General features: G+C 37.6%; 1 protein-coding gene across 1 annotated transcript; it reads right to left on the bottom strand.

The window, feature by feature from the left end:
• Positions 1–39,231: 39,231 nt before the first annotated feature.
• Positions 39,232–133,672, bottom strand: MTX2 (metaxin 2). Its single transcript, XM_036745117.1, has 10 exons — positions 133,388–133,672; positions 96,103–96,150; positions 95,069–95,115; positions 58,643–58,715; positions 54,893–54,969; positions 53,709–53,801; positions 52,477–52,515; positions 51,934–52,059; positions 50,584–50,660; positions 39,232–42,834 (listed from the first exon to the last, which is right to left on the bottom strand). The coding sequence occupies exons 1-10, from the start codon at positions 133,425–133,427 to the stop codon at positions 42,651–42,653; spliced, it is 804 nt and encodes a 267-aa protein (XP_036601012.1). The 5' UTR covers positions 133,428–133,672; the 3' UTR covers positions 39,232–42,650.
• Between the last annotated feature and the right edge of the window lie 10,507 nt (positions 133,673–144,179).

Below are 144,179 nucleotides of genomic sequence, written 5' to 3'. Positions count from 1 at the left end.
CACTGCTTTGCACATGGTAAGCAAGAGTCAATAAATATTTATTAAGCACCCACCACGTGCCAGGCAGGAGGCAGCTAGGTGGCTCAGTGGATAAAGTGTTGTGCCCGGAAGTTCAAACCTGGCTTCAGGTAACTTACTAGCTGTGACTCTGGGCAAGTCACTTAACCCTGTTTGCCTTAATCGACTGGAGAAGGAAATGGCAAGTTACTCCAGTATCTTTGCCAAGAAAGAAGAGTTGGACACAACTGAATAACAATGTACCAGGCAGTAGGCTAAGCCTGGGAATGGAAAAAGAAGCCAAAGACAGTCCCTGCCCTCAAGGAGATCACAATCTAATCAAAGAGTTCACAATCTAATCTTTGGTTCAGTCGTTACATCATCTGACTCTTCTCTGCATGACCCTATTTGGGGGTTTCTTGGCAAAGATACTGAAGTGGTTTGCCATTTCCTTCTCCACCTCATTTTACACATGAAGAAGCTGAAGCAAATAGAATTGAGTGACTTGCCGGGCTGGGAAGTGTCTGAGGCTGGATTTGAACTCAGGTCTTCCTGATTCTTGACCTGGTACTCTATTCCCTGTGCCACCTTGCTGTCCCAAATCTAATCTAATATAATTTAATATAATATAATATAATCTCACTAAGTAAATGCTCCCTTCATTCATTCCTTGGTGGATAGGTAGTTTTTTCTCTAGGTGTTTCCCACACTGGTGAATTCAGATTCAGAAAAAAAAATCCTAACTCATAAATTTAGGTTGTAATACCTCTTTTAAGAAAATGAGCTGCAATACAATATATATCCTCAGACAAAACAGTTGTGAAACCTGAATCCACAGCATCTTAAATTTTACATTTCTTCTTTGATTCAGAGTAACATTGATCTCAGTACTAGAATAATTGAGTGATTCTTTCAATTCAGCTTAAAGGAAACAGCTAAAAAGACAGAATGATTCGTTTGCTAGAATGGCACCATGAGAAAACAGTTGGTGGCTATGAATGGTGCCCACTGGGCATGGGTACAAGGGGGAGATTCCTTAAAACAAATTTCAAACTGAGTCCTTTTTTTTGGATTGAAATGTCATGAATCAGTCATTATGATCCAATAAAAGGAGATGTTACGAACAAAAATCAATAGTAGTTTGTTTTTTTTTAAACAAAAGCCCAAGACTAACTTCTCTGGAGGAAAAAGACCTCCTTGTCTCTCATGGGCTGACCAAGGTGAACAGAGCAATATGTTGCCCATTGATCAAGGATAAGAAAGATCACCTTACATTCAAATATTAAGAATAAACATCGAACAACTCCTACACTGAGTGATGCAGGATATTCAAAATTTAGAATGTATGACCCCTGCCCGCACTTTGAGACCTCCCAAAGGAACGCCTACCACTTTTATGTAGCTCTTGTTGTGAGGAAGTTTTTAGACTAAATCAAAATTTGTTTCTTGAGAATATTTTCCACTCATTTCCCCTCGTTCTGGCCTGTAGGGATCAGGGGGAAAAAAGTACAATTCTCTATTCTATGTGATGACTTTTCATATACTTGAAAATGGCTGTCACATCCTTGCTAAATCTTCTGTTCCTCAGGCCAAGCAACATCATCTTTTTCAACGGATCTGCCTATGATGTGCATTTAAGTCCTCTCACCATGCTGATCACCCTACCCTGGATTGTCCTTGTGTGCTAGCATCCTTTCTAAAACATTTCACCCAAAGCCAAACACACTGCTTGCTGAAGATGTGGTCTGATTACGGCAGGGTGCAGTAGGACTGGAACAGCTAGGTGGCGCAGTGGATACAGTGCACAGCCTGGAGCCCTAACAACTTGAGTTCAAATGTGGCTTCAGACACTTACTAGCTGTGTGACCCTGGGCAAATCACTTAAACCCTCAGTTTCCACATCTGTAAAATGAGATGGAGAAGGAAATGGCTAAACTACTCCAGGATCTTTGCCAAGAACACCCCAAATGGGGTTATGGAACAACAACAATAGGGCTGTCATCTCACCTGGTTTGGACAGGCTGCTTCCATTAATGTGGCCTAAGATCCACATTAACCTTTCTGACCCGTTGATTCATATTAAATTTGCAGTCCACTACAAACTCCAGAGTATTTTCCATATGAATTATTTCCTCACTATACTTTCCCCAACCCTCTATTTATGTAATTATTGGGGTTTCTTCAAACCCAAATGTAGGAATTTACATTTATTCTTATTGTATTTCATCTAATTAGATTGGCACACCACTCTTCCAGCACACTAAGATTTTTGGGTCCCGTCTGTCATGTGACATTTTAGCTTTCTCCCAGCTTCATTTCACCTGCAAAAGTTATTTGGTTCCTCTGACTAATATTGTCTGAAAACAACATCGTTAATACATTCTAAATAAGTCCCATCATAAAGTTTTTAGGTCAGCTAAGTGGCACAGTAGATAGAGCACTGGGCTTGGAATCAGGAAGATCTGAGCTCAAATCCAGCCTCAGATACTTACTAGCTGTGTGACCCTGGGAAAGTCACTTAACCCTCTTTACTTCAGTTTCCTCATCTTTAAAATGAGCTGGAGAAGGAAATGGCAAACCACTCCAGTATCTTAGCCAAGAAAACCCCAAATGGGGTCATGGAGAGTCAGACATGACTCAAAAATGACTGAACAAAGTTTTACAATTTTATTTGTACCATACTTTGGGTGATTGCCCATTTATAAGATGATTACTGTGATATTAGCTATTCCTTCCCCCTTCCTTTACCCCTAGCATTGTTACACTTCAACAACAACAACAACAACAAAAAAAAAACCCAACCAATTAGCAACATTAGATCCCTGGAAAGAATTCACAAATTGATTACCAGTCAAAAGCAAAATAAAATGTTTAGTCTTTAGAAGTCATGCTGAAATTTTGCTATTTCAAGAAGCCTCCCTTTTTGCAGAATACCACACAATCTGCCTCAAGAAAAAGGAATCTAGAGGCTGTGAGGATGTGGTTACTCTGGTCTGAAGAATGTTGCATGACCATATATACTCTGTCTGGGTCAGATGTGACCCATGGACTGAAGCCAATATACTGAATACGTGCTGAATATACTGAGCCAAAACCATCCTAGCATACAAACAAGGACCTTGGTTTGGTCCACACGCAATACAGAATGTAGTAGGTACTAAAACAGTATGATAGATATTGTTTCAAGGTTTTGCCCCTCTGAGTTAATAACATGGTCCAGAATCACGATCATTGTGTTAGCATCACTTGTAAAACAGGCAGGATTTTGTGGCTATAGCAGTTAACTGTGTATTACTAACAAGACAACAACTAGCAGGGTTTAACCACAGACCTCAGTGATATTTATTACAGGGAAGTGAAGAAATCGTCAATACTGCCCTCATGGATAGGGTTGAGTTTTCTTTTGGCGGGTTGTGTTTTATTTTTTTAAACAACATAGACTAGATCTTGGAAAGGTACCAAAAGTTTCACTACTCTGAACAAATTACTTTTTTCCTGCTTCTGCCATGAGAGCAAAATAAATAAAACTGAAAAATCTTCCCAGGAAATCCACTTCTCTTCATATAGATGTGTACCAGTAGAGACCACTTCTTCATTCTCACTAAAGAAGCAGGCCCTAAGTTAGGCAATGCAATTAAGGAATTCCTTTAGGGGAAGACCCAGGCAGAAGTCCATCACACATATATAGTCTCAGAAGTATGGTATGCTTTTTAGATCAAAGGAATCATTCCTCCCTCGGTTCAAAGGCTATTATTCTAGGGTATTCTTACCAACGTACCTTGGTAGAATCTGAGTTATTTTACAAATCCCATTAGAAGATCAGAATGGTGAATAAGGCCAAGATTACAAATCACATTAAAGCAGGGTTGGAATAATACAACTGTCTATTAATCTTGGGTCCAGGAGATTTAAGACAAAACTAAATCCTCTAAGAATAGCAAGGTGTGGGTTAGATGCTAGCTCTCTCTGTTGCTCTAAGATCTTTCTCCAAAAGGATCCTCTTGTTTTCCTCCTGAGTTCTAGTCTTGAATCACCATCTGCCCATTTGACATTTCATACTTGTGTCATGAGCAACATGTCCAAAAAAGAACTTACTGTCTTTTCCCCCAAACTCAACATGTCCAAGAAAGAATTTATTGTCTTTCCCCCCAAAACCCACCTGTCTTCTGAACTTCCAGGTCATCAAGCTTGAAACCTTAGGATTAATCCTAGAAACCTCACTTTCCCTTGCCCCACATATCCAATCAGCCGTGAAGTCTTTTCAATTTGCCCTTGCCATCTCTCCCATCCATCCCCATCTCTCCACTCACAGTGACTTTCCCAGTTTAGATGCTCATCTCCTCTCACCTGGACCATTGCAACAGCTCCTAATTGGTCTCCCTGCTTCAAGCCTCTCTGCCCTCTAATCCATCTTGGACACAGGATGACAATGTGATATCACTAAAGCAGAGGCCTGACTGTATCACTGCCCTGCTGAAAAAGCTCCAGTAGTTTTTCTCTTGCCTCTAGCATCAAATCCAAGCTAATCTGTTTGGCATTTCAATCCCTTCATATAGTGGTTACAATATACTTATTCCAGCTCTATGATATATTCCTCCCACCCTCCTGCCTTTCATACATTCTACAAACCAGCCACACTGGACTCCTTGCTGTCCCTCATACATCTCTCCCATCCACACCATGGTGTACTGGTAAATGTTTAACAACCAGCTCTCCAGGGGGAAAAAATGTAAGCAGGATACACTTTTAAATTCAATATGCATTATTAACATTCTCTCCATCACTTTCTTAAGTCTAGACAATGTTGATTTCTGAGGTGTAAATGCTCACACTGAAAATTTAACAATAGCTCTTAGGAGACCCTGTCTCCATGCCTTCCCTTCCTCCTCTTTCCTTAGGCTATTTCTCTCCTCTCCCTCTGCCCCTTCATACCTGGAACATACTCTTTCCTCACCTCTGCCTCTGACAATCCCTACTTTTGTTCTACTTCTCTTACTTGATTTTCAAAATCTTTTTTGAGCTCTTTCATGGCCTAAGACCAATTCATACTTTTCTTGGAGGCTTTGGATGTAGGAGCTTTGACTTTGTTGTCTTCTTCTGGTTGTATGTTTTGATCTTCCTTGTCACCAAAGTAAGATTCTATAGTCCGATTTTTTTTCCTGCTGTTTGCTTGTTTTCCCAGCCAATTACTTGACTTCTTAGCTCTTTGTTAAGGTAGGGCTCTGCTTCCAGTGTGAAAGGTGTATTGTCCCAAGCTTCAGGGGTTTTGTGCAGCTGTTTTCAGAGATATTTCTAGGGACCTGTAAATTTCTTCCAAAGTGGTATGACCAAAGGAGAGGTGTTTACTCCTCTCCTGGTCTGTGTTCTGGTCTGTGAGTGACCTCAAGCACTTTTTTCTGCCTTGGAACTGTGAGGAGGATTCCCTCTCCACCTCTGCCACAAGCTCTGCCACGCCAGCGCTCCTTCTCACCCCAAGACCACTACCCAGGACTGCAACCCAGATCCAAGCACAGGCAAAGCAAGAGAATCCTGCCTCAATGCCAGCAAAGAGATCCCTGCAATCCCCCTGTGATCAGCCACTTGATCCCCCCTTGTCTGTGGGCCTAGAGCTTGGGAAGCAGCTACAGCAGTGCCAGACTACGTTCCTCTCTCACCCAGGTCCCACAGACCTTTCCTACTGATCTTCTAAGTTGTCTTTGGCATTTGTGGGTTGAAAAGTCTGGAAACTACCACAGCTGCCAGTGACTCAGTCCCCTGAGCCCTGCTCCAGGTTTGCCGGGGCCCAGCCTGTGCTGTTGTGGCCCACGCTGGACTGCTCTTCTCTCAGACTGGTGCAACAGACCTTTCCTGTCGACCTTCCAGGTCTTTTTGGGCTGGAAAGATGTTTCACTCTGCCATTTTGTGACTTCTGCTGCTCTAGAATTTGTTTAGGGATCTTTTACAGGCTTTTGGAGGGATTTGGGGGAGAGCTCAAGCAAGTCCCTGCTTTCACTCCACCATCTTGGCTCCACCCCTCCAATCTGTACTTTTGCTCAAATACATCAGACACCACTTCCCATATAAGGCTTTTCCTGATTCCCCCAGGCTGCTAGTACCTTCCTTGTCCCACTAAAAAAGAAAAAATTGCCTTATAGTTTGCATACTTTTATGTACACATGCTCCCTTCTCCTATAGAATGTAAGCTTTTTGAGGGTGGGGACTGTTTCATTTGTCTTTATATTCTCAGCACCCAGCAAAGATGAGGCTCTTTAAAAATGTTTTCTGATTAATTGACAACAGCAACTGATTTGCAGGGCCCTAAGTAGTTGTGTATGTGTGTGTGAAGACTGTTTTCTCCCATTCAAAATGAAAGGAAGTTCTTCTTCTGTTCTCTTAAACAGGTGGACTCTTTTTTTTCTATGACAATCTCAATCCTAACAAATATAACAAATAGGGACAGCTAGGTGGTGCAGTGAGTAGAGCACCAGCCCTGGAGTCAGGAGGACCTGAGTTCAAATCCAGCCTCAGACACTTGACACACTTACTAGCTGTGTGACCTTGGGTAAGTCACTTAACCCCAATTGCCCTGCCTTCCCCCCTCAAAAAAAAAAGAAAGAAAAAAGAAAGACAAATAGAACAAATAGAAATTAAACTGATAATACAGGGTTGTCCCAAAAGTCTTAGTACACTTTTGAGCTTTAATAGCAGCTTGAATGTTTCAACAAGCTTAAAACTGCACTAAGAATTTTAGGACAACCCTATATATCCAGTTATAACAAGACTAAGATACACAGACTGAATCTCTGCATATGTCAATTGAGTTTGCATGGAGAAAAACTCTGTTCCATGATAACAAACTGTAAATTTAATCCCACCTAATTTAACACATGCTATTGTTCACAAGAGGATCCAGACAAAAGGACATATGTGGCCCACAGCAAAACTCCTATCTATCATTACTGGGAAAATTACTCATAGCACATGACCTTTTCTAGGGCAATCAGTTGTATTATGTTTATATAGGAAAAAAACCAACAAACAAACCAGACACACCTCCTTTGATTTCTCTTGTGAGAAAACATCATGAAGTCTAAGTGAGTCTTATTAGGAAAAGGAGAAGGTAGGAAGGCAAAACCAGGGATGGCGGTGTACAAAGTCATTCTGGTTTTCATGATGTGTTGCATGTAGTTCCTTCTCTCATTATTTTGTCTCAGTTTCTTTTCTCCTAGCTTTCTTATTAATTCATTAATATATCCATAGAGGCGTTAGATAACATCCTACTTTATCTAATGAATCTTATTTGGAACCTGGGGCCAGGAAGACTGGAATTTGAATCTTTGCCTCAAATTAAGTGTGCACTCGATGTGCAACCCTGGGCAAGTCATTTAAACTGTCTGCCTCAGCTTCCTTGTCTGTAAAATAAGGATAATAATAGCACCTACCTCCCAGGGTTGTTGTGAGGAAATAATATTTGTAAAGTGCTTTGTAAACCTTAAAGTGCTATATAATTGTTAGAGACAAACCTTAAAGTGGTATATAGTTATTAAACATTATTTATTATTATTATTATTTATTTGCAGTGATATTCTTGCACGTAATATCTATTTCAAATCAACATCTTCAGTGTCCCTGCAATATCACCTCCCTCACAAACCCTCGAAACCAAAATGATAATTGCCCTGTACTGACCCATCATTAACCCCATCAAAACCAAATTCACGTATTATAGACCCTGGAACCTCATCCCACTGTAACTGAGCAGGATTTAATAGAGTTCAGTATGTTTGTGTGTCTGGGTCAGGGAGTGGGAGTGGGGAGGCGGAAGAGCAAAAAAAGCAGTAGATCTGGAATCAGCAAAGACGCAAGTTTGAAACTTGCCTCTGACACTTACTATGTCTCTAAGCAAGTAAATTACTTAATTTCTCTGAACATCAGTTTCCTCATCTGTAAAATGGGGATAATCATACCTGGTGTACCTACTTTATAGGGACCCTGAGACAATCAAAGGGCTATAGAGAGTCCTGAAAGTCTTAGTGCTGTTTTAAACTAATAAAGCTTAAAGTAGCTTATTTTGTTAGCTTATTTTATTTGTTGGGATTAAGGGTAAAGCTACTTACTTAGTTTCTTATATTTGCTAGGATTTAGGATAATGCTTAAAGTGGTTTAATTAAGCTTTAGTAGCTTAAAACTGCACTGAAACTTTTGGGACACCTTATATACCCAACAGCTATGATTATTCCTCTGTTTATCTAACTGTATGTTTTTTTCTTCTCCAGACTGTGAAGCCCTATAGCAAACAATATGGAACCATGAAGTCAGGAAGACCCAAGTCTAAATTCAGCCTTGGACACTTACTAACTGTGTGACCCCGGGCAAGTCACTTAACCTTGTTTGCCTCAGTTTCCTCATTTGTAAAATGAGCTGGAGAAGGAAATGGCAAACCATTCCAATGTCTTTGCCAAGAAAACCCCAAATGGGGTCATGAAGAGCTTGACATGCCTGAAACCACTGAACAACAAAGGCATGGAACCATGTACCCAGGAAGTATCCACTGAATATTTAGCATTGGTATTAGAGAGAGCACCTAGCACAGTGTCATAAATAATGAGGGGATTTAATAAATAGTTTGATAACAATAAAAGATGGGTAGAGAATGAGGCAGAAAGAGAAGGGAAAAGAAAGTATGAAGACCAGCTATGAAGCAAGAGCTCAAATTAGAGAAAAGGCAGAAAAAAGGAATCTAAATCTATAGGGGGCAGTTAAGCAAAGAGCACCCAGGATAAATGGAGGTAGAGAATTTGAATATTTATAGAAGCCCATTAATTTATAATATATTCCTCACAACACTCAGCTGAGATTCAGAACATTGGCAATGCTGTTTGTAGACATTAACCATTCTAAAGAAGATCACCAGTAGCCTCTAGCACCATGTCAAGTTTTGGGCATTATGAATAGGGATTTCTCAAAGAAGCTAAATACATTAAAATACAATTATTTGTGGAAAAGGTTTAGATGAGCTATGATAGCTTGAAGAGAATAGAAAAGCTATTTGAACTGTTTTGATGCTCTGCCACATAAATACATTACTTGGCTTTCTTAGCCAGTCATTTTTCACTTTTTTCAGACTTTCACTGAAACCACTAAAGAATGGTGACTTGGGTCCCATTTACATACAAAGGCAAAGACTTTGGGGAATCTTCTTAACCTGACATCAAATTCCCTGTTGCACTATATGAATAGAAGGCAGATTAAAGCAAGTTATTTGTAAATGCTTCCCTTCACTACACTTATCAGGATAGATATAAAATAGCTTGGTGATAATGGCTGCCTTCAAAGAAAAAAAAATATGTTATTTCAAGGATGTAAATGCAATAAATCTTTCTGGTTTAAGGGCTCTGTAAAGATAGAAAGGGAAGATTCAGTTCTGCTGATATAACTCAATGGAACTAACTTTTCCAAAGGAAAACAAATCATGCTGCTCCATACAAATTTCTTCATACTCAATTTTAGAATGTCCTATTGGGGAATTTATAGTTCTCTTGGAAACTCCAGAAAATTGAGGCAATGTCATTGAAACACATTTATCAGGTGGCTTAAATGCATGCAATGCCACAATGATTCAGAACCATTTAAAACACTTGCTCTGTATGGTTAAACTGTAAAACACAAATTTTCAACATCAATTGGCATCAGGGCCCAACAATGAAAACATGCCATATGGCATTTAGTTTACACAGTAAAAACAAGAGTAACACTGTCTGATATTTAATCACCATTTACAGGAATTTTCTTGTGCTGATATAAAGAAATCAAATGGTACCAGCTAAATATAAAACTAACATATATATATATATATATATATATATATATATATATAGGTGTGTGTGTGTGCGCACGCACACACACACACACACACACACAAAACTAAATATGCAGCTACCATTTCTAAAAGGACACTTTCCCAAGAGATTCATGTTCCTATATTTGTACATATATATTTTAAAATCTTACAAGAAATGTTTACAGCACATCAGATTAATTTGTTGCAAGCTCGATTTTCCTGTAGAGTAAGTAACAAAAGCCCAACGGTCTTGCAAATAACCGTGCTGACTTGAAAAATGAACAAGAAAAGTTGAGTAATGGTGTAGACGGAACTCTTGCTATTCAACGACCAGATCACCATGATATCAAATGGTAGACTGCTTCACAATTCCAGTGGCTTACAGTGCTGTTTTACCTTTTTTATCTAAGCAATGTGCATGATACAGTACATGACTAAACATAATCCGATTTGATTTGTGTTGCAGTGGTTTGCCAAAGAACAAATCTGTAAAATTACAGCATGTGAAAGCTTAACCCAGTGATATAAAATGGCCGTGGCATGGTTCATATCTTAAACTGACAGACTGATGGTGATTATTGCAAGGACAATGCCCTGCATATGTCAAACGAATTGCAAATAATTTATGTCACCTTATCCTCCATTATTGTTTTTGCAGAGGACATAAACTGTGTCACCAATATTAAACTGTCGGCAAAAAAGAGCCGAGCTCAGCGTTCTCCTCAACGAGAGCGCAGGGCCATCTGCACCCAGACAAACATGCATATGGCCGTCATTTGTCCAACGTCTTACACAATGTGAAGGTTTTTTACTTGGAATGCCAACCGATGTGGCAGATGATGTATGTGTTTCTTCAGTCCTGTGATTACCAGCACAGAAGCTGCTTGCGGTGCTCTTCACCTCATCAGTTCCACAAGCTGCACTCCAAGGTGTGTGAAGCATTTGCAGCGAGATGGCTTCTGACACACCGCAAGGTAAAAGCGTTCTGGTGTGAATATTTGACTCCAGATTTTGTTCCAACCAGGGTCAGATTCTGACCTCTAGAAATTAGTGTGGGTAGAGATTTAGCACTCCAAAACAGCAATTTGAAAATGAGAATGAATATATTTTGAGGACAGAGAAAGCAAAGGGCATCGTAGCTATCTCTTGGTTGACTATACCAGAAGCCTTAGATGAGACTGGCTTTGTTGTTGTTCTTTGGGAAGGTGATGGAGACCTATACCTACTGTTATCCCTCATCCTAAGCATGAGTTCTGACATCCGCGACCAAGCAGGGTGCTTTTGCTACTATTTCTTCCTGTGGGAAGTTCCATCCAAGATAGAGGTTTTTTGTGTTTTTGTTGTTGGTTTTTTAAATCCTCAGCTTAGCATTTAAAGCCCCTCACAATCTGGTTCTCATCAACCATTTTATTACTACCCTTCATGCACTCTCCATTCCACTCAAATGTGTCTGATATTGGCTCCCTGTATACGGCATTCCATTTCCTGCCTGCGTACCTATTTGTGCAAGTGTTCTCCCTTTTCTGGAATGCACTCGATCCTAATCCTTGTCCTGAAGAATTCCCTAGCTTCCTTCAAAGCACAGCTCAGGTTCTAGTTCCTTTGTGAAGCCCTTCCTAATGCCTGATAAGTAATGAGGGGTCTCATCCTCTTGAAATAATTTGATACATATCTATATTTATATATAAACATATATACTCTAGTGCTTTTATATTATATTAATATATAATATAGTAAATGTATTTTGTAATTATATACGTATTCTCTGTAATATATTTTATATGTGTGTGTTGTATATGACACAATATGTAATATCTGTTGTATAATTAGTTCTATAGTTACATACTAGTACATAGTTATATATAAACCAAATTATAAAGTAGAGCATCTAGGTGGCACAGCAGATAGAACTCTGCAGTCAGGAAGACCTGAGTTCAAATCTGGCCTCAGACACCTCCTAGCTGTGTGACACTGGGCAAGTCATTTAATCCTGTTTGCCTCAGTTTCGTCATCTGTAAAATGATCTGGAAAAAGAAATGGCAAAACACTCCAGTGTCTTTGTCAAGAAAGAGTCACACACAACTCGACATCAACAATTACAAGTGTGTATAAATCTATACTTTATAATTAAAAGCATACACACATTGTAATTAGTTATCCATATACATGTTGTATCCTTATCAACTAGAAAATAACCTCAAGGGGAAGGACTATCATTTTTTGGAATATTTTTATCTTTAGTATCTAGATGCAATATTAGGTGTTTATGGCTTGTTAAATTGAATTAAGGAGGGTAACTCCACACTTTCTCCTGCTCCTTCTCCCAAAAGCCAAACAACAATAACATTCAAAGGTTCTTTGTCCTTAGAGCTTTATGAAGTTTAAGACATATTGATTCTAATAAGGTATCCTGTAAAATGAGAGAAAACCATGGCTTTAGAATATATAAGTTTGACCAAATTACTGGAAGAACATTTTTTCACTCAATAATATTTTCACTCCAGGTCAGATTTAAAGAAAACTCCAGCATTTTTCTCTTTTACTTCTATTTCTGTCAAAATATTATTCTCTTTTTATGAATATTAGGCGAGTCAGAGAAGGGTGAATGAAAAAACCTTCTAGATAGTCTCAAGAGGGTGTATTGGGACATCAAATAGCTCTTAGAAAACCACATTTTGATGAGTTAAGCATAAACAAATCAGAAACATATGAATTTATTGTCCCATAAAATACACATGGTCTTATATAGCTCTCCCCACCCCCACTTCTCTTTTAATGACAAGAGCAGGGGAAACAAAAGAGGAGTTTATTTTGTTCTTATCCTCTACCATTAGCCATCTTTGGTCACTTGTGAAATATTTTACAAAGAAAGACATAGAAAATTCAACTTACGGCATGCAATTTTAAAAGGAAGCAAATGCCATTTATAAAGCAAAGACCTGTATACAGACCAACCTGAAGAAATTTCCTACTTGCGTTTAAACTTAAGCTGACTTATAGTTTTGCATAAGGGAATAACAAACCTAAGCCAACAAAAAAGTATAGTGGTGGCCCAATATAATTTACTTTCTAAAACTGAAGGGCCCTCCAATGCCTGAGAGTAGCTGATAATTAAAGGAACTGCATCTTTATTTGCCACTTCTGATTACCTGTGTGTCCTTCAATTAACAGTAGGATGGTAAGAAAGATGAAAATGGGAGCATACATATGTTAATAATTATACAATTATAGAAAGCAAGTATCATGGCATTTGTGAGTTTTTATTTGGGGGTTTTTGAGACGTGGCAACCAGACACATGGGGGCTTTTCCTGCCAATTTGAATTTGCTTGTTTAAAATGGATGATGTCAAGATTGGTGGAGCTGAACTGAACACAAGCTCCTGCCCTTTTTTTGTTGGTCATGTAAACCTAAAAATATTGAGGATGTGGATATTCAAGGAAGCACCATATGTCATGTCAAAGAAATAAAGAGAGTGTTACGAATTGGTATCATGGGAATAAAGTCTGTTTTCCAACTATCTTGGAGACATTTCTAGGTGGCCACCCCAACATCACCTCAAGATCAATATTTTTAAAATCAAAACTAAAATCAAACCCTCCCAATAGTTCCCTCTCATTACTTTTCTATTTCCGTCATCAAGGATCAAAACTTCAGAATCATCTTTACCCAGAATCAACTTACCCATCTTCCTCAAGCTCATATGCTTGTAATTTCTTTACCACCTTGGTCCCAACTCTCATCTGTTCTTGTACATTCTCCCTAACGCTAGTCTAAATCCTCTGCAATCTTTCCAAGCACCAATGGCACATTAATCTTCCTAATATACCACTCACCTCATTTCCCTCCCCTACTCAAAAACCTTCAATGACTCCCCATTACCTGCAAAATAAATTACAAACATCATGCCTTTGTTTTCACTTATCTAAATTCTATCCATATTTTCAGGCCCATTGTATATCCCAGCTCCTCCAGAAAGCTTTCCCTATTGTTCCTGAGCACTACCATGATTGTGTTCTTACTCGTCTGTGAGATTTATTTAGTGCCTCTTAACTATAAAGACTTTCTGTGTTGTCCTTATATTTCTGTATTTGTTCTTTATGTTTATCGGGTTCAAAATATCAACTGCACAAGTGCAACAGGTGGGAAACATAACTAGACAACAGGTCTTGAAGAAAAAAGATCTTTATGCTCAATACAAAGTATTGAGGCTAAGCTGGCCCTGCACTCTACCACCCCCACCCCCAAAAAGTCCTAATACAATCTTGGGCCACATTAATAGAGGTCCAATATCCAGAATGAGGGAAGCCAGAGCCCTACCACACAGTGTCAGACCACACAGGGTACACTTTGTGAAAGCTTTTAAGGGCCATTGACAAAGGATGTCTAGGGGAAGGTGAGCTGGATGGCGATGGGACTCTGCACTATGCCGTATGAGGATCAGGAAAATGAACTGGAAAGATTTCACAAAGAAAAGAGAAAACTAAGGGGAAACATGATATATCTTCAAATATTTGAAGTTATTATATAGAAGAAGAATTAGATTTGTTTTGCTCAGCCCCAGAGGCAGAACTGGGAACAAAAAGTTGCAGAGAGGCAGCTTTAGCTGCCATCGGAAGTAGTGGGTTCTTTCTTACAAAGGTTCTTCAAGATGAGGTCATTTGTAGAGATTTCCATTTAGGTATGAGTCGGTCTTGAAAAATGACATGGGAGGTCCCTTCTACTCTAAAATTCTGTGATAATTGAAGGCAGAGTGTGTCTTATATTGGCACTATAGATAGAAGACTGGTCTTGAAATCAGGAAGACTCATCTTCCTGAGTTCAAATATGGCTTCAGACACTAATTAGCTGTGTGACTCTGAGCATGTCACTTAAGCCTGTCTACCTCAGTTTCCTTATCTGTAAAATGAACTGGAGAAGGAAATGGCAAACTACTCCAGTGTCTTTGCCAAGAAAACCCCAAATGGGGTCACAAAGAGTTGGACACAACTGAAACAACTGAACAACAGCAACAACAATCCCTATAGAACTTGCACAGGATGAGGAATCAAAAAAAAATATTTGTTGAGTGAGGGACTTTGATAATTCAGGTCTTTACATTTAGAAACAATTTTTAGTTTTTCATTATAACGCCAAATTTAGAAGCCCAAATGAGGTATCTAGATGCTTTTGTTAAATTTTAATGTCATTGAAACTATTCTTTATTCTCCTTTTTATAATTATATGTTTGCTTTTTGTTTTGGCTTCTATTCTCTGTGGCCATTTAGGTTTCTAACTTTATGTATGGAAGTCTAACTGACAAAGGAGCTAAATGCTTCAGGACTTATGAATTTAACCACTGAAGTTAAATTGAGCCTTCCTTGGATTGCCATCTTATAAACCAAGTTTTGACTCAACAGCATTTTATTCCTTGGCCAGCTGAGTTAATTTGGGTAAAGAGTGGACAGTGATAGTTTGGTATGGTAGAAAAAGTGATTGACTTGTGAGTCAAAAGTCCTTCAGTGGAGTCCTGGCCATCTCTGTTGCCTGGTTAGCCAAGGGTAGGTCATTTTACTTCTCAACCTTAGTAGTAAAACAGGAATAATGATCTTTACATTGTCTGAGAAAGGAGTTCTTAGTAGACTTCACCAATATTATTTAAATGGATGCTATTATCTACCCACAATTAAAATATAATATCATCAATTATTTAACTGTTAGGACATTAAGTAATGGGAAAATAGTTATGGAAATGGTCCTGAAATCTTTTATTCCTATAGTACATAATCACTGTTTCTTTAAATTTTTTTCTTAAAAAGCCTTCTTTAGAAGAATGCTTGGATGAATAAGCATAAGTAAAGCTAACTTTTGCTTTGTCACTGAGTAGTTTTTATCCCCTATTCTTCAAAAAATAAATACAAAATAAACAAACTAACCCGTCTGTATTCATCACTGACTTGCATCTTTTGGAGAATAAAAACAGTTCTCTGTGTGTGTGCGTGCACGTGTGTCTGTCTGTCTGTCTGTCCCTCTGTCTCTGTCTTTCTCAAATCTAGATAGTCCTTGGCAGAGAGCATGGTACCATGGACAGAGCACTAGACATTCCAATCCCAACACAGAAGCGGGCTAGCTGTGTGACCTTGGGTGAGTCACTTCACTCACTGTGCCTTAGTTTTCTCATCTATGAAATTAAGGGGATTGGACTAGATGGCCTTTGAAGGTCCTTTCCAGCTCTAAATCTATGATGTTGTGATGCAAACCCTTAACATCATTTGTGTACTTAGAACAATGTCCATTCAAAAGAGAAGTTAAAAAAAATAGCTTCAGATCATAAAATCACAGTATCAGCAAAATAATTCCTAAGATATCTCACCTCCCTTATCTGAAAGGGGAATTTACTCTTTTTCAAATGAGAGCTCCCACCATGGTAGTGATTCTGAAGTTGGTCACTGGTGTTGAACTACACATTCATGTGTTAATTATACCTTAGATATCTACTTGGAAACTTTAATTCAATATCTTCAGGGTAATTTTAGGGCTTTTTAGGGAGGTGTCCAGACCTGCAATTTAATCAGTGTAGTGATCTCTTGGGGTGGAATCCCTCCACTAAGTTGCACATGGGCAACTTGTCAAATTAACAAGTATTTATTAAGTGCCTACTATGTGCCAGATGCTATGCTAAGAGCTGGAGGTACAAAGAAAAGCGAAAGACAGTTCCTTCTCTCAGGAATTCAAAATTAAATGGGGAGGATAACATACAAACAACTAGGTACAAATAAGATATAGACCAGAAATATTAGAGATAATCTCAGAGGGAAAGCCCTAGCATTGAGGAGCATCAGGAAAGGCTTCTTACCTTTGTAATTTGTAGTCTTGGACTGGGGAAGTGAGAGGTTAAGTGACTTTTCCAGGGTCATTTAGGTTCTACAAGTCAGAGGACAAACCCAGATCTCTCTGACGTTAAGGCTTGCCCTCCAACCACTACTTTAAGTAAAAGAACTAAAAACTAAAAAAGTAAAACAACTGGAGTTGTTTTTATTTTGGGGGCTTTTTTTACACAAAATCTTTTAATGGGACACAAGTACCTTTGGCAAAGCCAGACATTTTATCTAACACAGCTTCAAAGTGCAGGAAACTTTTCCATTCCTGTCCTTCAGCACTGGAATTAAAAAGACAATGGATAGTCGGAGTGACATTGTATCCCTTCAGAGATGGAGAAAGAATAAAGAATGAAGAAAAGAATGATATGCATAGAAATATTGGACAGAGAAAGCTGGTACTCTTTTCTTACAATACAAGTCCCTCTTTGTATTGGTAGGACCAGATAATGAGTAGCACTTTTTCTTTGTAACAATTCATTAATCAGAGAAATGATCCTTGCTAGTGTTTAGATGTTTTACTTAATTTGGTACCTCTGGCCTGCTGCCCCACTAGTGCCAAAATTATTATTTCTCACCCAGCAGGTGATAAATAACAACTTCAGTCATGATTAATACCATGAATCCGTCAACCTGACTAATGCAAAAAAAAAAAAAAGAAAAAGAAAAAGAAAAAACTTGAATCCTCCAGAACAAGTGGGTGATAATTGTTATGGGAGCCTTTGGAGCTCTGCTCAGCTTATAAGGGAAGGAATCCACAGGAAATGAAGCGTTCTCTAGCAGTCCAGCTGATCCTAGGAGGCTTCATTAAACCCATCTCAGCAACATTTTCCATTGGTACCCCAGTGTTAGGCTTGCTCCCTCCCAACATTGAGTTTTAAGTATCTTCAAAAAGAGTCAACTACCAGCTTATTTTTTTGTCCATAATAACAAAACACAGAATAAAGAAACATTAGCCAAGCAACAGCAATACCATATATACTTTAAAGTTTTCAAATATATTAACTCACTTAACTTCTTGAGGGTGGGGACCAGTTCATTTTCATCTTTGTGCCCCCTTTGTGTGGAGCCCTGCACATGGCAAGCACTTAATAAATGCTTATTGAACTGAACTGAACCCAGTGAGGCAGCCAAGGCAGGATTTATTAACCCATTTTAAAGAAGAAGAAACTGGGGTACAGACAAATAAAACTAAGAAGTGACAAGGCTAAGACAGAAACCCTATCTTCTTATTCCTAGTTCAGGACTTTTCCCCACTATATCACATCATTTAATTCTATTCAATACAACAAACATCACTACATATAGAAGCACTGTAATGCTGGTAACCTGATACACATAGGGAAAAGTGCCATCTTCTACATTAAGGAAAAGATCATTTCCTCGATAATGTATACAGAATGGAGTTGTCCTGAAGCCCACAGCAAAATTACCCCCTCTCTGTGAACATAGAGAAAATGAGTATGTTAACAGTGGCTAGCAAGTAAGCCATATGGTGCCATCAACTCAATTATTATCATTTAGCATAGAGCCCAATGCTGTGCAAATTGCTCTATAAAACAGAATTAAACTACTGCCCAGTGGACTGAGGGTCTAGACTGACAAGCCATGGGCATAACTAATAGGTAAAAATACACCTGAGATTAGGATGAAACCCAGCACTGATCTCATGGCAGTAGGAATCCAGAGGTTGTCAAAGTAGCAGCTTCATGAAATAACCAGTCTTTAAAAGAAGTCTTAAAAGGAGTCTGAATCTGTACCTAAAAGTGGAGAAAGAACCATGATAAGGGAAGAATCCTTTTCCCCTTCACCCCTCCTAATAGTGCAGCTATCTTCACTACCCATCCCCCTTCATCTGTAAAATGAGGAAGCTGGACTAGAACAGGGGTTTGCAATGTGTGTGTGTGTGTGTGTGTGTGTGTGTGTGTGTGTGTGTGTGTGTAAGGGGGCCTTTTAGCAATCTGGTGAAGTCTAGGGATCCCTTCTCAGAGTTTTTTTTAAGTGCATAAAACAAAATATATAGGACTGCCTATGGAGGAAACCAATTATATTGAAATAGTTATCAAAATATCAAGTTCATGGATCCCAGGTCAAGAACTCCTAGATTGAATGATTTCTAAGGTTCCTTTAAGTTATAAATCCTGAGATCTCTGATCTCTGTACTGACAATAAACGCTACAATTCTCCCATGTTAATATGGTGGTAGAAAAAGAAAAGAAAGAGAAACAGGAAAAGAGAATTATATCCTGGGATATTTGAGCATTAAAAAGTGACAGGAGGGATTCAGGTCTTCAAAATATAAGACAAAATATAACAGCCTCTATACTAAACTTCTATCCCAAATAATGGCCTTCAAGGTTTTAGGGATTTAGAGGTCAGAGTAAAGTAGAACTGGGTTTATTCTATCTATACTGAGGAGGTACATATCCAAGCAGATGAAAAAGACTGGAGCAATAAAGGTGAAGGAAGAAATGAGAAAGGAGGAATAGCTCTTACATATTATCTGAATGGTAATAGGCTGTATAGATCATCAAACTTAAGTTTAGTGAGTTTGGGGTACTGTAGGAATTCAAATTTCATTTACGTAGACTGTTAAGCTCTTAAGTATTAGTGCTAGGCAATCAGCCTCTCAAAACATTTCTTGTTTAAAAGTCCCAGGTACCCAACTATTTAAAAAAAACTTTAACTGAAGTTTGAAATTGAACTTTGGCTTAAATGACCAATGGAGTCACTAAAAAAAAAAAAGAATAACCACCGTACTTCTTACTCTCTTACTAATGTTCTTTTCCTAGGAAACATTTACTTCTCTCAATATTTCTCGTTTACTATTTATACTTTTTACAAATTTACAACTTCTTTGTTGTATTAAATAGCCATTGTTAATTGTTTACTAAATAGCTATTGTTAATACATTAGATAGAAAAATGAGTGATAAATAAAACATGGGTGTTTGGTTTGGTCTCTGCTATTTGTTTGCTTCAAAAAATCTAGAGGCTGTATTTCCATTAAATCCCAATTATAGTGAATGAAAATATGGATGGATAAACAATGGAATGAAATGCATTTATTAAGTGCTTACTATGTGCCCAGCATTGTTAAGTACCAGGGATACAAAGGAAAAGACAGTTTGTGCTCTCAAGGAGCTCACCATTTAATTGGAGAATACAAAATGTATAGGAGAATTCAACTACAGGTCAGATGGAAAGGTCCAGAGGCTAAGTGTGCAGCTAAAAGGCTGAAGTCCTTAGGCTACATCAAGGTATATGTCCCACAGAAGCAGCCCACCACCATTGGGAACGGGGTAGTAGATCTCAGGGTCAAAATGAAGAGGGGATTCTTGGGACACATGGCAGTATTTCATTCAAACACTCGAAGTTCAAGGGACCCAAATAACTATTACCTTCATTAAGTGGCTGTGACCTCATGCTTAGACTACTGTGACATTGCTCTAATTGGTCTCTTTGCCAGAGGACATTTTGAGGGAGAGACTGATTATAGCTTGAAAAAAAACGCCAACTAAATGCTAGGATATTATTTCTCTCAGTTTCTTCATCTATAAAATGGGACGATGGTAACAATTGTAATATTTACCTCACAGGGCTATTCTCAGGCTCAAATGAGAAAACTTTAAAATTCTATGGAGTTGTTGGTTGTCATTACTGATAAGGATATTGGAAGTAAGACAAAACATTGTGAGCCTGCATCCAGAATATTCTGTGAGCCTCAAGATGGGTGTAACCAAAGCTAGAGAAAGTGCACTAACATGACCAAGTTAAAATGGAGCCTTCTGGATGTGAAGATAACCTAAAAAGAAAATGACCATTCACTCTGGAAAGGTAATGGATGAGAGGAGATAAATATTTTTTTATCACAAAGCTTATTGATAGGACAATCCAATCAACCAATCGATAGGTATTTATTTAGTGCCTACTATGTGCCAGGCATGTGTCTAGGTGCTAGGTATACAATAAAAAGATGGACTAGTTCCTGCACTCAGAAAGGTTATCTGAGATCTCTAACAGGGGAAACAACATGTGTGCATATAAGGGGAATAAGCATTTATTAAGCACCTACTATATGCTAGGCATTATGCTAAGTGCTTTATAAATACCATCTTATTTGAGCCTCACAACAACCCTGTGAAGTAGATGTTATTATTATCTCCATCTTACGGACAGGGAAACCGAGGGAGACAAAGGTTAAGTAACTTGCCCAGGGTCACACAACTAGTAAGTGTCTGAGGTCAAATTTGAACTCAGCTCATCTTGATTCCGGGTCTAATGCTCTATTTACTGCACAACCTAGATGAAATACAAAGTAAATACAAGGCAGTTTTGGGGAAGGAGAGGGGCATGAGTAGCTTGAGGGGAATCAGGAACGACCTTATGTAGGAAGCAGCATTTAAGCTGAAATTTTATGAAACTAGAGATTCTAAAGGCAAAAGTGTAGGAGTGCCCTCCAAGGAAAGCAGAAAGACATCCTGTATGAAGACCATTTTATGTGAGAAACCTCAAGAAGCCAGTCTGGCTACACTGAAGAATGAGTGAAGGATGGAAAAGGTTAGAGTAGGTTGGAGCCAGGCTGTAAAGAGCTTTCAATGCCAAACAGAAAAGTTTGCATTTTATACTAGAAGCAAGAGGGAACTTCCAGAAATTTCTGAGGAGTGGAAGATGCCTTAAGGCAGAAGACCAATTAGGAAGCCATTGTAATAGTTCAGGTGATAGGCAATGATGGCCAAATGGTGATGTAAATGGAGAGAAGGGAATGGCGCAAAAAATATTTATGGAGGTTGAGTCAATACTTGGCAAGTGAACACATGAGATGGGGGAGAATGGAGTTTTTCAAAAAGAACTGCCACCAGGGATTATCCATTCCAGTTCTCTTCTGTTTGTAGCTAATAGAGAGTGGCCATTTTGCACATAGGAGTCCAATGTTTTATCCACAACTTTTGTGAAATAAAGAGGTTAGACAGCCGTTCTTCAAGTTCTCCACCAACTCAAACATTAAGAACCTGTTTGAAGAAGATGCTACTGATGACCTGGCTGCACACTGTCTAGGAACATGGCTAAAAACAGCAGCGTTCATCCCAATGCAAACAAGAGGGGCCAGTCTTCAGGTCTGAGGCTGGAATGGCTAGTGACGTTGTTCAATCCCCAGAGATGTTTAGTCTCACCTGGGCTACCACATAGTGCTCTAACGCCTTTTCTCACAAGTACCCAAGGCTGGGACTTTGTGTCCCCTGTCACAAGCCTTTCTTCCTTCTGCCTTGGTTCTCTAAGACAGCCTTAGATTTACCCTGATAGAAAGGAGTAATAAACAAATGCCGACTATGCACCTGCTATGTGATCCTATGGTTGTGGTAAGACTCGAATGAGACAGTGTATATAAAATGATAAGTAAATGTGAACTATTATAGAAAAATCAATTTCATCATTTTTCAATGGAATTCAGGGAGAAACAACCCAGGACAAATCACTATCTGATTATTCTTTTATTTTTAATGTTCTTTGGACTGTTGTATAGGTGGCTAAAAATAATTCCTTTCAGTACTGGTGGGAATTACTAGAGGTAAGTAGTTACTAGAGGGAACCTTGCTTCAACTCCAGCAGCAGAGAGGATGATGAGGATAATGTCTACACCTCATCCTGTCCTTATGATTTTTATTTCTTCTCTTATGTCTCTAGATTTTGAAAGCTTCTCATTCTATGAAGCTTGGAGTCTTGAGCACTTTTTATGGTGGCATCAATCTAATGTCCAGGAAATTATAGGCAATAGCTTGTTCTGTGATAACGCTCCAATTTCAGTACTATTTATTGGTTGAGTTCTCAAGGGATATTTTGAGATTTGTAGTATTGATATTTGTTCTCTTGTCAATCCATGGAAGATAATGTGTCTCACATGTAGAATGCATTGAGTTATATCTTGTACAGATACTAAACCTTCACAGCTTTCATTGATGTACTGCCTAGTTTCTACCTTTCCTCCACATAATCTGCATTGACCCCTATATTCAGGCTCCTTAATAAGAACTCTTCTGTAATTCTAGTGGTCATGACCCCCAGTCCTAAACTGTCATTATTATTTTTTTTTAATTTAAATTTATTTATTTAACATATTTGGTTTTCAGCATTGATTTTCACAACAGTTTGAATTACAAATTTTCTCCCCATTTCTACCCTCCCCCCCACTCCAAGATGGCTTATATTCTGGTTGCCCTGTTCCCCAGTCAGCCCTCCCCTCTATCACCCCCCTCCCCTCTCATCCCCTTTTCCCTTCCTTTCTTGTAGGGCAAGATAAATTTCTACGCCCCATTGCCTGTGTATCTTATTTTTTAGTTGCATGCAAAAACTTTTTTTGTTTTTGAACATCTGATTTTAAAACTTTGAGTTCCAAATTCTCTCCCCTCTTCCCTTCCCACCCACCCTCCCTAAGAAGTCGAGCAATTCAACCTAGGCCACACATGTATCATTATGTATAACCCTTCCACAATACTCATGTTGTGAAAGGCTAACTACATTTTGCTCCTTCCCAATTCATCCCGCTTTATTGAATTTTCTCCCTTGACCCTATCTCCTTTCCAAAGTGTTTGTTTTGATTACCTCCACCCCCATCTGCCCTCCCCTCCATCATCCCCCCCCTTTTATTTTTTTTATCTTCCTCCCTCTTCTTTCCTGTGGGGTAAGATGCCCAACTGAGTATGTATGGTATTCCCCCTCAGGCCAAATCTGATGAGAGCAAGGTTCACTCATTCCCCCCTCACCTGCCCTTTCCCCTCCTCCCACAGAACTGCTTCGTCTTGCCACCTTTATGTGAGATAATCCACCCCATTCTATCTCTCCCTATCTCCCTCTCTCAGTATGTTGCTCTCTCATCCCTTAATTTCATTTTATTTCTTTTAGATATCTTCCCTTCATCTTCAACTCACCCTGTGTCTGCTCTCTCTCTTTTACATATATATATATATATATATATATATATATATATATATATGTATATAAAAACACACACATATATATATACACATACATACACATACATACATATACACATAGATATATACATACATTCACATTCACTTATATATATATATGTACATAAACATATATATATATAATATATATATATGCATATTCCCTTCAACTACCCTAATACTGAGGTCTCATGAATCAAACACATCATCTTTCCATGTAGGAATGTAAACAAAACAGTTCAACTTTAGTAAGTCCCTTGCAATTTCCGTTTCTTGATTACCTTTTCATGCTTCTCTTGATTCTTGTGTTTGAAAGTCAAATTTTCTATTCAGTTCTGGTCTTTTCACTGAGAAAGCTTGAAAGTCCTCTATTTTATTGAAAATCCATATTTTGCCTTGGAACATGATACTCAGTTTTGCTGGGTAGGAGATTCTAGGTTTTAATCCTAGCTCCATTGACCTCCGGAATATCGCATTCCAAGCCCTTCGATCTCTTAATGTAGAAGCTGCCAGATCTTGGATTATTCTGATTGGGTTTCCACAATACTCAAATTGTTTCTTTCTGGCTGCTTGCAGTATTTTCTCCTTGATCTGGGAGCTCTGGAATTTGGCGACAATATTCCTAGGAGATTTCTTTTTGGGATCTATTTGAGGAGGCGATCGATGGATTCTTTCAATTTCTAGTTTGCCCTGTGGCTCTAGAATATCAGGGCAGTTCTCCTTGATAATTTCTTGAAAGATGGTATCTAGGCTCTTTTTTTGATCATGGCTTTCAGGTAGTCCAATAATTTTTAAATTATCTCTTCTGGATCTATTTTCCAGGTCAGTGGTTTTTCCAAGGAGATATTTCACATTGTCTTCCATTTTTTCATTCCTTTGGTTCTGTTTTATAATATCCTGATTTCTCATAAAGTCACTAGCTTCCACTTGCTCCAACCTAATTTTTAAAGTAGTATTTTCTTCAGTGGTCTTTTGGACCTCCTTTTCCATTTGGCTAATTCTGCCTTTCAAGGCATTCTTCTCCTCATTGGCTTTTTGGAGCTCTTTTGCCATTTGAGTTAGTCTGTTTTTTAAGATGTTGTTTTCTTCAGCGTATTTTTCAGTATTTTTTTGGGTCTCCTTTAGCAAGTCATTGACTTGTTTTTCATGGTTTTCTCGCATCCTTCTCATTTCTCTTCCCAATTTTTCCTCTACTTCTCTAACTTGCTTTTCCAAATCCTTTTTGAGTTCTTCTATGGCCTGGGGCCAGTTCATGTTTTTCTTGGAGGCTTTTGTTGTAGGCTCTATGACTTTGTTGTCTTCTTTAGGCTGTATGTTTTGGTCTTCTTTGTCACCAAGGAAAGAATCCAAAGTCTGAGACTGAATCTGGGCGCGTTTTCGCTGCCTGGCCATATTCCCAACCAACTAACTTGACCCTTGAGTTTTTCAGTGGGGTATGACTGCTTGTAGACTAACGAGTATATGTTCCACGTTTGGGGGGGAGGTGCCAGCTCTGTCAGACCCGCACTACTCCTTCCCCAAGAACCCCCAGTCCAGACTGGGCTTAGATCTTCAGCAGGCTGTTGCACTCCTGCTCTGATCCGCCACTTAATTCCTCCCACCAGGTGGGCCTGGAGCCAGAAGTAACAACAGCTGTAGCTGCCCCACCTCCACTGCCCCCGGGGCTGGAAGCCAAACCGTGAACTCCTTCCACTCCTGCAGCTTTTCCCACTAACCTTCTCCGCAGTCTTTGGTGTTTGTGGGTCGAGGGGTCTGGTAACTGCCGCAGCTCACATATTTAGGGCGCTAGGGCCCCCTCCGCCTGGCTTCTGGTCTGGATGGTCCACGCTGCTCAGGCTGGGCTCTGCTCCACTCCGTTCCCAGCTCCCAGCTCCCAGCTCCGTGTGGAGTAGACCTCACCCAGAGACCATCCAGGCTGTCCTGGGCTGGAGCCCTGCTTCCCTCTGCTGTTCTGTGAGTTCTGCCGTTCTAGAATTGGTTCAGAGCCATTTTTTATAGGTTTTTGGAGGGACTCGGGTACGGAGCTCACTCTAGTCCCTGCTTACCAGCTGCCATCTTGGCTCCGCCCCCCAACTATCATTATTATTAAAGTAGAATGAAGAATCTCTAGTTCTAATGGTTTTTTTTTTTCCTTTTCATCCTCCCTCTTCTCTCAGACTTTGGAAAACCAAGAGAATGACCAAAAACTACAGTGTCAGATTATCAGCTCGTACAGAGGACTCACTTTGTTCATTTACAATCACTTCAATTTAATTCAATAAACATTTATTAAGTGTAAGTTTAACTGAAAGAAACTCATGCTAGGCATCATAATCTCAGAGTCCAGTCCATTCTATACAGAAAAGACAGCCTTAGATAATTTCCTCATCAGGGAATCGCAGGGAGAGGGAACAGCCCCAAAAGCATGGAGGCAGGAATGAAAGGTATGCTGCACACACAGTGATAATGCATATAAAAGAGTAGTGGAAAATAAGGCAGGAAAGATATGATGGGGGAGGGTATATTGCAGAAGGCATTGAATGCCAAAATGACTTAATCAACAGAGCTGATTACATGTTTCTAAGAGAATTTATACAGTACAACTCGGTTAAACCACTTATACTTCATTCAAAGAACACATAATTCTGAGAAAATTATTATTTCCCCCAACAACTAAATGCCTCATTGTGCTTTAATAAAAATAGACCTGCTTAATTCAAAGTCTATTTTTTCCAATCCTTTGTGTTTGAAATTATTGAGATAATATAACTTAATATAAATAAAGCTACATATATTGGAATAAGAATTTATATCTAAAAAACATTAATTCTACTTTTAAGTAATCAACTAACCAATAAATTAATCATTTATTATCATTTCTCATACCAAATGTAAAATAGCAATTGTGAAATCTTAATATGTGTTAAAGCTATAGTGAGAATTTACCTATTAAGAAAGGGCAAGAACTCAAGCCTATATGCAACATTTCTAAAAGAGCTGAGTTCTACTTCATGAATAACTATGTCAAAAGCTTACATACTCGTGGGCTCCCAAGTATATATTTACATGAAAGACCAGTTACAGTCTGTCAAATCAATGATCCACCAGCTAAATGGTCCCGAAGTACACAGCAATTATGGCATTGCTTCCACTTTCATAGCCTCCAAGGAGGAAGCTTCTTTGCATCTTAGTATGGCAGAGGGATTCAAAACCACTTTTGTGTAAAATAAGCAAATTAGAGTGAGTTGATAATGGTGTTGGCCAGTACTTTAAATGTTTCTATGTTAAGGATATCAGACCTCTCCCTTTAGAAAGAAGGTGAACATTTTGGAGTAACAACATTTGGAGTCAGAAAGAATACAATGGAATGATATTATCAAAATAAAAAACAAGTGACAAAATATGAAAGATTGTTCCAAATCATTAAGAATAAGAGAAATATAAACCAAAACAATGTGGAGATTTCAACTCATACCACTATCCTGGCAAGATGATGAAAGATGAAAAAAGTCAATGTTGGAGAGATTGTGGAAGGACAGGCACACTAAAAATGCATTGCTGGTGGAGCTGTGAATTATGTAAAGAAATGAAGAATTATGCAAAGAAAGTGACTAAAATGTCCATCATTCAACCGAAAGGTTCTACCATGAGACATATGCCCCAAAAAGGTCAATGACAAAAAAAAGAAAGGTCACACACATACACACACACACAGTAGCAATGTTTTGTTTTGTTTTGTGGGAACAAGGAATTGTAAACAAATAGATGCCCACTGATTAGGGAATGGCTAAAAAAATGGTGGTACCCAGATGTAATGGAATCTTTCTCTGCTGTAAAAAAGTAATGAACATGATAAATACAGAGAGGCATGCAAAAACATCATGATACGATGCAAAGTGAAGTAAAAAATAGTAAAGTAATGTCTGTAATGACTACAACAATGTAATCTGAAATAATATAAACAGAATATGATTTGGGGATTAAGAGAGTAGCTTCAGTTGAAACTTCAGGTTATAAAACAAATAGCAGAAGGTTTAGAAGAGAAAGAGAAGTGGAGACACTGACTAGAGATAGAAGGGGAGGACAGCGATAAGGTAAGAGTAAATAAATGTTAGGATCTAGTGATTTTTTGTTTGTTTGTTTTTTAACAACAGCAACTTAGGAATGTTTGCAGACAGCAGGGAAAGGACTAGCAGACAGGAAGAGACTGAAAATTAAAAAGAGAGGGAGGGGGCATAAGAAACAAATTAACCAACCAACAAGAATTTATTAAGGTACTATTTGTTAAATGACTATTTTATATTTATTATTATTTTATATAATTATTATTTATTATATTTACATATAATATATAATAATATATTATTATATGATAATATGATTATTATTATATTATTTATTAAACAACTATCTGCGAAAGGCACTGAGGATACAAGTATAATGAATGAAATAATCTCTAATCACAAGGAGTATACATGCTAATGTGGGAAACAAGTACCCATAAAATACACAGTAGTTAAACACAAGGTAGTTTGGGAGGTAGGGTAGAACAGAGAAGGCTTCATGCAAAAGATGGTACTTCAGCTGTATCTTATTTAAAGGAAAGAAAGAACTCTGTGAGTCAGCAAGAGTCAAGGAGAGAGTGCATTCCAGGCATGCAGGTAGGGCAGCAACAGGCACTGGGATGGGAGATGGGGTGTGGGTTGAGGAAGAAAGAAATGGACAGTTTGGTTGTATCATAGGTACAGAAGGAGGAATAATGTCCAAATGGGCCTGGAAAGGTGTTGGGCCAGATTGTGAAGAACTTAAGCTAAAGAGAAGAGTTCCTTTTTATCCTGGAGGCCATAGGAAACCATTGGAGGTAACTGACTAGGGGAGGTTAAATGATCAGACCTGCACTTTAGGAAAAGCAGTTTGACAGCAATATGGGGTGGCCTTGAGGTAGAGAGACACCTGAAGGAAGGAGACCACTTAAGAAGGTATTAAAATAATCTAGGTAAGAGGTCAGGAGGGCCTGAACTAAAAAGGTGACAGACAATGAAGGGGTCAAGTGGGAGAGATGCTTTGAAGGTAGAAACAGCAAGATTTGGCAACTGATTGGCTATGTGGGGTGAAGAAGCTGAGAGGTCAAAGGAAATGCCAAGACTGAACCTGGGAGACTGGAAGGCCAGTGATACCTTCAGCAGAAATAGGAAAATTTGGAATATGGAACAGCTTAGCGAGAAACAGAGTTCAGTTTTGGACATGTTGAGTTTGAGATATATTCAGACAATGATTCATGACGATTCCAAATGACTCATAATGAAAAATGTTAGACACCTCTGGAGGGAGAACTGATGAACTCAGTGTAGATTAAAGCATATTTTTTTCAAATTTTAATTTTTTCCTGATTTTTTTGCAACATGGCTAACATGGAGAAATGTTTTGCATGACTTCACATGTATAATAGATATCCTATTGCTTACCTTCTCAATGAGTGGCAGAAGGGCTATAAGGAGGGAGAGAATTTGGAACTCAAAGTTTTAAAAATGTTAAAAAGAGAGACATCTTCAAGATATCCAATTTTAAATGTTCAATGGGTGATGAAGGGCTGAAGGTCAGAGAAGAGACTGGGCAGGGTTAGCCATAAAGATCCAGGGATTCATCTTTATAGAGATGATAGTTAAATCCATTAAGAGCTGATGACTTTATAAAAAGAGAATATAAAGACAAAAGAAGGCCTAGGACAGTACCCTGAGCAACACCCAGTTAGATGGCATGATAAGGGTGATAAGCCAGCAAAGGAAACTGAGACATGTAGGAGAACTTGGAGAGTAATAACATGAAAACCCAGAGAGAAGCGGGTATCCAGGAAGACAGGGTGAGGAACCTATTAAATACAGCGGATAGGTTGAAAAAGATTAGTACACTGAAAAGACCGTCCAATTTGGCAATTATGAGATCATTGGGAACTTTGGAGAAAGAAGTTTTAGTTAAGTGATGGAAGCAAGACAGCAAAGGGTTCAGGAGACAGGAAGTAGAAGCAGTAATCACAGATAGCTTTTTCAAGGAATTTGGCTAAGAAGGGAAGGGATAGCAGGGTCTAGGGACTGTTAGAGATGGATGAGACTTGGGCATATTTGAAGTTAAGTAGGGAAGGAACCAGTTGATAAAGAGAGGTTGAAGTTAAGAGGGAGGGAGAAACAAGGGAGGGGGGAGAGAGAGAGAGAGAGAGAGAGAGAGAGAGAGAGAGAGAGAGAGAGAGAATGAGGAAGACTGGAGGTCTTGATGAGGGCCAAGAAAAGGTATAGGAGAAACAAGACACGTGGGAAAGATAAGAAGTTATGCTCAGAGAGGGAAATGTTAAGAGTTTCTAGTAAGTGAATGGATGGGACAATGATGGATAAAGGAGAAAGAACAGACAGCTAGAGTTGGGGTTTTGGGGTGTTCTTTGCCTGTCAAGTGTTCAGTTATGATTGGGATATAGAGAAGGAGAGTTTGTAAAAGTATGAATCAAGTCAGAGTCCAATGGATAAACCAAGGGGGAGCTAGGTGGCGCAATGAGTAGAGCACTGGCCCTGGAGTCAGAAGTACCTGAGTTGAAATCCGGCCTCAGACACTTGACACACTTACTAGCTGTGTGACCTTGGGTAAGTCACTTAACCCCAATTGTCCTGCCTTCCCCCCTCAAAAAAAAAGGAAAAAAAAAGCAGGTGCCCAAGGGTTAAACCAAACAATCCAGTATTTATTAATCATTATGTGCCAGGCACTTACTATATGCTAAGAATTGAGGATACAAAGAAAAAGCAGGGAAAAAACAACAGCAAAAACAGTGTGGAGGCAGTTCAATTAATCAATAAACATTTACTAAGTGTCTACTGTGTGTCTGGCACTGTACTACACTCTTGGGATATAAAAAGAGGCAAAAGACAGCCACTGCCCTCAAAGAATGTACAATATAATGGAGGAGAAAAACAAACAAATAAAAATGAAGCAAGCTATATACAGGGAATTAAGAGAGGTTAGGGAAGGCTTCCTGTAGATGGTGGGATTTTAGTTGGGGCTTAAAGGAAACCAGGAAAGTCACTACTCAGAGAGGAAGAGAGAGAAAGCATTCCAGGCCTGAGTGACAGACAGACAAAATGCCCAGGGCTGAGATATGCGTCTTGTTTGTAAAACAGCCAGGGGGCCCGATGTCATTGGATGGAATAGTGCCTGTCAAGGAGTAAGACGTAGGAAGATTGGAAAGGTTGGAAGTGGATAAGTTATGAAGGGCTTTGAATGCCAAACAGAGCATTTTGTGTTTGATCCTGGAGGCATTAATAGGAAGCTACATGAGTTTCCTGATGGGGTTGGGAGGAAGATGACAAGGTTGGATCTGCACTTTAGGAAAATCACTTTGGTGGCTGAATGGAGAATGGATTGGGGTGGGGAAGAACTTGAGGCAGGCAGACCACCCACCCACCAGTAGGCTCTGGTAGTAAACAAGGTGTGAGGTGATGAGGGCCTGCACCAGAGGGGTAGTAGTGTCAGAGATGAGGCACTGGAGTGACATTAGGAAGGTGAAATCAAAAGGCCCTTATCAACAGACTGGATAAGGGGAGTGAGAGATAGTAATCTAGAAAAACTCCCAAGATTTTGAGCCTGAGGGAGTGGGAAAGAAGTGTTGCCTTCTACAGTAATAGATACAGATAGGAGGGAAAAGTTTACAGGGAAAGAGACTAAATTCTGAGTTTAAAATGTCTACTGTGTATCCAGTCTAGAAGTAGGAACGGTAGTGGTGGGAAGGACCAGCAAGGACAAGGACTGATTGGAGGAATGCTAAATAAATTGTGCTATACTAATGTCATGGAGTAGTAAATAAGAATTCAGTGAAGCCAGGCTGACTTCTATGCGCTGATACAAAGTGTAGTAGGAAACTAGGAAAAGTACACACACATTGATAATGTAAATAATCGGAAAGAACACCAGTAAAAAAGAAATCGGGGAGAGGATTCTGGGAAGATGGAGGAGTAGGTCAGAAAACTTTCAGCTCTCTAAATTTCCTCCACAAAACACAAAAAAACAGAACAGAACATCACCTCAGCACAGCAGAAATAAACTCGAGGTAAAGCAGCTGTCCTCCCACGGCAGCTTGAGAAGCCTGCAGGGAAAACTTGACGTCTAGGGGCAGAGGCTGGCCAGAGTGAGGTGCAAACACCCCCAGGCTGACTCTGCAGAATCAACAAACAGCAAGCCCTGGGGGCACCTGGGGTGAGAGGCAGTCTCAGCCTTGGAAACTTTCATTTTGCTGTGTGGGGTGTCTGAGGCCAGAGTAGTAGATTGGACGACCTTCCGCTATTGAGGGATGCCCAGCACAGCTGTGCTGACCAGACCTGTCCCAAGCTGTGGCTGCAAGGGGAGAAGGACTGACCACACACCTGGCGAGTATAGTAGCCGAGGGGTGGGGACCCTGATGGCTGCGGGAACTTGCAGGACAGCAGAGTCCCTGGCTTCAATTCCAGGGCAGAAAGGACAACTGTAGTTTGCAGCCACCAGAGGGACACCAGGGAGTAAGATCATTTAAAGGACAGTGTAGCTGGAGGCCCTAGCTGTGGTTTAGGTGTGCAGAGGAGAGCCTAAGGTTGGGCCCCCAAGACCTCAGAAAAGAACAGTAAGAAGGACCTCATACCTTGGGACTACAACTTGATTATACTAATAGCTAGGAAAAAAAATGAAATAAAAAATAAATAAAAATGAGTAAGCAAAGGAGAAAGAACCCAACCATAGATAGTTAACTATGGGGATAGAGAATATCTAGGTTCATACTCAAAGATAATGCAGCAAAAAAAGCCACTCCTTTTTCAATGAGAAACATCAAAGGGTCCACAGCACAAAAAGAGTTCTTGGAAAAATGCAAAAAGGACTTTAAAAATCAAATAAGAGAGATCAAGAAAAAATTAGAAAAAAAAAAGGGCAATCCAAGAAAATCAAGAAAACTATGAAAAGAAAGTCCACCAACTTGAAATAGAGAATCAAAGACTTAAGAAAGAAAATAATCTCTTGAAAACTAGAATTGGGCAAGGGAAAGCTAATGACATTATAAGAAACCAAGAAATCATAAAATAAAATCAAAAGAACAAAGAAATAGAAGAGAATGTGAAACATCTTATCAAAAAAAAACTGATCTGGAGAACAGATCAAGAAGAAATAATATAATAGTCAGACTATCTGAAAAATATGATAGAAAAAAATGAATCTTGATGCAATATTTCAAGAAACTATCAAGGAAAATTGCCCTGAAGCTCTAGAACAAGAAGGCAAAGTAGAAATAGAAAGAATCCACCAATCATGACCTGAAAGAGATCCTGGGAGGAAAAGCTCCCAAATACAGGAGACTCATTAAGGTCAAATGGTTTACTTCTTATATGTGAAAATTTTATCAGTTCTTTTATGACTGTCATTTACACTTGGGTAGTTTGAAAGAAATGCTTGGGCTGAAGTGAATATGATGAGGTGATTCTAAAAAAAAACTGTAAGGAGAGATAAAAAGGAATAATTATCTCATACAAATGAGGTATAAAAGGAAAAACTGATACAGAAGAAGGTAATGGGGGAGGGTGGGTAGTGCTAGAACCTTACTCTCATCAGGGATGGGTTAAAGAGGGAACGTGTGTGTGTGTGTGTGTGTGTGTGTGTGTGTGTGTGTACAAGTCTTCTAACTCAGAAAGAAAGAAGAAAACAAGGAGGTAGAGCTGGAGGAGAGGATCAGGAGGGACTTTTAGAGGGTGGGTAGGTTAAGGAATAGGGGGCCAAGGTGGTGGGTAAAAGTAAAGCAGTGGACTGAGGAGGGATGGAATAAATAGGATGAGAACAGTGAGGAAAAACGGGAAGAAGGAAAATACACAATTGTAGCTTAGAATGTGAATGGGACTAATCTACACATAAAACAGAAAAGGATAGCAGATTAAAAATTTGAATTCAACAATGTGTTGCTTTCAGGAAACATTATAAAAATGAAAGTTACACACAAAGATAAAATAAAGGGCAGAAGTACAATGTATTATGTAAAAAAAAAAAGCAGGGATAATTATCATGATCTCAAAGTTAAAGTTAAAATAGATTTAATCAAAAATGAAAAATACACTATGTGTAAGCAGTATTATTCAATATAGCTTTAGACCATTTAAAATGCCTAGACAGTATAAAATACCTAAGCATATATCTGCCAAAACAGAGGAACTATATGAGCATAAAGATAAAACATTTTTATACAAATAAATTCAGATCTAAATAACTGAAGTAATATTTATTGTTCATGGTTAGGTAAAGCTAATATAATTTTAAAATGACAATTGTACCTAACCTATTTATTCAATGTCATCCCAATTAAATTACTAAAAAAATTATTTTACTGAGTTAGAAAAAACAAAAAGGTCTGGAACTTTAAAGAAACCAGGAAAAAAGATGTAAAAAAGTAGATTCAGCAGTATCAGACCTTAAACTATAAGAGAGAGCATTGTTGAAGTGTAAAAAAGGATAAATTCAATTTCTTTAAATTAAAATGTTCTTGTGTAAATAAAACCTATGTAGCCAAGAACAGACGAAATGCAGAAAATTGAGGGAAAAAAACTTTCGTAGACAATCTCTCAAATAGGATATGATTGCGTTGGAATACTGCTGGGATGTAGTTAATGATGAGCTGGTTGACTTAGAAAAACATGGAAAGCCTTGGGACCTATAAAGGAAGATGCTATCCACCCTCAGAGAAAAAAATGAGTGGTAAAAATAAGCATAGTAGGGTTTTACATATATGTATATGAGTATATGTGTATAAATGTATATGTTTATATCTATCTATCTACAAATTATCTTCATGCTTAATTGTAGGCTTCCTTAGAGTGGTGGGTTGGGGGGGAAGGAGGGAAAAAAACAAAGTAAAAAGTATACACAGCAGAGAGTAAAAGAAAACCAACAAGGGAGCAAAGAAAAGCTGGACAACTCTGACAAAAAAATTTTATTATATAGGTTTTCTTGAAATGAAAATGTATTTGTTTATATTGAATCTTCTCCTATGATCTGCCATGTACATGGCAATGTTTTTCCCACTCATTTTGTATCTAAGTTTAGTAAGTTTAAAATAAAAAAAATTGCATTAAAAAAATCTGTAATTATAATGACCATGCTTGGCCCCGAAGAAGAGTTGCGAAAAATCAGCTCTGTCTCTTTATGGCAGATGTAGGGGACTTGGTGTGGAATATTTGTCAGACACAACTGCAATGGTTTTGCAAACTTTTTTCTTTGTTTCAGAAGTGAATGATGTAAAAATAGAATATGCTTTTAAAATACCTGGGGTTCTGAGAGGTTAAGTGACTTAACCGCCTATGGTCACACAGTTTGTACTTGAATCCAGAACTCCAAACCAATCACATCCTATCTGAGAACTCCAAGTACTATATATCATGTACTATATCATGCTGCCAGCTAAAATAATACAATGATCAATAGCCCCTGTCTCATTCATTGTTGCGTATTATTCAGTTGCCAGAAGTGGGGCATTTTAGATGATCCCGGCACCATAGATGATGCTAGAAAATATTGCCCCTCTGAGCCTTAGTTCAGTGCCATTACACTGAATGAGAACTCTACTAAAGAGCCATTCTTACCTACATTACAACTTATATCAATAATTTAGGCATCAACAGGAATGCCATTTTAAATCACTTTAGTCCTTTTGTTCTATGTCTATGTCCAGGTCTCACAAATTACAAGTTAAACTCTACCTACCACCATTGTTATTTCTAGATATTCACATACATTGGGCACTAAATTGTTGGCATTAAAGGAGCTTCACAGAGAAATGAGAGGAGAAAGTCAGACTGAAAGTATTAGGCACTTTCATTTGGTGCACTTAAGGGAAGGCCATGGAACTTAATTAGAGACACCCAACTCAGTAGGGGGAGGGGGTATGCGTGTGGTTGTGGAGTACTGGGGAAGCCCAATTACCACACATCCCTGGATACAGAGCCCAGGATCCTCCAAAGCAGAACAGAAAAAGGCATGGAAAGGATATAATCAAGGATGTAACTAGGATGTTTCCAACAAGATGGTATTCAGGTCAAGAAATGAGGAAGGGAGGTCCACAAGGGTATTTAGATTGCTCCCAGGATTTGGCAATATGGTTATATATCAAGCTCTTTCTGGCAACTTCTAGACCCATATCCCCTCCATGCTTCAGGGTTCAGCTTCGCCCAGGAGTTTAGTGTTGGGGTATTGTTCAGGAAGATCTGACTGGTTTCTTGCCTCCAAGAACACAGGTAGGAGGGCATCAATAATCCAGGAATCTGGGAGGTCCTGTATTGTAAGTTTTCTGGTACACAACATCCAGATTGGGTGATGGAAGGGAGAGGCACAGAGCAATAGGATAGGCAGGAGAGACTGTAGGTATTTCACAGAACTTGTTGGACAAAAACTGGATTGCCCAAACCAGTGTTTTTCCCACTTTAGTACTGCATAACTAAGCAAGTAAGCACAGAGTAAGCAGGTGAATATCAATCTTTCCAATTACAATTCAAGCTGTGCCTTTGCTTTGACTCCATACATAGCCCCACAGGCCAAGGACCTTGAAAGAATTAAGCTCTAAGAAATTTTAAAGAAACTGAAAATGGAATCCAAACTTCATGTTGTTGGTACACCTGACATCAGATACATCTCTCTAATCATGGAACTAGAACAGTGTCTTAATCTAGGCACTAGGGACCAAGTGGATCCGTGAACTTGGATGGGAAAAAATTATATCTCCATTTCAATGTAATTGGCTTTCTTTGTAATGTTATAAATTTTATTCAGTTCAAAAATAGTTATGTGAAGGGGTCCATAGGTTAAATGAGACTCCCAAAGGGGTCCATGTCACTAAAAAAAAAAATAAGACTACTAAATTAGAAAAAGTTTTGTAGGGTAATAAAATAGTTACATGGTCACATAAACCTGCCTTCAAAAATACTTTAAGGTGTTAGACAACCAACTCTACTTTAACATGACTGATCTCTAGACCAGTGTTCCAAGAGATCCTTTCCCAATTTAAATAGGAGGCACAGGATCTTCATCCTCAGTCAGCTGCAAATTATCATTATTATGCCTTTGTATGTTCAGATATAATAGAACCACTTTAGATTCCACAGAATGCCTTGCCTGGGATTTTAGAGGCCAGCTCAAAGGCCTTTTTCAGGATTTCAGGATATCCATGAGCAAAAGACTTGCTCATTCTATATCAAGGAAACTATCAATTTTTAAATTGGCTAAAACAAGTGTTTCACATCATGTGCATATAAGTGTTATACACAGAAGATAACTCATGAGACAAATTATCTTTTCTTTCAAACTAACACTCCAACAATAAGCTGAATACTAATATCCTTAACATTTTATTTGTATCTCTTTTCAATTCTCTAGTTTTACAGAAATGCCAGTTATATCTATCTATGCATCCACCTGTACTATGCTGTATTTCATTAAAGTCAATTTTGCTGAATTGAGAACATTTAATACAGACTGAACATCATTATAACAAACCATTAAAATGTATTCCTGAATACATTTTTAGAATTTTTAGAATTATAAAACCTAGAACAAGCAAATACAGGGTGTTCCAAAAGTCTTAGCACAGGTTCAAGACTTATTTGCAACTCAAGAAATCTGCATATAAAAATGTAAAATTTTTCCAGCTCTATTAAGTTATAACATAAAACTGGTACTTTTAAAAAATAACAAGAACTTTTGGTCAGTTTAGCTTTAAAATGTGCACTCTATCTTGAAGAGCACATTTTAAATAATTAAATTGTGAGCATATACATCTAAATGTTTTGTCATGGTAATGACCAACATCATTGTACTGTTATGAGAAGCCTGACTAATCAAAACCAAAAATTGAGTCCTTAAGTCTTTCTTAATAGCCAGAACAAATAACCCACCATTTAAACTAATAACAGTAATCATTTCCTATGCTTATCAAAAGTTTTTAAAAATATTTAATAAATACAATCACTACTGAGAAAAAAAGTTTCCTTGTCCCATTAAGGAAGAAAGCAAGTAAGTTTCCTAGTTTTCTGCTAACCAGAATCAACAGTTTTTGCTATAGTTGGTTAAATGTTTCAAAACAGGAAATGCCTATTATTAATGTATAGAACAATTCTTGCTTAAATGTAAGAATACCACTTCACATTTTTATCATTTGTTTTAATTTCCTACCGTGTGTGTGTGTGTGTGTGTGTGTGTGTGTGTGTGTGTATCTTCTCTGCCACCCAATAAATTCCACCCTTAGACAAAGGTGAAGCAAAGCCCAAATGACACAAAACCCATTGCTGACTGTGTCTACACACACAAACACACACACCACATTCTCCACTGTTAATGTCTCATCTCTATGGCAAGAATAAACACGTGCTTCATCATCTGTCCTCTCAATCAAGATCCAATGCATTTAACCAGAATTCTGCTCTCTTACAGTGTAACTTTGATTTACATTATGGAAAGCCACTGCCTATACCAACCTCCCAGCTCTGATAATTTGGCATTAATTCAGCCAAATCTTTGTCTCTCTGAATTCCCCTTATTTGTCTTTTCTTACAGTACAATATTCATAGGCCACAATGTGCTCAGCAATTCCCTCAAATTGCAGGATCAGAGATTTAAAGCTGGAAGAGACCTTAGACGCAAACCCAACCATTTTACAGATGAGGAGAACAAGGCTTGCAACACTTAGGGTGACTTGTCCATGATTATACAAACACTTATTATCAGAGGTGGAATATGAACCCAGATCTTCCTGACTCCAAGGGCAGCAAACTAAACATTATACCATATTACCAATCATTGGAGACACAGACACAGACAGACAGACACACACACACACACACCAGGTATATAACACAGCAGGTATATCTAGCAGATATGTATATATACAAACACATTTAGATATATGCAAGCTAAAGTATGTCTATATACGTACATACACATATGTATGCTTGTATTTATATGGTAATTTCCTATTGATCCAGAATATTCAATCAACCAGTACATCCTATACAGGGATCCCAAAGTCTTTGTGCAGGTTTAAGCTTTAAAACTTTGGGGTCATCCTGTATACAGAATTTGGCAGAATAAAATAAAAAATTATCCTAAATATGGTTTCACAGTGAAGCACACTGCCTTCCACTCAGAAGAAGGTGTAAGTTTACTTAAGAGAATGTTAAGCATATAAAATATTAAATGTATCTGTATAGAGTAGACACCACACCAAACGCAGCAGATGTGATATGCCCATTATTGGGCATTCCAAGATTTACAAAATCGTTTTGAGGTTATTCTGTAACATGGTGAAAGTGAGCATTACAAAACCTTGTAACAAATCAGGAATGCCACTAGGAGAAAAAAAAAAACAGGTGGAATATGTGTCCAACTCTTTGTATTAGTGACAATTGATCTCCGCAGCTGGTTTGTGTAAAAACTGAAATCATTAAGCAAGACATTCTTGTGGTTTAACCTGTAACAAGAGGCTCAAACCTCTCCTACAGAATGATGATAACTATATCCAACAGATGGCAAAAAGGTTTTAAATTATTGCACGAATGACACACAAAATCCTTCTCAGGAATCATGTAAAAGGTATTTTATTTTTAATTATTTTTATCTCCAAAATGACAGTTAATGCTCAAATAAAAAGCAAGTATTCAGCAATGTCATTTGTTCATTACAGATTTTTTTTAAAAGTCCACACACTGTTATTTTGATTTTTAATATTGATATTTGCGTTTTGGGGAAACATGATAAAGATCTGGGTCGTGAATATAATTATGCTCTCAGAAAAGACTTTTGCTTTTGTTCCTACTGATGTGACTTTTAAGAATACCAATCCTCTCCAAGGAAGTCATGGCAATTTCCAAACGTCGTTCTTAGAAAGAAAAACAAAAAACCTCTAGGGAAATAATTAGGTCACGAACATTGTCCATATTTTATAGATATAGAGATTTTGCATAGGTGAATTATATTAACTCAAGTCACACAGCTCTATGGAAGATTATCCACTAACAGAATAGACTTTCATTATGTTTGGCACTGCGGCTACTTAATCAAAGCTTAAAAAAAAAGAAAGAAAAGAAAAAGGACAGCGAAAACATCTTCAGAAGGAAAATAAGTTAAATTACGTAAAAGCAAGACACCCCAGACTAAGAGATATAAAGACTTTCATCCAATTACATTACAGCTCTAGTTACCACCTTTAGTAGGACAATAAAGTATTACATGAACAGGGCTTCAGACCAAATGACTAAGAGTATACAGGGTTAAATGTCAGTTTAACATAAAGCCTACATAAAAAATGATTCAAACATTCAGGAATTTAAATGGGATGGGTGTGTCGTTTATGTAATTCTAAATATCATTTAGCATTTCCTTTTATTTGAGAGTCCATATAATTTACAAACCATAATATACAAATATGTATATATATGAAAAGTCAGACAAGCTAAAACACAAAACCGTACATGCACTGCCCTATTACTTTTAAAACACTGTAACGACAAATAGTTTAAAATGTTGACATTCCACTCATAAGCTTTCTTCTAATATTGAATAAACTTGAAGAATTCAAATAACCAGCTACTTAGTAACTATTTTTCAGCAAATAGTAGGTGCTTATGAAATATTCCATTAACCACCAGTCAATCAACATTATCAGGAACAAAAAGTCATAAATGAACTTGAACATTCCCATCCATTTTCCCCAAATTTAGGGTATCTACAGAAATATTAACTAATAATTTGGCTTTGTTACTACTAGATGACTTTAGACAAGTCACTGTCTTTCTGGGCTGTAGTTTCCTCATATGCAAAATGAAAGAATTGAGTTGATGACTCCTAATAGGGTCCTGCTCAACTCATAAGCCATGATGTTAAAAAAAAAAAATCTGCTTGTCCAAAGGTTTAAAGAATCAAAAGGTAGTCAGATAAGACTTTTAAAGAAAAAAGCTTCACAGAAATAATTTGAATTAGAACAAATGGGAGGGAGGAAGGGAGAAATTTTGGAAAGAAGTTAGGAAATTGTTAGGTTGGAAGGAAGGAATTTTTAAGCATCTACTATGCACCAGGTACTGTGTACTAAGGTCTTTACAAATATTATTCTATTCATATAAGAAACTCAAAGTACATTAACACTGTGTGGATAGTATCTCTTGACTACAATAATTCTTTTCTACTCAATATCCTAATGAGTCATTCTGTAAAATTACACATTAAAATTCAGAAAACAGGGCAGTATGCTACTTTTAGAGTGTTCAGAGTAACCTCAAACATTTGGCAGGGAGAAAAAAAAAAGACAACCAAACACACATCTAGCTTTTTTTGTCAGCAAGCAGAATGGGAACAAGCAGCGCTGACTTTTCAGTGATAATTTTTAGCTACTGTGACTTGGCTTTAAATGCTCCAATTTAAAAGGTAAAGGCAGGAAACTGAATCACCATAATGGGATGTCAAGGTTTCCATTTTCTAATGCATTTTGCCTTGATGCTGATTCACCTTGACAGAGGACAGCAAGGAGACCTAAAGTGATCCATAGATAGTAAGTCTTAAATAAGAGCAGAAATCTCAGTTTAGGATAAACAGCCACAGTCTCCAAAAGCTCTTTATCTTAAGAGAAAGAAGAGAGCAAATTGCAATAATAACGATAAAAATGCACTTTGTGCTAATATTCATGCCTTTCCATCCAAAAAGCATCAAGAAATAGCCTAGGTTCCATGTACTAAATGATCCAGAAAGAATATCAAAAGTACAAAAGTATGCACAGAAGATAAAAGATTACCAAATTAATAACATGGTGAAATTGTAAAAATCTTTAAGGAATAAGGATTTATAAAAAAAGAATTAGGACAAAATAGGTCTTAAAGAAAACCAAAGTAACTGAGAATTAGAGACTTTTAAAAATAAAGGCTTAAAAGGACAAAAAAAACCTAAATAAAACAGCATTAGAGACTAAATAAAGATTTCCAAGCATGTGATTTGGGGGTGAGGGTGGGGGGGAGGAGGACTGAGAATAAAGCAAAGAAAGAGTTATAGTATGTACCTGAAGTACATAGCAAAAACAGAATTTTCTGAAAATATTTATATGCTAAAACTTCCCATCAATAAGAAGAATGTTTTCCACTGGGGGAAAGAATAACTGTTGTCAACTAATCCATTCCAGTGTTTTGCTTATTTGGGGAGGGGACGGGGGAGTGTCGGGGGGGGGGGGGGGGCAGGAGGGGAAGTTTAAACATAAAGCAAAAACCTAAATCAGAAAAATAAAAATAAAAACTTTCAACCACTTTCATGACTATTCTCTAGGTTCCATAAACTTAATGGTCTCTTGTAATCACACGACTAATTTGTGATTAGTAATTTTAAGGGGAAATATCATTAAGAAAAATTCTTATCAAAATATGAGGTCCCTTCCAGCTCTAAATCTATGTTCTCTGATCTAAGTGTCACAAAGTAGAGTTATTCCTTTATCAAATCTACTTTACCTGCATTCTGAAGTTTCTCTTTTCATCCAACTGATTTCAGACAAGAATGACTTTTCAAAATATTAAACTAGTATGTGAACTAAACATCTTGTAAATAGGCAAATTTTCTAAGTGTATATTTATTCAGTCCTAAAATGACCATTTTTTTCCCCATGGCCAATATTCATCTAACCAGCAAGAGCACCTTCAGTGTCTTGTCTTTTGCCCTGAGAAGAACTTAAAGCACTTTTTCAATTCACATGCATAAAGCCGACAGCAACTGGGGGGGAAAACTTGTATCACAGTTAAAGCTTTATTTTTATGTGCATACATGTTTCAAGGAAACAAACATAATCTGGAATACAATAGAGCAATTCAGAATTGTTTAGTATGTTCACTGGCTACAAAATACATATAAAGGGTCTGTTATACACATGGAGGTTTCTAAAAGCTGTGTTCATCTTTAAAATTCTGATACTATTCTAATCATGAAGTTGAACCTAATTTAAGACTTAGACTTCTAATCCAACAAGTCTCTCTAGGCCAACCTGAGGGGGATGCGTCCTTTCCCATTTTCTCCAAAGTAGTTCTGTTCAATTCTTCTACAGAAAGCAAGTAGGTTGCTGTAATTTTTCACCTTTTCAGAGAGTTCATCGTTGGTCAACTGAGTGGTAAGGATGGTGAAGAGATGGCCAAAGACCAGGGCATCAAGTTCAGTTGGCCTAAAAAATGAAGGGAAGTGTTGACAAAATGCAGCACATCTTAGTTTGCAACATCAGTCTTAACATATTCCTATTGCCTGTTTTAAATATCAAATTTAAACTACAATGTAAAGAAGTATGAATACTTGTTTTTCATGATTACAATGGCAGATTTCTTTATTTAGCTTTGAATAATTTCTTACATAAAATCATGCACAAATTCAAAAATAGTCACAGAGAGGACTAAGTAGGCCTTAAATTAAGCCACAACAAAATAGGACTGCATTTACTTTATTTTGCTTGGTAGCATATTTTTAAAAGATTAACCAGTTCTTTGATTTGTTTTGTGTAATGGTACTATCCTGAAGTAAGAAAATAAATTTGGGCTAAATGCGCATCAACAATTATATGCATACATACATACACACACACACACATATATATATATATATATACATACGCATATATATGCATATATATATATATATATAATCTAGGTGTAATACACAACACTAAAAAACCAAAACAAACAAAAAAAGGTCCTAGATTATTTTGACTGTATCATTTTTAAGGACTTTATTCCAACTTTCTTTCCTCAGCACTTTTAGTATCATTTCTTTCAGAGATATCTTCCTCACACTTAAAATGCACATCTTCCTCAAGTAGTTGTCTTTTCATCATTTAATCAACTCAATAATCTAATATCAAAACGTTTTCCACTATTAGTTCAAACACTACCTCATCCCAGACATTTTCCCTCATCTTCTTGCTTGGTAACAAATTTTCCCCTCAGACTTCATAAAGAACTCGGTCTTACAACTTTCTAATGCATTTATGTAGTATAGTATTGCATATTATAGTTATCAGCTGGTATCTTACTCTCCCCTCCTAGAATATAAGTTTCTTAGAGACTATGACTAAATTTACTCCGTATGCCATATCCTTTGCACATAATTGGTGCTTAATAAAGGTTATACTACTACTTAATATAGAACAGCTCCGACTAATTCTGAATAGCAAAGAAGTGCATTATCCCTTGTGTACGAGGATGACGCACAATGAACCAACATCAGTAGGGTACAGGCACCCATATATTCATACATTTTCCCAATATTCTACCTGTGCCACCTTCATTTGGCAATGATATGAATCAAATATGTAGGCTTGCTTAAGAGGAAAGTTGGGCCCCTGAGGAATTAACAAGTGGTCTCTTTAAGTAAGTTAGGAAGCATGCCATGGTACATGGAGAGCTGGTCTCAGAGCCAGGAAGACCTGGGTTAAAGTCCCACCTTTGACATATCCTGACTGTGTAACCTAGACCAAGTCATTTAATCTCAGTGTCCTAGGCAATGCTCTAAGCTACAAGTCGCAGAGAAGGCACATCAGCAGAGGTGTTACCTCACCTGGGAATTCCCTATAACAATGAAATCAAAGGTCTAATTCCTATCCTATCCTAATTAAGGCAAGGATTTTTTATCCAGGGGCTACAAAGAGAGATAGTAAGGTGAAGATGCAACAAAGGGTTAACCCCTGAAAAGAACTACAACTACGTGGGGAACAAAAGCATTGGAGAAAAGACTAGGGAAGTTTAGGGAAGTACCTTGAACCCTGATTTTCCTATTTCCCCCAAATATTTCTATAGCATTTTGCTTTATAGATTCAAACCCAAGGGAAGCTAAACCCAATATCCCGCAGCCCTGATAGGAAGGACCTCAAATACGGGTTACCCCATGAGATCAGTGAAGATTATAACAAAAAATATGAAGTGTTTTCAAATTACAGAGATCTGGAAATGTATTTGAAATGTCCAAAATATTATTTGCTGGAAAGATTTATCTATAGTAATCCCAAAGGTGCTGAATTATGTATGAACATGACATACAAAAATTGATCTGATGCTACATATTTTTTGCAACTTTGTGGAAAGTTACTTTAGAACACTGAAATAGGAAGTAGAACACAGTTTACTGAAACAAACTAAAGCCAACTTTATTCACATTTACATGCTGCTATTGTTATCACATCTTACCCAAAAACATCAAAGCAATTTCTACAAGTGTTTATTTTCAGAAAGTGTTCTATACACACAATGTACTCCAGTTTTCTTCTTTTAAAATGTGCATTTCCACCCCAAATTTTGTCTTTCACCATTTAATCAACTCAATACACTGCTGTTGCCCTTTCTCATTATCTTTTATCTTCTCTACACCATACAAAGTTAAAGGAAAACACAAGAAAGCTCTTCTGCTTGCCAAAGAAAACCTGGATGCATAAAGCAATCACTTTCTAAGAATTTTTAAACCTTTCGAATATATCTCATTTATATTTAGAAAATTTACCAAAAATATTCTGAGAGGACATACAAATATACTCATTTTCACATATCCTACATTCTAGGCAAAGAAGACTAAGGGAAGGAAATAGACAATTATTTAGCACCTACTGCAGGCCAGGCACTGTGCTAAGCACTTTACAAATATTATCTCATTGGATTCTCACAACAACCCTACAAGGTAGATACTGTTACTATCCCTATTTTACAGTGAAGGAAAATGAGATTAAATGACTTGCCCAGGGTCACAGAGTAAAGTGTCTCAAGCTAGATTTGAACTCAAGTTTTCCTGACTCCAGGCCTAGTGCTGTCCACCGCTACACTTAGCTGCCTTGATTATTAACTATTTCCCAAATAAATTCTACAGTGTCCTTGCTTTCATGCTTTTGCCCACATTTCCCAAGGATGGAAAGCCTTCATCTTCCCCATTTCCACCAGCTGAAATCTAACATCATTCAAAGCTGGGTTCAAATGCCACCTTTTCCATCAACTTTTTTCCCATCACCCAAATACATGATCTCTCCAAACTACTCTGGATTCTCACAGCACTTAATTTATTATTTGTATTATAGCTGCTGGCATATATCTTATCTCTCCTTTATCTTGCATCATCTGTTCTAATTGGCTGCTTTAAATATCAAAATTTAAACTACAATATAAAAAAAGGGGTAGCCTCTTTTTAAAATGTCTCAAGTATAGTATTCAACTTTCTTTTTCCTTTCTTTTGGTCAAAATGTCTCTTTCCTGAGATTCCCCTTTTTTCCCCTCATCCTAACAGTATGTCTATTGTGTGAGTTTTCTTTCACAAAGACCTCATCACCATGCCCAAATGTTCAATTCCCAGTATCTTGATCACATATAAGCCCTGAATATTTTCTTATATACTTTTACAATCCATTGTATGTTCTTTAGTATTGCTACATCTGCTATTACTCCAATATTTTACAACACAAGTCCTTTTGACTTTCTAGTTCCTCTCCACACTTGGTGTTCCCTGAGATACGTTTGCTATACTGCATCCTTCCTCTCTCCCCAACAAAGTGCAAAGACCACTGGATAGCTTAGTAGCTAGTCTTCATGAGTTGCTATGGCCAAAAAATGCCCTTATCCAGTGACCAAAAGAATTGCTGATATTTATTCTTTCTCTTTTCTTTCCTTTCCCATTGTCCTGCTTCCTCTTCCTCTCTTTCCCATATGCTACAGTAACAGGAACTCCTTTAGCCATTTCTTTCCTTTCCTAATTGGTTGAAGTTATTGGTGTAACATCCGTTTCAAAAGTCTTTCCTAAAAAGGCTATAAAACTATTGGTTTCTTTGAGAAGGAAAAAAGTTAAGAGGGTAATAGTTTTTAACTGCTATTTCATGTACCCTATGGAATCAGGGAGAGATAATGTGAATTTAACTATGATCTATGTAAAAGTAATGAAGAAAGAAGGTGAAGAAAAACATATTTCTTGTTCAAAACTATCTTTTAAAAAATTTTTTATTCACAGTTCCAAATTCTTTCCCTTTTTCCACTCCCTCCCCTCCCCTTAGAAAGCAAGAGATAATATTCATTACACATATGAACTCATGCAAAACATTCAATATTAGCCACATTGAGAAGAAAAGAAAGAAAAATATGCTTCAATCTCTATTTCATGTCCATCAGTTCTCTCTCTATAGAGGTGGATAGCACTTTTCATCATAAGTCCTTCTGAAATTGTCATGAATCACTGAATTGATTAGATTAGCAAAGTCTTTCACAGTTGATCATTGCTTTTACTGTATACAATGTCCTCCTATACAATGTTCTCTTCACTTTGCATCAGTTCATATACGTCTTCCCAGGTTTTTCTAAAACCATTCTTTTCATCATTTCTTATAGCAAAACAATATTCCTTCACATCATATGCCACAATTTGTTCAGCCATTCCCCAACTGATGAGCACCCCCTCAGTTTCCAATTCTTTGCCATCACAAAAAGAGCTGCTTTGATTTTTATGCAGTTTTATTGCCTTCTGGGCATAGTTCCAAATTGTTCTCCAGAATGGCTGGACCAGTTCACAACCCTACCAACAGCGCATTAGGGTCCCAATTTTCCCGCATCCCCTCCAACAGCTGTCATTTTCCTTTTCTGTCATATTAGCCAATCTGACAAGTGTGGGGTATAAACTCAGGGTTGTTTTAATATAGTGATTTAAGCATTTTTTTTCATGACTATTGTTAGTTTTGATTTGTTGCTTTAACTAGCTTAACTGTTATTTTATGGAGAAACACTACAAAAAAATTTAATGAGGAACAAGGAGAGAGACTATATGAATGAGAGTTTGAAAGGAGCTAATGAGACACTTTTCCAGTTTTGGGTGGAAATAAACTGAAAAAGACAGATAAAGATGGAAATAACATTTTTTTATAAAACTATTGTTACCTTTATCTTGTGAAGAGACTTCATTACTCTGAATGAACTAAATGGTACAGGTCTATGGGGTCAGAAGGGGTCACCTGTTATAATCGGGGTTTGGGATAACTGTAGCTATGATCTCACAATGAAAATATTGTAAATAATTATCTATGTCTTTATTGTACACTCAGTAACTTTAGACAGTATTTTGGTAGAAGATTATAATTCATAATATACTGACAACTCAAACTTGGTCTGGTAATCACGCCACTAAACTACCATGTTTTCCACAACAGGAACTAATGTTTTAAGAGAAATTCTAGTTTAGTAAAATGAAAAGATAAAACCACTTACTTTTTAATGAAGCTTATCTACATAGTATTTGACTATTAAGCAACTTAAACATTCTGTGTACAACTCCCACTTTCTTTACCAGATTTTAAACCCAAGTTCTAGTAGATGGTAAGAGGATATATGCTTGTCTAAAGTAAAATTATTCTGGTGCTCCTGAAAGTAATTCATTTTCACATCAATCAAAAGTCCTTCAACTCTTTAAAAACAGGCCTTCCTTTTTTATACCTGTTCTGAGTTCTGAATCCAAAGCTATCATTAAGAATTTAATTATAATTGTACCCCATTATGATGAAATAGATACTTTGATATTTCCCTTAAATCAGCTGCCAACTGATCTCTGATCATCAACTTATTTGCCTTTGAGATCTAAGGATCAAACTGCTTGGGATGGTTCTCTATACCTCCCACCAGGATGCTGTGCATAACAAAAACCACCCTTAAGAAGAATAATGCACTTCAAACAGTAAAACACACCCCTTCTGGGTCTTTCAACTCTTAAGAATTCCTAAATTAGTAAGAAAAGGAACTACAGAGTAGCAACATTTGGATACATTTCTTTTGTGTTGGGAACTACGCTAATGGAAAGAACTGCATAGCAACAATCAAAGAACAGTGATTTCTTCCCTAGAACCACATGCATAACTGTAGGTTGTACCTATCAGGCTTTCTTAATTTGAACTCTGTGACCTTTCTGCTTCAGGGATCAATAGGCCCTAAATTGCATTTTAATATTTCTAACATATATCTTGTTTTGCTTGTGCTTCAGGTTATATATTTTAAATATTTAAAAGCTGGCCACATAGCCAGACAGAGTCTCCCAAATAAATGTTTGATATATACATGAAAATGCAACTTACAAAAATGTCATTAATAATCAAAGAGTAAAGCTGTGAAAAATAAGAGTAAGAAAATTCAGTGAATTAGAATTTTAAAACAAACCCCTGGGTTTATGAATACTAACTCAATTTAGACAAACTTGATCATAAAACCAGGTGACGGAATTCTCCATGATATAATGACATATTTTAAAACTGTAATTCAGGTGGGGAAAAGAGAAAATTATATTCTTTATCTATATTAGAAAGTGATTCTTTAAAAAAAAAGCATATATAGAAATATCTTTTTATAGCAAAACATGAAATTCATAACATCTGTATTTTCAAGTTTGTAGTCCTTTATCTTCACTTCTTTGCTGTCTAAACACTTTCATTAACTTTAAAAAAAACTTTGATGGCAATAAAATAATGTTCCCAATTTACATAAATGTATGTATGTGTGTGTGCGCGCGCGTGTATAATTCATCCCTTCAGAAGGCAATGGGAAATTCTAATTAGTCTTTTTTTAGCCTCGGGGTACCTCACTATATAGAAAAGCATCATTGTGTTTTACCAGAAGGTGGGAGAAAAAGCAAATAGCAATTTCTTCTTAGAGGTACATTTTTTCACAAAAGTTTATTCATTTCAGTTTTACCACATATTTTACTCTGCTAATGATCAAGCTACATTTATATCAAGGATAAATTTTAACATGTTAATTTTACTTATAAGTAACAATTCTCTTAAAAATTCTAATCTATGACATACTTCTCATGTATATTGTAGTTTCTATTATTTGTTATTTAACAACATAGGAAAGCAGCTATTAAATAAAAGACAGTAAAGAGTTACATATTCTGCTCATTCACAGAATCTCATTGTTGGAAAAGACCTCAGAGACCACCAAGTCCAAGCTGACTGACCAAGAATTCCCTTACAATCTATCAGATAAGCAGTCATTTGGTCTTGGCTCAAAACCCTCTCTGGAGGGGCTGCTCCTTTTTTCGGATATCACTAATTGTTAGGAAGTTTCATTTTACATCAAATCAAAACCTCTCTCTACAACATGCTCCTGGTTGTGCTCTCTAAAGACAAGCAGAGAAAGAGGAATCTCTTTTCCACATCAGAGAACTATTCTCAAATATGTGAAGGCAGTTGCGATGGGGGAATAGGGGTGAAGGGTGTAGAGAAGTGGTATAAGGCGAAGAATGAAAGTTCTGGCGTCAGAGGACCTGCATTCAAATCCTAGATCTGGTACTTCCCACCTGAATGACTTTGGACAAGTCATTTAAATCTCTCTAGGCCTCAGAAGGGGGTTGGACAAGAAAATACCTAAGGTACCTAAAAGGTATAAGGGACCTCATCTCAGAGGCCACATAATGCAACTCCCTTGTTTTACAGACAACAAAACTGAGGACCAGGAAGGTTGACTTGCCCAAGGTCACACAAGCAATAAGCGTCAAAAATGGGATTTGATCTTATATGCCCTTCCTCCCCAAGTATTTTCTTCTCCGTGCTAAATATCTCCAGTTCCTTCGACCAGTCTTCATCTGACATGATTTCAAAGCCTTTCATCATCCCAAATGTTCTCTCCAAAGCATCTGTCTTTGCTACTACCATTATTCCTTCTACAAAAACTCACCTGAATACTTTAAGCTCTGTGCTAAATAAAAGTGCTACTGCATTCTAATAAACTTCAAATTAATATCATATTTCCTGTATCCACCTATAATTGTTCTACACTGTAGCATATTTTTAAAGAAATTAGAGAATTTTATCCTATATATGCCAAACCTATAAATGACATTATAACATTTCTATTAATCATGCCAACTTTATGCAACATACTATACTTTAAGCACCGTCACATGAAATAAAATTACTTACTGCTTATTGAAGAAATAAGGTTGTGTTCCTAGTCTCTGAGAAAGAGCTTGACAGCACTGGTCTACATCTTCTAAGACCTAGCATATTCAAAAGAACCCAGAAAAATAATGCTTTAATTACCAAAGCAATGAAATTTTATCTGTAAAAATTCATTCACATAATATTCTATAGTGGAATTCTGAATGAGGAGCCATATAAATGTAAGTATGAGTAGAAAATATATTTATAGAAAAATACTTTACGCACATCTACATATGTGTGCATGTGTGTTTACATGTCTATAAAATTTAAGTCAAACTATATTCTAAATCCTCTTATGGAATGGAGATGATTTGGATTTCTGAAAGGCTCTGTAAACTTTGGCTGGTTCAATCAAGGCTGTAAAGACTAATTCAGAAGAGGCATAGCATCAAAAGGTTTGCCATGAGGACGTCAATCTTTCAGACAAATCGAAACTAAGTGAAACCAACTACTAAAGTATAGAAAGGTTATAATTTATGTCAGTGCAGGTGGAGGTATCCACATTAATGAAATCACAGCTCTGTTAAGGCACTGAAGCCTAGTCCATCCATATCTCTAACACAGAAATAATAGTTTAATAGTATGGCACACCCTGGGAGAATATTTGAGAGATGGCTACCTTTAAATGCCACATACTGAAATCCAAAAATTTTAAAATATCTTCAGGTAAATGCTATTTTTTCCAAATACTTGCATATTAGATTAAGCAACAGGAGGAATATTCACTTATAGATCAATATACTTATATTATTCTGTGTACAATCTTGATGCCTTTTCCCATCTCGTATAACACGTCTAGTCTATCATCAGTTGAACATGTCTGAGTTGTTTTTCCATTAGTGTTTTGATAAATTTTCTTTGCTCCATCCTTATTCCTTGTGACAAACAGCTATTTCTGATGCTGCTGGACAGGGTTAAAAGTAACCATGAGTAAGGACAAAGCTCATTTGCCAACACAAGGACTGAAAAAAATTATATTGTCTTGGAGTACTTAAAAATACTACTAATTCTTCTGTCAATTAAGTCAAAGAGAAGGGGGAAGATAAGTTCAAAGTTGTATGACTAAGTTAAAATATATACAGTGTGTCCCAAAAGTCTTAGTACAGACTAAATCTATTAAAGCTTAACATATAAGTGTCCTAAAATAGCTTAAAACTACACTAAGTCTTTTGGGACACCCTTATTAAGAAGTAAAGAAATGATGGGAAATGATTTCCTGGTTTTACAATGTTTCAGTATTTTAAATACATTAAATAATCATGATGTCATTGAGGATTTTTTAAAATACATGAAAACTGGAGATTTAACTTTAGTATTTACTGGACTGACCTGATCTAGAGTCTTGTTCCCCCATCCAATGGCTTTCATCTTGCGTTTGACTTCCCATTGTTTTTGATAAGCCAAGATGTGGTTCAGCGGCCACGGATAAGGAAATCCATATCGAGAATGAGTGATCTAAGTCAGAAATAATTTTTAAAGGGAAATAACATTTTATTTCTAGAAATGAAAGCTATTTTCAAAAAGAAAATTCCGGGAATACTGTGTATTTTGAAAGCTGATCCTATTTGTATACACTGAACATTTTGTCAGGAATAGGGAAACAACAAATACTAGCATCTTTAAAAAATTTAAAATTTTAAACCATTCTCTTTAAAAATATATAAACTTTTATGTACTTTACAACCAGTTATATCAAACAATGACACACAGCTTCCTTAAAATGTATATGCAAGCAAAATTAAAGTAAGTGAAAAACTATATCACTAATGGTATAAACCACAATGTTTCATTTATGAGCAGGGACTTGCAATTGTGAGCAAAAGTGTTTTCTCATTAAATTTTAATTAAGATAAATGTTGCAGAACCACTCACCTCCCCTACTGTAGTTTCATCACACCACTGAAGATACAACTAGGAACAAAAGAACATTCACTAAAACTTTGGAACATGAAAGAAAAACTAAATGAATAAAATGATTTCTTACAATTATAACTTTTATAAGCCAACTTTTTATAAGCTACATCTGTGGGGCTTTTCCTCTGGGCTAACACTTCTAAATAGTCATTATATTCAATGGTGATACTTCATAAAAACTATTTCTTATTCACAAAGCACATCTCTAAGGAGTTTAAACTGCTTTACAGATGTTTTTAAGAAAACCTCAAAGAATCTCTGTAAAACTCCAAGTACATTTAAGGTCTTGAGAGGCTCAAATGTGGAAGGGGCCTCCCTCTATTGCAACTCCCTCATCTTACTGATGAAAAGTAACATGCCCAAGGTGACACAGGTCAGAATTTGAACCAAACACTCTGACTTTATCCAGTGATCCTTCCACAGTGCTGTGCTACCCTATACAAAAAAATTTCCACAGCAATTGTATTTGTAATGGCAAACTGAATAGCTTATTTCTTTAAAAATAGAGAAATTCAAACAAAGTCAAGCAGCAAGATATCTGAGGAGCTGAAGAGAACCCAAGTACCTTGCCTACAGACTGTACTGGTCTATCCTAGAGTCTAATAAAGGCCTCTAGATATCAACTGGCCAAAGTAGTGGATAGAATACAGGCCCTGGAGTTAAGTAAAACCTGAATTCAGATCTGGATTCAGACACTCACTGTGTGATTCGGGAACCTCTGTTTGCCTCAGTTTCCTCATCTGTAAAGTGGTGATAACTAGAGTCCATGTCTGCCATAGTTGGTATCAGGATAAAGCGAGATAATATTTGTAAAGGACTCCATAAATGCCATTATTGTTATTATTATTATTACAGCACACATGTTATTTGATAACATGCAAAAACACATTCATTAACTTTTCAGGTAAGGTTTCACAAAGAAGAACAACTTCAAGCCTTTTTATGCACCAAACACTTTGAAATTTTGTGGAGCTACATAAATGTGAGCCACTATCAGTATTGCTATTACTAGTAATAATAATAAGCTTACAGGCATTTTTAAATGACCTAATTTTTCAAAACCTGACCTGTTTTCATCATTTAATTTAAAATAAAACAAACTAGATATTACTTTTTTTTTTTACAGGAAAATAAGGATATTTTCTGTTACCTTCTTACACAAAACCACACAAAGTTATTATTTATTATACCTCTGCTGTCAACAGCATATTATTGACTAATTCCATGTAGGCTTTCATTTCTGCTTTTTGGACTTCATCCAACCCATCACTAAGAGAATGGCCCTAAAGGGAATTTAAAAAAAAATTTTTAAGCATTATATTGTATCAAACTATATTAAAACTTCCAGTTATTTTCCTATCATATTAATCTCCCAAAATATTTTTTAAAGTGTGTAAAATCTTTAAAATGACACCATGAATAAAACCTTATATTCACTGATGCACAAGTATGCAAATTAGTCTCAGATACTTTTCTGTCATAGCAAGTACCTTTTAGCTGAATATAACAAAGTCACTTAAATACTATAGTAGCTTTTATTTGCCAAAGTGTCAAATCTATCCACAATGCAATTTTTCCATTATGTATTTACTTCTACCCCTCCCCCTCAACAAAATAAAATCATAACGGTTATTGAATCCTTGGGAAACTGGGTAACTGCTAATAACACTCTTTATTATAGGCTAGAATTCACTCTAAGTAAGTCTCGTTTGGCTTGCCATCCAAAGGGATTTAGCAACTGAAATAAAGAAAGCAAACTTTGTTAAAAGGTGATTTTACCTATAAGGCAACTCAGTGTACTTACAAATGGAAGTCAAAGCACTAAATATAAATATATACTGCTTAATGCACAAATGATGCTTTTACAAGGACAAGAATGCAAGAAGCAAAGGCTTTTATTAGCTACAATTTTAAGGCTTAAGCATACAATGCATCTTTTCTAAAAGTACCATACCTGTTGCCAAGAAATAAAAGTATGATACAAAGATGTGTTAGACCCGTATTCTTAATGGAATTGGGAATCAACCAACAGCAAACATGCATACAGTAACAGTCCAAACTGAGTAAATTTAAGGTGAAATAACTAGGATAAAGTAACCCTCCTAGTTAGAAAATCTGACATTTTATAATATTTCAATTTTTTTATGACTGAAACTATCTATAGTAAGTTAGAAAAATATTTACCAAACTACCATTTGCCAATAATTTATAGTAGGGAAAAAATTAATATTTTAGAAAAATTTCCCCACTAGTTTATATTGACATTTCATAAACCTAGGTTAAAATCAATGTAAATGTTAAGACATGCTAAAGAATGATGAATGACTCATTTAATAGTAGTTGTGATCAAATGCATTTAATATCTTTTTATTACCTTGGCTTTTACGAATTGGACTATTGGACCAAGTTCTGATACGACTTGATTTCCCACATGAATAAAAGGTACTTTACCTGTTGAGGAAAAATAAAGGTTGTTTTGGGACAAACTAAAGTTTATATGAAAAAAATTAATGCATTAATATACAAATTTGTTAAAATGGTACATCCTGAATTTCATAAAAATTTATCCTGGTCTATCAATTTTTGATAAAGGCTACAGTTTTGAAAGGAAAAGAACAAACTGTCCCCAAATCTGAAGTTTGACATCCACAGTGTCTCCCAGTGGTGTCCTGAGGATCAAATGAGATAACATACGTAGAATGCTTTGCAAGTCCTAGAACACCATGTAAATGCTAGATGTTGTTATTATTGTCACCAGCATCTTCTCTTCCTTTTCCTAGGCAATCTAGCAGATTATTATAATCTAAGAATTTAAGACTACTTCAAATCACTGGGGAAGGCATGTACTCAGAAATACTGAGCAATCTCAAAAAGAATAAAAAGATAATATACTATATTGGCAATAAATCCTCTCAGAATATAGTCGTGTTCTGATAGTATTCTTTATATGATTTAAAAGACATTTTTAAAACCTTCCATTTTAAAATTCCCACTGATTCTAAATCATTGAAACATGTACCAAGGATATTTAGTATCATTTATTTTTAATACTCTATTATTATGTCTCATAGTCACTTTTGTCAAAGTCTATTAATCTGTGAACTGAATAATACAATATATTCTGCCAATGTGGGGGTTGGGGGCGGAGAGTTGAGGGGAAGAGAAAGAGTTGCTATGGATTTTAAAAAACTGACCACCACATCAAACATTTAGTACTTTATTTCAATGCATATCAAACCTAGGTAATACTATTAGAATTTATATGAGCAAAATATTTACCAAAAATGAAAAAAAATCTGCCTCAAAGGCCAGAGGATGAAACCTGCTGTCAGACCTAGTTCAAACAGAGTTCACAGTAACAGCAGGCTCCTTCATGCTCCCTTTCAATAGATTTGCTTCTCTCTGGCTCACAGTCAGCCTAAGGGTAATGGATGAGGTGCACTGCACCAACAAAAGCCTCATCTGCATCTATAGCATAAAATGCATTACAAAAGAAATGCAGGCCTTTTTGAACTACAACTCAATAGATTTATTTGAAACATACTTCTACTGTGGCCAGTGGAAGGAAGTAGTTTGGCATTCCTGATCCTCATTTTATAAATCTTATTAGAAAAAAACAATTCTTGTTTCTACTCAATACCATGTTACCTCTTCCTTCTTAGTCTTATCATGTCTTACTTGAAAATGACTATACTAATTTAAGCTATAAATACCCCACATCCTTCTCTGACTGTTTCATGAATGAAAATAATTTATGAATGAAAGGGTTCTATGAACAGGCAAAACTGAGAGTAATTTCCCAGTATGCTTAATTTTAAAATAAAATTTAATTTTTTATCCTTACCACAAAAATAATTTGGATCAATAATTATGACCGAGGATACGTGGGGGAGATGAAACACAACTTTACTTTTTACACCACCAACTTTGTTTAGAATTGGAAACAAAGCTATCGCCTGATTATTTTGCAGGTATCTGACATCTGCACACTGAGGCTGTCGTTGTCTGGCACCAATCATGTGACACTGTCTGAATTATTCTCTTCACAAAAGAAAACTCTGAGTTTCATGCTTTTCACAGGATGTAAAGTAAGCGCTGGTCTCGGCTTGGCTTCTATTTAAAGTGTTCCCTCCATTTCTGTGCAAAGTTAACAAGATCACGACACCAAGGAAGTTTGAGGAATCTTCTCTCTTAAAAGTCTTTAAAGGGACAGATGTTCTGACTGCATATATATATATATATATATATATATATATATATATATATATATATATATATATATATATATATATATAAAACCTATATCAAATTGCTTACCATTTTAAGGAGGGGGAAGGGAAGGAGGGAGAAAAATGTGCAACTCAAGGAAGTTTAAAAAATGAATGCTGAAAATTGTCTTTTAAAAAAAGGTCAGACCAAGATAAAGGGTAGCCTTCTTTAGAAACAGGTGGATGAAGTAGATGGCTTCTCAAGATTTCTTCCTACTTAAGATTTTAATTGTAGCTACCAGTACAATAGTCTTTTATACGAGATCCTATGTTATCATCTTTGGTTATCATCAACATTGGTTATCCAGGAAAGATCAACTGGAATTTGTGCTCAAAGGACCATTTAAAGATAAAGTCTCACACACACAATCCTCTTCATCTCACCCAAACTGCAATGCCTTTCATAATGGAAAAAAATAATAATAATTCATGAGGAATTATTACCTTGAATACTGGACCTGAAGTCAGGAAATCTGGATTCAAATTCTGCCTCAAGAACATACTTGCTGTATGACTATGGGAAGGTGGTCACTCATTCTCTCAAAGGTTCAGTTTCCTCATTTGCAAAATGTAAATAATAATACTGTCCTATCAACTTTGTAAGATAGTGAGGACATTGCTTTGTAAACCTCATACCACTGTAAGTATGCAAATATTTATTATTGTTGTTGCTCAATAAAATGTTTACTTAAAGATATCTGTGAGATTTTATGAGAAAAATTACTGTTAACAAATGGAGTAGTTCAGGAAATAAAAACATGGAAGCTACACATTAAAAGTGGGACTCTTACTAAAGTAGACAGTCATTAAGTCTACAGATTTAGACACTATTCAAGAGGAACGTTGAAGTGGAAAGTAGGTGGAGGGATCATTCTCATTCTCAGCTTATTTCTTTTATTGCTACACTTGGGATGGAAATAATATTTAACACTACACTTCATTCAATTGCCTCTACAATGACAGGGTATTGTTTTTCCCAAAAAGCACTGCAACATATTTGCATCAGTTGGTTACTACCAACTGATGCATTCATGAGAGACACTTCTACCTAGGTGTAATTATTGCCATAGCATTATAATAATCATGTCAACTGCATTTGGAATTCATTTATTTTGGAGAGCATGCAGCACTACACTAGTCCATATATTTAAATTAAATGAACTAAAATTGCTTAGCCCATGCTGTGTAATGGCATTTTAAATGATAAATATTGTCATTTTATTTTTGTCATTATATTTGTCATTTTATATCTCAGAAATGACAAATAGACATGAAAATATCAGAAAAGCAGCAACGTTAATATAATAGCATCCTAAGACCTACAATCTAAAAAAGTACTCTCAGCATTCAGAGAAATAAGATTAGAAGCCATGAATTTTCAATTGGTAATTTCATGTAAGATCTATGGCAAGTCATTTTAGTTATCCTACTTATTGATGTTCTTCCACCTGTAAAACAGTAGAACTGAACAAAAGTCATGAATAGATTAATATTTACAAAATGTTCTTAAGATGAAAGAGCTCTGTATAAGATGACAAGGAAGATTTGAAAAATTTAGAGATAGAAATACTAGGTTACACACTCCCGTAACACCTAATTTTTTGTAGCAATTTACACAGCATTCTAAATATGATCTTTACTTAATTTAAATGAGCAGGCATTACCATCCCAAGTAAGATTCTTAAGTTTAAACAAAAGGTTGATTTTATAAGTTCAAATGATAGCCAACTGCAGGACAGTCCAAAAAACACAAGGGCATTAAAAGGATATTCTGTTTTTAATGTCTGGATTCAACAAGAATTATTATTAACACTTTAGTGGTTTATTTAGTAAAACTAAAAGAGCACATCACTTACCAGATGGAGACATGTATTCGGCATTTGCTCTACAAACCACTTTGATGGGGAGCTCACACATTTGCAAAAAGGCCTGGAAACCAGCAGAAGCAGAGTAAACAAATGAGAATTGTCATTCATTATGGTTTCCTAAAGCAAACTTCGGGTAGAAGTCACAGTTCAAGCCAATAGCACATTATAATATCTTTTTTATGGCAAGAAAATAAAATATGTATGTTTTATAGAAAAAACAACTACAATTTATGTGAGCATTGTCAAAACAATATGAAAAGATCCAGCAACACAATTTAGCTGTGAAGCACCTGTTTTCCAAACACAAGCAAAGTGCCAGTTTACTATTAAAAATCAATATTGCTAGTCAGATACCAAGAGATAAGATAAAGCATTTGCACATCCTTCAGAATGTAAATGTAAAACTGTACAAATCTATTTTTTATCAATCGTTATTTTAATTGTTCATGTTTAATTCTCTCTTCTTTAGCTCGTTCTACCTCTCAAGTCTGAATACCATGAAAAGCCACTGCTTGACTCCTTTTCCCCTTGAGTTGTGACTGATCTTCATTTTCTCTTGCTCTTCCACACCCACTCTTAATGATCTTCCCAAAATGCTGACGATTTCTGCTGCTTCAAAATTCCTCTAACTTAATGCTTTAAAATCTGGTTTCTCTACCAGTTAGTTCACTTAAAAGTGTTGAAGGTCAATAACATCTTCCTTGCTGAGGCCAAGGTCCTTCTTTCACAGCTTTGTACAGCCCTCACTTATCTATCAGGCCTCCCTGTCCAGGGCAATCTATTCAGTTCTCTTTCCTAATATTTTTGTCTGTCCCTGGTCCACAGTACATGACTTTTCTTCACTTATCAAATACAGAAGTCCCTCTTCTTTTGTTCCTATATATATATATATTTTTTTGTAGAGCTCATGCTTCCATGTTTTCAACTGCTACCAATAATTTAAGAACTAAACTCTCTAGGCCGAAGATGTTATAATTAGCAACCAAATGTAAATTAAGGTAAAACAAAACACTCATTTATTGCTTCTTGTGCTCCCAACCTTTTATTTCATTGGTGCAGGACCCTCTCCATGAGGAATCTTCCTCCACTAATGCATATAAGTAACTGCTCTGAAAAGTAGTATCTTAAGAGTTTCCTGAGCAGTTTTCAAAGAAAGAAGTCCAAGCTATTAACAAATATATGAAAAATGCTCCAAATTACCAATAATTACAGAAATGCAAAGTAAAGAAACTCTGGAGGTTCGACTTCACACCCATCAGATTGGCAAGAATAACCAAAAAAAGAAAAGAAAAACAACAATTGTTGGGGGGTTGAGGAAGAATAGGCACACTAAGGCACTGTGTGTGTAACTATGCATTGATTAGGCTATTCTAGAACGTAATCTGGGGCTACGCTCATAAACTAAATGGGAACTATCCCAAGAAAATGAAAGAAAGGAGATAAGGTCCCATAGGCACAAAATTATTTAGAGCAGTTGTTTTTGTAGGAACAAAGAACTGGAAAACATGGGGGTGTCCATACAATGGGAAATGGCTAAACAAATTATGGTATATGAATGTAATAGAGGTTTCAGAGAAACCTCGGAAGACTTGTATGAACTGATGCAGAGTAAAGTGAATAAAGGTAATAGAACAATTTACTCAACATTATAAAGAAAAACAACTTTGAAAGATTTGAGAATGCTGATCACTGTAATGACCAACTAAAGTTTTAGAGGACTGATGATGAAGCATGCTACCCACTTCTTCACAGAAGTTTTACAAAGTGATTTATATCTCCTTTTATCTTCACAATAACCCTGGGAGACAGGTATTATTATTATCCCCGTTTTACAGATGAGGTAGCTGAGGCAGACAGAGGTTAAGTGACTTGCCCAAAGTCAAGAATAGAAAAAGGTCTGATAGAAGATGTTGGGGGAAGGCCAAGAATCATTTGATCTAATTCTTTTGGAGTATGTTGCCACCAACTAGTATAATGACTTACATACCACAGGCTTGAATTCAAATAAATGTTTTAATTATTAAAGTCAGTTAACTTTAATAATGCCTCTTAACTCTTGATCAAATTAAAACTTTTGATCCTAGGCTTAAGGCCTTCTACCAATGTTGGCCCTGATGTGCCTAATTATCTATGTCTTTGCGGAAGATGGCCTTTGGGAATGCTATTTCTGAAAAATTCATCACTCCCCACAGAGAACCTGGTGATGAGTCTCTCTGCATTTAAGGCTGATTCTCAGACAAAAGACAGACAATTACTGGGCCCTACTCAAAGCTTTTCCAATTTGGTATGACCTATAAGAGTTTGTGCTCTGTTGGCATAACCTTCAAGAATCCAGGATCACCTCCATACCACAATGAGGCATAAGAATAGGAGTTTAATGGAAGTATAAATATATCTGATAAAAATTGACATTAAAAATCAATAAGCAATTAACCCAAATTTATACATGTAAAGTCTATTCCCCCATGGATAAATGGTTAAGGGACATGAGCAGACTATTCTTAAAACTGGAACACAAATAATCAGTAACCATCAAAACATTTTTTCAAATTCTCTTAAAATCAGAGAAATCCAAATTTTAAGAATTCTGATACACTACAATATATCCATTGGCAAAGAATATTTAAAACTATAAAATTCAATATTGGTAAGGCTATGGAGAAAGAGACATGATTCCACTGCGGGTAAAACTATGAAATGGTACAAACTTTGGAATGCAATATGGGAATATATAGCAAGAGTTACAAAAATGCTTATGATTATAAAAATTCTGATACAGTGAATCCAATCCTGGCCATACACTAGTAATTTTTTTAAAGAAAATAAAATATATATATACATATATACACACACACACACACACACACACACACATACATACATACATATATATATATATATATATATATATACATACATACATATATATATATATATATATAAATCAAAGACTTAGAGCTGGAAAAGACCTCAGAGGGTATCTATTTCAATCCCTCCATTTTACAGTTTAGAAAACTGAGTCCCATAGAAGTTGAAATGTTGAGGGTGAGAGGAAGTCCAAGAACCCCAAGACAGGAGTTCCCAGACAAGGTTGTTGGGGGGTTGGGGGGAAGAAACCCCTCAAGGACCCAAGTATTGGAGAGGGTCAAGGCCATTTGGAATGAATTCATGATCTCAAGAATTCTTTAAGTCAAGGTGGCAAAACTTTATTATGCTTTTTTTTTAAGGCAACATCAAACTTTTTTTTTTCTCTCTTCCTTTTTATTATTTAATATATTTAGTTTTCAGCATTGATTTTCACAAGAGTTTGAATTACAAATTTTCTCCCCATTTCTACCCTCCCCCCCACTCCAAGATGGTGTATATTCTGGTGGTCCTGTTCCCCAGTCAACCCCCACTTCTGTCACCCCACTCCTCTCCCATCCCCTTTTCCCTTCCTTTCTTGTAGGGCAAGATAAATTTCTACGCCCCACTGCCTGTGTATCTTATTTTCTAGTTGCATGCAAAAACTTTTTTGTTTGTTTTTGAACATCTGTTTTTAAAACTTTGAGTTCCAAATTCTCTCCCCTCTTCCCTTCCCACCCACCCTCCCTAAGAAGTCAACCAATTCAACATAGGCCACATGCGTATGATTATGTATAACCCTTCCACAATACTCATGTTGTGAAAGACTAACTATATTTTGCTCCTTCCTAACCTATCCCCCATTATTGAATTTTCTCCCTTGACCCTGTCCCCTTTTGAAAGTGTTTGTTTTTGATTACCTCCACACCCCCATCTGCCCTCCTTTCTATCATTCCCCCCCTTTTTTTTATCTTCTTCCTCCTTTTTTCCTGTGGGGTAAGATACCCAATTGAGTATGTATGGTATTCCCTCCTCAGATCAAATCTAATGACAGCAAGATTCACTCACTCCCCCTCACCTGACTTCTCTTCCCTTCCTACAGAACTGCTTTTTCTTGCCACTTTTATGCGAGATAATTTACCCCATTCTATCTCTCCCTATCTCCCTCTCTCAATATATTTCTCTCTCATCCCTTAATTTTATTTCTTTTAGCTATCTTCCCTTTATCTTCAACTCACCCTGTGCCTGCTCGCTCGCGCTCTCTCTCTCTCTCTCTCTCTCTCTCTCTCTCTCTCTCTCTCTCTCTCTGTGTATATATACACACACACACACACACACACACACACACACATACACACTCACATACACATATATACACATAAACATATATATATATATGCATATTTCCTTCAGCTACCCTCATATTGAGGTCTCATGAATCATACACATCATATTCCATGTAGGAATGTAAACAAAACAGTTCAACTTTAGTAAGTCCCTTGCGATTTCTTTCTCTTGTTCTTTTTCTTGATTACCTTTTCATGCTTCTCTTGATTCTTGTTTTTGAAAGTCAAATTTTCTATTCAGCTCTGATCTTTTCACTGAGAAAGCTTGAAAGTCCTCTATTTTATTTAAAATCCATATTTTGCCTTGGAGCATGATACTCAGTTTTGCTGGGTAGGTGATTCTTGGTTTTAATTGACCTCCGGAATATCGTGTTCCAAGTCCTTTGATCTCTTAATGTAGAAGCTGCTAGATCTTGGGTTATTCTGATTGGGTTTCCACAATACTCAAATTGTTTCTTTCTGGCTGCTTGCAATATTTTCTCCTTGATCTGGGAGCTCTGGAATTTGGTGACAATATTCCTAGGAGTTTTCTTTTGGGGATCTTTTTCAGGAGGTGATCTGTGGATTCTTTCAATTTCTCTTTTACCCTCTGGCTCTAGAATATCAGGGCAGTTCTCCTTGATAATTTCTTGAAAGATGATATCTAGGCTCTTTTTTTGATCATGGCTTTCAGGTAGTCCAATAATTTTTAAATTATCTCTCCTGGATCTATTTTCCAGGTCAGTAGTTTTTCCAACGAGATATTTCACATTGTCTTCCATTTTTTCATTCCTTTGGTTCTGTTTTATAATATCTTGATTTCTCATAAAGTCACCAGCTTCCACTTGCTCCAATCTAATTTTTAAAGTAGTATTTTCTTCAGTGGTCTTTTGGACCTCCTTTTCCATTTGGCTAATTCTGCCTTTCAAGGCATTCTTCTCATTGGCTTTCTGGAGCTCTTTTGCCATTTGAGTTAATCTATTTTTTAAGGTGTTGTTTTCTTCAGTGTATTTTTCAGTATTTTTTTGGGTCTCCTTTAGCAAGTCATTGACTTGTTTTTCATGGTTTTCTCGAATCCTTCTCATTTCTCTTCCCAATTTTTCCTCTACTTCTCTAACTTGCTTTTCCAAATCCTTTTTGAGCTCTTCCATGGCCTGAGACCAGTTCATGTTTTTCTTGGAGGCTTTTGTTGTAGGCTCTTTGACTTTGTTGACTTCTTCTGTCTGTATGTTTTGGTCTTCTTTGTCACCAAAGAAAGATTCCAAAGTCTGAGACTGAATCTGGGTGCGTTTTCGCTGCCTGGCCATATTCCCAGGCAACTAACTTGACCCTTGAGTTTTTCAGCAGGGTATGACTACTTGTAGAGTTAAGAGAACTATGTTCCAAGCTTGGGGGGATGCGCCAGCTCTGCCACACCAGCACTCCTCCTTCCCCAAGAACCCCCAACCCAGATTGGACTTAGATCTTCAGCAGGCTCTTCAGTCCTGCTCTGATCCGCCACTTAATTCCTCCCATCAGGTGGGCCTAGGGCCGGAAGCAACTGCTGCTGTAGTTCTGTAGCTTCCCCACCTCTGCTGCCTCCAGGGCGGTGGCCGAACCTTGAACTCCTTTTTTCACTCTGTCCCCAGCAGCTTTTCCCACTAACCTTCTCTGTTGTCTTTGGTGTTTGTGGGTTGAGAAGTCTGGTAACTCCTGAAGCTCACTGATTCAGGGTGCAAGGGTACACTCTGCCCGGCTCCTGGTCTGGTTGGTCCACGCCACCCACGCTGGGCTCTGCTCCGCTCCACTCCCAGCTCCGTGCGGGATAGACCTCACCCAGAGACCATCCAGGCTGTCCTGGGCTGGAGCCCTGCTTCCCTCTACTATTTTGTGGGTTCTGCAGTTCTAGAATTGGTTCAGAGCCATTTTTTTATAGGTTTTTGGAGGGACTCAGCAGGGAGCTCACGCTAGTCCTGCTTTCCAGCCACCATCTTAGCTCCTCCCCCCACTTTATTATGCTTTTCAGTGGGCCAGAGTTCTTAGGGAACCTGCAACCTTACAGGTGTGCAGGTTAAGTTTATATAGTTAAACCTTAGTAAAACATGTGCCAAATATGTTAATTAGGTAGTTCAGGGTGGGATTAGGGAGTGGTTAAGGAGTGGTCAGTTCTTAAAGGAACATGCACTTTTTCTATCTACTGTGCAGGTATCTTACCCAGATTTCACTGGGAAAGAGCCCAAAATGGGGCTACATGGAGGTGTGGTTTTTAGGTCTGAAATATCACTAAGTCAACTAACAGTCAGGGCTGACTGGAAATACCCAGGCTGCTTCCATCAATGTCTTGTTAAGGAAGATAAACATAAGGGATTGCATATATCTAAGTCTAGGATACATATGATAGGTCATTAAGTAGTAAATATCATTATGACCCAGTACACAGCCAGTTCAGCACATACATAGCTGGTTCAAACTAATAAATTCTATAGGTGCAGCTGGCTACTGTGTCAGGGAGAGAGATAAGTATTTTGCTAGGGCATGCTGTCCTGTTTTGCTAGAGAGAAACTGCTAGGGACAGAGGTTTGAGGGTAGGAAGAGGTGTGATTTTGGAACTGGGGTCCATGCACAGGTGCCCAAGCACCCCATCAAAATGACTTGGCCAAAGTCACAAAGTTATTAACCAACATATCTAGAATTCAAACCCAAGTGCTCTCTGATTCTTAAATCCTGTCATCTTTCTCTATTCAGTCACCAAAGTGATTTTCTTAAAGCTCAAGTCACTCTCCTTTCCCCACTCAATAAACTCCAGTGGTTCCCTATTATCTACAGGATCAAATACAAATTTTTCTGTTTGGCATTCAAAGCCCCTCATAACTTTGTCTCTGCTCCCCCCTCCCCTTCTGCCTTTCCGGTTATCTTACACCTTATTCTCCTGCCATATATTCTTCAATCCAGTAACATTGGCGTCCTGGCTATTACATAAACAATACACCATCTTTCAGCTCTGAGTATTTTCTCTGGCTGTCCCCCATGTTTGGAATGCCCTCCCTCTTCATCTGTCGATTGCCTTCCCTGAATTCTATTAAGTCACAACCAAATTCCCATTTTCTAAAGGAAACCCTTCCAAACTGTTCTTAATTCAGGTGCCTTCTTTCTCTCAATTATTTCCTATTTATCTTGCATATAGTATCTTTGTTAATACTTGTTTGCTTGTAGTCTCCACCACTAGATCGTGAGCTCCTTGAGGGCACGAGGTATCTTTTGCCTCTTTTTGTATACCTAGTGCTTAGCACAGTGTCTGGAATATAGTACGGGCTTAATAAATGTTTACTCACTGACAGACTAATCTTTTCATAGTACCATGTCCCTGCACAAAAATATCCATGGCTATTTTATTTATAATAGCAAAATTTTTTTTAAAAAGGTCTCAAACCGCCCCCCAACTAGAAATAGCCCATATATCTAACAACTGAATAACAGTTGAATAAATTGGGCTAAATGAATATAATGCTATTATTCTTGTGTCATAAGAAATGTTAAATATGAACATCCAAATATGCAAAGGCTTGTTTGTCCTTCGTTCTCAAAGAGGACCAATGACGCTAAAGCAGACTGAAGAAAGTAGAATCAGAATATATATAGAGACAATGACTAAAATAAATAACAGCAACAAATATTTATGTAGACAAAAGAGACCAGAAAGAAAGACGGGATCAAACAAGTTTTTAAAAATTGTTTTAAGTTGATTAGACATTTCTAAAACTGAGCATAAATAATTTAGAATTTTATACACAATACTTTTTATTTTTATTTTAACAAAGTATTGACTGCTAATAAGGTGATGATTTGGTTTACGGTTACCAAGTTCAGAAAATTTTTTAATACATTCTTCAAAGGTCACTGTGACATTTCAGCTGTCCATTAGTTTATAGTTTGTAAAATTGTAAACAGAGTATCTTCTTGCTGGTACTACTATGCACAGTGGCAATGAACCAATAAATAATCAGAAATGCTACATTTCACAAGCAAATAAGATGCTGTTTGATTACAAACAAGTCTAGGCCACTTAATCCCTAGTTTTCTTTCCCTTTTTAAAAGAGCAACTGTTGTTTAATTTTGTCCAATTAAAGAACTTGACAATTCTTATAGTATCATTTTAGTTAGAATGAATTAAATTTATGCTATGTATGTCTTCCTCATCTTTTGATTCAGAAGAGCATTTCTGATTTACAGGATTCAAAAAGCTAAACAAATTATTTAGCACGTTTTTGACAATAACAGCATTTCTATTTAAAATTTTTGTTAACCTTAATGGGGTGAGGGAGGGGAGGCTGTGTTGCCCACCTGTGACTTAATCAGCATGGAAACTTTCAGTGAATTAACTCCCTCTACCAATACATATCAACAACTGTTTTGCAACTTAGAACTTTCAGACACTGAGAGGTTGAGTAAGTGACTTTCCTAGAGTACACACGTATCGCGTTTTACTGTGCTTCATAAATACTGTACTTTTAAAAAAAAATTTTTAAGATTTTTGGCAACCCTGAGTTGAACAAGTCTACTGGAGCCATTTTTCTAACAGCACGTGCTCTCAGGGTCTTTGCGTCACATTTCGGCAATTCTCACAATACTTTAAACTCTCATTATTATTATGTCTGTTACAGTGATCTGTGATCAGTGTCTTTGATGTTACTATTGCAACTGTTTTGGAATTCAATCAACAAATGTATGTGTTCTGACTGCTCTACTATCTGGCTGTTCCCTGTCTCTCCCTCTCCTTGGGCCCTGAGACACAACACTGAAACTAGGCCAATTAATAACCCTACAATGGCTTTTAAGAGTTCCAGTGAAAGGAAGAGTCAACTGACGGGGCAAACTTTCACTGCTACCTTATTTTAAGAAACTGCCACAGCCACCCCAAGCTTCAGTAACCATCACCCTCATTGGTCAGCAACTATCAACATCAAGGCAAGACCCCCCACCCGCAAAAAGAGTAGGACTGCTGAAGGCTCCGATGATGGTTATCATTTTTTAGCAATAAAGTAGATTTTTTTAGACATACTACTACTACATACTTAACAGACTATAGTAAACATAGCTTTTACATGCGCTGGGAAACCAAAAATTCATGTAACTCAATTTATTGCGATATGCACTTTATTGCAGTAGTCTGGAAACAAATCTGTAATATTTCTGAGGTATGCCTGTACACCATTACCATAAGTTACTAAGGATCCCTGGTTTTAACAATGTTCATGTACCCATCACCAACCAATACAGATCACAACCCCTCTATAGTTTAGTACAGTATTCCACGGGTTGCTGTAGCTAAAAAACAAAAAACCTATGTCTGTGTGTGTTTGGGGGGCAGTTTCAACCTTTTGGTGATACACTTCTGCAAACTGGGCCTTTCTTGGCAGGGCCTGGCGTAATATTCAAGACCAGAGTTTGCATTCTACCATAGCAAGACATGAGAGTAGGGCTTAAATAAAGGGAGTAAGGGAAAAAAGACACATAAAAGTAATTTTACCAAGAATTAAGTGACAGGGGCAGATATAGGTGGCACAGTAAGTAGAGTCTAAGTTTGGAATCAAGAAGACCTGAGTTCAAATCCAATCTCAGACACTTGCTAGCTATGTGACCCTGGGCAAGTCACTCAAACCTCTCTTTGCCTCAGTTTACTCATCTGTAAAATGGGGATAAGAGCACCTACCCTCACCCCCCAATGCTATTGTGAGGATCAAATGAGACAATAACTGTAAAGTGTTTATTAGCACGGTGCCAGGAGCACAGTAAGCACTATATAAAAGTTATTAATAGAAGTAGCAGTAGAGAAGGTCGTGGTTATCAGACTTGGGTAAGAACAAAATACATTCCAAAATTAAGAGTTATCTCCATTGAATTCTTGGAGAAAGTTTCCCACTTATCACAGTAAACCTCGTAAAAATGAAGTTCTCAAATAAAAAGGAATCTATAGTTCTGAATATTGAACAATCCATTCAAATAACACTTCTACGATTTTTAGAAATAAACGAGTGTAATCTAACAGCAGCAGCAGCATCAAGATTATCATCTTTTCAATGTAACATATGAATGGTATACCAATTATAAGGATATTTTTTCCATCTTTGACCACAGATAGTCATTTATTTTTTAGATATACCTGAACCGAAAACAAGCCAACATACATTTTAATTATGATTATCAAGATCGCTCAAATTGTTTCCATACTTTGGATGGACACTTTGATACAAACTAAATGACTGACAAGATGAAATAATTGTGATCAAGGATTTGGCACACCCTACCAGAATAATATTCAATACCAATGTCAATCACTGCTAAAATCAGACCTCCTCAAAGAAAGAGCTGACATCTGAAAGCGATTAGGCAAAATAGAATGAAAACAACTTGTATTAATAGAGTAGGTACTATGGCATCCTGTGGGTGCTCAATCAATATCTGATGATTCTATGAAAGACCATAATGCTTCTAATTCAAAATGGGATAAACAGCAACTAATCTGAGGCTTCTTTCATTTACTGTGTAACTGCCAGCATAAAAAAAATTACACTTTTATTACTGAGCATGGTTACACAAGACATAAAAATATAGGGCTCAGGGATCAAGGAAGTATCTGAGTAAGTCTGTCTCAATCACCAACTTGGGCAGGGTAATAGCTTAGACAGAAAATGAACCATCTACATGAATCACTGCAGGGTAAAATAATACAGAGGCGAGAAAGCAATATGGTTACCCTTTCCACATCATAGCGGTTAGGGATGTGGCACCCCCACAATATGGAAAACCCACGTAAACAAATTGGGGGGGGGGCGGTGCAGCTAGGTGGCGCAGTGAGTAGAGCACCGGCCCTGGAGTCAGGAGGACCTGAGTTCAAATCTGACCTCAGATACCTGACACACTTACTAGCTGGTGATCTTGGGCAAATTGCTTAACCCCAATTGCCCTGCCTTCTTTCCCCCCTCCAAAAAAAAAAACAATTGGTCCTTCCCTTATACCAGAGAAAAAGTCTGAATTATTATGGCACTAAAAATAAGATGTTTATATTATACAATACTATACATATATTTTATGCATTTCTGAGTTTCTAAACTTTTTCTATGTCATTTGCTGGCCTTTGTGTCTTCTATGGCTTTGGCAAATCTCTCCCAAAATTCCCATTTAGTTTCTTATGCCAAACCCACAATACATTGAAACTGCAATGGGGAGAGTCATGATGTAGAAGTCACAATGTGGGAGAACTGTATACAACACTGGCTACAGCAATGTAAATGGAACACACGCACACACACACACACGCACACACACAAAATCCAAGGTGAACGTTGCAAGATTATAAAGAACAAGCTTGGCTTGAAGGAAGAGACATAAGAGACACTTCTACTCCTCCCCTTTGCAGAGGTGGGAGGGCCCCAAATATTACACAATGAATGTATTTTCAGATTTTTTTAGCTGATATAGGATAGCTCTCTGGGAGAAGAAGGAGAAATACTAGTGAAAATTAAGGTGCTGTAAAAAACAAAATACATTTTAAAAAAAAAAAACCTTTTATTTTCTTTAAAAGCAAGAAAATACAAAACGTCCTGAATCGATTGCAGTCACATCTATACCACACTGGCCCACCAGGTGTCCATGAAGACAAGGACAGAAATGTTCTACCCCTCAGGGTTGCCCATGACAATCTATGTATTGAAATGTTAGTCCACAGTGACAAGCAGAAACCTATTTCTTGGGCGATCATTGGACGATAGATAGAACAATGTGCGGAATCTTCCTGCGTGATCACTTGACAAATTACAAGCTCCACAAAAAGTAGAGACGGCAGCGGCACTAGAGGCAATTCATCATGTTATGAAACGCTGGGCAGATCACACAAACAACCATGATGACCAAGAGACAGACGGCCTGCATTTTAGGGAAGATTCTGTGGGATCAAAGGGGGGCAAAAACTAGGTAGGATAAACCAATGGTCTAGTTGTTTGCACAAAAATGAAAGCAGCAAACACAAGATTGTCAATCTGGATGCTGAATGGATCTGTTTATCACGTTTAACAATGACAGATCTCAAGGTGAATTATGGATGGATTCAAAAAGAATGAGCATTACTAACTAGAAATATGAATAAAGGAAAACTATGACAAATGTTTCTTAAATGACAGTATCATTATTTGAACTGTTCAGTCAACACATTTATGTGAGGACATGATAGGTAAGATAAGGCAGAAGAAGTAAGTAAAACAGTTGTGCTCTAGAAACATCCATTCAATATGCTTAAGTGCCTACTGTGTTCAATAGGAGAGAATTATGAAAATGTATCTATCTAAAACAAGATCCTGAACACTACGAACTTAAAATCTCAAAGGATACTATAGTTTCTTATCTTGAAAGACTTCATGTCAGAAAATTTTACCAAAGACAACGGGTAGCAAAATATCTTCAATGAGTTTACCCTCCAAAAAAACCTGAACAGAAATAAAGACCATTACATCTGAATGAGACGACTGAAAACAGTATCTAATGAGGATCAGTGAGGAAGCACACCACCCACCTCCTGATGGAGAGAGGACAGATTTAAGATACAGAATGAGTCATATATTTTTGGACATGGACAATGTGGAAATTTATTTTACTTGACTATGCATATATGTTAAAGGGTTTCTTTTTCTTTTCTCCAATGGAGGAGACAATGGGAGATGGGAAAGAAAGAAAATAAATGTTAACTTTAAATTTCCCAGAAAAGAAGAAAAAAGCAATAACTTTAGGAGAACACACAAATTCTCTCTCTTCTGATATTTAAGAAAGGATGCAAAGAAATAACTTAAGGAATAATAGGTCTCCAAGGAGAAGGTGATGAAACAAATAAAAAAAAACTCTGAATAACATTCTGCAGTAAATAATAGAAGAAAACTACTGAGAACTTTTGAAAGCAGAAAATGAAATGCTAATTGATCAAGTCTGCAGACTGTAACAAAAGAAAAACTCTACTCAATTTCACAATTGTAATAACCAACTAAATTTTACAAACAGCCAGGAGATCTTAATTTATGAAGGAATGCCAATTGGAACAATTTAGGATTACTCCAGTCATGAGAAATCACAGAAAACATGTCAAGAATATTCAGAAAAGTCAAGGAATTTAAGATGCAACTGTAGCCAGAGTGGCCTTTGTTTTCTTTGAGTGACTCAGTTTATCTCATTGAGCATTGCTGGGCCATGCCTGGGAGCAGAGAACTTCCTGTGTGACCTCTTCCGGGGCAGGAAGCCCAGAAACCCATGCCTGGAAGCAGAGAACTTCCTGTGTGATGAGTCATGGAGCTGGCTGAGGGGAGGTGTTGACTCCAGAGCCACGCCTTAATGGGTGTTAACCTAGTCTACGCCAGGGGGAGAGGCCAACTCAAGAACCAATCAGCCCTGGTCATTCAGGTAGCGCTTGGTGATGTCAAAAACTCTATAGGAGGGGAGAGGACAGCTTGAAGAGCTCTCTCTTTCCTTTTCCAGTTGGTGTGGGAGCAGCGGGGAGCGTGACTCTGGGCCAGCCCTTGCTCTCGGGCAGAGCCCAGATGTTGGTAACTATGAACTGTATTGGGTCTGTCTGTTGATATTTGTAATTTGTTTGTATTTTGGTTTTGAGGTTCGGGGTGCTGGTTTGTTTTCCCCCGAACTAAATGAATGTTCTGAACAACTGGGGCTCAAAATCTTGGGGTAAGGAGTGAAAGTCTCATTTTCCATAGCTTCTTCATGCTGAAATTGGATGTAGAGGTGTCCCTGCCCCAGAGAGTCCCATTCCAGAGGTCAGTTCTTTAGCGAGCTGGCAGGAATTCCAAGAATGCTACGTGCTTAGGCAGTCACCGGAAAGTGCAGGGTGCTTAAGCCTACAGGAGACAGAACTAGCCACAAGGTTAACCAAAACAAAGAACAAAAAGAGTAGGCAAGTATGGGCTATTATCCTTCAAATAAAATCATCTCCAGTTTAGTTGAAATTTCAGTTATGCAAAGATCCAATATCAGAGCCAAACTCAGGTGGGAAATGTTTCTTTTCAAAAGGAACAAGATGAGGAAGCCAAGAGGATCCCACCCTAGGTGGAGACTAGGATTGTCCTCCCAGCCTTTCCCCAGATGTACAAGCTTTCCTCCGTGAATCACATCAGGTCACCTTCCCTCCGAGTATGACTTCATCTGGCTTCTGTTTTACCCATACCTTAGCTCCCAACTTTATTCTATCAATGGAGCAAGACCCTTTTGCTCCTGTTTCAAAACTCCATGTACAATACAATCTCAAGAAATTGGCCCTTTCAGCACAGTCCTCTGGGGCCAGGCTTATCAGCTTAAGCCCTGGGAGGAAGGGATTATCTCCTGCTCTGAGCCCCTGGGAAACCTCACCCAGCACTTCCACCCACCTGTTTTCCTTCAGGCCTTCCTTGCTCCTAAGGCTCCAAAATACAAAGAGCAGTCCAAAAACAGGGAAAACATTCAACCAACCCAGCACCCCAAAATGCCATGCTCTCCTGTTAAAGGCAGAATCCCATCCTCGTCACCAAATGTATTAACAATCAGCTAGCAGCTCCTGTGGGGGCGTAAGATGCACCCACGAGGCTGCCGGCATGCCGGAAAAGCGCAGGTTCTTTTTATCTGCTTAAACAAGGAAAGCAAGGTGAAGGGGCTGACCAGCTTACTTTAATTCAGCATTCAGTTAGCATACAGACAACATTCATTTAGTTCAGGGGAAAAAAAATGCCAGCATTCAGTTAGTTCAGGGGAGCATACAGGCAAGCATCAACAGACAAGCCAAATACAGATTACAGTCAGCTAGTTCAGGGGAACAAATAACCAGCACCCTGAAGTTCAGAACATTCATTTAGTTCGGGGGAAAACAAACCAGCACCCAGAACCTCAAAACCAAAATACAAACAAATTACAAGTATCAACAGACAGACCCAATACAATTCATAGTTACCAACATCTGGGCTCTGCCCGAGAGCAAGGGCTGGCCCAGAGTCACGCTCCCCACTGTTCCCACACCAACCGGAAAAGGAAAGAGAGCTCTTCAAGCTGTCCTCTCCCCTCTTATAGAGTTTTTGATATCACCAAGTGCCGCCTGAATGACCAGGGCTGATTGGTTCTTGAGTTGGCCCCTCCCCCTGGCGTAGACTAGGTTAACACCCAATAAGGCGTGGCTCTGGAGTCAACACCTCCCCTCAGCCAGCTCCATGACTCATCACACAGGAAGTTCTCTGCTTCCAGGCATGGCCCAGCAATGCTCAATGAGATAAACTGAGTCACTCAAAGAAAACAAAGGCCACTCTGGCCACAGCAACCCAAAATGACAGTCTTCAAAGTTAAGCCTAATCTCAATGAAAAATATATGCCTAAAACAAGAGAAAGTCAACTGAAGCATTCTAACAAGAACGAAAAGGTGACCAGAATATTACACTCCAAACAAAAGAAACACGAGAAAAGATAAATAAGTAAAAATTATCTGGAAAAGACTAAATAAAGAAATCAATTATCTCACGTTTACATTAAAAAAAAAAAAAAGGAATAGAAATAAATTGGGCCAAGGGTTAAACGATCAAGGGACAAGAAGGACCTAAAAGAATCATGAGAAAGGAAAGTAGGAAAGCTTAATATTCCATAGACAATTATATGCTTTTCTATATGTGATTCAATATTAGGTATGGGAGAGAAAACAATACAACAGGGAGTCATGAGGATGGGGAAGTAGTCAAAAGAGAAGTAAACTAAAGGTACAACTTCACCAGTCTGAAGGTAAACAGAGAAAGGAAAGCAACTTCTTTGTCTCACAAAGAGTGATGGCAGTAGGCAGACAAGATAAAACAAAGGGAGAGGATATATTGGGGTGGGGGTAGGACCCAACACACAAAGAGGTTGGAACCATGAATTTTTCATTTAAAAATATATATGTATACACACACACACACACAAAGACACACACACACGTGTATATACACACACACACATATATATATATATATATATATATATATATAGACAAGATTACTGAAATGTAACTGATTTCCTTTGTAATCCTATTTATTCTATTTTATGCATTTAAAAATATTCTGAGAAGAGATGAGACTACCAAAAAAAAGGGTTAAGAACATCTACACTAAAGCTAGTATTAAAAAAAAAATGGCAAGACCACCTAAATTAATTTATAAAGAATGTTATACCAATCAATCAAAACTACCAAGGACAGTACTATGTAGTTAGAAAAAATAAAAATGAAATTCATTTTGAGAAAGGGTTCTGAACCAGGGATCCATAGAATCCCAAGGGATCTACAGATAGAGCTCAAAAGCTCTGTGAATTTGTATAGATGAAAAATATTACATTTTTATTTTCACTACCCTGTAACTGAAATTTATCATTTCCTTTGATTATGAATGTAAGTAACAAACATTATTCTGAGGCATTTATAGGCTTCACTGTACCAGCAAAAGGGTACATAACACAAACAAGATGAAGAACCAATAATCTAGGGGAACTAAAAATCTCAAGGGCAATACATTTAAAAGGTAGGAGGATATAAATAGCACTCCATATCTCAATTTTTATCATAATGCAGTAAAGTAGAAAAGATCAATGAAACACAGAAGATAAGGAACAATCAGAAGAAATAAAAGTCAACAACCCATAGGTTCAATAAACCCCAAAACAACTATTTGAGGAAAGATTTCATATCTGTCAAGAACTACTGCAAAAACTATAAAGTAGTTTGGCTAACAAACAAAAGGCTTGGACCAGCATCTGACATCACATATCATAATAAATGAATACTCATCTGATATAAATCATATACAAATAAATGAAGGAAAATAAACAAAGGAACCTTTCACTACTTTGGCTAGTCAAGACTTCTTTGTTTATACACGAAACTGAATTTTTATTACATACAAAATTTTTTAAAGGATAGTCATGTCCAACTCTTTGTGACTCCATGTGAGGTTTTCTTGGCAAAGATACCACAATAATTTGCCATTTCCTTCTCCAGCTCATTTCATAGATGAGGAAACTGAGACAAACAAGGTTAAGTGACTTGCCCAGGTTCACACAGCTGAGGCCAGATTTGAACTCAGGTAGATGAGTCTTCCTGATTCCTGGCCCAGCACTCTAACCATTGTACCACCTAGCTGCTCCAGATGTCATAGATCTGTCCAATCTAATGAAGAGGTAAAAGGGTAGAATAAGTGATCCTTAAATCACACACATCTGTCTGAAGGAAGAGAGGAGAAAAAGGTCCTTGAAAAGTTTATCTTAGGCTAAAACGTGGATATATATTTAGCAATGGAAGGGGTAAAAGAAAGAAGAAAGAGTGTGAGTAGAGGAGAAGAGGAGATAGGGAGAAAGTATGTGATCATACAAGGTCTAACTTTGGCGTGATGCCAGTGAAATAAGAGGGATTAAATACAATGCTGGTAAAATAATGAATGTGCCAAGTTATGTAATACAGTAGAGGAAGACACAAGTTTAACAACTGCATTCCAAAATACAAATGGCTCCACTTGGGTGGAGATGGGATAGGGAGATTCAGTAATATTCTGCCTACAAAAAGCATATCAAAAACATAAGGCTCCACACAGATTCAAAATGAGAGGCTGGAGGAAAATTGTATTTCAGTTAACTGTGACAATCACGATTTCAGACAAAGTGGAAGTAAAAATACAAACCATTATAAGATTTAAACCAGGAAACTATTATCATGCTTAAAGTCATTAGATATAATGAATTAGTATCATTACAAAATACTTATACACACATATATACACAGTAGTCTAATCCTCAATATTCACACATTTAATTTTCATGTCTTCAAACATTCACGTAATTTTATTAATAACTCCATTTTTACTTGCATATTGGCAACAGCATGCATTTGTGGCTATACATGGTAGAGAAAAAAAAATGAGAGGTGATGTGAGCAAATTTGTCAAGCGGCTGAGGAATGAGAAGTTAGATGTGAGGACTCAGGAACATCCTGAGGACAGTGGAGAGGAAGATGAAAAACAAGACCCCAAGATTGTGACACTCAGTTTCCAAGCTTGAAGGGTGGCTTGACATAACTGACCAACTGGCAAGAGACACCAAGGCTGCTGATCCCACCATCCATTACAGCCTCATGATTAAACATCAATTCACCTCTGCTACGCTTTCATACTTTAAGATCCTTAAGGATCTCAAATCATGAAGCAGATGTCACTGACAGATTATTTCAAGCTGCTGAATCCTTCATATTCTCTAACACCATCCAGCAGCCTTCACAAGGACAGAGTATCAGAGGTGATGTTAAGACCACACCATTTTCCATATCTTCTGATAGATGTAACTAAAGTCCCATCAAACTCTCCCTTGGTTTTCAGAAGGCAGCCAAAAGTAAAGAGGCTTACATGGCATACAGAGTAACACACTCACACCACTATCAGACACAGTAGAAGGTAAGATTCAGGTTGAAACATATTTTTGTTTTAAAAATTTTATTAGCTTTATAATATTTATGGTATTGTAGATTTCATGTGTTATAAAAGGTGAATACTGCCTGAAATCAATGATTATTTTTTATTGAGATGTTAGCACAAGAGATCACAGAAGTCTAGGGAATTATTAATGAGAAAATGTTTTGCATGTTGCCAATTTTATTTTGTGTACGGTATTTTATAGGTTATTTCATGGATAGTGTGTTAGGAAAAATGAATATTAGCAAAATTATTACTTCATTATAAAAAATTATATACTGAACAGTTTTTCATGGACACAGGAACCTAACCCCCATTTCCCACAGATTCAATGTATCAACATTTGCATTTTTTACTTTTGCACTGTAAGACCATAATTATCCCTATGAAAGTGGAGGATTGACTACATGTGTATCAAATGGAGATATCCTCTAAGTAAAGGAAAAGAAAATCGAAATGAAAAAGGATGTAGGTAAATAAGTCTAGAGCTTATTAAATTATTAAAATCTAAAATCTTACTAAAATCTAAATAGATGTGTAACTCTCCTCTATTAGAACTGGACAAAACAATTAATGTAAAACAAAGCAATCACAAGAGGAAACTTTTAAAATTAAAGGTAAAAGTAGATTAAACATTATAAAATTTATATGAAAGAACAACAGGTCAGGATTACCAAGTAACATATATATGTTACTTGATATATATGTACAGGATGTCCCTAAAGTCTGGACACATAGGCAAAAATGCATATTTTGAAATACTTGGAATATAACAGACCTTAGCTCCCTTGACTTCTTTTTCTGAGGTATGCTAAAGGAGAAGGTATACTCAATGAAAATCACAGATGCAACACACTTGATGGAACACATAAAGAGTAAATGTGCTATAATTGATGGCAATGTGGAGTTATTGCATCGAGTTCACATGAATCTTGCAAAGCACATCAACCTTTTCATCACAAATGATGGAAATCATATTGAAGATATTATTTGTTAATATTCCAATTAAATAAAATGCTGGTGAAAATTTCATTCATTTCTTGAAAATATGTATTTTTGCCTCTGTGTCCAGACTTTAGGAACATCCTGTATAATAGCTATGTATGTATGTATCTATCTATCTATCTATCTATCTATCACCTATGAGGTTGCCAATGCAAATTAATGGTGTCATTCCCTTTTCCTTCACAGATATACAGACGTAGCTGTAGATATATAGCATCACAGATTTAGGACTAGAAGGGACTCCAACTTGCTCATTTCACATATGAAGAAACTGAAGCATAGGAAAGTTAAACTGTACTATAAAGTAATCATGATCAAAATTATCTGGTACTAGATTAAAAAAACAGAAAAATGGATTAATGAAACATTAGACAGTCAAGGTTTAGAACTAAATGCTTATAGCAATGTTGTGTTTGTTAAACCTAAGGAAGGAATTCACTGCTCCAATAGATGTGCACTCTCATCAATGTGGGTACTTCCTCTAATGGAACAGATCAAAAATGTATCTCCATGTCATCCTGTATAATTCCTGTCCTTGTCTTCTATAGATCCTCTACCAGTCATTCATTCATTACATTGGGGACCTTCCTCTCCATCTCTTGACAGTGCTTGGATCCTCAGAGTACACACGGCTCATTCCTTATTATGTGACCAGTCCATCTCATTTTCTGGTCGTACATCTCTTTGACAATATCATTTACTGTGTGCTCTTCATGCACAATTCTTTGTGGTTAAAATGCTGTACCTTACTAATGCCCATCATGTGCCTATCTTTGACTTTTGGGTAAACCACAAGTTTACTTTTTTGTAAACTGTCACATTACATGTCTGTTTTATAAAAAAAAATACTATTCACACTCTTCCACCATTATCCTTCCTAACAATTTAAAAACATGTGGATATTCTGAACTGGTTCCATTTTTGGCTACTAACTGTTTTCATGTGGCAGAGAGATTAAGCAAACACTGAGGTAGTTTCTAAGTTTCTCTTGTTATACACTGTTATATGTTATACACTCCTTGTTATAACAACTGATGTAAATCTTTTAAACTTTCCCTATGGAAATGGTGATGTCTTGGTCAATTTACTGATGAAATAAAGCCTCAGAGATATTTAAGTTTGCATCTCTTATTACTAGTAATTTAGAATAATCTTTCATATGGTTGTTAATAGTTTTAATTTTTTTGAGAACTCTGTTCATAACTCTTTTGTCATTTCTTACGGGAGAATGATTCCATTTCTTGTTTCTTTATAAACATGGACAATCATTTTCTGAATTTTCACATTCACCCAATTTAAATAAGTGCTTTTACTAAGCATGACCAATAATAAACTAAAACAAAGCAAACAAAAATCCAGACCCCACCATTAAGCAAAATAAAATAGTAACTGCAAATGCCATCTCATGATGCTCTTTTTTAACCTGCCAAATGATAAAAGAAACGATGTTTTAATGTACATTATGCAAACGTGGTATACAAATAGTGCTCAATTTTGTGAAATGTTCCTGTTTGAAACTTTATTAAACAGTGGAAATCAACATGTATGCTCTTCTTTGGGATCTATATCTTTCACTCAGGCATCATTTCATACCAGTCTTTCTATATTTTATGCTTTTTAATATTAAAGTATATAAACCACTTCCTAGTGTAGTGGGTGGCACACTGGACTTAGTCACAAGGTTCAGGCACTTGCAAGCTGTGTGATCAGCAAGTCACTTAGCCTTCATCAGCCTGACATTTCCTCAACTGTAAAATGGGGACAACAACAGCACTTACTTGAAGAGCTAATAGTGAGGCTCAAACGAGGAAATACACTTAAGTACTTTGTAAATGTTAAAGTGCTATACAAATGTTAGCTATGATCATTTTTAGTATTGTTCATATTTCATTACATGAATACACACAACAGTTAAAACATCCCCCAACTATTGACATATCATTTATTGCACTATTTTTCTCAAGATAGGGCTAGTTTGAAAGTCCACTCACTCATTAACACTTCACCAATCAAGGCTGATTTTCACCCGTCAGGGGCACCTCCTTTGCCAAAGGCATTAAGCATTCAGTGATCTCCATGATCTCCATATCTTTGGTTACTGAAAGCACTCACCATTGACTTTTTAATTATCTCCTCGCCTAATTAATAAATTGATTACTAATTTCCCAGGAAAAAATAAAAATAGTACTAGTGACCTATACAGGAATGTTTGGGGGAATCAATATTTAAATATTTTTAATTTATAAATGGTTTGGGTAATAATTCAGGGTTCTCAGACATTTTCTTAAATTCAATCTTCTAACATTGCTTATTTTAAAAATATGTGTGTGTATGTGTGTGTGTGTATATATATATGTGTGTATATGTGTGTGTGTGTGTGTGTATAATTAATGTTGGCAAACTTGACTAAAATATCATTTCCTGCTTGCTTTCAACCAAAAGGTAGAGACACAAAAGTCTGTTCTTTTTGCAAGTGATCACAATTTTTATCTTCCTACTATAACTCAGGGCTATTGTGGTGGACTTGACCCCTTGAAAAGTAATTCATATGTCTTCACTAAGGCACGATGAGAAACCGGTAGCAAACTGAAGGGCTCCCCAGCTTTTTTTTAGACAACAGAGATTATCTTTCATATTGACAATGAAGCCTTTTTCCTCATAACTAGTAAATGTGAGTGGGGTGGAGAAGAGTCTTGTCAAATGCTTTCTATGTGTTCTGTGCACCTGTGCTGACTACTGAACAAACGGCAATTGCTTGAGCTACACCCTTAGTAGGGAATGACTGAGAGCTGACTGCCAGGATTCAGTGTGAATGGAGGACCTCCTATGATTCTGAGTACTACACAACCAAGAAAGCTTTCTATAGCAACTGTTTTACTGCATTTTGCTTTTTACTGTTATGATTGCATTTTTCGGACTGATCAAACACATCGAATTGGCTGTCACCTATATTTGGGGAGAGATTAAAATAAACTGCTTCTTAAAATGAAAATTTGATGTTAAAATTTCATTTTGTGGTAGATAATTATTTTCATGTGTTAAAAAAAACCATACCATGAATGTTTGTTTACTGAGTAGTTATAACACATATACACAGAGCTTTTTAAAAAGCAAGTTAAGACATTTAAATAATAATTCAGAATATTAATATTTTGGTATATTAACATATCTTACAAGCTTTGTAAATCATATCTTAATTGCTACTAATCTGTTTGGGGAGAAGGGGCAAAAATTGCCCACTCAACCATGGCAATTAAGTGAGAATAATTAATTTCCTGGATAGAGAGAAAGGGATAAATGCGAGATACCATACGAAGAAGAAGCAGAATCAACAAAGCCTAGCAACTAACTGATGTAGGAAGTGACAGAGGGTAAAGAGGTGTAATGACTCTTAGGTGGCAAATGTGGGTAACAAAAATATAGTGATACTGTCAACAGAAACAGGGAAGTTAGAAAGAGGGTAAGTTTAGGAGGAAAGACAGTAAGTTTGTTTTCAGACATGTTGACTTCAAGATGCCTTTGGGACATACAGGTAGAGATGACCAGCAGGCAACTGGAGACGTGGGACTGGAGATCTAGAAAGGAGGAGGGAGCCACAAAGATAAGGGGCCAAGGTGGTATCTGTGGTAGTGGGATTAGGTCATCACAGAGGCAAGAAGCTACAGTGACAGAGGAGGCACAGATTAAGTACTACCACCAGCTGCCAAAGAAATTCATGAGGAAGATGACACCCCCACTGAGAATGCCTATAACTCAAACCATGACCCACAACTGGATCTTTGAAGAACATGAAGTAGAGCTCTTTAAGACGAGAATGAAAACTAAAAATGAGAATATGCTGAAACGTAAGGAGAAAGGAAAAATAAAACTCTTCAGATCTGTGCAAATCAGTACGTAACATGGTTGATGGAGACAAAGTCTAACATACGAAATAACAATGTCTCTGAGTGGATGACAGTCCTCAGCCTAAACTCATAGTGATTTGATTCAAATACCTAAAAAAAAAATGCCCACAAGTTTAAGGCAAAACTTGAACAATGCAGGAATGAGAGACAGAAAAGAAAGAGGACTAGGCAAAAACAGTAATGCTGACATGTTGCTAAAAAAACACTAGAAGGGCTTTCGGTAAAAGATGACAGCAAAGAACCTGAAAGCCAAGAATCAGAAGAGACAGAGGCCAAGGGCAAAAACAAGAAATGTGACAATAAATCCCCTTGGGCGTTGTGTTTGTTCCTTATTTTTTCTTTAAGGAACTTTTAAAGAACTAAATTTCAACAAGATGTCTTCAGCCAATTCATCTCTCAGTAATGAAAATATACCATGCTATCTTTTCTACAGTGGAAACATTTACTTATAGTTTATCAGAAAGCATGAATAAAATATCTGAAAAGGGTGGAGTGAAAGGATGGGGGGAGGAGATAAAGAAGGGGGGGTAGAGGGAGAGAAAGAGTGTCACATACAGAGGTAGTACTAAGAGCTGGGAATACAAATACAAGCAGAAAGAGAATTCTTGCCCTCAAGGGCAGTTTTATGTAGATTTGGGAGTCATCGGCAAGAGATGATACTTGAATCAACAGGAGCCGAAAATTCACCAAAGGAGGGAGATCAGAGAAAGAAAAGGAGAGACTGCAAAACAAAGTCCTGGGGCACACATATGCATAGGGAGTGAGTCATGGATGTTGATCTTGTGAAGAAGACTAAGAAGGATCAGTCCAAGAAGTAGAAAGAGAGCCAAGACAGAGTAGTCTCATGAAATCATAGGGAAGAAGGAGTATCCAGAAAGATTGTCTACTATAAAAAGACCATTGCCTTTAATAAAAAAAGAAATCACTGGTGACCTTGAAAAGGGCAGTTTCGGTCAAGTGGTGAGGACAGAGGCTAGATTCCAAGGTGCTGAGAAGTCAAACTGGAAGCAACTGAAGAAAGTGGAAGCAATGAATAGATGGGTTTTCATAAGAGTTTAGCTAAAAGAAGGAGATACGAAACTTGAATATAAAGGAAAGCTATGTTTGAGAGAAGTTCTGTTTAAGGATGGGGAAAATCTTGGCATGCTTGAAAGCATCCAGGAAGAAGCCAGTGAGAAAGCCATAGGCATAAGCTGAGAATTAGGGAAAGACAATGATGGAAGGGGCAAACTCCTGGAGAAGACGGGAGGGGTGGGAATCAAGAGCACAAAAAGAGAAGATGGCACTGGCAAGGAGAAGGGCAACTTCATCCTTGAGACTAAAGCAGAGGAGGAAAGAAAAAGGATGATGCCAACACGATCTGAAGTGCAGAAATGGGAAGGTGAGAGCATCTGAAGCGTGGCCTCATTTTTCCAGTGGGGTATGAGGCAACATCCTCTACTAAGATGAAATATGATAGAATGGGTAGTTTGAGAAGAGAAGGTCTAAAATAGCTGTTCTGAGAAGTGAGCAGGAAAAGAGTAAAAAGACAGGCACAAAGCAGGGAGGATCCAGTTAAAACTGGATAATAAATCTGTAGTAGACCCCATCAGCGTAATTGTGTCACCTCCTCCAGGCTTGTTCAGCAATTGCCCACAAACAGGAGAGAAGAAAGCCAATGATGGGAGCAATCCAAGTTTGGGATCTGTAAAGAGATAACTAAAGATACAACAGGGGAGCAAGGAATTATAATATCGAGAACAGTGTAAAATTATGAAGGGAGAAAAGTAGAGCCACAATGCTGGTGATGGCCAGGGAAAGCAGGGAGGAGCAGTTTTGATGAGAACAGAGAATAGGTTAAAGTGAGACAAGGCACAGGAAACTGGAAAGACAGGAGATTATGATCAGATACAGGAGTTCCAGAATGCAGAAAAAGAATGCATCTAGTGGGTTAACTGGAGAATGGCAGTGGCCTTCATGTGAACAGAGAAGTTTAGGATCAACCTGTTAGTCAATAAGATTTATGAAGCATGTATGTATGTATGTATCCACTGTGCTAAGCACTAAGGATACAAAGAAGAGCAAAAGACAGCCCCTGCCCTTGAGGAGCTCAAAATATAATATGGGAGACAACAAATGAATAAATATGTACAAACAAGTTATATAGAGAATAAACAGAAGTAATTAACAGAGGGAAGACCCTAGGGAGAAAGATGAAGAATCCCATTTTGGATATACTGAGTTGAAGACACCTATGGAGATATCCAGAATCAGACCAATAGATGTTCAGTATTTTTCTAATTTCTAAAAATTAGAAATTACAGATAAGGGACTGGAATTTAGAAAACATATTAGGGGTAGATATGGACTTTGGAAACAAAACCCAAAACTCCTCTATTTACAGTCTTGCTCCAATCTATTTTTCTAAGCCTATTTCAAATTACTTACTTGTCTATGTTACATTTCAGCCAAATGACCTATTTACTACCACCAGTACACTAGAGCAGATCTGCTAAGCCAGTGGCTTTCTTCATACAGGCTGTCCTCCATGTCAGGAATGCTCTCCCCACATCATCTCTGGCTTGATGAATAAGCACCACTCTGGTTCTGCTTTCTACAGGACACTTTTCCTGATCCCTCCCACTTGCTCCCGCCATTCAGAAACTACTATGCACTTCATTCCTAAGCACTTTTCTATATCTGTCTACACAGAAGTTGTTTCTTCCCAATAGAATATAAGCCACTGATAATCAGGGATTGTTTCATTTTGTATCTGTATCCCCAGGACCTAACACAGTGGCAGACACATAGTAGACACACAATAAGTGCTTGTTGAATCTAAAGAAAGAGGAAAATTTAGTCCATAGGTTAAGGAGATCATCACAGAAAACAAGCTGGCAAGAGTCTAGCCAATATACTTAGCGACACTTATATACAAGAAGTGAGATAGATTAAGAAATGGGGTTGGGGGGAGAAGGGAGGGAACGAGAAAGAGAGAGAGAGAGAGAGAGAGACCTCTGAGGTGATGGCAGAGTTAAGTGAAGGTTTTTTAAGGAGGGAAAATACCTGGGCATCCTTATAGAAAGCAAGGAGTCATTAGAGAGGGAAAATTTAAGATGAGAGGAGTCATCAATGTGGCAAGCTCTAAGATGAGAAGAAAGGGAATGGAAGGGACTAAAAGGTTTGGAAGGATTGAGACAAGTATCTTAAGACTCACATTGGTTTATTTCATAATTTAGGGAAACTATTTCCAAACATCTACCAATTTCTCATATGCTGCCAAAGATTAAAGATTCTGAAGCAGCTGAGAATCAGTAACACAAAGGCCTTGACATTTTATTTCAGGATTTACTCAGGGAATCCTAAGCTCCATTCCTGGAAAAATCACTGAAAATTGAACCATAATATTAGTACAACAGTTGATATTAGCTTTTCAACACCAAGTCCCAAGTATATCTAATTAAATGTACTAGTTTTTTCACTCACATTTCTGCCTTAGATCCAAGAGATCTGCAGCAACAAGAACAAAATCAGCCAATGAGAAGATGCTTTCTTCCATCTAAATTTCTCATAAACTAGCAAAACTGAGGGATGGCATATTTTTAAAACTCAGTAGTATGTACAAACTATGTTTGCCATTTTAGGATATAAATCGGAGTAATTTTATGGGCAAATTAAGTTGTACACGGCATTTTTCATAGGATCATAAATCTAGAATTAGGACCTCAGAGGCCATTTGGTCCAAACTCTTACTTCTGACTAACATGTGGTTTTAAATCTGTAATGGGTATTCAAAATAAATATTTCATACATTTCCTTTTTATCTCCCCACCAAGACTTCATTTTAAAAACAAAACAAAAACTTTACCTTAGCTTCAATTGTTTCAGAATTTTAAATCTCTCTCTCTATGGACATTACTACAATATTACTTACTTTGCTGAAAAGGACTAATCAAGGAAAGGGAGCATTGCGGTATGGTTTACTGTAGCTGTTACCCAACTTGTTAGGCTCTTCTGAGTAACTGAATTGCCAGATGCTAGGAAATGAAAGATTACAACAGATATTTCAAGGCATAGGTAGATATATGAAGGGGTATTAAGACTTCAGAACAAAAAAGCACTCAAGAAATGTCCTTTCTTTTGGACTTCCTGGGCCTCCTGAGTTAACAGCCTTTCAAGGAGTTTAGGGAGAACCTAAAAATTAATGCAATTTTTTTTCTCATGGCATCCCAGCTACAATCAATGAGAAAAGCCTACCATGATAAGAGTATATTTAAAGAATAGGCATTAGTGAAAAAAGGTGGCCATGGCTAACTGGTGGACCTTTCTGTTCTCTAAAACAGTGGCCAATCGACGATTCCCTGGCATCAAAGCCATTTGTGCATTTGCAGCATGAACGAAATATGCAGTCAGATTTAATAAATACATATGACGGGGGAGGAGAAGAAGAGAAGGGTGAGAGGTAGGTGACATAGGGGGTTGGCGAGAGGCGAATATGAATTGCAGCAACATTAAAAAGGCACTGCCTACATAGCAAAATGTGACTAAAAATGATCACAAATATTAAGCAGGCCTGGCAAGCAAGAGCTATTCCGTTTCCAGGGAAAACAGATAAGTTGATAGCATCTGAGAAATAAAATTTTAGAGAAAACTAGTGAAATAAAAACAAATGCCTAGTCACGTCTTTAACAAAAAAGAATCAATAAGCAAGCAGGTTTCTGACGGGAGTGAGGGAATAAGGTCCACAACAGCAATAATAATTTTACCTATGAGGAATAATTCAAATATCAAACATCTGTTGTGGCGTCTTCTCAAAATGACAGAAGGGTGGAACCCTGGCTAAAGGGAAGAGGATTAGGCTACCTAGCTGCCGACAGAGAAGAAAGCTACTGTTAGTAGCGTAAGTTAAGTTTTCTTTTGTTAGATTTACCTGAAGCATAGCACCTAGACAATATTACAGACATCGTACATTCATAGCTTTCTCATGGTAGAATGATCAGCTGAATAAGAAGCTGAGTTCAAATGTAACCTTGACACTGACAACCTGGGTAACCAAGGGCAAGTCAACTACTCAGAGATTCGATTTCTTCATCCATAAGGTGAGGATAGCACTGCCTATATAGAGACAACCTCACAGAATTGTGGGGCTCAGGAGATATATGCAAAGCGCTTTGGAAACTGTAATGTTTTATATAGATTAAGCTAGTATTATCTCATACCACTTTTTCACACTGTATATGAACAATCACGAACAACTTTAACCTCCCAACCACAAAGTTCAGCGTCCTTGCATGGCTCATTACAGCAGTAAGAATCAGGCTTCCACACTTGTTATATATGTACGTATGCTAAGAATTCCAACTCTCTATATTTATTAGCCTTAAAATGGGCCATTTCTTTACTAGTCTAGAAAGAAAAACAATTTAAGCTGAGATACCTATAAAGAAACCTAATTATATTTATTTTGCTATCTTGATATATCCTTGAAAGAAACAGATAAATAAAGAATTTAGTATATGCTCCTAAGTTTCTTATATCTACCTTACAGATTATTCTAAATACATCCTTGATATCTAATAAAAAATAGTGCACTAAAAGTAAAAAAACCATTTGGAAAATAATAGGCAAGTAAAAAGTGAATAAACATATTTCCATAAACTAAGCTAGAAAAATAATTTGTTGCTTTTAAAGAATAATAAAAAACAATTGGGGCTATGTATTTTACCTCAAAAAAAATTTTTTTAACCCACAGATGAACACAAAGGAACTAATCAATTGTAAATAAAGACTAAAGATAAAAGCAAATGCACCTAGGTGGGTAGAATAGAAGGTGGGTCATCATAAAGATTAGCAGTTAGGTAGTTTATGGATGTTATGCTAAAAACCAGAGCACCTGTTATAATTCAGAGATACCAAAGCACCACAAGGGTTAAAAAATATGTAATTGGAATAATATAAAATATTTAAAAGCAATAAAGATTAAACTTAAGAAAAAGGAAAACAACTACTGAGGAGAAATAAGCAGAAAAGGCAATTCAAAAGGTAAGAGATACCTTTAAAAGAGACAAAAAATGTTTGTGGGGGTCACAGAGAGATACCGTATCAGAGAGCAGGATTCCCTTTCTTAACACAACTTTCACCTGGAAATTACATATGAAAGGCAAGGTTCAATTTTTATTAGCTGTGGGTACAATTCAACTTCCAGGCATAAGTCAAGTCAAGAGCACACCAACAAGAGCGATCAGTGAATAAGGGAATTAACAGAGGTTTCCCACAAAAGTCATAGTTAAAACTAAATTATAGTTTCTAAGCTGGAACATAAGAGTTCCAAAATGTGTGACTGTAAAGACAAAAGAGTGAAAATTACATAGCACTATCTTTTTTTTTTAACTGATCTTCAACACAGATATATACAAAACACATTAAGTCTGGTTACTCAGGGGTTACTATGTAAGTGTGAAAACTATTTAACCAAGATTACTGTACAAAACTGGGTAAAAGTGTCATTAACTTAAAACTTACAGCTAAATACCAAATTCTGGAATTATTAAAAAGAAATGCTATTGTCACTTAAGAGGGAAAATAAGCTAGTTCTTTTTCCATGTTTAGTTTTGATAAACTTAAGAGCAGCTCTTAAAATGGAATAATTTAATAAGTAGTCCTACTTTCTCTTTCTCTCTTTCCAATTCTCCATGCAATATTATTTGTTCTAAAAAAAAGTTATATGACAATATTCTTTTTTTACACTGAAACGATCAGTATTACTTGCATATATAATGCAAAACAATACTGATTTTTAAAAGACTAACATCATATTTCATCTTATGTCAGACAGTTGTAATGATTTATAGTTTTGAATTTTAGGGAGTTATCATAGTTTTCAAATGAATTTAAACTTCCGATTACAAAAATTACCCACAATTCTCACAGTAACTATATAAAAATTATCCTTAGACAACAGACCTCAAATTTCCTTCTTCAGAGACAGATATCCTATTCATTTCATAATTAACTCTGAAATATTTTGTGTAATAACTCACTATGGAATATTTTAAAGCATAAAAAATGCCACTGTGGAAGCACAAAGTAAAAATGGTTTTGTGTTTTCATTCATATTCTGTTTCACCAGGACACAAAGGAAAATCTGCGAAGACAACTAAAGAATTATTCTCCACCTTATTGAAGAGACATGCTTTAAAATTAAAAACCATGAACAAATCTATCTACAAAATAATTCATTTTTTATATCAAACAGCTGCAGACCTTGTAATTGAAATAATGTGTCTAAGGTTACAAATGAAAAGTGTTAGGTATCATTCTTGAAGTGACAGATTAAGTTCCTAATCCAGTTATGGTAATGGCCACATTTGTAGTTTAACATAAATTAAGACCTTAATTATATTTGTGGCTATTTTAAACAAAATAACAAATTCCTTTGTACCTGTGAATGTAATTTATAGCAAAGCCAGGTTCATTTTCCAAGCCAATCTATTTCCCACTGCAGAAGAACCCTGTTATAATGGTATAATGTAATTCTTGTTGTAGAATGTTGAAGGAGTAGATTCGCTGGTAGCACAGAGGAGGTTTTGAAGATAAATGAAGATGCTATTCATTCAGGGGTAATTTCATCTTAGAACTATATGAAAGATGTTTCGCTCACATGTGGTAGCTGTATGGCCTGGAATTTAAGTGTATTTTCAGCTCAAATGTAATGCTGCTAGATCGATTATGTTGATACTGTATATCTAATAATGAAGAATTCTAGCCCTTTTCTGTTTAAAAAATGGGCTGTCATTTTTTCATTTCACTACTGTGTCTTTATTGTTCTTTTTACAACAACAAATTAAAATTTGGCTTGCTGTTTACTTTGTAAACAAAAAGTATACACTTGGTAATACTAACTTGAAAGTCTCTAAGAATTCTTGACCAACAGAATCTATTTACCACAGAAATGATCACCTATCTGTATTATAAAGTCTTTGGGGAAAATCTTTAGTTTTAAATTTCACTAACACCTTAGGATGTGATATGTAAATTTTAAGTTACTTTGTTCACACATGGTAACTATCAAAAGGAAAAGAGAAATATCTGGTAAATTAGATTCTATACATAACCAAGCGTAAGCACAAAGGCTCAGTTATTTTTTTTACAAAGTTCACATTTTCCACATATAAGCCAACCCAAAGCTAAATTACAAAATGCTCTGTTATATCAGGTATGCACAGATGATATAATAAACACTACTTCAGCTTAGGAATTTGAACTAAGTGAAAACAAATAGAAAGCGTCTATTTCGGGGCTCACACATAACATTGAAACTGAAAGGATATAAAACCCTCTACTCTATTCAAATTTTCCCTGAAGCTTCTTTAGCTCTTCTATTCCTATCCCCTCCCCAACATACTACCAATAAAAGGATGAATATATTTAGAGATTTAATGTGCTTGACTTAGTTTCTTCTCTTTAAGAGGTAATTAAGGAGTATGCGGGAAGAAACTAAAGAAGAGAATTCTCTTTGAGTCAGGGAAGTAATGAGTAACTCAGGGGAAAAATTAATTTCACCCTAAACACAAGTGGTTCCTTTTTACTTTCAGAAAGTTATGTCAAATTTTGTTAATATTTTAATGTAATGTTATATTACTAGCACCTACTATTAAATATATTAGTTTACATTAATGAGTATTGGCAGGCCAACTTCTACCCTTGCTTTGTTATGGATGCATATACCTACAACTCCTACGAAAAGTACCTGATCAATGTACGTCAGGAAATCTGAAAACATTTCCTTAGGAACTTTTCAGTTGTCTCCTGGGTTCCTCTGAATGTCATGACATAAGTTTATAGCACGTCGTAAATCATTTCTGTAAGAGTTATTGTTGATTCCTACAAACTCCTTTTCTAAAATGTTGTTTTTCCCCTCAAAAACATGATAGGAATGAGGACAATTCTAGAACTGATTATGAGAGTCTGTTTGGCTTGGCTAGGAACTGTCAATCTAACCACTGTGACTATCAGTTAAGAAATGACCAGTGATTAAAATAAAAGCAACCAATAATGGTGAACCATTAGAATACAACCATTTCACCACCAATTAAAGTGTCAACAAAAAGGCACATTTTGCTGAAAGGAAAAAAGCAAGACTCAGCTATTTCTTTATCGGCAGGTCTGACATGCTCCTGTTTGTGGCCCTGCATTAATAGGGCCTATAAAAATGCTGACTTTTTTTTTAAACGATTCAACTGACTAATACAAGGTAAAGAGTTAGTTCTTGTTGACATCTCCCTTCTCTTTTAGGAGATGGAATTATTTTTTCAGAAAGTATAAAGGAAAAGGAAAATAAGTAGGACGTTAGCTTTTTTCCTTTCTAAACATAGAAACTCACTGAAGAAAAAGTTTTTCCCTTCATGCAGTATTCCAATAATGAGCATTACAAAACTTTATAATATCTTTACTATATTGTTGGATTTTTTTAAAGGTCAAGCATCCTGAACAATCCTCATACGTTCTATGTTCAAATCCTTTTGAGTATTACTCTTCAGGATTCAGTTAAATGAATTTTCAGTTTAAAAAAAATTGATAACAACAGAATAAAATATTATCTTAAAACATTACATTCTCATTCACCATAATCTGTAAGGCATGCATACAATTTTTTTCTGTTCAATGAAAGTTATCTATTCAAAACCTAAACAACACCACTTTCATATTTTAAGTACTTCTCAACTTTTCAAAGAGCTTTCCTACCTATGATTTAATCTGAGCCTCATAATAGTCCTTTGAGGCAGGTAGAGTCAGTATTATGCCTATCTGACAGATGAGGAAAAAGGATGCTATATTAAATACTTTTCAGCGCTATAAATAAACACAAAACAGTAACAGTATTTTCCAGAAAGTCAAAAATTAATGTTCACTATCTGTTAGATAAATATCCAAAGGCTTCTTTATAGTCTAAGAAAAATTAGTGTAGTATCCATTTTTGTTTGTGAACATATATGAAAGAATAAACAGGAGGCTAGGAAAGACATTTATTTCCATAAACAGAAATCCCTCATCCTTCTGGCTGCTGCCTTTGGGCTATCTCACTACTTACTTCTGTAAAAAAAAAAAAAAAAAAAGGAGAATAGGGAAGAAACATGGTAACTCAGTTATGTCCATTTTTCAACCAAAAGAACTCCTGGCTTTTGTGAAACTTACTACTTTAAAAAAAAAAGCCTCCTGAGCCTAGAGAGCAGACATCTTAAAGAATTTAGTTTTACTGAAATAAATCTTTAAAAGCTCTTTATCCACCTTTCTAAATCAACAGGCTTAGGTTAAAAAAAGATGATTTTTTTAAACTAATACCACACATGCAAACTGTTCTTTAAAGTTTTCAAAATGTTATCTTCATGACAACCTAATGAAGCAGCTAATATCAATTTTATTATGAGAATTTTACAGAACTGAAGTTTAAAGATAACAAATTACTTGCTCACAGTCACACAGCTAATATAAGTTCTGAGACCTGACTGAAAGCCAGGTCTTCTGGCAGTAAGTCCAGCGCTAAGAAAATAGGGTCTACTTCATTTTCATTATCAAAAATATTCTCCCCAAAGTGAGCTGGAAGCCAAAGGAAAAAAAATGGCAGCCATGTACCATAAATGAATCTAGTGTCTGTGTCTCTCCTTCCCATCTTCCCTCTTTTTCTTTTCTCTCCTACTCCTTTCCACTGACCAAAGGAATCAACAAACTCTAAGGTACCAAATACACAGCTATTGGAATCACTATACAAGCATCATTTCTTAGTCACACCAGTGTCAGGAAAGCAGAGAAGTATTATGTGAGAAGAACATGTTAGGGAAGATACCAAATCCCCTTTAAACTGAAATCATAAAAATTACTTTAATCATTAAAGATCTGACCACTTCAATTTTACAGGTAGAATAAATATCAAGACTATGTGGTAAGTGGAATTTAAATTTCCTGATGGTTAAACTGGCAGACTATTAAAATATTTGATGCTTGATAGTTTTGTTATCTTTTAGAAAATAATCAGGCATTTTATGGATACCTGTCATATTGTTTTGATCAGTTTTGCACATCACAAGTGAGTCACTTTACTCATTCTTCTAAATCAATCCTGTTCTACTCTACAGAAGAAAATTACTCCATAAAGTTTAAATCAGATATCTGCAAAAGTCACATTTATAGTCATGGCTACTATCAGCTGTCAAGCCAAAGAATATTGAAGAAAAACAAGAATTTTTAATATATTCTAGTTAATTTATCATCTAAGTGACACATGTAGGATAACAAAATTAAAATGGTAAAATGGTTAAGTAAAATTCTACATTTAAAAAGTAACCTTTTTTCTTGTTTCGTTTTAAATCAAAACTGAGCTGATTTTTTTTTAAAGGAACAGGCCCAGTGCTCAAATGAATGAGAGCAGAAAGATATGAATGGCTGGATAAAGTCAACACTAAGATCAAATGATCAACCATTCAGAAAAATGCTTATTTCTCCCCATTTCAAAGAATCATTTAAAACAAATAACAATATGGGCGGACACTGCCATCTCAGGACTTTTCTAAATAAACAGACTTATTCATTTATCTCAACATAAAATACCTTTCTCATAAAATGTACTGCAGTATTTTCCAAGATGTTACTCTTTAGCTAAAATATTCATTCTTTTTTAAATATGAAAAGTGGAAAGTATAATGTTATACTAATCAACAACTTTCTGGTGTCAGGTATAAGCCAATGTAGTTATAAGTGTGATAGAAAAAAAGTTATAAAAAGTCTCAATAGAAGCACATGTGGACTTTATGAAGATTCTCTATACTGTAACTGAAATCTTGTTAGTTAAGATGATGGAAAATAAAGTACTGATTTTAAATGAAGATACATAACAAACAGCTAATTGAGAAATTTTACTCATCCAAAAAATTATACACACAAAAGAAATACATTAGCATAGCATCACATAGAATAATAAAAACTTATTTAAAGGTATACTTTGATTCTTAAAAGAAGAATGTAGTATCTTTTTTTAATTAAAGAATTCTCACATAACTTTTCATACTCACACATGTATGCCCAATACCTTTTTACTTTTCATTTTCTAAAGAATACTTTTTTCCATCTTAACTTTCTCATATTTTCATATTAGCTTGTTAGTCATCTTTACTTTTTAAAAATAGTTTTCCTTGATCATTTTAAATTACTTAATCCAACTAAATGGGACTGAATCTAAAAATAAAATACTGTAATTTGTATTAATCTATATTACAAAACTCATTCCTCCCGTAAAAAGTTTTTTATAAAAGTATACAATTTCAGAGTGGTATCTTTTCCAAAAGTACAGTCTGAGGATTACAGTCAGGGGTCTTTTCGAATATAATTCTGATATCCATCAATCAACGTGTACATAAGGAACAATTACAAACAAAAAAAGTTTCTTCAAGATATTTAAAGCTGGACTAAATACAGAATGAACAGGAAGATGTCTAAAACTAAAGATGTCTACACTACTATCCATACATTTTAATCTTTGTGAATATTACTATAAGAAAACATGAATACACTGTGTACATTCCCTTCACTGCTGTCACCTACCATCTAGACAGAAAAATTGTGCTTTAAAAATAGGATAGTCTTAAATATGTACTGAAAAAGATCACGAAGGTCAAAATTTTATGTTGACAAACATTTGCTAAATATTAAAATTTAAAATTCTACTAGAATTGTACCAATAAGGCAGTATTACATAACTACAACAAATCATATTGGAAATTTTTAAATATGTAGTGCTAGAGTACTTGAAAAGGAAAAAAAATTCATTCCAACTTAAAATGAGGTAAATCTTCAAGAGAAATGTAACATCTCCATTTAAAATAAATATTTATTTACCTGAACAGCAAGAGAAGAAGCATTATCAGAAAGCAAAATTTGTTCCCCTGTAGGAAGAAAATGAAAGGACATCCATTCAAAAATGTGGCTTCTAAACTGGTAAAATACACAGTCATTTTTTATAAAAATTAATTTTAGCCCTCTTTTGTAAGAAAAAAATTACATACAAATGTCGTTGTTAATTACAGCAGTGCTATTATTTGATGATGGTTTTCAGCCATATGTATGAATGTAAAATGTAACAAGATCTTTCCTCCAAAATTGCTTTATCATTTATCTCATCTTATCAGATATATATATGTACATAACATATGTAATTAAAAATCCCTCCTTCAAAAAATATTTGTTTTAAATTTTCTAAGATAATTCTTTTGTGCTCAATCAAAATTAAGTATCTGCTCACAATTCCTCTAGTTAAAAGTAAAAGCATTCAGAATCCTATAAAACCAGCTTGCAGTTAATATTGCACAGTGTGTCTAGGTCTGTCACACAAAAGAAAGATGACAAGTTCGCTGCAATAAAAATTCCATGCTTAGAAGACTAGGGCTGCTGCCTATTAGTCTTCATTACTTTGCAGTCTTCTGACAACTGTAGCAGGCTGCTGAGCCCCAAATGGGGTCCATAATGTGATCTGATGATATATGAAGAGCTGCTAAAGGGAGCCTGAACCATCCTAGCCTATACATTTTAACAGTTCCTTTTTACTGAGAGCCCACTTTACCACAAGACTTCAAAAATCTGCTGCCTCAGCTATTGGTGCAGTAAATCTGCCAACGGTGCCTGCAACCACATCATTTTACACTGCCTACAGCAGCCAATATAATGAGTCAATAATAAACCAAGGACCTTATAGGCCATGAATACTTGGTTTATATTGGCAAATGCAAGTTGAACTAAAACTTACTCTTAAGACAAATAGAAGGGAGTCCCTCTTAACATTCTGTCTCTCTTTGCTGTTAATCGTACTGAATGAGGTTTCTTTTAAACACATTTTAACAGGAAGTCATTACAAGCTGCAGAAATAAAGCACTCACCTTTCAGCTGCTGATAAAGTGTAGCATCTTCAGGCCAAGGTTCTGTAGCTATAGAGAAAAAAAAAAGTTGGAATTATACACACAGGGAAAAAATAGTCCCCAAACCAAATTAATGAATGGGTATTTGCCTATAACAGTTAGAGGCAGCTGCCAAGGTTACCTTAAGTATGGCAAATTTTCATTACATTGCATTCCAGGTGATAAGGTGGGATGCATAAGAATGCAAGGTGGGGGGAATGGAGGGAAAGAAAGGTTTTAGCTTGTCCTCAAAAATTAATGTAAAATTTTAGAAAGTCTCCATGAATATTATCATACTCATAAAACTGCTGTTATTTCTTTCAAACATAATCAGATCCACATGAAAGGTACAATGCATCTTATCATGTTACATATTTTTACCCACTGTCCCTAGCCAGTATTATAATGAAATAAAGAAGAGTCCTTTTACAATATTCTAGAACATTCCATTGCCCTCCCTGCTCACAAAAACAAGCTAAGGCAAGCAAAGTACTATGAAGAAGCAACACGTAACCACAAAGTAAAACGAAGCTAGTAAAGATACTTTTAAGCCTGAATTTAACCTTAGTCTTATTACTTTAACAACTCTTTTCTGATAACTTGCTGTAGCCAAATTATAACAGCATTAAAAGCAAACTGAATCCAGAAAACTGGGCACATCCATGACGATGCAGTGAATTCGATAATATTATAAATTATTTGTTGATATTGCTGATTAAGACACAGATTTTTTTATTCTCATTTCTAATTATAACATAGTGAAAATAACCACTGCTAGAAAAAGAGAAGTTAAATGATCATTTTCTAAGGCTATAATACTTCAAATGAAAATTAACGAACAATGTCTTACTATTTGTGTGCTAATCTTGACAACATACCACCAAATTCTGATATTTTTTATTCAACGCTGATTGATTTGTCTCAGGAAATATTACGTCTATAGGAGTCATTCTTAAAAGCCTGATCAATATTTATGACAAAAGTAAACACCTCCAGCTTAAAAAAAAAACCACATTAGATTTAGTGGGATAAGGTTTCAGAATTTAAAAAAAAACGTGGGGAAAAGTTATAACATTATTGCATTGCTATGGGGAGTTTGGGCTTAATTTTGAAAATAACTCTAAGTCAAGTGTAAAATAAACTCAAATAACCATAATATATAGTTTTGCATAGGGGTTTGGTTTGGTTTGGGGGGAGGGGAGAGGTGGGGGGCAAGTGGGGCAGGAACCTGTTCATTTCACTAGTATAGTAAATTTCCAGTGAAAAAATTCCCTCTACTAAGTCAGGTGGGGCACTTGCTCTTTGACTCAGTCTTAAAGAGGGACAGGCAACACTGAGGAAGAAGCAAAGTGATTGCTGAGGGTCACAGGAGTCACAGAGCCAGCATGGGTCAGATGCGGAACTGGAGCTCCTGATAGACTCTGGCCAGATCTCTATCCACACCACCATGCTGATTCTCCTACTTAAGTGCATGGGTTATTAGCTTAAATAGTATACTTATTATCTAAATGTTACCCAAAATATATTTACAGGAGCTGCTATATCACTTCATATCCTTAAGACATATAAACACATCATAAATATGTGTAATTTTTAAAGATGATACTAATTTTACAACCCACTCATAAAAATTCCTATTTAAAACAGAATGATAATAGGATAGATAAAATTAGAATAGATAAAACAGAATAGATAAAATTCTAAAAACTAAATGTTTTCAGGTCCATCATAAATGTTTTAAATCACTAAAACCTCAATTAAGCAGAATGCAATAATTCTGAATTGTTTTCTGAGATCCGTTTTCATGGCATGGCCTAACTGCCACCCCCTACTACTCAGCAAACTCCACCGGCTCACCATTACATCTAGGATCAACTAGAAACTCCTATTTGGCATTTAACACTTTTCAGCACCTGCCCCCTTTCTACCTTTTCCAGCGTCCCCACACATTACTGCACTCCACTCACTGAGTTCCTAGAGTGCTTGCTATTGCATAGTGCCTCGGCACTTCCTGCCTTTGCCCTGGCTAGTCTCCACACCTCCAATGTGCTCCCACCTTATCTCTAACACCTCAGAATTCCAGGACGTCCTCAATACTCAGCTCAAGTGCCACCTGCTCCAGAAAGCCTTTCCTGGTCCTCCCCCCATCCCACTCACCCAGCTGCTTGTGCCTTCCCTCCAAGGTTATTCTTCTATAAACCTACTTTATATACATGCTGAAACCTATCAGAACGTTCTTTGAAGATATGGGCTTATTACTTATGTCTTTATGTCCCTAGTGTCCCACATTTTGCCTAGAATATAGTATGTGCTCAGTAAATGCTTGCTGATTGATTCAATTCAACTAATATACATTAATCACCTATTATATATAAGGCAGATGCCAGGCAATAGATATCCCTCAAAAAAAAAATAAAACAAAATCCCTATTCTCAAGGAATTTTTATCTTGTGGGAGAGAGATACATGTCCTTCTCTGAGGACTGTATCAAAATTATTCAAGACGGGAGGAAAGAGTACTGGTGCCTTCCCCCTCGCAGTTGGGAGAAATGACAAACTTTTGAGCCCATGACAGCTAACGTAATGTGCAGGCTTGGGCAAGGGTGTGCCTGATCTGAGGGACCCTGCGTACCTGCTTTTGCTTTTGCTTTCTTTCTTGACTAGTGCTGTCCAAACACGAGGGCTGAAAGAGATGCGTCCGCCGTGAGAGGCAATACTCACTGACGGGCTGGTGGCAAGGGGTGCACAAATGCAGAAAGCACAGCCACTGACAGCCTGACTTGGCAGAAGACACGAACCTGGAGCGTATTATTTGGACAGTGCGGCACTGAGGTGGTGGTTGTTTTTGTCCACTTAGCGGTGTTTTCAATCTCTGTTAATAGGGTGCCTATCAGAGGGCCTCTGTACTTAGCATTTCTCTTGTACTGAGGAAATAAACAGCTGACTTACACCAGATTCCTGTTGTATACTATTACCTTTCTATTTCCCCTTTAGGGAGACACATTAGACATTTGGAGGTGGGGGTGGGGTATAAAAAACCAAGCAACCCCTGGACTGAACCCAAGATGCACCTGTGTAGGTACAGAACAGAGACACATCCTGAGTAAAGAGGGAGAGGGTGTAGTGCCCAGCAGTGGTTACAGTGGCTGTGAGATATCAAGGGATAGAGTAATTTTTGGATCACATTTATATAAGCACTTTACCAACAATAGGCCTTTGGGAAAATTACTTAAAACTTAGTTTTGGTTTAAGTCTATGGTCCTGGACTTTGAATCAAGAGTCCCAGCTCCATAAAAATTCCAGCTGTGTGACTGAGTACAAGTCATTTAACTCTGCTGAAACTCAGTCTTGTTATCTATGAAATGCATCCTGGCTACTTTACAGGGGTGTATTTTTGCCTTGTTTTTGTTTTTTTTTTTTTAATTGGACTTGTGATTTCATTAGCACAAGGAGATGCCAGTGAGGAAATTCCTTTTACCAACGTAGCTCAGTAGCTCTTGTACAACCTCAAGTCTTAGACAGTGGCCTGGGATGCTGAGAGATTAAGTGGTGATTTGCCCAGGGTCACATATTCAGTATGAGTCAGAGGCAGAACCTGAACCCAAGATAGCTACGATTCCAGGACTGTCCTATACATCTTACCAAGCTGATCTCAATAAGATTATATTAAAATAATCTATTTGTTGTAAAATGCTTTACATAAATGTAATCTTTTATCATCAAAAAATAAGTGTAACAGCACAAAGAGAAATTGAGAAGAGAGAGCTAGTAACCAGTGGATCAACTCTCCTAAGCTGGAGGCCTCCGATCTTAGCCCTGAAGGCCAGGGCTGGGGGATATCCCAGGGGATGGATGGCTTGGAGGATGGCTTAGGGGATGGTGGAGGAAATGGCTTCACAAATGCAGGAAATAAACTTCTGGGAACAGCTAGCAGTCCATTTTAACTGAAAGATAGAGATGGTGAAGTAGAGTCAGAGGAGATGTGGCTGAAAAGAAAATGCTGAAGGGCCTTAAATTCTAGACTAAAGAGTTTGAAATTTGTTCCACAAAAAACAGAAAGCCACTGAAGGTCTGCAAATAGGAGAGTGACAAGGTCAGTCCAATGACAACAACCATTATCTATCTGCATGGATATTTTACCAGAAAAGCTTTCACTCGAAAAATGCATCTCAAAATATTCACGAAAGCAAATGCCCTCATCCTTCATCAGTATTATTTCTTTTGTCTTCAAATCCTCTAAAAGACAGAAAAGAATTTAAAAAGGGAAATTTATTCTTAAGTAAAAAAAAAAATTTAATACAAGAAGAAAACAAAAAAGTTTGGGAGAATATACTACCAAATTCTGTTATTGTTAAACTTTTTTTAAAAGAATCTCTAACAGTTCAGAGTTTTGTATGTAATCCTGTTTTTTCATATATTTAAATACCGAAGTTTATTGATTGTTAGATTAAATTTTTTTTAAAAAAATTCTATTCTAGAACTGACTCTTACTTACAGGAGGGAATTCATTGCTGGGCGAGAAATGAAGGAACCTGGGAAGAAAGCAACCACTACCTCCAAAGGTTTACATCAGAGAAAAAGAGGAAAGCTGGGCCAGCTCGCCAAGTGTTTTTAGATTTTGTGAAAGCGACCTGTAAAGGATTCAGCAGCAGCTAGGAAGGATTTCATGGACATAGAAAGGAAACCCAAGAAGAACGGAAAATTCTCAGGAATGAAATCTGAAGACACAAAGGGAGACAATGCCAATGAAAAAGAAAAACTGGAGTTTTCTGGAGACTAATGTGGCTGCACAAGGAGCTCCCCATGCACCTTGAATTCTACAGATGTTACGCAGAGAAGACGGAGAGCAAGTAACAAATGATGAATATAAAGGAATGATACCATTCTGTAAAAGTATCAACAGGCAGATGGATGTAAGGGGACGGTACAATTCTGTAAAAGTAAAATCATATGTGCTAAATCTCAGAATGAGTTGAAGCTGATGGCAAATAGAGATTTTAGAATTATACAGTAGGAGAAAGGAGTGCATCAACCAAGAGATAAGACCACTGGTTGGGGTGAAAGATGATAACTGACAATGGAGAGAAAGTAGAGGCAGAGTCAAGAGGACAGAGTGGCAGGAAGAGTCATAGCCAAGATCCCCTTCTTCTCCACAAAGATCCAGAAAATCCACCACACTAAATTCTGATCAGGAAATCCAAGAACAAGTCACAGTGAGTTGTTTCTCTAGCCCAGATTGGCCTGGGCAAACAGAGAAGTCTGCGGCCACTAAGGATGAGGTCTGGTCAGAAGCATACTCCAAGAGAAGCACGAGACACCAAGAGAGCTGAGGTCAGCCATGAGGGAATGAAGCATCCCAGCAAATCCCTGAATGAGCACAGAGTACAGGACAGTGTGCCATCTGGCAGCTCTGTTGTCCGCTACCTAGCTCCAGGTGACAGATGCAGGGCAGACTGAGGAAGGGACCTGTACCTAGGGGATGTCAGGGAGGAGCAATAGCAATCATGAGCTCTAGTTGTACACTGAGCAAAGAACAAATTCAGAAGCCAATAGTAGCCACACGGTGATCCCAGATCCCAGGTGCAGAGCAGGCCCTCAGTTTTATACTCAAGCCCAGGCTGAAGCCTACAGTGGAATAAAAAGGGCAGGAATCCCAGACCAAAAGAGAGTCAGGCGTTGCAGTTCAGTCACTGAATCTGCAGTCTCCCAGAAGGTGCTAAAAGGGGCTGATTCCAGTCCAAACAGGGACAAACCAAGAGACAAACTATAGGCCAGGGAGTTTGAAAGTGAACAGTTCCTGCCATACTAATAACCTTATTTCCTTTTTTGATAGGATTCCTTAACTAGTAGATACAAGGAAATTCTGAAAATAGAGTTTTACCTAGATTTCAGCAAAGTATTTAAGAAAATATTTCATGTGACTTGTGGAAAAGATGGAGAAATAAGGGTGGGATGACAGTACAAACAGATGAATGTTCAGACTTGAATCAGAGTTCTTAATTGTTCAATGTCAACTTTAAGAGGTCTCCAGTGGATTCACGATCCCTGGGATTTGTGCTTGGTTCTGTGCTGTTCACCACATTTATCAATGATGTGGATAATGATAATGGTCTAGAAAGTCCTTTCATCAAATCTGCAGAGGACACAAAGCTGAGAGGAACAACTAATGTAGTAGATGACAAGATTTAAAAAAAAAAAGTCTTTATAAGCAAAGAACTAAAAACAAAGTAAATGTCTATCAAGTGAGGAATGGACAAACTATGCCGCATGCATGTAGTAGGACATTACTTCCCTGAAAAAATTATGAAAATAATGAATGAAGAGAAACATGTGAAGATTTACATGACTAGATACAAACTAAAGTAAGAAGAATTGGGAAAACTCTACACAATAACCACAACTACAGAAACAAAAACATAACAAAGGAACTGAAGTCATGAAATTATGAGCCCCAAAGAAGACATATGAGAATGTAGCCCTTTGCTTTATTTGTGAAGTGAGAGACAATGGGTATAAAACACTGCATATAACGTCAGACTTGGCTGGTATGTTGGTTAGCTTTATTAAACTTATTTTCTCTTTTTTTTACTGTTTGTTTTAAGAGACGGTTGGCTGTCTGGGATATGCTGAGAAATATAAGTGATATGAAAACAAAAACTATCAATAGAAATTGGAGAAAAAAAAAGATTTTGACATTAGACCACTGGGTTGAAACCAATAAGATAAAATTCAACAAAGATAAAAGAAAAGCCTTATACTTAGGTCCAATGAATCAACTCCATAAGATCAAGGAAAGGGTAGAAACTGAAAGGCAACAGTTTTGTCTGAAAAAGACTCCAGGATTTTAGTAAAATGAAAGATTAATATGAATCAACGTGACATGGTAACCAAAAAAAGCTACTATTTAGGCTACATTAAGATACTAGACCTCAGACTAAACGTGGAATTCTGTGTTCAATTTTGGGTAGCATGTTATAAGGGGGAGATTGATAAACTGCAGAAGATCCAGAAGAAGGCAAGCAAGAGGGTGAAGAGCCTTAAGTCAATAAGGAATAGCTAAAGAAACTAGAGACGTTTAGCCTCCTGAAGAGAAAACTCGGGGTGAACATAACAGTTTTCTACAAGGATTTTCAGGGCTTTCGTGAGATAGAAGTATTACACTTGTTCTGTTTGGCCTCAAAGTGTTTGAGCCCCCAGGCCCACCTGCTTTCTTTTTCTTCCTGTGCCACCTGGGAAAACTATCCCAGATTCAACGCAATTGAACAAACACTTCTTAACCATCTACTATGTGCAAGGCATAAGGCTAGGTCCCGGGAGTAGCTGGAGTTTTCCATTTTGAGAGTCCACATGGGGAGAAAAGGGGGTGGGACCTGTAATTCCTTAAGTAGAATTCCTACAGAGGAAATTCCCTCTTTCAATGCAGATCAGCAACTGTTTTCTAACATCTAGTCTTAGAGTTTACTGAGGCACTAATAAGTTAAGTGATTTGCCCTGGAACCAGTTTATATCTGAGGTTGGTTCTGAATTCAAGCTTTCCAGTTTTGTACCAATTATAACAAAGTGGCTAGAAAGATTCAAGCACAGAAACAACAATCTACATGACAATAAATTCTGAATTGGGATTCTAGATCAGCAGTTAAAGACCACCAGATAAACAGATATTCAAAGACTGAAAACCAATAAACTAGAATGCATAAAAAGAATAGACTAACTTAAATAATCTGTCAGTAGTATCATTAGCAGAAACAGAAGATCAAATACAGAATCACAGATTTGGAAGGAACCTAAGGCCATTTCATCCAAGCGACACCTAACCAAGAATTACCTCAACAACACAACTGTACATTATTGGACCAGTAAGCCATCCAGCCTTTGCCTGAAGAACTCATGTGATACGGAACTCACATTCAACTTTTGAACAGCTCCAAGTGTTTCCACATAGCAAGGCTAAATTTGCCTCTCTTCAGCTTTTACAAATCACATTACAGGACCAAACGAGTCTAATCATCAGCCACAAGAGAGAGTCCTTTAAATTTTTATAGTCAACTATCATAGAATCCCCTCACCCCAACTATCTCTTCCCCAGGCTAAACACTGCCAGTTCCTTCAGCTCTACTCAATACTCTAGCTCTTAAGCCCTCACCAATGCATTTCTATTTATATAACCAAGTATTCACAATGCTGACACCTCATGATCTTAAACATAACCATTTACTTAAAAATTAGGCAAAAGAAATAATATCATAGGTACTCACTTTAAAGCAAACACATAAATATTTGAAACTCTAAACTTGTGCCCTCTATCTCAGAAACTGTCCATAAAAAATTCCTTGGTGACAGTAACTTCTGTCTTAAATAGATGCTGCCACTTCAAAGTAGCTGTTATGTTTAACTACTACCTCCCTAGACAACACGTCTCAGTCAATAACAAAAATAAACGACTTCTCTAATTCTCTTCTTCAAATCAGTTCCTCTACCACTTATAGCTTTAAACTTAGTAGGAACTTAATAATGTTTATTAAATAATTAAAAATGATAAATGCTTAATAAACGATTGGTTGAGATTGATCAATTATGGTTGAGATATAATTCTGAAATCTGTTTTTACCTCTTTCAATCTCTTTTTGGGTTCAGACTCTGGATCATCTCTTTAAATCACCCTAGTTTATTATTAGTAGTCAAATTTTCATCTTTTTTCTGTGACAAGATATTTTTCTTATCCCATAATCATGAAACAGTTATGGTTTCCAAATCTCCCCAATATACTATAGCTATCACATTCAAAACATTCAAAACTCAGAAATAACTGTCTCAAAATTCTGAGTCAGAAATGAACTGCTTCCAAAACTCTCTTAAAACTCTAGGCAACAAGATACCTTGGCAACAAGCCTTCAAGGGAGAGTATATTACACTAGCAAAATATTATTTGCATTCTAAAGAAATAATTTTATGTATGGGAACCTAGTAGCCTGAGATAAATCACCTTTAAAAGGTGAAGAATTTGTTTCCTACATATTACTAAGAGACACATCAGATTCTTGTCACCTTTAAAAGCAAATAAATCCCTGTATTACAAATATAAAGAAATTAAACCTCCACAGCAAATAAGGAGTGTCAGAACACATCAAGGTTTTAGTCATTGAACACTCTAACAGATGATTATAGCCTTTAAACTACAATCATACATATGTGTGTGTATATACATACATGTATGCATATTATAAGTTTAATGTATTTAAAGGTATTTCACAAATATTACGCCTTTAATCTAGGGAAGATGGGAGGTGGGTGGGTATGGAAGTGTTACTAACCCTATTGTCATTGTGCTAATACCACTTATAAAGGATATTATGGTAGGAATAGCTTTCTGGTAGGACCAAAGGGCCTCTGAGATCTCTTCCAATTCTAAAATCTGGCATTTCTATGCTTTCTAATGATAGCCTACCACTGTCACAGACTGAAGCTACCACTTAGTATATTTATTAAACGGGACAAGAGGGGACAGTAGGTGGCCCTATGCTGAGAGGGTGCATGGGGCAAAACACCAGGGTGCTTGGTTGGGGCTGGAGAGGGGAAAGAGGAGAAGCAGAGCAAAACGTTATAAATTACCTACAAGAAACTTCACCAACTTCCAATTTCGCCAGGTTTGGCCCTGGCTTTCTTATGGTCTGTTTGGTTTTCTTTACTAGCAGCCTTCATTAATGACTTGGTTTTATCCTCAGGATTAAATTCAAATGCCTTGTAAAGTTAAGAACTTAATACAATTTAACATTTATGAATTTAATACTAGGAAGGTGTTTAGATGATTTAGAATATGAGTCAAATTTGACACAAATGAATGTTCTAATGCTTTTCAAAGAACCTCTCTCCAAAACTATAAAAAGTGCTGTGAACACAGATGCTTGGAGTGAGCAGTAATGGGAGAACAAAGTAAAAAAACAAACATGGATTTGTGAAGGTCAGATGTGAAAAATATACATTAATGGATGACCCATTTTATAAAATGATTTATTTTGATTCAAAATGTACAGTAATGGTGGAAAGCAGATTTTTACAAAAATGCTTTACATCTTGCAAAAATGAAAGTACACTATTATCTACATAATAAGGGAAGCATAGCTGTAAATACTGAAACAGTAGATAACTGATAATTCACATACAAGTCACACACACACACACACACACACACACACACACACACACACAGCTCCATTAGCACAGAATTTATCTCTTTTAATACCCAAAGCTGCATCTATGTTCTCAGTCAGCTATTTAATCTGTGTTAAGAAAAGATTTCTACTGCAGTAAGAATTTCCAGTCCTTAACCATCCATTCTCACAATGCAATTGCGCTAATTTTGACAATGGCTAGTTGCAGACTTTGGCCATAATTCTTGAGCTAAAAACCCTCTAATCCATCCTCCTCCCCTATTTTACAGATGACAAAACTGAGACTCAATGGAAAAGTGGCTTTTTCAAGTTAAAACAGTGAGTTGGTAGATATATTTGTGTAAAAGAACACTAATAGATATTATATGAATAAACACCAAACACACATACACACACATCCCCCAAGCCCTGAAGAGCAGTACAAAATGATTTCCCATTTTCCCCGTTTTTCAATCAGTACTGCTTATAGCAAACCAACTGTCCTTACTACTAATTCACTACAAATGTTTCTACCTCCAAACATTTGGGCAAGTAGCAATCTACTAGTCTGCCATGGGTATATACTTATATGTCACTTAGGGTTCCTTCAGTACTTCTACATACCTAGAGAAGACACTTGGAAATCAAGTTCAGTAATGAGTCATTCCAATGACAGATGTTTTTATTCCATTCAACTGTGGAACAAACAACTCTGAAAGTCTATGACCTCATAAACAAGTCACAATTCCAAAGGCCCTATTCTGACCATCTAGTCTAGCAGGGCAAGAGCAAGGCCAATGGAAAGCTACCCTTCATAAAGTTTTTTTTTTTAAGCACAAAATGTTTGATATATAACATGACTCTTCTGGCATATGAATGTAGGTGAAGACATAATTTGTAGAATAATAGGCACTAATATTACACGCTGCTTCAGTTCTGTCATAGTTCTAATCCATCAAATTGATTAATGTTATAATAACTCTACACAAACCTATCATTTGTGCACTAATGAAGTCAAACCCAGTTTATCCTTAGGCAACTAGATTCAAAAGGCCCAGAGATGTCATCTCCATCAGCTTACCAAGCCTACTTAGAGAATTCAAGCTAAAAAGGATAAGAAATCTGTGTTGCTGCTGTCTAAATTTGTAAGACTTTTTTGCTAATAACTCAAAAAACATTAACATAAAAGAACAAAAGTCCACACAGTATTAAAGGAATGTCTGGCAACTCCTTAAACAAAGACTAGACTTCAGAAAAGGAATAAGTTGACATTAAGTGGGAGTTGTAAGTAAAAGCAGGAAAGGAAAGTGGGCACACAAGCTATGCAGCTCTAAAACAGGGCATGAAATTAACATTTAGTACAGGTTCTAAAATTTCCAGACTTTTAAAATTGAGATTCAATAAAGAGACTTAATCAATCACAGCTAGCATTTCTGAGTGCTTAAGTACTTAATACAAAAATACCAAATTCGGTATGCTTCAAAGATACAAACTATGTATGACAATGCTAAACAAAGAAGTTCTAAAATTCGTAATGAGTATTCTTGATTAAAAGGCTAAATTTTTTCCCCTAAAAATAAATTTTGTGTATTTTTAAAGTCTTGTATTATCACTAGCAATCATACTTCAGAAACAAAAGCACTCATCAAGAAAGGCCAGTAAAGGTTACAAATGAGATAACTGATAGGATGCACTTTCTTCTAGGATGCCAATAAATGCCAAGCTCTTAGGCCCATAACAAACAGCTCAATGATTTTCTAGTTACAATTTACCAACATCTCCAGCCAGTTATTTCTGGCAAAGTGATAAGTGGATAAGAATGAATGACAGACCCTCCTCTACCCCACCCCCAAGTCCCTAGGCAATAGGAACCTGACCCAGCTGAAAGGGTAAGTGGACTATAATGTCAAAAGTAACTTCAATTCCCAGCTCTTCAGGAAGCAGAGGTATTCTGTCAATGATTGCAACCCTTCAACCAAATGGCCAGAGGTGCCTAGAAATGCTAACCAGGGGTGGGGAACCTGCAGCTTAGAGGTCACATATGGCCTTCTAGGTCCTCGGGTGTGGCCTTTTGACCGAGTCAAAGTTTTACAGAACAAATCCTTTTATTAAGATATGGAAAGCACTCGGGCATAGAGGACAGTCAGTGAAAAGACCCTGAGAAAGAAGATGGACTGCCATGATAGAAGAATATAGGTCACTGACACTGGATCGCAGAGTTTATGAAATGGAATAAATAGTGGAACAGAATAAAACATAATTAGACTGGAAAGGCAGGAAGGGGGCAGGTTGTTGAGGGGCTTTATATGCCAAAAAGAGAGCCTTATATTTGATTTCAGAAGTAACAGGGAGCAACTGGAGTTTACTGAATACAGAGGTAGGGCTTGGTCAGACCTGCCCTTTAGAAAAATTACTTTGGCCGTGGAGGACAGACTGGTGTGAGGAGAAACTTGAGCCTAGGAAAACAACCAGAATACTATTGCAATAGACCAGGTGTGAGGGGATGAAAGCCTGCACTAAGGTGGCAGCTGTGTAAATGAACAGGGGGCATATGTAAGAGATATGAATGGAGAAAAGGGAGCGCATACAAGAGATGTGGTGAATGGAGAGAAGGGGGCGTATACAAGAGATGTGGTGAATGAAGAGAAGGGGGTGTATACAAGAGATATGGAGGCAGAAACAAGCCTTGGCAATAGATTGGATATGTGATGTGGGTATAAGCGAGAAGTCTAGGTTGACAAGCCTATGTGACTGAGAAGATGGTAGTGCCCTTGATAATAATTGGGAAGCTGGGAAGAAGGGAGGGTTCAGGGAGTTCTGCTTGCACCATGTTGAATCCTTGAGGCCTGAGAAACAACCACTAAACTCTTTTTCTAATAGTGCTACTCTATAGAGAAGTATTTAGCTCCTAAGAAGCTAGGGAAATAAATTCCTCGTTCCTTTCCTGGTCAATCATTACCAGAGTGTTGAGCCAAACAATTCAAACCAGAATTTAATTCAACAAACATAGGGACATGATATGAATGATGTAACAGTCAGATCTGTGTTTTAGGAATACCAATTTAACAACTGTGTGTAGACTTGATTGTTGAAAGTTGGAGGTGGGGGGTGAGAAGGCTAAGGTTAATTAGGATTAGAATATAACAACAACCCAGGGGAAGAGATGATTTATCAACCACAAACATTTAGTAAGGCACAGAAGGGAGGAGACATATGAAGCCATAGTCAGTGGGGATGAATGAATCAAGTGAGGATTTTTTTTGAGGATGGTGGAGCCATGGACCTGTTTGTAGACAGCAGAGAAGCAACCAGTGGATGAGGAGAGACTAAAGGTTAAGTGGGGTGACAGAGGAGGCAATCTACTGAAGAAAACAGAATGGAATCCATCACTTGCACAGGTAGAGGGACTGGCCTCTAGAAGGGCCACCAGATGCAGAGAGCATCTAAGTAATGAGAGATGAGGAAGGGAGACGAAGCTCTCAGTAAATGGCCTCAATCTTTCAGTGAAATGAGGCAAGCTGGCTCTTAGCTGAGCCAGTGGGAATATGGGAAGCTATGCAAGATTTGAGGAAGGATAAAACCACTGTGGTAAGACAGTGAGTCAACTGGGGAGGTATAAAAGGACTACCTTGCCACAATGAGGGTCTGGTTGAGATTACAGAACAAAATTTGGTGTGAATTCAGTCAGTATGGTTTGAGGATTTTCTTCAGCTTCATTCAGCAGCACCTGACTAGGAGCAAAGGGGAGTCAATCCCAGGCTGCAGCTGGCAGGGCAAATTTTACCATAGGATAAGGGGCCAAGGGAACTTAAAGAAGAGGGCAACGTAAAGTTGAAGCAGTACACCAAAGAGTCAACATAAGGAAGGGAGAAGAGTATAGCCAGTGTAGGGGTGACAGCCTTGGGAAACAACTAAGGAGAGGGACTGGAGGGAGGTTAAGGTGAGGAAAAAGAACAGGATTCAGGGTTACAAGGCAGTAAGAAAAGAAGAATGACAATAGACTATGATCACATAAAGGAATGTCACAATTCATGAACATGGAAGTAGTGCATTTGTGGTGATGCTAAGATCAAGGGTATAATCATCTCTGTATGTTGCAGAGGTGGGGAAGGGGGAGGGGAGAGGAAGCAGATTATGTAAAATGACTAAGTTGAGGAATTAGTAGTTTAGGGTGACATTTGAGTATCAATATGTATATTGAAGTCCCCTAATATGAAGGCATAAATTAGCAAAGGAAGGCCATGAGCCAGGCATTGAACTTACAGAGGAAGGAATGAAATGCCCTGGAAGTTAGAAGACAGCAGCAACCAGAATTTTTATTGGGTGTAGATATGGACTGAGGGAACCTCAAAGAAGAAGTTACCAAGTGATGGTGAAAGAGGAAGAACTTGGAAGTGGTAATGGAGAGCAGATTATTCCAACTCCGCTGCCTCAACCACTAAATTGGGGGAATGAGTGAAAGTGTAGCCAGGGCTAACAAAGCGTGGCCAGGAAAACTATCAAAAGGGAGCCAGGTCTCAGTGAGAGACTTTCTATCTTCCAGAAGATAGTAGAAATGGGAATGGAAAAGATTTAAGATGAAACCAGGTTTGTTAGCTATGGAGCAGGCATTCCAGGGAGCATAGTAAAAGGGACGGATTGACTTAAGAAAGGGTTATGGCAGGGGGAACATGGAGAGTATTGAGAACAGGAATAAGGAATCAATCAATGGAAAACAGAGAATGATGACAACCAGTGGTTCAAAATCATTGAGATGGGAAAGTTATGACCAAGTGAGAGTTCTATCATTGAGGAATGCAGTTGGTAGGTTATCAATGTCCCTAGGGGTTTGGCCTCAGGGTAGTCCTCTTAGGGCCTTTAGCAGCTTAGAAGAAGGGGACCTGTGGAAGTGACCATATAGAATTGCATTTCTCTCCTTCTCTTTCAGGCAGAAAAAGCCAAGGCAAACCAGGAGACCAGCAGAGAGGAGACAGCATGATAGAATGGCATTTTTCTCCTTCCAATGAGGGGGGAACAGACAAAGGCAAAGTGACCCAATGGACAGCAGCTTCTCTACCCTTTACAATCTGGCTTCTGAGGACATCACTCAACTGAAACTGCTCTCTCCAAAGTTATCAACCACTTCAACTACCAAATTAGATGGTCTGTTCTCAATCCTCATCCTCCTCAATCTATCAGCTGCATCTGACACAGCTGACTACCCCTCTCCTCTTGGATACTTTCTCCTCTCCAGGTTTTCACGACACTACTTTCTCCTGGTTCTCCTCCTACTTACCTGATCATGTTTTAAATCTCTTACTGGCTCATCATTTATACCATGCCCACTGACTCCTCATTCTCATTCCCAACCTTTTACCAAGTCTTATCGATGCTACTTTACAAACATCTATCTTATATAAACCCTTCTCTTCTCTGACACTACTATACTCCTGGAGCAGGCTCTCCTCACCTCACACCTGGGCTCTTCCAGCAGCCGGCTACATGGCCTCCCTGCCAAGTCTCGGCATGGCACTCCAATCTACCCTTAACTCAGCTATTAAATGATTTTAAGTGCAGGTCTGATCCTGTCACTCCTCTATACTGAATGGCTCCTCATTGATTCCAAGTTAAAATATAAAATCCTCTATTTGGTATTCAAATTCCTTCCTACCTTTCCAGTCTTCTTATACCTTAATACTCTGGTTCAGTGACACTGGACTCCTTGCTGCTCCTTACACAAGATATTGGCTGTCCCCCACGCCTGGTGTTCACTCTCTCCTTATCTCTGACTCCTGGCTTTCCCAAAACCCTCATCTAAAATCCCACCTGCAGCACTGAAATAATCTCCAATTTATGCTGTATACATCTTGTTTGCACACAATTCTTTGTATGCTGTCTCTCCCATTAGATTTTGAGTTCCATAAAGGCAGGGACTACTTTTGTCTTTCTTTGTATTTTCAGAGCTTAGCACAGGGCCTGGGGTACATAGTAAGCACTTAATAAATGCTTCTTGACTTGACATGAGTATTGCCCAGCACTCTTTCTAGTCCTATGCTTGAGAAGCACACAAATAATGCTTCTCTTCTCTTTCTACTCACTCTTTTTTGGTGAACTCATCAGTACTCACGGATTAAAATATCATCTCTAAGACAAATATTCACAGACATATCTCCAGTGCCAGACTCTCCCTTTGGCTTCAGTCCTGCATTACCAACAGCCTATTTGACTATTCAAACTCGGTGTCTCCAGTCCAACTCAAAACTTACCATCTTTCCCCTCAAACTCAGGTGATCTTCCAGACTCCTTATTTCTTTCAAAAATCACCACTCTTTCCATTTCTAAAGTTAAAACGTCAATATCATCCTGGAATCCCTCCTCTGTCACTACACAGATCCAATCAGTTCCCTAGTCTTGCTGTTTATCCTCAAGACATGGAGCCCCTTCTCTCTATTCATAGTCACCACCTCAGTCCATCTTCATCACTCTTGCCTAGACTACTGCAATATCCTCCAAATTAATGTCTCTGTCTCAAGTCTCTCCTTCTACCAGCATCCCACAAATTGATCCCAAAGTGATTTTCTTAAAGAGATTTAACCATGGTGTTCATAATCAATAAATAATAACCAGCATTTATAAATAATTTATAATAAACCCCAGTGGCTCTTATTGTCTCCAGGATAGTTTTTAAAGCCCTTCACAAGCAAATCCCAACCTATGGTCCATTGTACAACCCGCCCCCCCCCCAAACCCCCTACCCTCTTTGATTTTGCCAAACTGGCTGCCTCTCTATTCCTCACATACTGCAATTCATTTCCATACCAAGTCTGGAATGTTGAAATGAATTCCTTTTTCAACTCTGCCTCACTCTCTTTTCTTTCAAAATGCAGATCGAGTACCTTTCTTCAAGAAGCCCTTCCTGATCCCAGCGGCTAATGCCCTCCCTAACTACTTTATGCATAATTACCTTGTACTTATTTGTATTTATTCTCCTTATATTTGTTCTGTATATACTTATATATGTATACTTATCTCCCCCATTAGAATGTAAGTTCTTGAGAGTAGTGATAATTTCATCCTTTGTCTCTGTATTCCTAGCTTGGTATTTGGCAAGAAAGGAGAAAAAAACATGCTTCAAACTGCACTCTAATTAGGTCTATCAGTTCTCTATCTACAAATGGAGAGCATTGTGAGTCCTTTGGAATTGTGGTTGGTCATTGTGTTGATCATTTACTAAATCTTCCAAAGGTGATTATCTTTAAAATCCTGCTGTTACTCTGTAGATGGTTCTCCAGGTTCTGTTCACTTTACTTTGTATCACTTCATACAAATCTCCAGGTTTCCGTGAAATGATCCCATTGATCATTTCTTACTGCACAAACAGTACTCCATCATTCATATCCCACAACTTATTTAGCCATTCCTCAACTGATGGGCATCCCCTCAAGTTCAAATTCTTTGCTACCACAAAAAGAGCTGCTATAAATATTTTTGCAATATGAGTTCTTTTCCTCTTTCTTTGATCTCCTTGGAGTATCCCTCCAGTAGGGGTACTGCTTCTTGGATATTTTAAAGCAGAGGCTTGATGATCATTTGTAGGGCATATTACAGTATGGGTTCATTTTGTGTATGGATTGGGCTAGATAACCATTCAAGTGCCTCCAACTCTCAAATTCTGTGTGACCTAATAATACTGCCACTAGGCATATGCCTTTAATGAAGTCCAAGATAAGAGGGAAAGGTCCCATATATACAAAAATACTTAGAACGGCACTTTCTTGGTAGCAAACTAGAAGGAAAGTGAGTGTCCATTAATTAGGGAATGGTTAAAGAAATTGTGGTATACAAATATAATTAAATAGCATTGGGACTGAAAAATATGAAGAACACAAAGAAACAGGAAGACTTGTGTGAACTGATACAATGCAAAGTAAGCAAAACCAGGAGAACAATTTGCGTAATTTCTCCCTAAAGAAAAACAACCTAAGAGGCCTTCAGAACACTGATGAATATAACAATTAAGACTTCAAAGGACTGCCAAATAACTGACAGGACCTCTTGCTTTTTGGTAGACAAGCAGTGAACTATATAGGTGGTTCAAATAAGGCACATATTTTCAAACATGGTGAAAGTGTTGACTTCTTTGGCTTAACAGTATTTATTTGTTAAGGAAGAGTTCTACTGGAGGAGTGTCACTGGGTAGTGACAACGATGTTTAAAAAGAGATGAAGGCCATAAGATTTTTTTTTAAAAAAAAGGCAGTAGGTGAGGCAGTGGAAGCAGCAATTGCAGATGATATTTTCTAGGAATCTGGCAGTGAAGAAAGAAAGAGATAAATAAAATGATAGCTTGAGGGGACAGCAGGGTCAAAAAAGGGCTACTAACTAGATATCTCCAAGACAGCACAAAACATTTTCACGAAAATGCCATCAAAGTTAAAGCCAGCAACTGACAACAGAAAAGAGACACAAATGCCATTCACAGTGAGAAATATCTAAGCTTTTTCACTTGTCTTTCATCCACTTAACTCTGAAGAATTTGGAAATACGGACAAGCTAGGTAGAGAAGAGGTTGGCTACAAGCTCATCTGTCAGGAAGATTGTTCCCATTTTGCTCTACTTGGTGGTTACAGACATGGCCTAAAGCCATGTTTTAAAATGTTCCTTAGAGATTAATATTATGTTGCAATTTTTTGTTATTCAAAAATAAACCTTGATTAATGAACTGAAGCCACATTTATTTTGGAACTCAAGTAGTTAAAAGATAGTTTTTCCATTAGAAGCAATCAATAAGGAAAGTATAATTAAGTTGGTAATTATGAGGCCTGAACACCAGCCAATTCAACATACCTATGTGAAAACTGAGATCAATTTTAAAATGGTACTCAGAAATCAATTACATAAAACTGACCAGGTTCCATAGGTTAACCAGGGTCAAGAAAACAAATTCTTAGTGTCAACAACCCAATGATTCAGAATAGAGTAAGTACCAATTAAAGAAAGAGCTTTCAGTTTACTCATGGTATGATTGTCATTCCCTCAAAATGTCTTTATTTAGCCTCTGTACTACATTGTTATGAAAGTGATTTATCATTTTTTAAAATCAATTTTTCCAGAAAAACAGAAGATAGTAGTAGAGGATTACTCAGAATTAGGAGATACAAGATAGGCATCACCACAGCAACAATCCCCAGTTTTTTAAAAGGATGTATTTACTATTCTATTTCTACTAAAGCCCTATGCTGATACTTCATTGTGGCATGGAGGTAAATGAATTTTCAAAGTGTTCTGCTATGTCTTCCCAACCAGGAAAGGCTTCAAGTAAAGGTCTCAAAACAGACCATGAGTTGTGTGGTCAGAGAACCAACCTAATAAATGCACAAAGGTTCATCACCAGAAATCAACCTACCACTCACTAGACAAGAATTTTGGTGGCAACAGGGCAACTCATATTAAGACCCACTACTAAAGTGTGCAGGCATTGTTATGGCAATAGGCGCACCTACTGACAAAATCCAAGATCTTAAGGGAAAAGTGCTGTCTTTCATATGTGAAAAACAGAATAAAAATAACGCTATGGTTCACGAAGTACCTTCCTTTTCACAACTTTGTGCTATTTCCATTTTACGAGTGAGAAAACAGGCTCAGAGAGGGTAATTTGCCCATCATCACATGTAATAGTATTCAAGGTGGGACTTTTTGCTGTTGACCTTTAATGATTCTGGCCTTTGTTTGAATGGGGCAGATAAAGTGGGATGTTTTTGCATCTCTCAGCACTGAGACAACTGGGGGGTCATTGATTTGTATCTGATGTGATATTGGGGGTGGGGAACTTTTCCATGCCCAGCCTGGGTGAGGTCGGGGGCCTCAGGGCCCCAAACAGGATACATAAGCGCAGAGGTTAGCGTTGTCTCTCAGAGCTCTGAGCCACAGCAGGAGTGGCGCGTGACTCTGGGCCAGCTGTTGTAATGAGTTCCCTGGCTCATTACTCAGATGTCGATAACTACGAATAGTATTTTGTCCGTAATTCAGGATGCTGGTTTTTTCCCCTGAACTAAGTAAATGATATTTGTATGGTGGATTAAAGTAAGATTGTTAACCCCTTAACGATGCTTTCCTTAATAAAGCAGATGAAAAGGACCTGGGCTTGCAGCATTCTGTGAGCAGATTGTTGTTGGTTTTACACCCCCACAGCAGCTGCTAGCCAGATTATTGATACATCACATAGCTAGTGAGCATCAAAACCAGCATGCACAAACAGGGCTTCTGACTTCCCAAGTGCGATGTTCTTTCCATCACTATGTGGTGTTCCATTCCATACTATTCTGTGATGCCTCTCCATGTTTTGAGTTGTTTTACCAGTGGTAGACACAGATTTGCATTAGTGTGGGCTGATTTTCTCAGCTGGTTTTCCTAGAAGCCAAAAGCAGGCATTTGTAAAACAGCTGAATTAATAACAATCTCTGGCCATAGAAAAGAGAGAAACTAGCTTTCTGGGCTCCACAGGTAACAGATTCCAATAATGGCTTCCCTTGCACAATACTCTATCTTACTGACTCACAGATCCAAAATAACCACAACCACAACTTAGAAAGTGGGATACAAGTATGGTACCCAAACAGTCCCATATCCCTTTATCCTAGGAGAAAAGAAGAGATGGAAGGTAGGAACCTCATCATCAAGATATCACTGTCCTTCAAGACTGCATAAACCTTGGGACCCATACATCAAAATCCTCACTATCCTCTGCCCTTCTGATTAGAGGGATGGAGGGCAGAGCAGAGGAGGAAACTTCTCCCAAAGCATCCATTTAAACAGGGCCACCAAGAAAGCCATTTCTTCACTTCTCACCTGCTGTAGTGCTTTGGGCTGGACTCCACCTTCTCTTCCACCCTTCCCCATTAGATTGTAAGCTCCTTGAGTCCTAGGACTGTTTTTTTTTCCTATTTGTATCCCCAGAACCTAGCCTGGCACAAAACAGACACCTAATAAATGTTTATTAACTGACTGGTATGAAAAGGGCCTGTACTTAGAATCAAGGATATGATTCAGGGCCCTCCTCTCTCCCAGTCCCCAAATATTCCAAAGCACAACTTTATGCCTCAGGAAACCAGTGATTATTCCTCCTCAACTGTGTAAACCAGTTAGCTTTGCCAGGGTACATGAAGGAAATATCATGATCCATTACAAAGGTACTTGAAATCCTGACCACCTTCTACACTTCTGGCAGGGTCAGGTAGCACTGCACAGGAAAGTATTACAGAAGACTTTTCATTACAATTAAATACAGCTTTGGGCTGAAAGCATCCCAGGGCATAGATGGCCAAAGTACCCTCGCAAACTCGGCACAGATCACCCAGAGCAGGCATTCTTTGAAACAAGCCCTCTAAAGGGACATAGTAGAATGATTTCAGGATGTGGTCAAACAGGTCACTCCTATCACTCATATAACTCCCATTTCTTTTTTTTATATGTAGAGCCTGGGGGGAAGGATGGGGGGAGAGAGAAGGAAGAATCAGTTAATAATTTGCTCAGCATCATTAGGCAAGAATTTTCGACTTTTCCTCTCAGAAGCAGTGTTCAATAATTTCAGAAAAGTAGACTCCTACTTGTCCCAGAAATAGCATTCTGGTAAATTAAGCACCAAGGAACAAGCTGAGAAAATTAATGAACATGGAGGGAAAAATAAGGGAAAGAAAAAAATACTGGAATGGCGGCTTTAATATTGGCAAAATGACAAATGTATCCAAAGGTAAAAATCATTCACAATTTATATAGAACAATCAAAATAAACGTCAAATTAAAAGGAACAAAGCTAAACATATAATGGTAGTGCTCCCAAGCCATCATTTTAAAACAGTTTAGGGCTTACAGTTCTATCACAGAGAACACTGAAGGGAGAGGTAGGATTAGAACTACCAGTTTATTTTTCTTCTAGCATAAAGTCTTCTCGGTCTTGTACTTTATTTTGGTTAAAATATTTTTATCCTTCTACAACTGAACACACATACAATATATTTTTTCTCAAGAGATATGTGGGAAATTTCTCCAAAAGAATTTTTTTTCTTTTTTTGTCTTTGTATATGGAGTTCCAGCCAAGTGCCTGGCACATAACAGTGGGCATTTTGTAAATACTTATTAACCAGTTGTTTCCAGAAAGTGACTACAGTAGAGTTTCATTTCACTGGATGAGGTTTTAAAGCAGGGGTTAAGGTAAAAAATCAAGTACATTCAAAATTTATCCTTGAAAATCCCTTAAACTGCCCATAAGCAGAATATTTTTAAGCAGCTGTAGTGAAAAAGGGGTAGGATCTCTTTAAAAGATGGATGTCTACATCAGATGGATCTGATGGTTGCTATGGAAACAACTAGATTTTTTTTTTTATTTTTCAAGATATGCAGCTATTGAATAGGAGAGAAATAATAACAAAGCATCATTAAAAAAATCAGTGAAGATTCTAATGCATAACTCCTGCCTCCATTTCCTTTCTTTCTTACCATTTACTTCTCAATCCCTTATAATCTGGTTTCTGATCCCACCATTCAAATAAAAGTACTCCCCACCAAGGTTCCAATAATCTATTAACTACTTAATTCAATGTCCTTTTCTCAGGCTCAATTTTATATTTCACCTCTTTGAAGCTTTTGAATCATCACCCCCTCTTCATCCTAGTCAGTTTCTCCTCCCCTGGCTTCAGGGGCACAGCTTCCTCTTGGCTTTCCCCCATCTGCCCACTCCTCAAGTCTCCCTTGCTGAATCATCATCCCCCTCCCACCAACTAAGTTTAACTACCCTCCAAGGATCTATCCTGGGCCCTCTTCTACACTCCCTCACTTAGTAATCCCACCAGGTCCCAAGAATTCTATGGTCATATGTCTCCCATATCTATTATATCCAGGGAGGAGAAGGAAATAAGCATTTATATAGCACCTACTATGTGCCATGCATTATGCTAAGTACTTTACAAATATTATCTCATTTGAGCCTCACAATAACCCTTCAAAGTAAGCACTGTTGTTATCCCCATTTTACAGCTGAAGAAATGGACTTACTCAAGGTCACACAGCTAGTGTCTCATGCTGGATTTGAATTCAGGTTTTCCTCACTGTAGACCCAGTGCTCTATCCACAGATACCTAGATGCCTAATCAGCCCTAATCTCCTGAATTCCGCACTATTACTAACATCTGCTTGATGGGTATCTCCACCTGAATGTCCCATGGGCTTTTCAAATTTGACACAGTCGAAACAGGACTAGCTGTACTTCCGCTCAACCCTCCGTCCATGCCTCCTCGTTTCTGCTGATGGCACTATAATCTTTCCAATCACCAAAGTTCACAACCTTAGAGTCATTTTTGACTCTCCTTTCCCTCATACCCTATATTCAATCACTTACTAAGTCTTCTCAATGTTACTTCCACAATACATCTCGAATCCATCCCCTCTCTGGGCACACTCTCTGCCCTAGTTCAAGACCTCATTACCTCTGACCTAGACTGCTGCAACAGCATCTTAATTGGCCCTTCCTGGACTCTAGGACTTCTCATCTCCAATCCATCCTCAAAAGTTCCAGATTGCTTTTTCAAGATACAGATCTCCAGATGTCATCTTTTACTCAAAAAACTTAAACGTCTCCCTTTTGGCTCCAGAATAAACTATAAATTCCTCTCTACCTAACATTTAAAGTCCCCCACAATCTGGCACCCACCCGTCCTTTCAATCTTGTTTCTTATCTCTCCCTTTTCATATTCTCCATTCCAGTCAAACGGCTGTTAAGCTGTTTCCTGGAGATCCCACCTCCTATCTCTGTGTCTTTGCACTGATGGTCCAGCAGGTTAGAAATTCCCTTATGTCACAGGATGGTAGATTTCTAATTGTAAGGGACTGGTAGCCCTCATTGTACAGGTGAGGAAAGGACTTGCCCAAGATCACCCAAGATCGCAGCTGGGACATGAAGCTAGGTCTTCTAATTCTCAATTCAGTGTTCTTTTCCACTTCACTACACAACACTTCTAGGAATCCCTGGCTTCCTTCAAAGCACAGGTATCAGTCATCTCGAACAAGAGCCCTCCAAGACTACATACACCTGGTCTCCCCTCCAGTCATTAGCATTTCCTCCCTCCAGGATACAGTGGTGGGCGAAAAATAAAATGACTGAGGAAAAAAGGTTCAAACTTCCAAGCACATAAATTTATTAAGCAATGCATGCCAACTGCCCAACAAATCAGAATCAGCAGCCTCCCTCAGCTTTGGCACTAGATGCTGAATACAGGGGGAGAGAGACTTTTATATGTTAAAAACAATCAAACAAGACCAAATAATTAAAAGAAAACAATTAACCAGGATGCAACACTAGGCAATCTGTTTCCTAACTGGATGAAAGATTAGGGGCTTTCCAAATTGGGTGGGAGAGACTAAACAGGTACAATTCTCTGAAATCAGAAAGAGGTGAGCCACTCCCCTCAAGTGTCTGTGAACAACCAAAGGAACATGAAAACAGTAACTGATTGATCAATACAAGGTCAGTTTTCAGATAAGGCATATGAATTTCTTGAGATGTACAACTGTGAGAAAACTCCTTGCCTCAATCTTTGGGTCTGACTGGGTTTCTGGTCAGCATAACCTAGGTCCCTAGTTAAGGGTCTCTAAACAGCAGGGAGAGATAGTCCACTTTCCCAGCCATGGAAGGCTAAGTTCAAACAATATAATAAGGTTTTCTCCCAATTCCAACAATTGAATAAAGATTTCTCACAAGACAGAATTTGGACTAGACCCATAATGGAATAGAAAGAGGACTGCACTAGCTCCAGAACTGAGTCACAAGATGGAGTCAGTATGGTTCACTCAACTCCCACAATTAACCACTTGCTGTCCTAATCCCCTCAATTCCCTCACTTCTTCGCCCTATACTCACTTGTATACCAGTTGTATCCCTCCCTCAATTCCTTTTCCCATAAAGTAAGCTTCACCAGAGCAGAGACTACCTATCTCTGTAACTTCAGCAGGGTACAGTGCCCAGCACAAAGTAGGAGTTTAAATAAATGTTTGTTGAATTGAATTGAGATAATCCAAAACCACAAATGGGGGGGGGGGGGGGGGGGAATAGGACAGGACTTCTTTTTATCTAAGGAATGCAGGTTTCTTTGGATATAGGACTCCCTTTGTAAATATTCTTTGTTTAAGCTAAATTTTTAAATTACTTTTTATTCCTTGAACCTATAGTTATCAATGGTAAAGGAAGCGAGCTCAGACACATGGCCTACATCAAGGAGAAGCCAGCTTGGGACAATCTGTCAGGGACAATCTATAGCATGGATTCATCATAGCTGGAGATCAAATACCAGCTTACACTGGGGCTAATGTCAAATGCTTGTTCCCAGTTCTCTCTCAATAACTAAAATCAGAAATTCCAGTTCTGAAGCCCTGCAATAGGAAAAACTGTAATAAAAAGACTATTCTAAGAATCTAATAGAAAAATAAACATCAGCTTTATTTTAATATTAAGTTTTATTTACGTGATATATTTCATAACATTTGTAATACATAAGACGATGAAAACCACATGCAAAATTATTGAGCCCAAAAACATTCTCTTTCTGATGCATATTCAAAAGAAAAAAGTCAGCTATGGGTCAAATTTTTAAAGACTCATCTGCCAATATCATTTTAAAGAGATGAAACCCACTGAAGTTCTGTCATCATTCAATGTTTAATTACTAACATAATTCACTTATACAACAACTCAAGTAAAGTACTTAAAGCCAGTGCTCTAAGCTGAACCAAATCTTGAAATATGGCATCTGTGGGAAAATCCAATTGTAAAGTCTGAGGAGAATCCACAGATCTGGATAAATATATAAAGATGTCTGTTTCTTAAAAAAGCAAATAAAAATCCACACAGAGGTTTGGAGTCATGACTTCATGATGAAATTTCTTTGGCTTACATAAAAATGCTTCAAAATAAAAATATATAATCAGCACAAAAACATAGCTAAGTGTACACGCCCAATGAAATGCATTTTATAGTTTCTATTTTGCTAACGCAGTTACAGTTAATGGAAATTGCCATGACAAAATGATTGTTTTTATGAAAAGAGCCTGCTTTATTACTAACCAATCAAATTTCATTTTTATTACTGATGTTAAAAAGTTCAAAACCACGATTCATTCCGAGAGCACACAAAAATAAGAAAAGTGTTCAAAACTGAAACAGAGGTTCATTTAAAAAGCGATAAAAAATTAAAGCATGCATTTCTTTTACTGGCAAAGCAAATACTTCTCCACTACACATAAATGTGCTTGTTCGGATTTGGTTGCTTATTATATAATTCCTTGTCTTTTAGTGATGAATGAATCTGAATTTTCAGTTTCTCTTCAAAATGCTAGTCCATCTGACAACTGCTTATTGAGATATAAATGTTTCCAAAATGGTTTAAATGTATAAGAATATAGTGGTGATCTTTTCCTCAACTTTCACTATAATATATAATATGTACTAATTTAAGTGTTTCAGCAAACATCTAAGCCTCAGGAAAACAAGGCCTCAAACAGAAGGAAAAAAGAAATTTTATGGTGTACTACTTAACAGACATGCTTGCTCTAAGTCAATGAAATAAGGGTTTTTTTGTTAAGCTATTGCTACAGTAAGAAATATCAAAGTTACAAAATCAAAAATTAACACCAGCTTAACTATTGACTACTTCAAGACCAGGTAACCTGTCTTTACCTGACTTATCAACTAGCAACTCATCAACATTTTGTAAAATGTAGCAAACTTTGTCTTTTAAATTCTAAAGGCGGAAAAAGTTCTTTTAAGTACGAAAAAGCAATCAAATTGGCTTTCACTGCTGTCAAAGTACTTTTAGCAAAAACATCTCTAACGGGCCTAAAATAGCACTGAGACATCTTTTTAACTTGTCGTGGTTTGCTCTTTTGCCTTTATCACTTATATGCAAACCTTGCCCCCCCCCCCCCCACCATATACACCCTTTGTCCCCCAGCAGGTAAGGCTGTAAGTATTACAATGAGTATTATACATGAATGCACTAAATAAAGGTTCTCTGATTTCTAGCTTCTGGCTCACTAACTCTGAAAAGAATACTTTCCCTAATTCTGGAGAGCTCTAGAAGAATAATAGGGAAAAAAAATATCATGCTTCCTTTGATTACATTTTTCTTTCAAGAAATTTTATGGCTCTATGGAATACAATTTCAAAACCACTTTCTGAGATGATACTACAAAAGTAAGTACGCAAAGCTAGAAATGGAATGTTAACATCACCTACATGTTCAAGAATACAGGAAAACTCCCATACCTTCTATTTTTAATCTGTTAGGGGAAACAACAGTGTACACAGTAGAAAAAATTGTTGGACTACAAATTAAGAGACCTGGAGGTTCTAACCCTGGCTCTGACATTAACCTGATAAGTGTCCATTGGATAGATTACTACCTACTAGCCTTTGTTTCTACCTTAAAACAAGGTTGGACTAAATGATCTCTAAGGTCTCCTCAAGTTCTAACATGATATTTAATTTTGTTTTGTGTGTCTGCAACTATTACCCAAGTTATTAAAATGAAGAAACTGTGGCATAACAAGATTAAATATTATGATCAAAATGCAGAAAGTCACTGTGAAATAACAAGAAATATAATCCAGGGGTGGCAGTAAAGGAAGAGGAGAATGTTGTCGTGGATAAATGGTCAAAATTTATGAGCAGACGTTTCTCAAAGAAATATACACTTGAATATTATTCAAATTCTCTAATAATAAGAGAAATTCAAATTAAAAACAAGCTAGATGTCAACTTATTTCTATTAAATTGACAAATACAGTTTTAAATGAAAAACTAAATAGTGATGAAGGAAAACAGTTCTATCAGTTATGTCTGACAACAGTGAATTGGTACAATAATTTTGGGAAGCAAAATGGAAATACAGTGTAAGAGTTACAAAGCTGTTCATACCTTTTGACCCAAGTGACCCCATTACCAGGAATATAGTATTAATATAATATGATGATATGATATGATAATGATATGATATTGTAATAGTGAAAGGTCAGTCAGCCAATAAGAATTTATTAAAGTGTCTACTATGTGCCGGGCACTGGGCTAAACACTGGGGATCCAAAGAAAGACAAAAACAAGTCCTGCCTTCAAGGAGCTCACAATCTAATGGAGACAAAACAAGCAAACAAATGTGTACAAACAAGCTGTACATTTGATAAATACAGAATAATAAAGAGAAAGAAGGCACTAGAATTACAAAGGACTAGGAAAGACTTCCTGCATAAGGGAGGATTTCAGCTGGGATTTGAAGGAAGCCAGAAAAACCAGGAGGCAGAGATGAGGAAAAAGATGAATCCAGACATGGGGAAACAGAGTGCCCAGAGAAAATGCCCAGAGTCCAGAGATGGATCGTCTTATTTGTGGAACAGCCTGGAGGCCAGTGTCACTGGAGAGAACAGTATGAGGTGGGGAGGAAGGAGGTGTAAGAAGACTAGAAACACAGGAGGGGATAGGTTAACTTAAATTCTGTGAAAGGTGGAAGCCTGGACCCGTTAAAAAGTCCTATCTTAGATACGACTGGTACGTGATCACTACCCCACCTTGAGTGCCTCAGCATCTACCCAACAGTGCTGAGTAAACGTCTTGATGTCTGGGAATAATACTAACAAATACTAAGCATAAACTGAAATATGAACCAAAACATTAACTAAGCAGAAAAAACGAAAATATCTCCTAATCTTCAGTGAAGCACCCTATAGCTCCTGTTTGAGTTCTATAATTAGCACCAGGATTTGGGGGGGGGGGGGTCTCCACAGGGATCCACCACTGGTCTGGCTGCCACCCCAGACTGCTGATTACATGAACTCTTGGCAGGGATCCATCATACTGGCTCCCAATGTAAATGACCCAATTGACTAACCTACTACCTATAATCAATCTGGCCTCTTCCTTTGGTATCGAACTTGTCTCACTGTTTGGAAGGAAGACATAGGATTCCCTAGGTGGGGGAATTCTTGACCTTACGACTGGACATGGTGAGACTTGCACTTTAGGAAAATTACTTTCAATAAAGTAAGTGGAGGATCGACAGGAGTGGGGAAGAGCCTTGTGATAGGCAGACCCACCAAGAGGCAACCGCACCAGTCCAGGAGTGGGTGCTAAGGGCCTGTACCAGGGTGGTCGTTGTCTTGGGGGGGGAAGGGTGTGTATTTGAAAGATGTTACAAAGGTGAAATAGATAGGCCTTGGCAGATTAGATATCAGGTGGATGAGAAATACTGAAGAGTCAAGAATGGCACGGGGAGGGGGGGCGGGGCGCTAGGAGAGCAGTGGTACCCTCAACAGTAATTGGAAAGTCTGAAAGCGAGGAGTATTGGGGGGGAAAGATAATGAGTTTAGTTTTGGGCACGTCAAGTTTAACATATCTACTGAACATCAAGCTCAAGATGTCTAATAAGTAGCTGGAGATCTGAGGCTGGGGCTAGATAAGTACGTAGGAGAGTCATTAGCATAGACTGAATGTGGTAGGAGGAGGCACGGGGAAGGGGCCAGGACAGAGCTCTCAGGACCTTGGTCCATAGTTAGTAGGTGTGACCAGGATGAAGATCCAGCAAAGCAGACCAAGAAGAAGTGGTCAGATAGAAAGGAAGACAAGCAGGAGAGCAGTGTCACAAAAACCTAGAAAGAAGAGAGTATCAAGGAGAAGGGAGTAATAGATGGGGTCAGAAAGGATGAAGACAGAGAAAGTGACGTTGGACTGTAAGAGTATACTGGTAACTCCGGAGAAAGCACTCTGACTGGATGATGAAGAGAGAAAGGGACAAAAATAATCACAGCAGCTTTATTCTTAACAGAAAAAAATATATAACCAATATAGGATTGAGGAATAGCTAAAGAACTTGTGATATACTGACAATAAAATTATGCCATACAAATATAAATAATAAAACAAATTTGTAAACACAATGAAACTGGCTACATCTATGTAAAATGTTCTGCTGTTCAACCTACTTACCAGGATAATTTTCAAGACTGGTAATGTTGGACAGGACCTGCATTCAAACTATGAATAAACAAACTGGGAAGAAAGGAAATCAAATATGGAATAAGAGGGCCATCGACTCTTGACACTGGCCAAGAACTCGTGGCAAAGGTGGAATGACATCGAAGGAGCTGCCACCCAGCAGCCAGTAGGTCAGTAGACAGAAAGCAGAAACCCAGATAGGGTTGGGGCAAGGCTTCAAGAGTCAGACTCATTCCTGCCTGGCATCCATTTCATCATACACCTCTCCAATGAAAAACACCTGGAGGGCATCGACAATCTGTACCCAACACATTCTCTTTTACAGAGCGCAAAGCATTTTTATAATAAAGAACAATGTGTCTAGGATTTATCAAAGTACACATTCTTATTTAAAATAAGTAACCTAGAATTCCACATTATAAGCTTCACTTACATAATTTCAGTTACTGTGCATAGACAAAACACTCAAATTAAAACAGAATGGTTTTTAAGTCTTGTCAAATTCACTATTAGGAGTAGAACCAGATGAAAGTAATAAACTGCCAGGAGAATATAGTACACAAAATGGAGCAAGATGGAGTTAGCCTAGTGGGACAACCTAGAAGGGCACCAGGCAGTGCAGTATATAGAGCACCGGACTTGTAATAAGAAAGACCTGGGTTCAGATACAGCCTCAGACACTTCTTAGTTGTGTGACCCTAGGCAAGTTGCTTAAACCCTGGTTTGCATCAGTATCCTCATCTATTAAATGGGGATAATAACAACACTTACCTCCCAGGGTTGCGGTATCAAATAATAATTGTAAAACACATAGCACAGTGCTTCACACACAGTATGTAAAATCAGGACACAAACTCAGAAGAAAATTACGTCAAAACAGCTATAAGCAAAGCCTCAAAGAAAAATATGAATTGGACACAAGCCCAACAGGAATTCCTAGAAGATCTCAAAAATTATTTTCAACATCAAACAAGAATGGTAGAGGAAAAATTGGGTAAAGAAATGAAAGAAAGGGAAGAAAATTATGAAAAGACAATTAGCTTGGTAAAAGTACCAAAAATACTGAAGAAAATAACACCTTAAAAAACAGAACTGGACAAATGGAAAAAGAAGTACAAACGCTCACTGAAGAAAATCCTCAAAAATTAGAACTAGGCAAGTAGAAGCCAATGACTCCATGAGATACCAAGAAACAATAAAACAAAGTCAAAAGAAGAGACTATGAACTCCTTGAGAGCAGGGATTATCTTTTGCCTTTCTTTGTATCCCCAGGGCTTAGAACAGTGCTTGGCACATAGTATATCCTTAATAAATGTCTACTGACTATTGCCACTTAGTCAAAAAACCATAAAAAAAAATGTCAATAGCTTACTTGGGAACCTGTCTTAGACAAGGAGAAAGCAAGCTTTCATAAAAAGACAAAAATCAGCAGGATCTGTTCCATTTGTCTATCACAATACTTTGAATACAGCAGGCAGTGTTTGATGACTTGTACATCATTTCACAGATTGTTACCAAAAATGCATTAATTTCCTAAGATGAAAAGCAGCAAATTCATACTCTGCTACCCTAAGATTGAATTTTCTCATCTGTAAAATGAGAGGGTAGGACTTAAAGGTCTAAAATCTACCTCTAGAGTCTGCCAACTCTAAAATCTTATCATTCTTAGCGCTGGATATTTCACTGGATCTGTGATTATCAGGGATGTGTGTTTCCCCTCCTAATGTGCCGAGGACAGTTCATCCATACAGTCTCATTATCAACAATTTATGTCAATGTTCTCCCATAAATCCTCCAGCAGACTGCTGCTGTTGTTGTTTGTCCTTCATTCCCAAGAGGACCAACGACATCATGGATAACATCTTGACTTGTTAGTGAATTGGATTTAAGTGAGGCACAGAGCTGCAAGAAGGTGTCAGCCTCACTCTCTCTTCCTGAGTCATCAAAGTCCAGTGACAGGATAAAAATCAAGATGACTGGCTTGGCATCTGCAATGTCTGACCAAGCTTTAATCAAGATTTGAAGTAAACTAAGAAGTCTAAGAGGCAAAAGTAAGAAGGAAGTATATGCCAGACATGGGGAGAGAGCCTATGCAAAGGCACATAGAGAGATGAAGAGTTGTATGCAAGGAACCAAAAGCAGGCTAGTTTGGTTGGGCTTGGAGAACATGAAGGGGAATAAAATATAAACCCAGAAATGCAATTAGAGCTGGATTCTGCAAGGGATGATCCAACCCTGTTAATTTACAGATGAGGGAACTGCAACATAAAAGGTTACATAGGAATTAAGTGTCAGAATCAGGATTAGAATCTAGGTCACCCATTAAAAGCACAGCACAATTACCCAAATGCAATCCACAGTGCTCTCTCTGTCTTTCTCTTCAGTTCTAGCCCCAGCTCAATACCTATACGATAGTGCCTGTCCATGATGAGCTAACTCAAACGGCTACCACTCAGGTACAAATCATAATCTGGGCAATATATCCTTTACTTAATTTATTCTTTGTGATTATTACATCGCAGATCCCAGTGAGGACTTGTTGCAATCAACACATGTTATCCACAAAGAGTAGGACCTCACCAACTAAAGGGAATTCCACAGCTATCTGAGCTTTTGCCCAGGAAGGTAGTGAACACACTTGGAAAGTATACTACCCATCCCTCCTCTCCCTTCCCCCCCCCCCGCCCCCACACCTTGCTGTTTCAACTGAAATACAAATGTAGCAGTCCTTCTGGACACAAGAAGTCCAATTTGATTTTAAGGCATTTTAATTATTTAAAGGAACCACAAATTAAAGAGTTCATACAGGCACATAGTAGGAACTTAATAAATGCTTGTGTTGTTTCCCTCCTCCCTTCTCAGAATAAATTTTAAATACATTCCTATGTAGGATTACAAAGGAAACCAATTATATTGAAATAAAGCTATACTCTCTTCTCATCCAAGTTCATACCCCTCCTCCCCCCCAAAATTCCACAAACCCCCTTACTGTAGACCCTGGGATAAGAATTCCTGCCTTAAGTGCATTTTAAAAATTTATTTATCAATCAATCAACAAACAGTTATTAAGTGCCTACTATGTGCTAGGCACTGTGCCAAAAGATGGGGGATACAAAAAGAGGTAAAAAACAGTCCCCACCCTCAAGAAACTCAATCTAACCAGGGAGACAACATGGAAATACATACAAGAACAAGCCATACTGGACCTACGGGTGCATGTGGGGGGTTAAAGTGTAAGAAGAATGGAAACATAGGAGGGGGCTAGGTTATGAAAGGCCCCGAATGCCAAAGAGAGCATTGTTATTATTGAGTGGGGAGAGGTGGCATGGTCGGAATTAGGAAAATCACTTTAGTGGCTGAATGGAGATCTCTGGTACTTTACCTCAATCTGAAAAGCAGTATAAAGTGGTGGAAAGAGAACCAAACGAGAAATCTGGACACCAAATTCTAATTCTGGCTCTGACACTTACTTGCTATTTAGTTTTGGACAGGTTACTGAAGGAAGTTCTTGAAGTTACTTGGACAAGTTCCTGGAGAGGCTGTAAAATGGAGCCAAACTAGATTATTTCTAAGTTTCCTTCTGACTCAAAAATTCTGATACAGCAATTTTTTTCCTCAATGCATCATGAAGGTCATATGCAGCATTCTGAACTTTTAATGATTAAAATACTGAGACTTGAATATTAAGTACTGCTCTGACAAGCTATATTTTTATAGTGACCAAGATGTCACTAAATACACAAGAACCAATGAATTTAAACTTATAGAATGGGCTTTCTTGGCTCAAAGCATCTAAATTCAAAACCTTCAGGGAGTTTCACTATCTCCATAAGCAAATCCATGATACCTCTTCACAATACTGAATTCAATGTTCAGCCTTAGTTTCTCTCCTGAGCTCTAGTCTTACAGCACCAACTGACTACTGAATAAACATTTAAAAGTAGCATGTCCCATAAGGGTCTCAAACTCAACAAAACTCATCATCTTTTCCCCCCAAACCAATTGCTCCTTCAGATTTCTCTATTTCTGTTGACAACACCAATAACTTCCAGTCACTCAGGTCTGCAAACTTAATAATCCTCAACTCCTCATTCTCTCTCAGCTCATGTAACCAATCAGTTGCCAAGTCTCATGGATTCTAACTTCACATCTCCCTTCTCTCTGGGCCAAATGGGTACCATCCTCAAAGGCCCTCATCACCTCTTGTCTTTAAAAATGCAAATAACTTCCTAATTGATCTCACTACTTCAGCTCTCCCTTTCCCAAGCCAACCTTCAAAATCACCCAAGTTGACTTTCCTAAAGCATATAGATCTGTAATATCTGTTTAGCATTTAAGGCCCTTTACAATCTGACTCCAAATTGCCTTTCCAGTCTTACTACGTATCACTCCTCTTCAAACAATCTACAGTCCAGAAAACCTGTTCTTGTTCCTCAGAGGACAATCACCTTTTATCTTTACACAGGCTGTCCCCAATGCCTAGAACACATTCCTCCTCCACCTCCTTCATCTCTATCTTTTAGAATTTCTAGTTTCTTTCAAAGCTCAGCTCAGATGCCACCTTCTACACAAGGGTTTTCCTAATCCCCCTCCACTAATGATATTTCACTTGAATTAACATATTATGTGTGTATATATGCACATACATGTACATACAATATGTATGTGTGTACATGTTGTCTTCCCAGATAACAGAATGTATAAACTTGCAGAGAGTGGGTACAGTTTCATTTTCATTACATCCCCAATAGCTAATACAGAGCTCAGCACATAATGGACACCTAATAAATACTTGTTTATTGATGAACTGACCAATCAGTTGATTGATGAAGAAATAAGAGTAAAATGCAACAAGCTAATTGCCAGGGTAAAAAGACACTTAGCAAAATGGTGAACACACTTCAAAATTTTTTACTCTCCAGTCTGGAAAAATGAGCGATTCATTATTAAGAAACAGTGGAAACATTTGATAATGTACCCGCAAGCAACTCTTTAGTTTACAGGAATGTTTTGACCAACTATCACGCTTAAAAAAAACCAAAGAGCAGCCTATTATAGTATATACCCCAAAGCATGATTTTTTTTTTAAAAATATGTAATTCAGTGGTTTAGGAGTTTATTTTCATAATTTCTAGAAAGTAGCCCCTTTTAACCTACAGTTGTTTATTTCCTTATTTATAGTCTCTTTCATTGTAGTTGAAGGTACTTCAAAAAATGAATTTTTTCAATATGGTTTTAATACTGGTATATGTCAAAAGGAGTCTATGAACCAAAATTTTTCTACCTACTATATGACTGCCTCTCTACAATAACTGGTATACAATATAAAAGAACTAATGGGAGTTAATAGTAGCAATCTTTCCCATCTCTTGGAATACAGCAAGTGGACTCTGAACATCTAAAAAGTGAGTTCTAGAATGGAAAAATTATCATTTGATGTTTGTGTAAAGGAAGAAATGCTTATGGATCACTACTTCATTGAAAAGTTACACAGCTGTTTCTGTTTCCTGTTAATAAAAAGAGAAAAATCACTATCACAGCAAAACAAAAATGAAAAAACTTAAGGCCAAAGTTAAAATAACAGTGGTCACGTGCACAGAATGGATTAAAAAACACTTTGGAGAATATTATGTACCTACATTGGAACTTTGAACTTAACCTCCTGATTTTAAAATGAATGCCCATTTGGAGACTTATGTGAACTGATACAAAGTGAAGTGAGCAGAACCAGGCAAATATGGTACACAGTAAGAGCAATATTGTAGCAATGATCAACTGAAACACTTAGCTACTCTGATCAATACAATGATCCTTGAAAATTCCAAAGGACTCATGATAAATGCTAACCACATTCAGAGAGAGTTAACTCTCGGGGTCATTAAAGCGGATTTTCTTTCACTCTTTTTCTCGCTTTCTCCTTCAACACACCTAACATGGAAATACATTTTGTGTGACTTCACATGTATAATGGTATCCTATTGCTTACCTTAATGGGTGGGAGGGGGCTGGAGGGAAGGAAAGTTTGGAACTCAAAAAAGAACATAAAAAATATAAAAATGAATAAAAAAATCAACACCCACCCACTTAAGGGATCAAAGTACTTCATGTTTTGTTTTTTTTTTTGCAAACATACTTGTTAACAATCTAAGTCCTCCTTTAAGTGCTTGCTCAAATCAATTCCACAAACATTTATATGGCTTGAACTATGTACAAAAGCATTGTGTGGGGTGCTAGGTATAGAAAAGACTAAAATAATGTATAGAAAAGGCCTCTGCCCTCAAGAAACTCATTTAGATTTTCCCCACTCCCTATTTCAATTTTGGGCATTAGGTATTTTCAAAGTTTTTTTCGTTTAAGTTTCAATTTTCTTTGGCTTTTTTGGATTCCCATCATCAATATCTACAAAAGGGCTGCTTAATGTGTGAACAAAATCATCCGACGCCGAGGGTTCGGTGAAAAGACATTATTTGAAGTCCGAGTACCCAAGTTCAAATGCCGCCTACTTAAGCCGGACAAATGGCCCAACCTCTGCAGAACGAAGTTTCCCCGTCTGTTTCATCGGAGTACGTGGAGCTGGATGACCTCCGACGACCTCTAAGACTCCTTCCAGGGTCCATGCTTCTGGGGCTCTACTGATCCCGAGTATTGGCCAGTACCCCAATAAGGACGGGTCGCTAGGCGAGCCCCTCGCTCCCCGCCCACCGCCCCACGGACAGTTCCTAGGTTAGGGCCGGCCCGAAGCCGAGACCCCCCCGGGAGAAGGCTAGCATTCCAGGCCAGGGTCAAAGGGCAGCGGGCACAGTGACGTAACGCTGAGGGGGAGCAGCACCTGTGGCCCAGGATGCTCACCCCTCGCAGCCCATCCCCCCGGCCCGCTCCCACCTAACGTGGCCGCGGTAGAGCGATCCCCACGGCCCTTCCTAAACTCGTAAGCCCCTTGGCCCACGGAGGAGGCCCGGCCCTGCAGGTCTCCCTCCCTCCCCGGCCCGAGACAGGCAGCGGCTCCTCGGTGGACCTCCCGGGCCCCGCAGGGTGCCGGAGCCTGCCCCGGCCCCTCACCCCGGCCGCGGCCCCGCCCCTCCCGCGGCCCCGGCCCGGAAGAGCGCGCGCTACCTGCGACCTGGGAGACCAACGCTTCGGCCACCAGGGACATGCTGGCGGTGCGGCCCGCCTAGGCCTCGCCTCGCCGCCGCTCCTCCTTCCCCGCCGCCGCCGCCTGCGCCTGCTCCGGGGGCTGGGAAGCGGAGCACGGCGCTTCCGGGACGCGCTCTGTCCCCTCCCCCGCTCCGGACGGGCCGGGGAAGTCGCGCAAGGTTACAGCCCGAGCCCCGACAGGAACTTCCTGCGCAGCGACAACCACGCCGCCCGCCGCCGCGCCGCCCCTCCTCCTCCCCAGCCGCCGCCAATCCTCGGCGCTCCTCAGTTTCCCCATCTGTAAAGGGAGAGGGCCGCCTCGCCTGGCCACCTTTTCTGCTCCCCGCCCGGTGAAATGCTAACTCGGCCCCGGTCACCCTTTCCGGGTGACCTTAGCCCCTGCAGACTGGGTTTGTTGTTTGCCTTTCCTTGTATCCCCAGCGCTTATCAAGTGCCCGGCAAATAGTAGGCGCTTAATAAAGTATGATTGACTTGCCGTCAGAACATCCTCTTCTTTCCACCCACCCTGGTGCAGGCTGTCATCACCTCCAGCCCGGACCATTGCCGAGGGATGTCCTGAAATGGCCTGAAGTCAGGAAGATCTGAGTTCGAATGCAGACCTCAGAGGTGTACTAGTTGTGTCCCTCTGGGCAAGTCACTTCACCCCTGTCTGCCTCAGTCTCATCTTCTGTGAAAGGGGAGATGATAATAGCCCCTACCTCGAAGGGTTGTCCTGGGGACCGAATGAGACAATATTCGCAAGTTTAGCACGGTGCCCCGCAAAGCACTGGCACAATGTAAATGCTTGCTCTATTCCTTCCCCCTGCCCCTCCCCCTTCCCTTTCTGTGTGTTCTAGCTTCAAGCCCCTAATAACTGTTGCTCTTTTGGCCAAGAACCCTGGGGGGGTCTTCCCCTCCCGGTTTGATTTGGGGGGGGGGGAGTTTTGGTTAAAGGGGCCTTCCGTTGATTAACTTCTTAAAGAGGCCTATTCACTGACTGCACCTTACCTCATTCTAAGTGAGTACGTGAAAAGACCTTAGCCTAAAAGGGCCAGGGTCTCCCATTGCATCCTGGGCCATCTCCAGTCACCCTGGTGAATTTCAGGCCACTGGACCCAGATGACTCTGCATGTCCTGTCATCATTTCCCTAATGTCATAGTCCTCTTCAAAAATGAAGGACAAACACAACAGCAATAACAACCCTCCCCTGTCCAATCTATCTCCCGCTCAATGTCAAATTAATCTTCCTAAAGCACAGGTCTGGCTATGTCACATACACCAACACACATTCAATAAACTTCAGTGGCTGACCATACTAAACTAGTGTTTGATAAACCCAAAGACCCCAGCCTCTGGGATAAGAACTCACTATTTGACTAAAACTACTGGGAAAACTGGAAAACAGTGGCAGAAAAAACTAATTACAGACCAACATCTTACCTATACCAAGATAAGGTCAAAATGGGTACATGATTTAGACATAAAGGGTGATACTATAAGCAAATTAGGAGAGCAAGGAATAGTTTACCTGTCAGATCTACAGAGAAGGGAAGAATTTATGACCAACAAGAGACAGCATTATGAAATGCAAAATAGATGATTCTGATTATATTAAATTAAAAAGGTTTTGCACAAACAAAACCAACATGACCAAAATTAAAAGGAATGCAGAAAGCTGGGAAGCAATCTTTATAACAAATGTCTCTGATAAAGGCTTCATTTCTCAAATATATAGAGAATTCAGTCAAATTTATAAGAATACAAGACATTCCTCAATTGATTAATGGTCAAAGGATATGAACAGGCAGTTTTCAGATGAAATCAAAGCCATGTATAGGCATATGAAAAAATGCTCTAAATCATTACTGATTAGAGAAATGCAAATTAAAACAACTCTGAGGTACCGCCTCATACCTATCAGATTAGCCAATCTGATAGGTATGGCTAATATGACAGAAAAGGAAAATGGTAAATGTTGGAGAGGACACAGAAAAATTGGGATACTTAATACATTGTTGGTGTAGTTGTGAACTGATACAACCATTCTGGAGAACAATCTGGAACTATGCCCAAAGCGCAACCAAACTGTGCATATCCTTTGATCTAGCACTACTAGATCTATATCCTAAAGAAATCATAAAAAAGGGAAAAGGGGTTACATGCACAAAAATATTTATAGCAGCTCTTTATGTGGTGCAAAATATTAGAAATTGAGAGGAAACCCATCGATTGGGGAATGGCTGAACAAGCTGTGGTATATGAATGTAATGAAATACTATTGTGCAATAAGAAATAGTAAGCATACAGATTTTAGAAAAATCAAGAAAGACTTGCATGAACTGATGAAAAGTGAAATGAGCAGAACCAGGAGAATATGGTACATAGTAACAGCAACATTGTGTGATGATCAACTATGAAAGCCTCAGCTCTTCAAAGGCAATACAATGATCCAAGAGAACTCCAAAGGACTCATGATGAAAAATGCTATTCACTTCCAGAGAAAAAACTGATGGAGCCTGAATAAAGATCAAAGCATACTATTTTCAGTTTATTTTTGTGTTTTTTTCCTTTCGTCCATTTCTTCTTTTACAATATGACTAATACGGAAATATGTTTTATGTGCTTGCACATATATAACCTATATCAAATTGTTTACCATTTTAGGAAGAAGGGAGAGGAGGGAGAGAAATTTGGAATGCAAAATTTTGTAAAAATGAATGTAAAAAGTTATCTTTACATATAATTGGAAAAAATAAAATACTATTTTAAATAAATATATAAATAAATTTAATTAGTTATAAAATAAAATCATAATAAAGTATTTTTAAAATTATTAAAAATAAAATAATATATTAATATAAATGATATAAATAAATGTAAATAAATAAATAATCTCACTCCAGTGGCTCCCTATTATGTCAAGGCTGAAATGTAAAATCCCGTGGCTTTTAAAATTTTTAATAACCTGGCCCCTTCCTATCTTTCCAGTCTTCTTACATTTTACTCGTGTGCATACTCTCTTACCCAGTGACCCTGGCCTCCTTGCTATTCCTTAGATAAAGACGGTCTCCGGATTCCATGCATTTTCACTAGTTGTTCCCCTGGAATTCTCTCCACCTTCATCTCTGCCTACTGATTTTCCTGGCATCCTTCAATTCTTGGTTTCTGCAAAAGGCCTCTTCCCAATTCCCCTTAATCCTAAAGCCTTCCCTCTGAAATTATTTCCAATTCATTCTGTGTAAATGTTATTTGTACATGGTTGTTTTTTATGTTGTCTCTCCCATTAGATTAGGGACTCCAGGGGAGTTGGAACTGTCTTTCTGTTCCCAAAGTTTAGCACGGTGCCTGGCACATAAGTGCTTAATAAATGCTTCCTGACTTCATTTGGCCTAGAAGGCACCGATTTTGTTTTATTTTTGATTTTGTAATCCTAGAACAATTCTGGCACTTCATAGGTACTTAAATGCTTGAGGGTTGATTGATCTTCTTTTGTCCCTTCTTATCTCTGCCTATTGAAATCCTTTGTTCCCTTCCAAGCTTGGCTGAAGTCCCACCTCCTAAAAGAATCCTTTAGTGATTCCTACAGTTGTTGGTCCTGCCCCTCCCCAATCACTTTGTGTCATATATGTCGAATGTTCTTATCTGTGCATTCCTTGTTTTCCCTCCACCTCCTCAGCAGAATGTCCGTTCCTTGGTTCCTTGGGTTCAGGGGTTATTTCCATTTTGTCTTTTTGTCTGCAGCATCTAGCACAATGACTGGCACATAGTGAGCACGGAATAATAAATGCTTGCTGAACCACACTGTAAAGAAAAACAACTTTACAAGAGTTGAGAATTGTGATCAGTGCATTGATGGACCATGACCCTGAAGAAGCTTACCACTTCCTGATAGAAGAGTAATGTGTTCAAGGTATTGAATGAAAAGCAACATTGTGGGACATGGAGGGGCAACGCTTCATGAACCTAACGGAATTGGAGGAGTCTGAGCCGATAACACTGTGTAGACTTAGAAAAAGGTATTTTTCTGACCTAGATAGACCGCTTACAGACCAGGAATACTTATCACCTCTTCTCCCTTCTGTCTCTTTTCCCCTCACCCAAAGAGGGGGGAGGTTTGTTTTAGTACTTCCAATCAAATATAGCAGAAGCTGCATCTCCCTTTTCCCATTAGGTAAATTTGAGGGATGGGACAGCTACTCATCCTGACAAGTTCACACTTTTCACAGGTGGGACTAGGTCCCCATCAGTTCTCCCCAGAGAACCTTCTTGACTGATTGTGTTAACTTCAAAACAAAACCACAAACTATTTGCCTTGCCCTATTAATCAGATATCCACTTGATGCTTCTTAAATTACTTAGATAAAGTCATAATTTCAGAGCTGGAAGAGCTAAAATTTCTCGAGGAGATTCATTCATTCAACAATAGGTCTATGGTGTACCCAGGGAGGACTAGCACCTCTGGTGTACTAACACTGGTGCCTTCCCTTTGAGATGGGCCTGCCAGACTCTTTTCAGACACCCTTTGTGTCCACCTGTCACCTAACTCTCACCTTTTTTTCTTTTTTTGTAACTTAGGTGTTTGATTCTATTGAAAGAAATTAATTGATTATTATCAGCAGCTAAATGAAAGCATGGTAAAATGTTACTCTTAATAAAAATGATACAAGAATAGGAATAGTAGATGAATCCCTTAGCAAACCATATCCAACTTTGTCTTGCCAGCGGAGGAGAGAATGAAGGTGTTGACTTTGCAAATCTCTGCCTCACTTATAATTGACAAGAAAGTCAAGACATCACATGTCATCACAAGACTTTGTATCAACAATCCGGCTAGCAGCTGCTGTGGGGGTGCAAAAACCAACAACAACCAGCATGCAGAATGCTACAAAAGCCCAGGTCCTTTTGATCTGCTTTACTAAGGAAAGCAACCTTAAGGGGTTAACAATCTTACTTTAATCCAGCATACAAGTATCATTTACTTAGTTCAGGGGAAAAGTCAGCACCCTGAATTACAGACCAAATACAATTCGTAGCTATCAACATCTGAGTGTTCAGCCCACTCCTGCTGTGGCTCAGGGCTCTGAGAGAGAACGCCAACCTCTGCACTTATATATCCTGTTCAGGGCTCCAAAGTTCCCACCCCCAGTATCACATCAGATACAAATCAATGACCCCCAATTGTCTCAGTGCTGAGAAATACAAAAACATCCCACTTTATCTGCCCCATTCAAACAAAGGCCAGAATCATTAAAGGTCAACAGCAAAAAGTCCCACCTTAATTACTATTACAGACCTGTCATTGGTCTTCTTCAAAAAGAAAGACAAACAGTATCTGCAGAGGCCACACCTGGGTAAAACTGTCTCAGCACACTGGCCAAACCAGGTTGAGGGTAACCCACAGGCCTCAAACCTATCAGTAAATTAGGGAGATGTCTACCCCACACGTGTGAAAACTTCCCCTGTCAGAATGGGCAGAAGAGAACAATTTGTTCCAACAAAACACGAAGGCGGCCAAAGCAGACATTGTTAAGCACTTAGTGTTTGGGCAGACATGGAAGACACCAAGGTCATCCACTGTATCCCAGGCCATCACTGATCGTCTTGACTTTTGTGTAGCCACTTGACTTAGATGATTCCATAATAGGGAGTGAGGCTGACTTTGTGCTGCTCTGCCTCACTTAAATCTAATTCATGAGAAAGTCAAGATATCACCCATCACATCATGGTGTCGTTGGTCCTCTTCAAAAATGAAGGAAGAAAAACAACAGTTAAGCATGTTTAGATAAGGCGTATTTGCCTCTTGCCTTTGTAGAACTTACAGTTTAGGCAGAAGATATGACACAAAACATGCACAAAACTTTTCTGAGCATATAAATTATACCTTTTTGGCATGTAGCTAATCTTAAAAGCTTGCTGGATTTTAAAGTAGCCAAGTGGTTTTGGCCTAATAAGAATTCAATGAAAGTAATAGGTTCATGGGGTATGTAAGATTTAAAGTTGAAAGGGAAGTTGCAGATTATCTATCCCTTCATTTTACAGCTTAGGATGTTGAAATGAAAAATGGTTAAGCAACTTGCCCAAGGTCACAGAGGTAACACTTTTTTGTTTATTTTATAGACTATAATAGAGCCACAGGGTAGTACGGTGAAAAGAGTATTGACTTTGTGGTTTGAAAACATTGGTTCAAATCATATTACTATTTTTTGACTAACTATATGAACTTGGTCAAATAACCTCTCCAGACTTCATTTCCCTTACCCGTGAAATGAAGGAGTTAGACCAGACAGCCTATAAGATCCCTTCCAGCTTGACACAGAAATGTTGAAAAGAATCAAGATTCCTCCTAACACCACTACAAATGAGGAATAGAAGAAAACTTCAGTTACTTTTGGTAATAAACCAAAATGAAAGCCTGCAATCTATTCATTTTCTCCACAATTAGAAATTACATTACTTTTATGAAAATGAAGAACCATACTAACATCCCCCCATTCAAGAAACTCCAGATGCTCTTTCTCACCTTCAGGATCAGAGACAAAATCTGGCATTCGAAGCCCTTCATAACTTGGCTCTCTCCTTCCTTTCCAATCTTCTTACACCTTACTCCCCAGCGTACTCCTTGATCTAGTAACACTGACCTCCTTGTTGTCCCTCATACTAGGAACTCTATCTCCTGAATCTGGGCATTTTCACTGGCTGTCCTCCATGCCTGGAATTATCTCTCTCCTTGTTTCTGACTCCTGGCTTCCCTCAAGTCTCAGATAAAACCCAACCTGCTATAAAAAAAAGTCTTTCCTGATCCCCTTAACATTAGTGTCTTTGTCTGTTCATTATCTCCAATTTTTTCCGTATATATCTTGTTTGTATGTAGTTGTTTTCAGGTTGTTTCTACTATCAGACTATAAGCTCCTTGAGAACAGAGATTGTTTTTTTTTTTCTTTTGCCTTTTTTTCAGAATTTACCACAGGGCTTGGAACATAGTAGGCACTTAAATGATTGTTGGCTGATTAAGAAACTTCCAGTCTTACTACTGGATTTGTTTTTTGCCATTCAATGACAAATTATGTGCTATTGTATTAAAATATTTGTTGGTTCTGGACAACTTGTCCAGAAAATAAACTTGGAAGAATTTATATTATTGTTTCTCCTCCTTTTTTAAGAACTACAGACATACAAAAAGTGTACCAGATGTTGGCCATAGTAACTAAAATATAAGTGAAAGGACATACAGAACAGTTAATTTTTGATGTCTGGGCTTTATATATTTTTCTTCCAGTACAAAATAGATCTATCATCTTAATAAGAAAAGGGAAAGAAGAGTCCACAAATAGAGGATTGATCTATAGTTATTAAATAGAAATATACCACTTATATTTCTGTTGTACTTCATGATTGCCAGTCTTAGCAACACTGGTGCAAGATATATAAGGTAAGGGTGACCTATTTTTTGATTAATCCCATTTTTGGAAATGGGGAAGCAATAGAGGAATGAAATAACATAGCCAGCTGTACTAGATTCAGATAAGATTCCAATTCCTGTAAATAATATGGTTTCTATCTTGCTCAATCCTCTAAGGATCTATTATTTCATCAGTACGGTTACTCCCTCCACTGATTCAGATCAGGCCTTTCTATGCTTTGCTTAGAAAAAAGTTTCAGAAGGTGCTGTTCTCCAAAAAAGAAAAATCCACCATTCTTTGGCTAAATTTCAGATGATGAGCCCTTATAAAGTAGACTGGTCTTCATATAGCAGCTACACAGGTCATCACCAGGATTCTATGCAAAGCTTTTCCGGCTTGGTCTGACAACACTCCACTGCCATAGCCTCTGAGAGTCCAGAATTACCTCCATGTCATAATGAGACATCAGAAGGGGAAATCAGTGGAGATTTCTGTATCAGTCAAACATACAGTAGCCATCTACTAATGGAGCAGCTAGGTAGTACAGTGGATAGAGTGCTGGGCCTGATCTGAGTTCAAATCTGGCCTCAGATAATTACTAGCTGTGTGACCCTGGGCAAGTCACTTAACCCTGTTTGCCTCAGTTTCCTCATCTGTAAAATGAGCTGCAGAAGGAAATGGCAAATCACTCCAGGATCTTTGCCAAGAAAACTCCAAATGGGGTCACAAAGAGTCAGACACAACTGAAATGACCGAATGACAACATCTACCATTAGTGATATCTCAAATGTAGTTCAAAGGCTCTCTCCCCAGTCACTGGGATCCAAAAATTCAATTCCACAAAGATATATTGAGTGCTAATATTGCACAATAAAATGTTCTAGTCTCTGAGACTACCTCTGAGAAGAGAGGAATTTAGTAATATGATATAAGGTAAATTTAAAAATAGCTATTTATAAAACTTCCATACATTTTCCAAACTATTTTAAATAAACATCAAACCGTAGAGTATTTGTGGCTTTCTAGTCATCTTTTACTTTACAATGAAATAGTAGATTCAGCGTTTTTGGCTGTCAATAGCCAATTTAAATCAATTTATAGTTGAAACAATAGATTATGGAAAAATCAATTTTCAACATGACCAAAATGGAGAGATGTATGTTGGGCAAAATTCAAGTAAATCAACAAACATTTACATGTCTGCCATGTATAGGACAGTGTGCTAGGTGCTAGGGATACAAAGTCAAAAAAGCAAACAACAGTCTCTACCCTCCGGGATGTACATTCTGCTACATTCCCTCCTGACCCTGTTCTTGACCTTCTAAACCTCAAAATCATGCCTGTACTGATGTCTTATACTGGAACTTCCTTAGCACCTACAGCCTTCTCTCCCTAGATCTTCCTGCTATCCCTTAGGCCAACTCACCAAGGAATATCCTTTTGCAAGTGCCAACTCTCCTTTTCTCATTGGTGAGTTCCTCCAGGATACTCCATTTTGTGAAGGAGCCCAGGCCAGACAGACTTCATACCCCTCCTAGCCCTGTTTCTGCCCCTTTGGACTTCAAAATCATGCCCCTTGCTGCCAGGTGAATTCGCCTTCCCCCTTATCCATTAAAATGTTATTAGCTCTTTGAGGGCATGAACTGTTTTCCTTTTTGCTTGTATTTATATCCCCAACACCAGCACATAGTAAACACTTAATAAATATTTATTCCTTTCTTCCTTCTTTCCTTTCTTCCTCACTTCCTTCCTTTTCTCCTTCTTTCCTTCCTCACTTCTTTCTTTCTTCACTTCTTTTCTTCCTCACTTCTTTCCTTCCTTCTTCCTTTTCTTCTTTCCTTCCTCCCTTCCTCTCTTCTCTCCTTCCTCCCCTCTCTCTTTCCTCCCTTCTTTCCTTCCTTCCTTCTTTCCTCACATCTCTCCTTCCTTCCTTCCGCCCTCACTTCTTTTCTTCTCTTAGGAGATTTGACTTGTGAACAGAATAAACTAATAACAACTTGGAGAAATCACAGAAGGCTTCCTATAGGAGTTGTTTGGTACATGAGTTTAGCAGTGAAGGATCCCAAGAGACCCTCCATGGAAGGCCCACTTCAGAGACCAGTAAAGAGGTCTGTTTGGCTGGAACTTTGAACTTGTGAAGGGGAGTACTGTGAACTATTTGAAAAAGAAGGCTGCAGTCAGATAGTGAGGGGCTTTAAATGCCCACTAGTAGAATTTGTGTTTTATCCTGCAACTAAATTTTATCCAGCCATTAAATATTCCTGAACAAGGCAATGACATGATCAGACCAATTCTTTCAAGTACATCTCCTACACAAAGATTTTGCCAAGTCAGCTCCCCCATCCCTAGCAATCTTAACACACTGTGGCTCTTGACATTACTTTTTATTTATACTAATCTGTGGATATTTTATATCTGTCTTATCCCAACAGAATATAAGATCCTTGAGGCTAGAGATTTCACATTGGTCTTTCTAGAAATCCTCAGCACCTAAAGCACTTCTTTGCACATAGTTGGTTCTTAACAAATGTTTGTTGAGTTGTACAGAATTCATGGCTAGGAGAGGAAAAAAAAACCTAGAAGCAGAGAGGTCAATTAGGACACTATTACCATAGTCATGCAGGGTGATGAGGTTCTGAACCATGTCGAGACCATGTGAGTAGAGAGAGTGGTACAGATATAGGAGATGCTGTGGTGGTAGAAGGCAGAATAGAAAAGACTCATAACAGCTGGTTGGGTATAGATGATGAGGAAAAGCGAAGATCTGAGCATGACTCTCACTTTATTCATTTGAGTGATTGGAAGGATGCTGGTGAAACAGAGATGTTTAGAAGAAGAACAGGTTTGGGGGAGACGAACCTTTACATTCTGGTGCATGTCGGAAGCGCCACTAAATGTGCCAGCTGGGCCAAACAGGATGAGAAGCTGAAGATCAGTTTTGATCTACATGGATGAAGGAAATGCCCACATCAGTGAGATATGAGATCCATTGGAAGGCAGTGTGGAGAAATAGAAAAAATCATTGGGTTTGAAGTCAGAGAACAAGGTTTACTCTCTGGGCATTGCAGCTTATTATTTATGTGACCTCCGGCAAGGTTACTTAACCTTAAGCGCCAGTATTTTCATCCGTAAAATTAAAAGGCTAGACTACTCAGAGGCTCCATTTAGCCTGCAAAACTCCTGACTGCAGCCAGAAACAGATTAAAATGTAATCAGGAAATGTTTAACAAAATAAATAAAAATACAACAACATAGATAATGTTAACTTGTGGTTTTCCAAGTCAATATGCAGCTCTCAGGGATCATTTCTATTTGAGTTTGAAACCACTTGACTAAATGATCTCTAAGGTCCCTTGCAATTCCAAATCTA

Source organism: Trichosurus vulpecula, chromosome 2 (assembly GCF_011100635.1).
Source record: "Trichosurus vulpecula isolate mTriVul1 chromosome 2, mTriVul1.pri, whole genome shotgun sequence".
NCBI classification, from domain to species: domain Eukaryota; kingdom Metazoa; phylum Chordata; class Mammalia; order Diprotodontia; family Phalangeridae; genus Trichosurus; species Trichosurus vulpecula.
The sequence above is the reverse complement of the archived record's forward strand: the minus strand, read 5'-3'. Positions and strand labels throughout refer to the sequence as shown.

Coding starts and splice junctions, on each gene's coding strand:
- MTX2 (XM_036745117.1), bottom strand. CDS start 133,427: ATGTCCCTGGTGGCCGAAGCGTTGGTCTCCCAGGTCGCAG. Junction 58,716..95,068: donor CTTCTTCTCTTGCTGTTCAG/GTAAATAAATAT, acceptor GCTGGTTTCCAG/GCCTTTTTGCAAATGTGTGA. Junction 42,835..50,583: donor CCTTATTTCTTCAATAAGCA/GTAAGTAATTTT, acceptor TTCATTTTTTAG/GCCAACTGAACTTGATGCCC.